The 138,848-nt window shown below is 37.2% G+C and overlaps 19 protein-coding genes, 5 long non-coding RNA genes and 2 other non-coding genes across 36 annotated transcripts; 12 read left to right on the forward strand and 14 right to left on the reverse strand.

The window, feature by feature from the left end:
* The first annotated feature begins 14,699 nt into the window (after nt 1–14,699).
* Nucleotides 14,700–15,296, forward strand: LOC118439359. Its single transcript, XR_004837389.1, has 3 exons — nt 14,700–14,738; nt 14,797–14,888; nt 14,980–15,296. It is a non-coding gene; the product is annotated as an uncharacterized LOC118439359 (long non-coding RNA).
* Nucleotides 15,297–16,446: 1,150 nt separating this feature from the next.
* On the reverse strand, nt 16,447–22,520 carry LOC118439360. Its single transcript, XM_035860611.1, has 9 exons — nt 22,502–22,520; nt 22,167–22,414; nt 21,901–21,936; nt 17,550–17,727; nt 17,372–17,461; nt 17,113–17,313; nt 16,929–17,048; nt 16,779–16,870; nt 16,447–16,686 (listed from the first exon to the last, which is right to left on the reverse strand). Exons 1-9 carry the CDS (start codon nt 22,518–22,520, stop codon nt 16,447–16,449), a joined length of 1,224 nt encoding a protein of 407 aa, XP_035716504.1.
* A 954-nt stretch (nt 22,521–23,474) lies between these two features.
* LOC118439379 lies at nt 23,475–26,007 on the reverse strand. The gene is made up of 9 exons (XM_035860632.1): nt 25,576–26,007; nt 25,256–25,447; nt 25,097–25,176; nt 24,886–25,022; nt 24,735–24,828; nt 24,331–24,654; nt 24,118–24,262; nt 23,915–24,045; nt 23,475–23,841 (listed from the first exon to the last, which is right to left on the reverse strand). The coding sequence occupies exons 1-9, from the start codon at nt 25,775–25,777 to the stop codon at nt 23,494–23,496; spliced, it is 1,653 nt and encodes a 550-aa protein (XP_035716525.1). The 5' UTR covers nt 25,778–26,007; the 3' UTR covers nt 23,475–23,493.
* Nucleotides 23,917–25,261, forward strand: LOC118439380. Its single transcript, XR_004837394.1, has 3 exons — nt 23,917–24,229; nt 24,727–24,820; nt 24,895–25,261. It is a non-coding gene; the product is annotated as an uncharacterized LOC118439380 (long non-coding RNA).
* A 3,921-nt stretch (nt 26,008–29,928) lies between the features above and the next one.
* Nucleotides 29,929–30,914, forward strand: LOC110860747. Its single transcript, XM_022109843.2, has 2 exons — nt 29,929–30,280; nt 30,708–30,914. Exons 1-2 carry the CDS (start codon nt 30,022–30,024, stop codon nt 30,896–30,898), a joined length of 450 nt encoding a protein of 149 aa, XP_021965535.1. The 5' UTR covers nt 29,929–30,021; the 3' UTR covers nt 30,899–30,914.
* Nucleotides 30,915–31,350: 436 nt separating this feature from the next.
* Nucleotides 31,351–32,808, reverse strand: LOC110860748. The gene is made up of 2 exons (XM_022109844.2): nt 32,375–32,808; nt 31,351–31,902 (listed from the first exon to the last, which is right to left on the reverse strand). Exons 1-2 carry the CDS (start codon nt 32,735–32,737, stop codon nt 31,465–31,467), a joined length of 801 nt encoding a protein of 266 aa, XP_021965536.1. The 5' UTR covers nt 32,738–32,808; the 3' UTR covers nt 31,351–31,464.
* A 576-nt stretch (nt 32,809–33,384) lies between these two features.
* Nucleotides 33,385–44,923, reverse strand: LOC118439338. Of its 3 annotated transcripts, XR_004837356.1 has the most exons (8): nt 44,718–44,923; nt 43,989–44,600; nt 43,647–43,706; nt 43,297–43,504; nt 42,925–43,120; nt 34,809–35,000; nt 33,891–34,128; nt 33,385–33,738 (listed from the first exon to the last, which is right to left on the reverse strand). XR_004837356.1 is itself a non-coding variant. In XM_035860576.1 (6 exons), the coding sequence occupies exons 1-6, from the start codon at nt 44,430–44,432 to the stop codon at nt 34,074–34,076; spliced, it is 1,155 nt and encodes a 384-aa protein (XP_035716469.1). In that variant the 5' UTR covers nt 44,433–44,923; the 3' UTR covers nt 33,750–34,073. The 3 variants fall into 3 exon arrangements, 1 of the variants encoding a protein (XP_035716469.1); XR_004837355.1 differs by having other exon boundaries at nt 43,989–44,923; XM_035860576.1 differs by lacking the exon at nt 33,385–33,738 and having other exon boundaries at nt 33,750–34,128; nt 43,989–44,923.
* Nucleotides 44,924–48,104: 3,181 nt separating this feature from the next.
* Nucleotides 48,105–51,590, forward strand: LOC118439339. Its single transcript, XR_004837357.1, has 4 exons — nt 48,105–49,167; nt 49,506–49,664; nt 49,821–50,068; nt 51,181–51,590. It is a non-coding gene; the product is annotated as an uncharacterized LOC118439339 (long non-coding RNA).
* A 63-nt stretch (nt 51,591–51,653) lies between these two features.
* Nucleotides 51,654–53,286, reverse strand: LOC110860749. The gene is made up of 2 exons (XM_022109845.2): nt 52,840–53,286; nt 51,654–52,426 (listed from the first exon to the last, which is right to left on the reverse strand). The coding sequence occupies exons 1-2, from the start codon at nt 53,200–53,202 to the stop codon at nt 51,983–51,985; spliced, it is 807 nt and encodes a 268-aa protein (XP_021965537.1). The 5' UTR covers nt 53,203–53,286; the 3' UTR covers nt 51,654–51,982.
* A 4,817-nt stretch (nt 53,287–58,103) lies between these two features.
* On the forward strand, nt 58,104–59,141 carry LOC110860750. The gene is made up of 2 exons (XM_022109847.2): nt 58,104–58,423; nt 58,853–59,141. The coding sequence occupies exons 1-2, from the start codon at nt 58,165–58,167 to the stop codon at nt 59,050–59,052; spliced, it is 459 nt and encodes a 152-aa protein (XP_021965539.1). The 5' UTR covers nt 58,104–58,164; the 3' UTR covers nt 59,053–59,141.
* Nucleotides 59,142–59,624: 483 nt separating this feature from the next.
* LOC110860751 lies at nt 59,625–61,139 on the reverse strand. Its single transcript, XM_022109848.2, has 2 exons — nt 60,668–61,139; nt 59,625–60,222 (listed from the first exon to the last, which is right to left on the reverse strand). Exons 1-2 carry the CDS (start codon nt 61,037–61,039, stop codon nt 59,779–59,781), a joined length of 816 nt encoding a protein of 271 aa, XP_021965540.1. The 5' UTR covers nt 61,040–61,139; the 3' UTR covers nt 59,625–59,778.
* Nucleotides 61,140–61,866: 727 nt separating this feature from the next.
* Nucleotides 61,867–63,359, reverse strand: LOC110860780. 2 transcript variants are annotated; one of them, XM_022109887.2, is made up of 3 exons: nt 62,936–63,359; nt 62,124–62,552; nt 61,867–62,047 (listed from the first exon to the last, which is right to left on the reverse strand). In XM_022109887.2, exons 1-2 carry the CDS (start codon nt 63,293–63,295, stop codon nt 62,130–62,132), a joined length of 783 nt encoding a protein of 260 aa, XP_021965579.1. In that variant the 5' UTR covers nt 63,296–63,359; the 3' UTR covers nt 61,867–62,047; nt 62,124–62,129. The 2 variants fall into 2 exon arrangements, with proteins under 2 accessions (XP_021965579.1, XP_021965578.1); XM_022109886.2 differs by having other exon boundaries at nt 61,867–62,552.
* Nucleotides 63,360–63,613: 254 nt separating this feature from the next.
* LOC110860818 lies at nt 63,614–65,448 on the reverse strand. Of its 4 annotated transcripts, none has more exons than XM_035860634.1 (5): nt 64,990–65,448; nt 64,798–64,865; nt 64,521–64,699; nt 64,375–64,455; nt 63,614–64,098 (listed from the first exon to the last, which is right to left on the reverse strand). In XM_035860634.1, the coding sequence occupies exons 2-5, from the start codon at nt 64,857–64,859 to the stop codon at nt 64,004–64,006; spliced, it is 417 nt and encodes a 138-aa protein (XP_035716527.1). In that variant the 5' UTR covers nt 64,860–64,865; nt 64,990–65,448; the 3' UTR covers nt 63,614–64,003. The 4 variants fall into 4 exon arrangements, with proteins under 4 accessions (XP_035716527.1, XP_035716528.1, XP_035716526.1 ...); XM_035860635.1 differs by having other exon boundaries at nt 64,993–65,446; XM_035860633.1 differs by having other exon boundaries at nt 64,759–64,865; nt 64,993–65,333.
* An 816-nt stretch (nt 65,449–66,264) lies between these two features.
* Nucleotides 66,265–69,700, forward strand: LOC110860789 (zinc finger protein 782). The gene is made up of 7 exons (XM_022109898.2): nt 66,265–66,371; nt 66,613–66,992; nt 67,067–67,367; nt 67,449–67,943; nt 68,423–68,725; nt 68,802–68,880; nt 68,943–69,700. Exons 2-7 carry the CDS (start codon nt 66,623–66,625, stop codon nt 69,186–69,188), a joined length of 1,794 nt encoding a protein of 597 aa, XP_021965590.2. The 5' UTR covers nt 66,265–66,371; nt 66,613–66,622; the 3' UTR covers nt 69,189–69,700.
* Nucleotides 69,701–70,729: 1,029 nt separating this feature from the next.
* Nucleotides 70,730–71,837, forward strand: LOC118439384. The gene is made up of 2 exons (XR_004837395.1): nt 70,730–71,091; nt 71,497–71,837. It is a non-coding gene; the product is annotated as an uncharacterized LOC118439384 (long non-coding RNA).
* LOC110860817 lies at nt 71,745–73,873 on the reverse strand. 2 transcript variants are annotated; one of them, XM_022109930.2, is made up of 8 exons: nt 73,518–73,873; nt 73,280–73,381; nt 73,110–73,214; nt 72,639–72,758; nt 72,404–72,539; nt 72,224–72,316; nt 72,021–72,090; nt 71,745–71,923 (listed from the first exon to the last, which is right to left on the reverse strand). In XM_022109930.2, the coding sequence occupies exons 1-8, from the start codon at nt 73,780–73,782 to the stop codon at nt 71,852–71,854; spliced, it is 963 nt and encodes a 320-aa protein (XP_021965622.1). In that variant the 5' UTR covers nt 73,783–73,873; the 3' UTR covers nt 71,745–71,851. The 2 variants fall into 2 exon arrangements, with proteins under 2 accessions (XP_021965622.1, XP_021965621.1); XM_022109929.2 differs by having other exon boundaries at nt 73,506–73,869.
* An 881-nt stretch (nt 73,874–74,754) lies between these two features.
* LOC118439349 lies at nt 74,755–76,375 on the reverse strand. The gene is made up of 2 exons (XR_004837386.1): nt 75,461–76,375; nt 74,755–75,266 (listed from the first exon to the last, which is right to left on the reverse strand). It is a non-coding gene; the product is annotated as an uncharacterized LOC118439349 (long non-coding RNA).
* Nucleotides 76,376–91,551: 15,176 nt separating this feature from the next.
* LOC110860822 (zinc finger protein 708) lies at nt 91,552–95,885 on the reverse strand. Of its 4 annotated transcripts, XR_004837383.1 has the most exons (10): nt 95,725–95,885; nt 95,193–95,567; nt 94,774–95,083; nt 93,900–94,682; nt 93,258–93,423; nt 93,029–93,162; nt 92,863–92,941; nt 92,488–92,574; nt 91,855–92,401; nt 91,552–91,644 (listed from the first exon to the last, which is right to left on the reverse strand). XR_004837383.1 is itself a non-coding variant. In XM_022109935.2 (9 exons), exons 2-9 carry the CDS (start codon nt 95,563–95,565, stop codon nt 91,997–91,999), a joined length of 2,337 nt encoding a protein of 778 aa, XP_021965627.1. In that variant the 5' UTR covers nt 95,566–95,567; nt 95,725–95,885; the 3' UTR covers nt 91,552–91,996. The 4 variants fall into 4 exon arrangements, 3 of the variants coding, with proteins under 3 accessions (XP_021965627.1, XP_035716481.1, XP_021965628.1); XM_022109935.2 differs by having other exon boundaries at nt 91,552–92,401; XM_035860588.1 differs by lacking the exon at nt 92,488–92,574 and adding an exon at nt 92,735–92,782 and having other exon boundaries at nt 91,552–92,401.
* A 4,670-nt stretch (nt 95,886–100,555) lies between these two features.
* Nucleotides 100,556–103,213, forward strand: LOC110860777 (zinc finger protein 567). Its single transcript, XM_022109878.2, has 8 exons — nt 100,556–100,663; nt 100,723–100,889; nt 100,967–101,287; nt 101,373–101,499; nt 101,580–101,706; nt 101,776–101,962; nt 102,021–102,649; nt 102,865–103,213. The coding sequence occupies exons 1-8, from the start codon at nt 100,581–100,583 to the stop codon at nt 103,027–103,029; spliced, it is 1,806 nt and encodes a 601-aa protein (XP_021965570.2). The 5' UTR covers nt 100,556–100,580; the 3' UTR covers nt 103,030–103,213.
* Nucleotides 103,214–103,343: 130 nt separating this feature from the next.
* On the reverse strand, nt 103,344–103,416 carry Trnak-uuu. The gene has a single exon. It is a non-coding gene; the product is annotated as a tRNA-Lys (tRNA).
* Nucleotides 103,417–104,059: 643 nt separating this feature from the next.
* On the reverse strand, nt 104,060–105,613 carry LOC110860815 (apical junction molecule). The gene is made up of 4 exons (XM_022109927.2): nt 105,283–105,613; nt 105,152–105,209; nt 104,680–105,067; nt 104,060–104,596 (listed from the first exon to the last, which is right to left on the reverse strand). Exons 3-4 carry the CDS (start codon nt 105,048–105,050, stop codon nt 104,374–104,376), a joined length of 594 nt encoding a protein of 197 aa, XP_021965619.1. The 5' UTR covers nt 105,051–105,067; nt 105,152–105,209; nt 105,283–105,613; the 3' UTR covers nt 104,060–104,373.
* Nucleotides 105,614–112,255: 6,642 nt separating this feature from the next.
* Nucleotides 112,256–116,812, forward strand: LOC110860727 (6-deoxyerythronolide-B synthase EryA1, modules 1 and 2). Its single transcript, XM_022109823.1, has 4 exons — nt 112,256–112,567; nt 112,751–113,082; nt 115,104–115,867; nt 116,154–116,812. The coding sequence occupies exons 1-4, from the start codon at nt 112,256–112,258 to the stop codon at nt 116,810–116,812; spliced, it is 2,067 nt and encodes a 688-aa protein (XP_021965515.1).
* A 4,921-nt stretch (nt 116,813–121,733) lies between these two features.
* On the forward strand, nt 121,734–124,472 carry LOC110860728 (phthiocerol synthesis polyketide synthase type I PpsC). Its single transcript, XM_022109825.1, has 4 exons — nt 121,734–122,114; nt 122,195–122,926; nt 123,038–124,067; nt 124,423–124,472. Exons 1-4 carry the CDS (start codon nt 121,734–121,736, stop codon nt 124,470–124,472), a joined length of 2,193 nt encoding a protein of 730 aa, XP_021965517.1.
* A 647-nt stretch (nt 124,473–125,119) lies between these two features.
* On the reverse strand, nt 125,120–126,118 carry LOC110860729 (phthiocerol/phenolphthiocerol synthesis polyketide synthase type I PpsB). The gene is made up of 4 exons (XM_022109826.1): nt 125,807–126,118; nt 125,276–125,623; nt 125,213–125,227; nt 125,120–125,125 (listed from the first exon to the last, which is right to left on the reverse strand). Exons 1-4 carry the CDS (start codon nt 126,116–126,118, stop codon nt 125,120–125,122), a joined length of 681 nt encoding a protein of 226 aa, XP_021965518.1.
* Nucleotides 126,119–132,764: 6,646 nt separating this feature from the next.
* LOC110860814 (apical junction molecule) lies at nt 132,765–134,318 on the forward strand. Its single transcript, XM_022109925.2, has 4 exons — nt 132,765–133,095; nt 133,169–133,226; nt 133,311–133,698; nt 133,782–134,318. Exons 3-4 carry the CDS (start codon nt 133,328–133,330, stop codon nt 134,002–134,004), a joined length of 594 nt encoding a protein of 197 aa, XP_021965617.1. The 5' UTR covers nt 132,765–133,095; nt 133,169–133,226; nt 133,311–133,327; the 3' UTR covers nt 134,005–134,318.
* A 644-nt stretch (nt 134,319–134,962) lies between these two features.
* On the forward strand, nt 134,963–135,035 carry Trnak-uuu. The gene has a single exon. It is a non-coding gene; the product is annotated as a tRNA-Lys (tRNA).
* The last annotated feature ends 3,813 nt before the right edge of the window (nt 135,036–138,848 follow it).

Consider the following 138,848-nt stretch of genomic DNA (forward strand, 5'->3'; position numbering starts at 1 on the left):
CAGGTACTGCTTTAATAAACCCTAACCGTATTCCTGGATTCTATTTACCTTCCCAAACTAACTTAAACTAGATTCGAGTAGAATACAAATCTATTTCTGAGTTCGTCAACTGATTTTTGAATGGCTCATCGGTGGCCCATGATGGTCACAGGGCCCGTGAGAGGGGCGGGCAAGCCGGGCAGTTGCCCGGGGCGCCGAGGCGCCGAGGGGCGCCGGAGGGCGCCAACGATATGTATGATACGTTAAATAACTTATTTGAATAATTTTAGTAAGTAAAAATGGAATTAATTAAAGCAAAGCTTATACTTCGAATATTCTACAGCATGAGTGGTATTGTTCGTTCAGTCGGTACGCCACTACTGGTTTTTGTAGGTATGTCTGGCGTTCGGAGGTTTTTGTTATTATCAAATCCCTGAAAATGTTTATTCGGGATTTTGTTGTAAGATTTTTTGGCAAATTGAAATAAAACTCCTTAAACAATAACCTCCATAATAAAGATTGGGATTCCTCATGAAATTTTTAATATTTTTATGATTGAATTTTCAATATCATGAACAAGTTAATCCTAGTTTCTTGAATCACCCAAACTTATTAAAGAACTTCTCAAAACCCCCGAAAAAGCCCTTGAGTATGGATTTTCTAGAACAACCCTGGTGTTTTCCCAAACGTCGGATTTGAATTTAATATAGAAAAATTTGCGTCACCAAAAGGAACCCTTTTCTATGGCCGCAAGTGTGCCAGAATTCAATTTAATTTTTACGCTCAAAATGCGACGGTTTAACATAAAATTCAGACCTACGTAGGACGAATTTTATATTCTCGAGGCATAAATTATAAATGGTTTTGCCGTCAAAACCTTGAAATTTTCGAATTTCACCGAGAATTAAAAATTTTGAAAACAGGTTTGCTCAGAATTAATTGTCTGATTTAATACAATCTAATTTTACCGAAATTAAAGTTTCGATAAAATTAGATAAAATTCGAATTACCGAATTTTTATTGAAGATTTTTCATTAGTTTGTGAAACCTCTAAAAGCACACTCTTGGCAAATTTTAAATTTTCAACAATTATGGCTGGTCGATTTTTAATAAGTCAAGTAAGTCCCAATCAAAATCTTTTCGCGTTTTTCGATTTCGAAAAATTCGAGAATTTTAAAAACCAATGGTTGTGGCTGGAAAATAATTTGAAATGCAAGTGTCCGGCTCAAATTAGGCATTCTGAAAACCCCCAAAAATATGGGTATGCTTATTTTGTGGAAGAAAATAAAATTGTCCCATGTGCATCTGACCATGGAACATTTTTTCAACCTATACCGGGATTGTCTAGCGAGTTATATGAAAAAAAAATTAAGCCAATAATTGGGAATCACATGGAGCTTATCAGTCCGTTGAATGGACTCTTTGAAGAGAAATACTGGAGCAAAGTGCAATTTTTTAGCAAAATTTTCTCGCGGTTTCCCTCCACGAGGCAATAACCAAAGCTCTCGTGCGTACTTTGGCCCCCAAAGTTGTGAGTTTTAAATTTTAAAGACCTAAACACATTTTGAGCCAACTGATTTCTTTATAGGTTTGCTCATCAAAATATTAAATCATTAATTTTTAGACGAGCTGAACATATAATTACGGTCTTTTTTATCTCTCGAAAAATTATTCAGATACAAAATTAAGGAACGAAAAATTAGGGGCGCTCAAATAAATTTTGCCCGGGTATATATTTAGGGTCGCACGGGCACTGATCGGTCATGAGGGAAATTACAAAGCGTTTGACTCCAGTTAGAGTTGAAATTTGATGAATTGTCCTAGATTACAAAAATTTATATTTATTAAGATCCGAGCAAAGTTGGATTTTAGTGACGGTTGAAGTACATGAAAAGAGGGCTTTTTTCATGTTTTTTACAGGTTATAGGGGGACGCTGATAGGGCCATCGAATCATACAACTTGAGGGTTTTAGTAGACTCAAGGTGTACTCCAAAATATGCAAAGGGTATCAAGATCTGAAGACGACATGTAGTGGGTCTCTCCTCCTAAGGTGCATGGTCGGTTTAAATTCGTTTGAGGTAGTGAATAATTTCACTTTTCATTTTCAGTAGTCTGGACGCTTATATGCATGTTAAAATGTAGTATACATAGGTACATAAATTGTATTCGCAGAGTAGCTTCGCTTTGAACATGTCGATTGCACACTGTTCCGGACGGGTATAATTTTAATACAGGCGGTAGCAACTTTAACACCGAGAAATCAATACCTGCCTGACTATACCAGATTTCTAACAGTGTACATAGTTTCATGCTGGCGTCGAGTATCAGCCGCCCCTTTTAAGCAGTATTATCCAGTCAGCACATTTAACCAGGCTGTTTCACCTATATATGAGATAACTTTGACTTGAGGAAAAGGCCGGATCATGTAAAAAAGGAGCACGTACAGTTGCCTCGAGAGTTAACACTGGTTGCTTACCTCTGTTACAGAGGCGACCGTAAGTCGTTTCTTTGTAGATGATCCGGCCCTTTCCTCAACTCAAGGTTATCTCATATATACATAGGTGAAACAGCCTGACTTTAAATCGTTGTTTATCTCAAAAGTAAGAAAACCAATTATATATTAATGCACTTCCTGCACCAAACTGTAGAGTGGCAAAACCATAATAATATACATACTTATGTAGGTTTGTCGAAAACATATTTATTAAATTTGACAGCATTTATGTTTGCACACTTGGAAATAAGTGGGGCAATAGTGTCATAAAAATAATGTTACCGTTTTGAGAATTAAATGCATCATAAATTAGGTCGACTATCCTACATAAATCCAGCGTAAACTTTACTCTTATTAAGTTAACCCTATTCTGGATTAAGCTTAGGTCACGTCAAAGATATAAAATTGCGGCTGCATTTTAGCGTCAGAAGAGTAACCTAATTTTTTAGTGTGGCAATTACGATGTTATTTACAAACGTATTGCACGAGATATCCGGTCCATCGTTAATGCAGCTTTTGCACCACTCGGTTCCAGTCGGTCACACTAAGAGAAATTTAAACGTCAATCAAAATGTTGTTCAAATTTGGGTTAAATTTATTAAACCTACATCTGAAGTATTTTAAAGTCATACTGAAAATTGAGCTACTAAAATATAACCATAGAAAAAGCGAATTTGTAAAATCTGAGCCATTTTCCACCACAAAATTCAGCATTTTTTCATTAACAGGATTTGCAACTGTAGTGAGCTGCTTGTACACTCTCATAATCGTACCACTGCGCAAAGCCGAGACAATGTTTGTTGCACTGCTTACTGTTGGGTTTATCCTTTGCTTAGTCGTTTCTGCATCTCTGCTACTTTATTTGGACGACTTCAAATGCTTGCCAAACATGCTGCTTCGGCTGGATAACACGTTTGGAAAACATTTCTTGGGCAAGTCAAGCCATTTTTGAAAATTCGTAGATTGAATGTTACGGTTTGATAATTTAATTTATTAGAGACTTCCCGCTAAGCTTTGGAAGGAAGGAAGCCCCTTATGAATTTAAATTATAAAACCACAAGACAATGTGCCCGCTTGTTTAGCCCCTGGAAAAAATATTTTTCTAACTACGTTTTTCCAATGTTTCATTAAAATATGCATCGCTTATATTCATGGTTTTCCAGGAGGCTTGTGTAAAGCGTATAAATTATTTGTCTCATCTTTCGTAGGGTACCCTAATCAAAAATCCATCCTTGGACTCCGGTTTTGTTTCGTATCGACCATGCTTATCGGCATAATTGGGCCATTTTGGTCATGCTACTCACTCTATACGACCCTTCGATGTATCCATTCTGGGATCACTGGTTGCAAGACACTTCAAAGAGGATTTGTCAGTCTTCAATTATGTTTTGCACACAATCGTCTTTTTCACTCAGCATTGGACATTCTCTGTGTACGGATCATTGATTCCATTTATCTTCGGGGACCTATTTCTTGGCATGGTGCTTTGTATCATGACCTACTTGCATTGTCTGTGTTGGTAAGATATATTACATTATTTTTGAGCAAAAGTTAGTTGCGACTCGTTGCTTGATCTATTTCACCTAAGTAATTTAAATGATTTTTAATATCAGCACTAACTCTATTCTAACTCTAATTCTAACTCTCAATCCCTGGAAAAAATGCGTGTCAAGGTTCACCTCTACAAACAACTGCAAATCCTCGTCGCTCAGATAAACCTGGGCTATAGGGTAGTCCTTCTTCCAATAATTCTATGTTTCATCGTCTCGGCCAATGTGGTTGGAGCAACTTTAACATTTACGTTAAAGTCCGATCTTCTCGCCCACCCAGCCAACTTCCTCTATCCCTTCCTTGCGGTAGAATCGACAATTGCTCTCTTTGGGATGGGAACGATAGCTGGTTGCGTGAATAAGAGGTCGATTCGCTACATAAGCAAAATCAGAGGGGCCGCTTCGAAGAGTAAAAAGTCTGGTTTATTGTTCAACAAAATGGCGAGATCGTGTTCTTCGATTAAAATAAGATTTTCAAGCAACTTCATGGCAATGTCGACACCCTTGATGATGGCCAGCTTTTGTGCAAAAACAACAACTAGACTGCTCTTAATGAATTGAATGCATGTTTTAAGTTGCTAAATACATCGTTCACCGAACTCGAATACAATGAAACTACGTGAAGTGAAGCCAAGCGAATCAATCCTTCATTAAGTGAACTGTCAAAAAAATGTTTTAGAATCACTCGGCTAATGGATTCACCCTAGTCGTTTGACTTTAGAACTTTTTTCAGATTTTGATTTTTTCAAATGTTGCACCAGCAGTGGAAATGTCCAAAAAATTTAAGATCCAGATTGCCGACTTAGGTTAGGTTAGGTTAGGTTACATCCAATTCCGGTATCTCCAATTTAGGTTAGGTAACATCCAATTCGGAGGTCGACCCTGTCAGCGCTGGTCGGCCATAATTACCCAACTCATACACATTCACACAAATCGTAATTGATGGTGACAAGGCGTACATTTCCATACTGCTGAGCATGCCCTTTTCTATATACGTATGTATGTTTCCGGGGAATTGTAGTGTTCAGGTCGCTGAATGTATGGAATTAATTAAATATAAATAAATTACAATGCTTAATCACCAACCGATATACTGCGTGAAGTGGGATGAACACGCACAAACATAAATATGTATGTAACCCAGGAAATGTAACCTTGACCAAGGACTATATTGTATAAGGAAGCAATCGTTAAGTATTAGAATAGATTTCTAGAACGAAGTCGGGATAAGCGTACAAAGTAAATAAATACTTAATAATTTAATACATAGCATGCCCAAGCTAACTGGGAGTGAAATGAAACGCTGTGGTTTCAAGGCTTTTGCTTTACAAACTTCTAGTTAATTTTAATAGAAAGCCAGTTAATTTCTGAGTAGTAACCAGTATTTAGCTTTTGAATTTCCTCCCCTGCATTACTACAGCGCTGAAGACGCTGCCTCCAGTCCTCGATTGGTGCACGCACGAAATCCATGGACAATTGTATCATTCTGTGGTCAAAGATTTAGAGCTTCAACACGTATGTTAGGCTTAGACCACACCTTTGGCTCTAACTTTGACCATTTTTCATAATCCGGGGATTTAAATACAGTCAGAAGGATGGTCATTCCGATTTTGAGATAAAGGTCAGAATGTAGTTTTTAGCCACACTTGGATCATTTTTTCCACTATTTGGCTGATGCTGAATCCTTCTGGGAGGTCCAATCGATTCCATTGAACTGGATCTCATTGAGGGGATGTACTATCAATTCAAAAAAGTATTTTAAGAAATTTTATCTCCCCACCTTCCCCCCATTTTCTCCGAAATGTAGAGGAATTACCCCAATTAGCTCCCACCTACCAAAACCATCATACACCGGATAATATGCCTTTTTGACCAGCTGCTTATATTGGGAGATGTCTTTGACCGATTTTGAGTAGATTATGGTTCATCTATTAAGACCGCAGCATTTTCCTATTCAATTTTGCTGAAACAAGTTGGCGGATGGGGCCCATGCTTATAAGCATTGGAACTTTGATTGTGAGCCATTTTGCATTCCCCACCGATTTTCAAAATAAAATATGTTTTGGAAACAGTTGACCTTTTGCTACAATATATAATTTCAAATTTTTCAAATTTGACCTAGGTAACCTGAAATCAAGGTCACAAGGTCAAAAAATGAAAATGTTGCATCGTTCTTAAAAACACTTCTTCGCGAATTTGATTCAAAATTTTTACATCAAACAACTTTGAGGAGTGGAAAAATTTGACCCAAAGGTATTTAAAAAAATTGTGGGTGCGGCAGGGGGTGTGGAAAAATGGAATCAGGTTTAAATTGCTGAGTTTTAACACCTGAGAGAGTTAGAAATATCATTATCCAATCAGAGTCACACCCCTCGACAATGGTTATATTAGCAGATTAAAATTTGAATCCCCACCCACAGGGGGTGTGGCCATCAGCGCTTTTGCTATCTTTCGAGAAAACATGCCGTGCGACATATCATTTTAAGCAGAAACATTAGGGGCAACTTAAAAAAGGTTCGCAGTTGCCAAAACCACACCCCAGCTGGGTGACTTTTAGCGATTTTGCTAGGTTTCAAAAAAACACGTTGTGTGACATATTATTTGACCAGACACATGAGAGCAACTTGAAAATAGCATAGAAGGTACCAAATCCCACCCACAAGTGGGTGTGGCTTCAGCGTTTTAGCCTTCTTTCCGAGAAAGCATGTTGTGTGACATATGGTTTTGACCAGAAACTTAAGGGCAACTTAAGAAAGGTATCGAAGTACCAAACCACAACCCCGGTGGGTGTGGTTTTCAGCGCTTTTGTCATCTTTTCGAGAAAGCATGTTGTGTGACATATCGTGTTGACCAGAAACATAAGGGCAACTTAAAAATAGTATCCAAGTTACCAAAACCAACCCCCTGTAGACGAGGCTCTCAGCGCTTTTGACAGAATTCGCATAAGGGTGTCTCATTTGATGCAATATCGTGTGTACTATGGGGGCATCGATGTTTACTTGCGCTTATCATTGCCACAACCCCAGCGGGTGGTCTCTAAGCAACCGAAAATACAGTTCCGCCTGAAATGTGTCAATTAGTCGTTGAGATTCAATTGCGAATTAAAAAGCTGTACCGTTACGGTATGCTTAATAATTTGACCCTTCTCCTGGGTCCCTGGTTAATAGGTGAAATTTACCATATCCTAATATTACGCCATATACACCTAGCGTATAAGCCGTCTCCCGCCGGGCGAGAGCTCAACTGATTTTCATGAAAATTGAGAGGGATTTTGTGCATAATTATTTTTTTTATTATACCTCTTATAACTGACATGTCTGTTGGAAGAAAAGTAACTGTTCGCGCTATGGAAGCAAAAGTGACATTCACTTAATTTTACCTTCCCTTTAAAGTACAGCGTCCATGATAACCAATATAACTATTATTAGATAACCGCTCACGATAATAATTCCTAAAGAACCATCGTCAGACAACCATTGACAGATAACCACTATCAGACAACAATCACAGATGACTTGTGTCACGTCACAGCACAATGGCCCCAGTTCCAACGTGATACAACTTGTGACCCTGTGCAGTGCACACAGAACAGCAGCGACAACTTCATCACAGATCGATGAGTTGTTTCAAGTCACAACAGTTACTGTTGTGCTGTGCGTACATCTGGGGTGATTATCTTAGATTGTTATCTGGAGGTGATTATCTTGATGGTTATCTAGGGTGTTATCTGGGGTGGTTATCTTAGATGGTTATCTGGGGTAGTTATCTTACAAAAGGCATTAGACATGGTTTTGACGATTCGCGGGTGAATATCTCTGGCGGGGAGTTGAATTTTGAACTGATTTTTGGTCAGTTGTAAGATAATACTCTCAAAAAGATATATTGTAAAATTTTAGGCCGATAGCTTTATAAATGCCCCCTCCAGTGCCCCCAGAGTTGGAAGGAGCCAAAAAAACACTTTCCAAACTGAATTACTCATATAGCATGATAACCTAAGAGGTCAGAGGTGGAATGATTGTTAATATTACAACCCTAGATAATCATTGCATGTAATAATAAAAGAATTACATCAATTACATAACGTTGGGCCTCCATCGTCGCTGATACTTTTTCATGAAAATTGATAAATTGGACCGTGCACAGGAAAATTGACCTGCTGACCTTGAACGCGGACCCACTCGGTCAAATGAAGATTGAGGGCAAAGCCTTTAAGTGTCCCAAATAATATTAAATTAAACAGTGAGATTTTGTGTAAAAGTTTTGGAGAACGACCCTAGCTAATCAGCTGTCGCGGAATCCTAAAAAACACGTGAACTTATTTGGAAAATTAATGGTCAAATTTTTTAGAAAATAAATTTTACTAATCTTTTTGTGTCCCCTACTGCAGAACTATTTTATCTACAAGGTACAAGTGACAAAATAATAAATTATTGCGTTTTGGTTAGTTAAATTATTTCTGAAGTTCGACATCGAAAACGACCGGAACTTTTCCAAAAATTTTATAAGGTCTGATGAAAACTCAGTCCGTGGGGTATAACCACTTATCAAAATTTTGTCAAAAGTACTTACAGTGCAATATACTATATGTACCTTGGATAAAAACCACGTTAGGGATTTTTAGCATCAAAGTCGTAAAATGTGGGGGCCTTAAAAGTGGAAGAGTTGCGTTAAAGAGCGCATTTCCATTAGACAAGTATGAAATTAGACTGCAAAACGGACTTAAAAGATAAGCATAAGGCAAAAGTGGTTTTATATAGTGAAAAGCATGCTAAGTCCCTTAAAAATAGTCGCAAAGACGATTTTTGCATCAGGACCTAGAAAAAAATATATCGCTCAACGCCATTTTATAAGAACACTGGTTTGGAAAACTAAAAAAGGACACCTCTCCAAATTTGACCTTGCCTCATTTCGCAGAGTACACAAAATCGGAAGCCAGATATGCTTACCTATAGTTTGAGACATGGGCTTTCACATAAAACAAGTTAGAAATCTCTACGACTAAAAACCATCCCAATTAAAGTATGAATTCGTCAAAACCATGTCCTAACGCCTTTTGTAGATGGTTATCTGGGGGTTGTTATCTTAGATGGTTATCTGGGGTGTTATCTGGGGGTGATTAGCTAAGAAGATTGTCTGGGGTGGTTTCTGGGGGACTTGTCAGACGGTGGTTGTCTGGGGGTGCTTGCCAGACGGTGGTTATCTGGGGTGATTGTCAGATGGGGCTATCTGGGGTATTGATTTTTTTAAATTAAGAATTTAATTTGAATTATGGCGCCATTTGAAACTTAACTTGGTCCACTTTCACTTCCGTCACGGAAAATTACTTTCACTTCCGGTGCAGACAAACACTTTCCAGCTTATAATATAGATTGGGAATTGTCACTGCTTTCAATTAATCAATGTTTGACCGATTTTCAAAATTTTAGCCGTCTCGGAAACTTTGGATATTTCTACGAAATACGCGTTCCGAATTGTCATATACAACCACATCCCATTTAAATTAGGGTTATCAGTTAGAATAGTATGTAAAATAGTATTAGTTGATTGATACATGTGTTTCAAGGCACAAAATTTTTAACTTTGTGTCGAAAGAATATACCGAGAGTTAGGTCACGCTCCACGAAGTTCAAGGTGGCCACATTCCCTACAGTGGTGTGGTTCACTTCGCCTTGTCTACTTTTGTCAAAACATGGGTTGTGATACCATTTTTCTCAGCTCGATCTGCGACACTCCGATTTACAACTTACAATTTATAAACCACACCCACAGTGATTACGGTTCTCAAGAACTTCTCGGTTTTGCCTAAAACATGACGTCTTGAAGAAATCGCCATTCAAAAAATAAATTTATAAACCACACGTCAGTGGTTTTCAGCGACTAATCAATTTACCCAAAAAATGCCTTATGAGATGTTTTTTTCTCGTGTTTAGATGCTATTAATCGATGAAGACATCGACGAGGGACCTTCACCAAGTTAAGAAAAGTGGGAGACTACGTTAGTCTTGAAGGAACCAGGGACAGGATGTTGCCACATGGTTTTGTTAAAGTCGTAAAATCTCTCATAACCACACTCACTGGTGGCGTGATTTCAAATTGTAATTATTCGATTGATTTTTTCTGAATGTGGCTAACAAAATTGATATATTTTATTCTTTTGTAATTCCTTTGGGAACACCAAATCACTGAAACCACATACACTATAGGTATGGTTTATGAACTATAGCTATTCGTCGCCATCCGCTCATCAAGTTTGGAAGAATGACATATCAAATGTCATTGCTGTTTCTTAAAAGGCAAAAGTTTCTGGGAACCATCACACGGGGTGATGTGATATGAATTTTAATTCTTGAACGGGATCTGCTCTTTGAGCGGAGAAGAATGATATCCAACAATTAAGTTTTGCCATACTCTTAATTCTAATAAATTAAGGTTTCAGAGTTTAGTTAACGTTTAATTATTAAAAAAATTAACGTTTCATTCCAACAAAACTTTTAACTTTCAAAGAATTAACGTTCCACGCGTTTTAAAAAAACCGAATACCAAAAAAATCTCAAACCAGGAGTAACAATCGATCCGCAACGATAACACGACCGATATTAGCATCACAAAAGACACTTTATAAACATTCTGCTGAAAGCGCTGAAGGCCACACCCACTGGGGGTGTGGCTTTGGTAATTTCGATACCATTTTTAAGTTGCCCCTATGTTTCTGGTCAAAATGATATTCACACGACATGCTTTCTCGAACAGATGGACTGAAAGCCACACCCACTGGGGGTGTGGTTTTTTAATTTCGATACTATTTTTAAGTTGCCCTTATATTTCTGGTCAAAACGATGTCACGCGACAGACTTTCTCGAAAAGATGACAAAAGGGCTGAAAGCCACAACCACTTGGGGTGTGGTTTTGGCAATTTCGATACCATTTATAAGTTGCCCTTATGCTTCTGGTGAAAATAATATGTCACACGACAGGGTTTCTCGAAAAGATGGCAAAAGCGCTGAAAACCACACCCACCGGGGTTGTGGTTTTGGTACCTTCGATACCTTTCTTAAGTTGCCCTTAAGTTTCTGGTCAAAACGATATGTCACACAAAGGAAAGAAGGCTAAAACGCTGAAAGCCACACCCATTGTGGGTGTGGATTTGGTACCTTCGATGCTATTTTGAAGTTGCCCTCATGTGTTCAAGTTGCCCTCAAAACAATATGTCACACAACGTGTTTTTTCGAAAACCTAGCAAAATCGCTAAAGTCACACCCACCTGGGGGTGTGGTTTTGGTAACTTCGATACTTTTTTAAGTTGCCCTTATGTTTCTGGTCAAAATGATAGGTCACACGACATATTTTGTCGAAAGGATGACAAAAGCGCTGGAAGCCACACCCACCTGGGGGTGTGGTTTTGGCAATTTCGAACCTATTTTTAAGTTCCCTAATGTTTCTGCTTAAAATGATATGTCGCACGGCATGTTTTCTCGAAAAGATAGCAAAAGCGCTGATGGCCACACCCCCTGTGGTTGGGGATTCAAAATTTGAATCTGCTAATATAACCATTGTCGAGGGTGTGACTCTGATTGGATAATGATATTTCTAATCTCTCGGTGTTAAAACTCAGCAATTTAAACCTGATTCCATTTTTCCACACCCCCTGCCGCACCCACAATTTTTTAAATGACCTTTGGGTCAATTTTTCCACTCCTCAAAGTTGTTTGATGTAAAAATTTTGAATCAAATTCGCGAAGAAGTGTTTTTTAAGAACGATGCAACATTTTCATTTTTTGACCTTGTGACCTTGATTTCAGGTTACCTAGGTCAATTTGAAAATTTGAAATTATATATTGTAGCAAAAGGTCAACTGTTTCCAAACATATTTTATTTTGGAAAATCGGTGGGGGGAATTGCAAAATGGCTCAAAATCAAAAGTTTTCAATGCCTTATAGCATTGCGGCATGCGCCACATAACCTCGAACCAAGAAAATGCTGCGGTTTTGTTAGATTAACCATAGGTGAGCTCGTTCGTTAAAAGATTTTTCCGATGTCAAAATCTCGTCATCTTTTTAAAAATCCTCTCCACTTTTTTGGTGCGTACCGTTGCGTACAGCTCTTCATTTCTTTAATCTGGCTTTCCTGTTGGGGATCGTCAGGAGATGCTAAGTACTACGTTTCAAGAGCCCTAAGTCTAAGGTTCAATTTGAGCACTCGTTAGACAATTTGCATCAACAATGTCAGCTGTTAAGATATTTTCAGTTGAAATTTCGTGAATCTCTTCGGATTCTAGCCTTTAGCGCTTCACGACGGGTGTGGTCCTTGGAGGTTTTGGAAAATTCTTTTCGACTGTACTTAGTCGACTTGGTCCCCATGCACGTTTTTTTAACTCGTTTGACTAAATTAAAGTGCACGTTCAATTCATGTCATACTTTTCAAATTCGCTATTTTCTTCCGATTTTTTGATGAAAAATTATCGCCACCCGCGTCCCTTTAATGTTTTCCCTGTTGATACGCTTTGCAATAATAAAAAAATCGATTATCGGTATTTATGCAAATCGCACGAGGAATCCAATGCACTTATCAGAATTTCATTATTTCCAGCGGTTTCGGGGTAAAGAGCTACTACCAGTTCCTTGGGCATGCTATGTACAAGTTAAATACTTTATGAGCAGAGTGTTATTAAGTTGGTCATATATTTCTATCGCACAGAAGTTACACGTCGGTCACAATTTCACATACAGGTACTCATCACTCCAGCCAAATTTAACGTACATTTGGCCAGATCGTTTTTGGAGAAACTTAAGCCAACATGATTCTTCGTTCCACACTTCCAATGATAAAATGGCAAATCAAGTTTATATCGAAATTAACAGATTGTCCAATTTCCATCAACGATAACGATAAGATAACAGTCTCACGAAAATTCCGAACTGAAAATCCAACAACTTCGTCATATTTAGGACCACGAGATTAACTTGTTTCTCCCTCTACGCCATTTTTATCTTGATCAATGGATTAATATATCTCGGCTCTCCTAATCACTCGGTCGGCACGAAAGCCGTCACTTCATTTGGCACTTTAGTCCTCCCGTTCTGCTATTTCGCAGTTATTCTAACCTTGCACAAAAACCCGAACGATTTCATCGCCCTATTTCGAATGGGCCTCGAATATGAAAAAACCACCATTGCGACAGAGTGTGCTCGAAATATTGAAACATCTAGAATACTATTGAAGTGGATTATGCTAATCTTTGGGTGCGGATCCTCTATTCTTGCCCCGATTGGTTTTATGATGATGATCGTTTCTGACCCGAAACTTCCACCATATCTTGGATCAGTTATTCCAGCCTGGCAGTTCGATGGGGTGGACATGCTACAGGAAGGATTTTGCTTCTGGTGAGTAAGGACATTATAGCAACCCTCGCTCATTTTCTATTTATAGATTTTATAGCGAATGCATGCAACTTTTAGCATGCAAATTTTATGCATGCATTTTTTGCATGCAAACTTTTTTGCATGGAGTTTTGCGATGCTGGGGGCTGACCCCCAGGGGTTGCAGATAACCCAGCGCAGTGACCGCGGCGCCGTGACCTTTGACCTGTCAAGCGTATTTATTATAATATGAGCGTTACATGGTGAGTATGTATGTCAAGATGAAAAAACCACACATTGATATTTAACTACAATGATGAAATGTGCATAATAATGGGTGTTAAGTTTCACCAGTTTAATAGCTTAATTAAATGTACATGGCTTGCAGAAGCTGGCCAACTTCATTTGACATTCCAAGCGAATTACGTCCAGTTTTATTCTAAAGAAATTACTTTAAGATATTTATTATTCCACATACAATGAATTGATTATTGCTTAGTTTTATTGATACACACAAAGTGACAATGAATTTGCTTATATTAATTTGTGTTGTGCTGCAGACCGTAAATTCGTATACGGAATGTTATCGTCATGATAGTTGTGTGCAATGCATTCAAATTGTGGGTTGCGTTTACGGAGTAACAAGTTCAAGTGCTCGGAAATGTTTTCATCGTGACGAGATTCCGGTTGGAATTTTGGCAACCTTTCGAAATCCGACTGCATGTAAAAGAATTTACAGGTTTGGTACGTTCATTTTCATGTTTTCACTTTATACTGAGAACAAAGTGTTTCTTTACTGAATAAATAAGTTGTTTTTTAATTTTTAGCAACCACCCAGACGAGTGCATTTGATTACCATTCTAAAAGTGGAAGCAATATCATTGTTAAAGAAGAGATAATGCACAATGTTTAACAGGTATGCACTGCCATTTTTCGCAATTTATTCCATTATTTTAACATTTTGACATTTTTAGAGCGGGTTTCAACCTCCACCACAACTGAAAATCAATTGTATACTTCAACATTACCTACTTTCACGACTTTGCCAACGACCAAAATAGTGACGACCAATTTTTATTTGCCGGAAACCTTACATCCCACACAACCAAGTGTTGATCACGAGCAAGACAATTCAGAGACCACAACGGAGACAATAATAAACACTGCTGTCGCCGGTATTGTACACATTTTTTTTGTTACGTAATCTCGGTTTTTCATTCATAAATAAAACCATCACAGAAAAACTGGCAATCGAGACTACAATCCTACCAATGGTGGAATCAACTACGCATTTCTCTGAGCTAATTCATCGGCCACTGATCCATTCCTGTTGCTGAATACGAGCATCACAATTGGGGGTATGCACACCATAGTTAAAAAAATAGCACGTAAAGTTTATTAAAATTTTATTTATAGAAACCAATAATACTGCGAATTGGAATAATGGTTCCAACCATAGTGGAAGTTTCAACTCTTCCGTCCCGACAACTACCAATTTAACGATTTCGGTATTTATTAGTGTTTATATGCAACCAATCCCAATACCGTCTAAAGCCACGAGAAAAATTCGTATGCAATTCTTATTGTGTCACTTCTTAGACTTTTCCAGTTGTAGCAGCAAGAAAACGGAAAATGTGGAGCACCTATGACACAATTGGATTATATGCATGCAGAATTACTAAATTACTTAAGAAGAATAATTTCTTTCATGATCGAGATCTTTCTACTATTAATAATATCATATCGAGGAAATTTGATTATGTATTATGTGATTCGTTACTCAGCGGAAAGCCAATATTTTATGCCAAAAACATTTAAATATATGCAACAAGTTAATTAAGCAAATGCATTTGCAGAGTGTTGGATTTAGAGGAAGTTCTAGCAATAAATAATTATGATAATTTTATTACAATAAATGCATGACATTTTTTCGATTTATTTTTTTATTTGCTCATTTCCATCAAATCATTTGTTTTTATTTTCAATCATCAACTTAAAATGATTATAAATCACTACTAAAATCACTACTAAATTCTACATGTATATATGAACTCTACAAATGACTCATTTCGATAAAATCACTACTAAATTACTACTTTTTTTAATTTTTCGTTCGTTTACTGGCGGGGGCGTTTGTGGGGGGGGATGCTTGGACTGCTGCTTGGACTGCGGCTTCCTGTGCCTCCTTTATTGCTTCAGACACAACTGACGAGGTCAGAGGCTGAACCGTCAGTATCTCATTCGGAGCTGAAGACAGTTGTTTTACACACGTTGTAAGGAAGAGAGTATCCTAAAAAAAACAAGCATGCTTGCAACAAAATCGTAATTATAAGTACGAAAAAAAATTGGAAACACTTACCTTTGATGCGTCATGTAGCCTATTAACCAGGCCCATAGCATTGAGATGTTGTAATTTTTTAAATATATTCAAATTTGTCCTAAATTTGAGTTCCTAAACTCAAATTTAGGACAAATTTGAATATATTTAAAAAATTACAACATCTCAATGCTATGGGCCTGGTTAATAGCTACATGACGCATCAAAGGTAAGTGTTTCCAATTTTTTTTCGTACTTATAATTACGATTTTGTTGCAAAGCATGCTTGTTTTTTTTAGGATACTCTCTTCCTTACAACGTGTGTAAAACAACTGTCTTCAGCTCCGAATGAGATACTGACGGTTCAGCCTCTGACCTCGTCAGTTGTGTCTGAAGCAATAAAGGAGGCACAGGAAGCCGCAGTCCAAGCAGCAGTCCAAGCATCCCCCCCCACAAACGCCCCCGCCAGTAAACGAACGAAAAATTAAAAAAAGTAGTAATTTAGTAGTGATTTTATCGAAATGAGTCATTTGTAGAGTTCATATATACATGTAGAATTTAGTAGTGATTTTAGTAGTGATTTATAATCATTTTAAGTTGATGATTGAAAATAAAAACAAATGATTTGATGGAAATGAGCAAATAAAAAAATAAATCGAAAAAATGTCATGCATTTATTGTAATAAAATTATCATAATTATTTATTGCTAGAACTTCCTCTAAATCCAACACTCTGCAAATGCATTTGCTTAATTAACTTGTTGCATATATTTAAATGTTTTTGGCATAAAATATTGGCTTTCCGCTGAGTAACGAATCACATAATACATAATCAAATTTCCTCGATATGATATATTAATAGTAGAAAGATCTCGATCATGAAAGAAATTATTCTTCTTAAGTAATTTAGTAATTCTGCATGCATATAATCCAATTGTGTCATAGGTGCTCCACATTTTCCGTTTTCTTGCTGCTACAACTGGAAAAGTCTAAGAAGTGACACAATAAGAATTGCATACGAATTTGTTCTCGTGGCTTTAGACGGTATTGGGATTGGTTGCATATAAACACTAATAAATACCGAAATCGTTAAATTGGTAGTTGTCGGGACGGAAGAGTTGAAACTTCCACTATGGTTGGAACCATTATTCCAATTCGCAGTATTATTGGTTTCTATAAATAAAATTTTAATAAACTTTACGTGCTATTTTTTTAACTATGGTGTGCATACCCCCAATTGTGATGCTCGTATTCAGCAACAGGAATGGATCAGTGGGCCGATGAATTAGCTCAGAGAAATGCGTAGTTGATTCCACCATTGGTAGGATTGTAGTCTCGATTGCCAGTTTTTCTGTGATGGTTTTATTTATGAATGAAAAACCGAGATTACGTAACAAAAAAAATGTGTACAATACCGGCGACAGCAGTGTTTATTATTGTCTCCGTTGTGGTCTCTGAATTGTCTTGCTCGTGATCAACACTTGGTTGTGTGGGATGTAAGGTTTCCGGCAAATAAAAATTGGTCGTCACTATTTTGGTCGTTGGCAAAGTCGTGAAAGTAGGTAATGTTGAAGTATACAATTGATTTTCAGTTGTGGTGGAGGTTGAAACCCGCTCTAAAAATGTCAAAATGTTAAAATAATGGAATAAATTGCGAAAAATGGCAGTGCATACCTGTTAAAACATTGTGCATTATCTCTTCTTTAACAATGATATTGCTTCCACTTTTAGAATGGTAATCAAATGCACTCGTCTGGGTGGTTGCTAAAAATTAAAAAACAACTTATTTATTCAGTAAAGAAACACTTTGTTCTCAGTATAAAGTGAAAACATGAAAATGAACGTACCAAACCTGTAAATTCTTTTACATGCAGTCGGATTCGAAAGGTTGCCAAAATTCCAACCGGAATCTCGTCACGATGAAAACATTTCCGAGCACTTGAACTTGTTACTCCGTAAACGCAACCCACAATTTGAATGCATTGCACACAACTATCATGACGATAACATTCCGTATACGAATTTACGGTCTGCAGCACAACACAAATTAATATAAGCAAATTCATTGTCACTTTGTGTGTATCAATAAAACTAAGCAATAATCAATTCATTGTATGTGGAATAATAAATATCTTAAAGTAAATTTCTTTAGAATAAAACTGGACGTAATTCGCTTGGAATGTCAAATGAAGTTGGCCAGCTTCTGCAAGCCATGTACATTTAATTAAGCTATTAAACTGTGAAACTTAACACCCATTATTATGCACATTTCATCATTGTAGTTAAATATCAATGTGTGGTTTTTTCATCTTGACATACATACTCACCATGTAACGCTCATATTATAATAAATACGCTTGACAGGTCAAAGGTCACGGCGCCGCGGTCACTGCGCTGGGGTTATCTGCAACCCCTGGGGGGGTCAGCCCCCAGCATCGCAAAACTCCATGCAAAAAAAGTTTGCATGCAAAAAATGCATGCATAAAATTTGCATGCTAAAAGTTGCATGCATTCGCTATAAAATCTATAAATAGAAAATGAGCGAGGGTGCTATAATGTCCTTACTCTGGTGCATTTTTTTATTGTTCTATTTCAGGGCGAGTTTTATTTCCTCCTGTGCAGCAACTGGATTTTTGGAAATTTCAAACATTTTCATACTATCAGTGTTTGGTTTGATAATTACAATAAAGTCTATAATGCGGTGAGTTTTATGGGGTTAAGTAAATATAAACCAATTATAAAGACCTCACTACCAACAAACAATTAGCCTAAATGTGAGTTGAACATTTTTATTCTTTGAACTATTTAGACGCTGTCATCAGAATAGCGAGCTTTACTTGGGATATAAGAAACTGTTCATGGAGTGGCAACACATCAAAATTTTGGAGGCTCAAATCAGCCACTGTTTTCGAGCAGTGTTTCTTCCCTCTTGCTTTGCTATGTTTGGATTGACCAATATCATCTCTACTTTTGTATCCTAATCAAACGGTTCGTGCAAGGTGGACAGACTGGGTGGTGTGGTATTTATAGTTCTAAGTGTCGAAAGTTTCTTTGGTAATTTCGCTTTTGCCCTACTCGCGGGAGTTGTTAATGAAACATCGATGAAATTGTGCGGTAGGCTGAGGCGTGTCCAACTAGGGGGTATGGTAGAGAACAAGCAGTTTCATAAAAGGCTAGCAGCCTGTGGGGTACTTAAGATCAGGTTTGGAGACAATTTTGTCACTATTTTAACACCACTCGTCACGCTTGGTGTTTGCGTCAAGTGGACGATCAGTTGTTGCTTACAATGAAATGACTCTGACATGTACATACTTGCATAACTGTACCCTCATGGCCCGAAGTGGCCTCCGTAGGGAAGGAATAAAATCTTATCTTAATAACTCTTACATCGGCCAGCTGATCCGGATGCCTTAAACAATTTACCCGAGCTCGGGTATATGTATTTTTTCACAAAATGGGCGAATCATGTTCCTCAAAGAAGATCCGATTTGCAAACAACTTCATGGCAATGTCAACACCTTTGTTGATTACAAGCTTTTGTGCGGACAAACAAATACAAATATTCGTCTCATGATGAATTAAATGAATGACTTTATGCTAGGTCCTTGAATTTATGTTGATTGAAGTAGAATAAATTCAACCCGATGTGTTTTAAATTCGGTGCGTAATAGTGCGTAATACAAATATTATGTATGATATAAGTCATTTATTTAAAACGCGGAGGGGGCTAATGGCCCGTAAGTTATGTACATTGTATAATATAATAAAGTAATTAGTTCCAAATCGATTAGTGATAAATCTATAATTACCCTAAAATTTTGTGCACTGACCTAAATAATTTTGTGTAATAATCCAAATGATTTTGTGCAATAACCTATAATTTGGAATAATAACCTAAAATAATTTGTACCCAATCGCAACTACCTATAATCTATCATCTGTATTTACAAATATTATGTCAATATGTATAGAGATAGAGTTTAGGTTGATTTCTAGTTAAACAGTTATTGAAGAAGTGTAGCTTGTCGATAATCCTTTGCAGGTAAGCATACGTGAAAGTTTATTTTTCATTTTGACATTGCTTTAGTAATATATAGGTATGTTGATATGTATACATATGTATATGCAAGCAAGTGCTTGTAAATTGGATTAGCGATTAAGCATAAATTACTCGCTTGAAAGTAGGAAATTCATTTATCTATGTACGTATTGACGAACTTCACACACATATGACCTATTTTTAAATGAAATTAGAGATAGAGTGTAACAATTGTTAGAAAATTTCCTGCAAACCGATAAATGATTTATCGGTTGCAAATTTATCGGGGCTTGTCTTTGCGCGTTGTCGTTTACACATTCGTCTTTGCACATCTGTCGGACGACCAACAGTTTTATTATACATAAGCACACATGAAATAGATATAATATCTAAGATATTTACACATGTTTTGCAATATCAACTTCCCTAAAATAAGAAATTGAATTGTGTCTTAATTAGCTTCCTGAGCCAAAATGTAGAATTAGGAATATGTACATATAATTATGGAGGATTGCCGTAGAAATATTATAAAGCATAGATGTTTGCACACGTGGAAATTAGAGCAACACTCTCTTAAAAATAAAGTTATTTTTTGAAAAGTAAATGCAATCTGAATTATATATTCAGAAAATTAAGAGTAAAGTTTACTCTTTATCAAGTTAACATTGCACTGGATCGATCTAATGTACTTTACCTACAAAATATCGAATTTTGACAGCATTTACATTTCAAAATGAGTCCATTATTTTAAGACTAACAAGGAATCATAACCTAGAATTTTGACAAGTTATGAAAGGAATCCTTTCCACCGTTAGTCGAATTTGTACACCACTCCACTCAAGTCAAAATAATTGCCTTCAAAAATTGGACCATGTTGTTCAAGTTTGGCCTCGATTATTTAAACCTGCATCTCAACTATCTTCAAATAATATTGAGAATTGACCTCTTAAAATTTAACTGCAAACGGAGAAAATTTGTAAAATCTGGTGCATTCTCCACCAGAAATTTAGTATCGTTGGATTGACAGGATTTGTAATGTAGCTAACTGGATGTACATTCTAATATTCGTACCACTGTGCAAAGTTGAGACAATGTTCGTGGCAGTGCTTACGGTTGGGTTTGTCCTTGGATTGATTGTATTGGCACACTCTCCGAAAAATGTTTACCGGAATCATTACCCCGTGTAGTCTATATATGACTCTACTGCTGTGGTAATGGGTTAGTTACCGCGCGGTATTTAACAGAAAGATTACCATCCCGGCATTAACGTATTACTCCACAATAATATCATAAATATCATGCAATATGAACCTGCAACTGCACGCAGTAATGAAGTAATATTAGCCAGTAATGATATTATGATAAATGTATAAAGATGCTTATTACTGGGTGGTAAATAATCAACACCGCACCATAATCATATTATTATCGTTTGCTTATCGATATTTATTATTATGGTAATAAATGTTTCACTATTTCGGTAATTATTTTGATTATTTATTGTAATAATTCGCAATAATTAAACTACACAACTTAATTAAATACAAAAACCAATCAAGTTATATATAGCCTAAATTACAAATACATATATTTTTACAAGTAATGCCTTAAAACTAAATGAAAAGCATCGGTATTACAATTTTTTTGAAACTCAAAACATTCATGAACAATTAAATTAGATATATCCACAACTTCAAACAAATCATTTGTACGTGTAACAATATAGGAAAAATAGTGTCTGTCAAAGAAGTCTACATTTAGCTTTTTCAAAAATAACAGGCATCTGGTTTCATCAATTAATATTAGGTCCTGAATTACACCAAAATTTGGAAAAATATTTCCCATTCCATAGCAAACAACATAATCAATTTTGTATTTATAATTACGATACCAGACCTTATTTGCTGTATAAACTTTTGTATTTCCGTCACATTCTTTAAATATGTCAAACTGTCTTAATTTCTCGATTAAATCAAAAGACTCAGCAAATTCATACAAATTAGATACTACTATATTATCTGCCCTAACCCCCTCATTAATTTCAATAGTTTTTAACAAATGAGAACTATACTGTTGATGCCTTTTAGCCAACGATGAACAAATATTACGAAAATTTCTTATTTGTCCTGCTAATTGAGAAAAATAATTATGTTTCCCCTCATACCGCATGGCCCACATTGATACTAATGGCCCACTTTGCCTAATGACAAAAGAATAGTGACACATTAAATGGTGCTTGGGGATAAGTTTTTGATCTGGGAACAACTTACGAAATAGATTATGATGGCTAACTATTTTTGCATCTAATAATAACAAAGTAGATTCTGAAAATTTCCGACAAAATACATAGCTCAAAATCTCCAAAAGTTGCAATAAAATTTCCCAATATTTTTTTTGCTCATTACTAATAACTAAATCCCCAATAATCACTGGTAAATACCGAATCAGACACCAGGCTTGAGAAGCTTTTTGTCCAATTTTGTTTCCCGATCCTTCTAGTCGTATTGGACTTGGGCGATTCTTTGATTCTAAATAGCCAAAATTATGGGCCTGAATTCTTTGATTAATTAAATCTAAATCAAAGCACTTTAAAGATATTAATTTTTGTAAAACTAGTTTGATTTCGTACGGAACGACACCTTCCAGTAAATCGTGCATAATGTCAACAGACGGACTATCTAAAAAATTAAAATAATTAAGTTGATTTAAAATACATTCAGTTTGAACACCAAAAGATTTGTCACTTAAATGATTGGCATAATTACTTTTGTCCCTGACTATCATTTTGCTATGCTCAAATATTTCTTGTGCTTCACTTTTAGATGTACAGCATATTCGACAAAAATAATGGGAATTAAACGACTCATTAAATCCTAGCAAACTATTTCCACCTAAGTTGTCAAACGCAAGAGAACACAAAGTACCAAAAATTCTATCAGATCCATTTACCGATATGCCCACTTTCTCAAGATACAGGAAATCTGGAATTATTAATTTCAGAATTGAATTAATACCATACTTTTTGGCATCCTCCGAATAAAACAAGGCTAATAAATGTATTGAGCTAAGTTGGGAATTAATATAATCTGGAAGATTTTTAATAGTAAAGTAAAACGCTCCCAATTTGTGAATTCCTCGTTTTGAGCCAAGGGGATTGACTGTTTCAAAATCATCATAGAAAAGTTGAATTTGAATAGAATTCGGGTTCCTTGAAAAAAGACAATTAGTTTTAAATGCAACTGTATCTTTAAATGACTCGATTGAATTGGAATTTGAAGGTACAACTTTTGAAAAACACTGATAAATATCTGGAGATGAAACAAGTTTTTCTAAACTCTTGAGAATTGGTACATACATAAATGTATCTGATACAATAACTTCTTGACGTTTGTTATCTCTCACCCTTTGCTCCAGCCTACTTCCTAACGAATATTCTTTTGGCATAATTATTTGGCTATATTTTTCTAACGCTTTCTGTCGTTTGTAAATAGAATTTACGTGACTGAACGCTTCTATTAAAGATAGCGACTGGCAACTAAAGTCCTCAAAATTTTCTTTGCAAAATTTGTTGCTTATCCTTAAAATTAATTTTGAAATTTGAAGAAACGAATTTTCAAACTCTTTAACAACAAAGTCCACAGTTGAATTGGTAACACCTGGAAAATTTGCCTCACCGTAATTATGAATGCACCTAAAATGTACTATAATCTCTCTAAATTTACAAAATACTTTTCCACATGGACCACAAGTATACATTTTAATTTGTCGAGGAATTTGACGTTTGAAGATAAGTAGAAATTTGCTGGAACACTTGTTTCACTTTTCTTGATAGCTGAGTAGTTGTTTCAAGTTGAAAAATGTGTACTTGAATAAACTTCCAAATTCCGGTCAAATTTTTGTCGTATTCTGTTCCAATTACGTAATGAGCCTTAAATAGGGAATCGATTGCCTCGGTTGAAGTTCTTGCGTTGATTGGGAGGAGGATTCGATCACAAATTATGTAGAAGGACGTCAAATTGGAGTGGTCCTCGCCTAGTACAATGAGCGCTGGTTGGGAAGTCTCAAAATTCCAAGTGTCCACAATTGATTTCAAGGGCGTTTCAGCCTATTTAAACACATATTTATTAAAACTGTCCCATATCGTTTAGCTGACCCTCTTAAATTATTCCCGCGCTTACCCGGTAAAAAGTAACCAACTTTAACTTTGCGTCGTCAATTTTACAGCGTCCCCCTTTCCCTCTCCCTTGAGCGCTTGGAGGAATAAGGTGTAACAGAACAAATAGAGCTGCTATTGATTTGTCCCAATTATCTGTGACAACAAAACAGTGGTTAGCAATTTATTTACGAAATTTATGATTATTAGATTTACGGAAACACTTACCATAATTATTGTTTGCGAATTTCAATAGGGCTGGCGAATTACTTAAAGTTTTGCAGTGCGCAATCAATCGGTCAGCAAATTCCGGCCACGTGTTTAGAAAGTTTTGTTCAAGGTCAGGAAACATTAGCGAAAACTCAAAATTAACCTGAACAGAAGTATTAATTGTATATTTATGACATGCGTAATTATTAAAATTAAGTTAATAATTCAAACCAAGTAGGAACATTCCGCAAATTTTGAGTACACACGTAGCACTGATTGATCGTTTGACCGTCTTATCTGGTTTCTGTGTTCAAAAGTTTCCTTCATGAGTGATACAATTTCACCTTTTTTAGTGCTTGAATTTAGGGCCGCCGTTAATTCCAAGTTGGGGAAAACCTCCTCTGCGCCTTTCGCTATTTTTGGCTTTGGGCCACCTTGACTTTCTTCTTTTTTCCGACGCCTCGTATCAACTTCCGGTTTCCTAATGTTTCTGTGAATCCACTTGAGTCGTTGTTGAATTAGGCCAGACCGGTTAATTTCATCATAAAGAATATCCTGCAATTTACACAAGACACTTTTAGAATAATTTTTTTAGTAATTATTGTTACGAAAATTTATTTGCAATAGTAATTTACAATTCCGTCTGGCGTTCCCGGATATTTCCAGAAAGGCAGAATTTCAACAATCGCCTTTGCAAAAGATATCTGGTCTCGAGTGCATGGTGAGTTACTACATAACAGAAAATATTATTTACAAACAGCAAGGAACTTATTTAAAAATAATTACCCTTTTAAGTCTACCAATTTCGACACAAACTCGTTAACAATTATTGCCGCCGCTGAGTTATCGACGAGGGACTTCTCTCTGCACTCCAAGATTAGATTCGCCAAACGCGGCGTCTTCTCGACATATTCCTCTAATATCTAATATCGAAAAAAATCAAAAATTGTAGTTACTATGTACTTGTTAGAATATATTGAGCTGATGAACTGTTTACCTGCTTAAATACATCAACGTCACCAAGTCCTAATGATGGCGAAACTGGTGATGGCGCCGGTGAACACAATGGACTTGGCACTACAAAATTATTAATTATTATTAATTATCAGGTCATATATTAATTCCTGGAGGTATTACTTATCTATGTAGTACTTACAATAATAAATTTGAGGACTGGAACCGGCGTCCTGAATTGCGCTTACTGTAAAGTCCTCGCCTTGAATTCGAAATGTAATATTCGGTTTTTCTTCCTCCCATAAAATTGGAAACACATCCGCATCAATCTCGGCACCTTGGTCGTCTTCGATAAGTATCTGGATGTCGTCAGCAAGCTCAAACTTTATTCTAACTGTAAAATAAAGTTGCTAAATTAATAACTTAATTGAGATAATCTGCATTGAATTAATTAAATCAACAAAATCTTATCAATTTTTTCACTTGCGAATTATATTTATCTAATTAATCATGCTGACTTACCTTTTGTTAGAAATTCCTCGTAGTTATTGGAGCTCACTATTGCTTTCTTTTGATGTAAAGAATTCGAAACACGAATTAATTTATCTTTTTTGTCGCCCATTTTGTCCTCCTCGTGGTGTTTGTCGTGTGAGAGTGCGCAACTTCTTTCATTACTTGAATTGTGAAAAATAAATACCAGTGCGGTAGAATGGCAATACCGCATAAAGATTCAAATACATTACCCGGAAAATAAAGTGTTCATTATGGGGCAGTACTATACAGTTTTCTTTTTTCGTAATGAATACATACCGCTTGGTATTTTTAGCTTACCGATTTTAATCTTAGCGAATTTATCAACCCGTAGTGAACCAAAAACTTTATTAATAATAAAATTCGGTAAACAAATAATTACCGTTTTTGGTATAATTCACAATTACCAACCCGACAGTAATGATGGTCATTAAAACATCATTACCACACTTCGGAGAGTGTACATATATAACTTATAGGTAAATACAAAAATGAATTGTATTATCGAGTATGTGATGCATGCAACTGTAAATATGAAGATTTTTCCATGTATATCCATACAATTTTATGGCGAAGGAGATAAGTTAACATGAAATTGTGACATTTAAGCAAATGAGGTCTCTCTGTAAAAAGGATATGTAAATATGTATGTTTATGTGCATGTGCATATGTAAGTTTGGATAGAGAAATAAGTTAGATTTTTCGCCGATGATATTATAATGAACTACTAAATTTGCAGATTAATAGCAAAGTTTCTTATGCATGGCATAATTTAATCGTCTCTACTAATCATACATATATGTATGTATGTCTGTAAATAGTATACATAATCCGGTCAAACGTTCATAAGCAGTTGTTCTTACATAATTAATGATCGTTTAAAAATTGCTGATGGTGCCTATCCTGTTTTTGTCTCCTCACTCAGACAGGATGTTGGATTTTCTTTTTGGAACGACAAATACATAGGTAAATCTAAATTAGATATTATTGTGGAGGGTTTTGTAAATTCAGCAGCTTTTGCATAAACGTGTCGAACTGTGGCGGTTTATAAATAATTTAGACAAGTTTCCCGTTCTTGGACAAACTCAAGTTGTTTTGTACTCTGCTTGTAATTTGAGCAATACTTCAACCACGTAAGTAAATATGTACACACGTTCATGTATAAATAATTGTTTTATCATGACAAGAATATGTAGGGGGTGAAGTGCATTTATATAGTTAGAAAGAGTTGTTTAAGTAATATCTAAATTATTCGGCTTGTCTACATTTTATCGTACGACGTACGGAACAGAGACTAAATCTGATTGTTTAAGGGTACATACATATGCTCCACCAGTAAAGGGCGGAAAAATGTTTTACCAAACATGCCTAGAATAATAAACATTTTGAAATTAAGTACTTGAAAAATATTCACAATTCTCAGTAACTCTTTTTCAGCTCTTGCAAAATGAAAATATTTGGCTATAGTTCTGTCTTGCTTCTCATTCTGTCCCAAACTAGCATTGTGCCCTGCTTCTGCACCATAACAGTTGATAAGACTGGAAGTAATGGCTATGAAACATTTGACACCTTCCGTATTAAGATAGAGGACTATTTTGTCCCTTTTGAGAACTGTACAACTATGGTGTTCACCAAAGTCACATTTGCTTTGGGAATGATCCATGTACCAATAATTTCCTTTGTATACGATACCAACACAACTTTGGGGACAGGGGGGATTATTCATGATAAGTTTTCCATTGTGCGAAAACGCAATTCGGCACCGCATTGCTGGGCAACGTTTGCCATTTTACCAGAAACAGCTAGCTTATTTGACCAGGATGAATATATCAATCTGCCGCCCTTCATTTACAGAACCTGGCGGTCACATTACTTCATAATGATTACAGCTGTTATACACGAGGTTGAAGGTTACTTAAGACAGTACAGCGTCTTGTCTAATCTCCATTTAGTTCAGGTTATCTTAGTGGATATTACCCAAGAGAATAATTCATTGTTACGGTTTGGTTACCACAACATTTACCACATCAAGAAACCCGCCGCCATAGGAATGGAGAAATCTGAAGCCTGGTACCCAATTACTTGTGCACCAGCTCATTGTTTCGATCAACTGGTCTTACTGGACCAAAATGTGTCACGGCTGAACAAATACTTTTGGACTGCATACGTTCTTGGTCCCAATATACCATTACTAAGTGACCTCGTTGATCATATTGATTTACGGAACAAATGCCAATCTCGACATGCGTTTCAGCGGATAGCAGATGTAACCTCGTTCCATGGATTCCTCTCATATCTGATTCTGCAAGATGTTCTAATTTATGATTTTAAATATTCGACACCATTTCACACTTTCGAATCAATGTATGGAATGCATTTCCAAAGTCGTGGAGGATTTGGTTTTATCATGAATGACGTTCAAAAGTACAGTTTTATATCGTGTTACGGAATAAGACGGAATTCTGAAATGTTAGGCTCGTTAAGCAGTCCGTTTGATATGATAAGTTGGGCATGCATTGGCACGTGCTTTACCACAGTGGTCTTAATTTTGACATTAACGCTTGGAAGATATCTTTCCGATGGGGTGTTCGTAGTTATTGGGATATCTCTAGAGAACTCTACTTCGTTGCCCGTTTATGAGAATCGATTTACGCGAAAAGGATATCCATCGCCTGGAGTCTGCACACTCGTCGCGATTTGGTCTATCTTCGTAGGAACGATTTTGAGGAATTGGTATAAAAGTTGTTTCACGATGGAATTAATCGTTCCAACTGTGTACGAGTCACCTTGGACGAGTGTGATGGATGTAGAACAGATTCGAATTCTTATGCCTTTTGGTCTCCTAGGGGGAAATACACCCGATTGGAAATCTCTTGCCGATTTTTTTCGCTACAAGTTGTTCTATCTTAAAATTCTTCAACACTGTATTAAAATACGGAAAGGGCGTGGAGATAATAAACTTGGAGTTGTCCACAAGAAAGTGGCAGAAAATTTAGTTAAGAGGCTGATACCACATTTTGGGATGGACAATAACTTAAGGACCGTACGGAATGCGACGTTTTCACCAATTGGTGGTTTAAATGACCCGCACCCTTTATATGAGAAAACTGCTTTAAAGGATTATCCCATCCACCCAGTGAAATATGATGAGCCAGACAGTTATGGGGTGATAACAACTTTGAAAACCTGTGAAAAAGTTGCGTTGATGGATACAAAGGAGAATATCGCAACAATCACAAATTTCTTGAACGACCGTGACCAAAAGCTGAAATATCTCATGGGTGATGGAGACTCCTTCTTCACCAGGATAAGAGGTTGGGTTATACCTCCGGTCAGAAATAATTATGTCGAAAAACGCCTGAAAGTGTTTATATCTTCGGGAATTTTGGAACATTTTAAAGTCCTGTATAAGTTGTGGGAACCTACAAATATTCCATGGAACTATACGGCTCGGATTGGTCCCAAAGTCGAGGCAGTTTCTCGATTGGATTTTAGTTCTAAGGTTACAGCAGGATTTTATGTCTCTGGGATGGGTTTGATACTTTGTATCCTGGTTTTGCTCGCAGAAATAGTGAATCAAAAATATAAACCGAAGTTTAATTACTGGCTTTGCTTACTGGTTATTAACCTATTTTGATATTCTGAAATCAATATCTCCAATCTGTTCAAGCATTTATCCTATTTTTAGATACATATGTACATACATATGATTTATAAGATTTATGGTATTCCATATATGGGAAATGTATGTAAATCGGTACATTTTGTGTACATTAATATTTATTAAATGTTTTCCTAACGTAAATACAAATACTGAAATAATACTGATAAATATCATACGTTTTTAATGTAAGTGTGAACTGTGTGGATCAGGTCTATTACGAGGTCCTATATATGGATTATAAAACTGCGATTATAAAATCAAGTTATTGTCGCTCGGTCAAGCAAATTTGTTAGCATAGAGGTACATACATACACAATCATTTATTGCATGAATGGAATACTAATTATGCATGTACATGATTTAAATAAACGCTAACAATACCCATACCTCAACGTTTTCTTGCGCTACTCATTGTTTACAGATGCGTACATCCAATCATTTTTTGATTGGATAGCGTACATCATGCCTAACATTTTTTCTTTGATTTCGCAGAACAATAATCCGAGACGACCTGCATTGTCGTCATTTCATATATAATCATGAGCCAAAGGGTAAATCGTTTCTTATCTACGTAACTTATTTTCACCGTAGTTGTTTTACGAGATAGATAACACTAAAAAATGCATTACATAAATACAAACGTGAAAAACTCGTGAAGAAGAATACATATAAAATGATTTGAATTCAAGCTTTAATTCCTCAGTTGAATTTTCATCAGACCACTCGACACCACATGTTCCATCCTGCACCAAGTACATACTTTGGGACTAACCATGATTTTGAAATTAGTAACTATTTGGACACTACTTTGTGCACTGACAGACACAAGTTTATCTTTATCACTAATACCCGCAAGCACGGAAACCACTGAATTTTTCTCAGACGCTACCGTGACACCTGTCACGCTACAAGAAGATGACTCCTTCACTACAGAAATGAACCCTTTACCGGATAAACGCATTAATAATGGTGCAATGGATTCCGTCCCAAAAGTTGAATCAAGAATTGTTGCTGGTGGTGAACAAAGCGATGGTATGTATAGTCAAATTATTTGTGCTAGTCACCTCATTTGCATATTTTAAATTTATTCAACATGGAAAGCCCGTATCGCCGAAAATGGGCATGGTGAGATTTATGCAAATGTGGTGACACGTCGAAGTAAGAGGATAGTACATAAATATGTACAAATTAAATTCGACAATTAGAATAATGTACATTGAGGGTATTCATTACCTCAATATACATCGTAAAATAAGTTACGACGATTACAAGTTTTGTAAACGTCGATTAAAGATGTTGTCATAAAAAATTGCGTTACTAAGGTTACGATTTTTACGAAGCTTGATCCCTTGTTTGTTCTTCATAAGATATTTTACGATACTACTTATGGACACTGAGACAATTGTGAATACCCTCATTATCAATTAAGTTAGTAACATGTAAAATGATTGATAACTAGATGAACGTGCGCGAATAAGAGAACGCATCGAGAAACGGAGGTTGGAGGCTGAAAGTAGGGAAAGACAGCAAGCACTTTCGGATTCTATTAAGAAATATACATTTTATCCACCTACAATTCACAATTCGGGCGGATTTGGTGCCAGTTATCATAGCAATCAACGTTTCTATGGTCGCAGGCGGGGACGCTAATTTTAATTAATAAATATGCGCAATATTTTGGCAGTTAAATATGTTTGTAGACAAATTACTGTAAATATGTAATGAAATAATAAAGTATTTAACGCTGAATGTTGCAGCTAATTATTAAATTGAAAATTCATTTACACTACACTCAAGATTCTCAAGTTTTCATTTTCATGATTTTTATTTTCACTGATTATCAGTGATCGTAAAATAATTAGGGGAGCTTTACCATACTTGCCAATAACCGATTTTGATGACGTTTGGACATGTAATAATTGCTTGAAGTCCCCTTGTGAGATTTGACAAGCAAGGTCGCTTTCCAAAGAATGGAGACAATGCGAATGTTGAGCCCGAAAAAAATAGAATTTAACGGAGGACGAAGGATATGGCAAATTCCGCATGTAGATACATATATGTGCATAAATAACAAAAAAGGATAAATTAATTTTGACCAACTAAATTATTTAGCGAATTAATTATGCCATACTTTATTTATACAAGTTACTATAAACCGATGCACAAAAGTACATGAAGTATAAATTGCAGTTGAAAGATAAAGAGTTACGGAACTATTACATGTCAATCGCTCCTGGCGTAAAAAGTGCGGCTTTTGCACGTGCATACAAATCATCACCGTTTCGACCCACGCTTCTTCTAAATCGTCCATTACTCCTGGTCATAGCAAACTTATCCTTATCAAGCCCGTTATCTTCTTCGCTCACACATTGGCACATCTTGCCGGACAGAATCCCATCTAGTGCCTCATCACGCGGCACGTTATTTCGCATCGCATCCAGCACGTATTTCAAAGTGGATAAATTCGTGCATTCAGTCCGATCCTTGAGATAGGTGCAACTCAGACCTTGGGCACACTTGCGGACGAAGGAAGCCTGCTTATCGGGGGGTGATTCACATGATCCCCCTTGTGACCATCGGCACACCTTTTTTCCCGTGCCGGCGTCCCACTCGGTTTGGTAACTGCTCGGTTTGTAACGAACTCCAAGGCTGGCCTAAGTACATGCAAAAATACGATTAGGTTCATTTTTCAAAAATTAAGGATATTCATGTCAACCCTATCATATCATTAAATTAAAGCAAAGTAAATTAAACGTAGCTATACTAATGTGCGAATTTTTGTGAAATTTGCTTCATTTCTCTAAAAACGTCTGCTGCAAAACCCTAGTTTTTTGGAAAATTTACACATCAACTGGGCATGCTCTTATTTCGCAAGATTACACGTTTCGCAAACTCTATGTATTAAATGTTTAAGAAATTGTGTAAAATCCGTGAAATAAAAATAGGATAGCAGTCTACCATTAACGGAACTATACCGATTTGCGAAATTGGCCAAATCATATCTTACCAATCCCAGTTACACAAAAAAAATTTTTGCTCAAGTTTGTTAAATGAGCTTCGATGTAAGTAAAATAAGTAAGCCGTTGTCGTGAATACCCCCATTTAAAAAAATGCTTTCAAACTTACTTGAAGTGCGGGTTCGCCACAAACACATTTCGCCGTATCCCTGTCACACACCAGCATTTCTTTCGCCATGCAAAAAGTTCTCCCATTTTCCACCGTGCTGGTCACAATATTGTAGAACGCCTGGTCGTATGGTCTGCTATTCTTGGGAAACCGTTTCATCTCGCGGAAAGCAGACTGACGGAGGGCTTCATCACTCCAGGAACAGGAATCTCCGAGTTTGAGGGAATTTGCGAGGATGAATTGGAGATAGTAAATTGGCGACACGCCGCCAGGTTCACCTTCGGTCGGATTTAATTGCGCCACGGCGGCGAGTGGCCCAAGGGTTGCGACAGCGAGGATGAGGGGAACTGTGGAAGACAGCATTTTGGCGATAATTTAAATGGAAATTGTTGTCTGTTATGAATCGAGTGTCTATTTACTTAATACTGAATAAGATGAGAGAATGGATTCGTATTTATACCAATATTTTGCACACATAAATTTCATATACATTACAAATGAGTATTACAATGGTTTGCACATGCATACCGGTGTTTTTTTGTCGTTGTTATTTTGCAAAGTTTACATAAGTACTTGGAAAAGTTCTCGGTGTGTATTAGAATGTGAGTCGTATATGCATATGCATGCATTTACAATGCAGAAACTACCCACTTTTACGGAGCAAGGGCAGCAAACAATGAAATGTTGATTACAAAATCGGACGTCATTGGGTACATATCTACATCCTTTCTGCACGTAGGCAATATTTGGTTTTGCAAAGATCCGAGTTCCATAAAACACAAAGGTACTCGAGTTATGTATTCAATCTTTGAAATCGTTATTCGGGCAAAAAACTATGGGAGGAAAACAAGACAAAAAATAAACTTTGATTGATAATCATGTTTGCTAATATTGGGTAATAAATATGTATGTAAAGTAACATGGATATGTATTTATGGACATACCTGAGGCAAAAATGTTTGATGATTCATTCAGGTGAATGTGAATGCATAATACTTGGAAATCGGTCTGGACTCAAATTTGCAATTACATAAAGAAGGGAGACAAGATTGTGAGATATGATTTAAATATTGTGCACAATGTGTTTATGCAAATGTATGGCGCAGATATTATTTAATCAATCCCCACCGAAACCCATTACAAGAAAAAGTATTTATTTACATATGTAGCACTAGCTTTTGTAATGGATTGAAAATGTTAAAAACATCTACACAACCTCCCCTTACAAGTTATGTTTCTACAAATAATTGTTAATTTTATCAAGGCAAGAACAATTCGAATTTTGAGTAAGTTCCAGCCACATTTTAATTGATAAAAGGCAACCAACGCGAGCTTCCCAGTTGACGCATTCTCAAATAGAAATTCTATAAAAAAATAATAAGTTAAAACAAAACGTGTCACTTGTGGAAGAGCATGGTTTGTTACTGTGAACTTGTTAGACACTTGAATAAAGCATGAATCAATCAATCAATCAATCAACCAACAATACATACAATTATGTATGCTAGCAATTTACCCGCGTTTCTTAGCAGTTTTCCCTCTTCCAGAACGACAACTTCTTTCAGCCCAAGCTTCGTCTGTCCGTGCCGCATTAGGACCAAAAATAAGAAAAAGCTGTGACAAATGGAGACATTGTTGAGAATAATTGAACCATAAGAGGAGCCGGGACTGATGTCAACTAAATCAAGGATCTCGTCGATTATTGGGATGCAAAATCGGAAACCACGAGGAGAAGCTTGATGTAAAGACGAAGCCTGTCAGAGCGGGAAGTGCAAAAATATTGTAAAAATTAGACAGAAATCAAATGGGATAGTATCCGTTGTTATTTTCGAACTATTTCTATAACAATTCAGCTCTAATATACATAATTGCCGCCTCAATGTTTCGTCCACGTCAAGAAAGCATATTTCCACATTCATCTATTCAAAAGAGAATGAAAAATGTGTCCATTCATTACAACTTGAAAAATTAATGAATAATGAGTGAATAAAATTTTGGAATCAATAAATGCTGAATAAATATTTATTCATATTAATGACAAATGAATAAATAATTTTATTTGTGATTCATTTTATGCTTAGCAGGTTGGGTGTATTTAGAAATCCATCTAATACAACGAACTGGAGATAAGAATGAATAAAATATAAATAATGAACCAAGATTTATTTTAAACTTTGGATAAATTAATAAGTATTTTTTTAGAAATCAAATACGTAAATCCCGAATAATGCCAAAAATTGTTACCCTAATTGAATTTTTTCCATTTTTAACTTGAATGAATTTTGAATAAATATCTGTTTTAGCATGTCCGCGTATGAGTAAAAATTGAGACGAAAATTTATTTAGTTAATGATGTACCTTCATATATTAATACCAGATTTCTAATAGTGAATTTACATATATATCAAATAGAGTAAAGTTAATTATTAATTACCTGCTGCTGCTGTCCGTCCGACTGGTCACGTTTCTTTGCGCAAATTCTCCCTCTTTTTGCATCACCTTAGATTTCCGGTAGCAAGAAATGACGAAAAATAAGTTGCAGCCGAAGAAAAATACAGAAGGTGTATTTCTCAAAATTTGAAACGCAACCTTATTCCGGTCAAGAAGGTGGTAACAATCGTAGCCCCTGTTTAAGCATTCATAAAAATATGGACGAATTAACAGGAATCAGGGTATTCCGACCAAGAAACCATTGGGTGGGTCTTTTGGGTTTTAATAGGTTTTAATGAGTTGTTAATGAATAAAACCCATTGGTTTTTATTTGGATTTTAATGGCATTTTAGTTTTAGTGGGGGTGGAATTATAAATGCCGGATTTTTCGCTCATATCGTTTTTAATCCTACTCTATATACATAGGTCAACTCCGATCGACGTAAGAAATTAAGTCTGATGACGCGAAATAAAATGTGTTTGAAAGAAAATGACTGAATATGAATGAAAATCTTCAGTTAAAAATCGGTATACTCACAAGGGAAGGTCCCCGACTGCTTATCGTGTCCAGGGTACCCACTATGTTTTTTAGAATCTACTAGGACCCCAGATGAAGGATTTGTTGGATAAAATGATCTAATATTAGGTATTTAGGTTAGCTATTTCAAGTAGCCTTTCATAACGGATGTTTATGGCACCGACTTTATTGGACCTTTGTACAGTGTCAGCTCATTCTTAGCATTCCCATTCTTGGGAGAAGGATTTAGCACTTCCTTTCTATTTAGGTCAGACACTTTGGAAAGTGTCGTGAGGAACAGTTTCATACATTTATTAATACATATTCTATTACTCATGATGTCTATATAATCATGTTGCATGTTGACAATAAATTATCAGTCGATTGGCAACCGTCGTGTTGTATCGTTGTTCATTATTTACCACATGGTATCTTAATCGTGGTTTTCGATCGCACAAGAGGCAAGTTGAGATTTTCGAGTTATCTCAAGTTTTACGTTTTGAGACAGAGTGAGAGGTTGGGTATGCTCTAACAGAGGGCATTAGCCAGGTAAAAGCTTTTAGCTAATCCTTCTCACTTTTCGGGAAAGTTGAGACTCTTCTGAGACTCCTTCTCGTTGTCGTCAAAACTGGTTTGTCCAGACTCGCGTTTAAGGATAAAGTCGTCAAGTTTCGCGAAAACGTCGCGTTTATTCTTACTTCGAGTAGTGAAATAATAATCGTCAAATTACACAGCTCCATACTTACACAGTTTACACAGTACACAGTAGTTTACACAGTGTGAAGTTGCAGCAGTGGTGTGTAACTAGATACGTAATCAAGATTCGAGTGGTAGCGTGGAAGAGAGTCATCATCATGAAGAAAGTTGAGACGTCTCATATTCCCAAGTTGAACGGGGATAACTACCAGCCTTGGAAGCTACAGGTCACCTTGGCGTTGCAGGCTGGGGGCGTTTGGGGGTACATAGATGGTACGAAGAAGAAGCCAACCCTCAAGACCGATGGGAGCAACCAAACAGACGTGGACAAGTGGGACGAGAACGACGTGGGAGCTCGCTCGCTCATTGTTCAGCTACTTGAGCAAGGTCAGATGGCGCATATCTATGCATGCGACTCAGCAAAAACTACCTGGGAAAAGATTGCGGAAGTAAATTCCGATGCAAGCATTCTGAACGTGCAGCGGACGCTCACCAGGTTCTACAATTTTAAGATTTCTGAAGATCGGTCTGCGGTGGAAGCCTGCGGTGAACTGGAGGAGCTGGCGAGAGCTCTTAAAGAGATGGGGAATCCGGTGACTGCACAAGCATTGGTCATCAAGGCTGTATCGTCTCTTCCCGAGTCGAAGTTTCACGCGTTTAAAAGGGCCTGGGGCAGCGTTGACGCCGCAAGTCAGACCATGGCAAATCTCATTGCAAGAATCAAAAATGAGGAACTGTCATTTAAGGCCAACGGTGAAGGCGGGGAGGAGCAGCAGCAGTTCAACATCGCCTTCAACGCCCAAAATGGTAACAAAAAATTCCAAAAAGGAAAATCCAACCAGCAGCAACAACAGCAGCAACCCCAGAAGAAGAAACGAGAAGGGGCGTGCCGGAACTGCGGTATAGAGGGACATTGGGCGAGGGAATGCCGTAAACCCAAAAGGGAAGAGGGTGATGAGGCTAAGTGCAACAACAACAACAATAACAACAACTCCAACCGCAAGCAGAACCGTAAAAACAACAAAAAGCAGAATGAGGGTCCTGGGGATTGCCAAGCGTTCCTGGGGGGGCATGAGATGGAAGAGGGGAGCACCCGATGGATTAGTGACAGCGGGGCCTCGTTCCATATCACTGGAAGAAAGGATTGGCTGACGGACTACAAAGAGTTCAAGAATCCCATTCCTGTCAGCATCACGGACAACTCCTCCATCCGGGCACTGGGGAAGGGGACCGTACAAGTGGAAGCTTGGGTGCAGGGGGAGTGGTATCCCATATCTATCCACAACGCCCACTATATTCCTGGTGCCGTGAACCTCTTTAGCGAGGGGATCATGGACCAGAAGGGGTTCAAAATCGTGAAAGAAAACGGGAAGACCACTTACTATTTCAAGGGGCAACAAGGACCTCAAGCTTGGTGGCTAAATGGAAATTATGTAATGGGTTTCCGCGTCCCGAAAAACTCTGCATACTCAGCCACCATCAACAAGACGAAATTGTGGCATGAGCGATTGGCCCATGTCAATATGGGCTACATCAAAAATGCAGTGAAAGTTGGGGCAGTTGAGGGGATCAAGATGGAAGATCTTGCGTCGGACTTTCACTGCTCGGATTGTCATCTGGGGAAAGAGACACGACAGCCTTTTCCAGAGAGGGAGAAGAATAAGAACCTGCAGCCGGGGGATGTTATCCACGCCGATCTGTCGGGCAAGGACTCCACCACGTCTCTACAGGGGTCAAATTACTTTCTTCTCCTCAAGGATGAGAAGACCGGTTTCCGGCAGGTGTGTTTCTTGAAAAAGAAGAGTGATGCTGCTGCCAACATCATCAACTTTTTGAAAATGTTCAAAAACCAGACCAGCAAGAACATTAAGATTTTCAAATCCGACAATGGGGGAGAATTTATGTGCAGAGAATTGCAAGATTATTTCCGTGACCAAGGAATCCTGCATCAAACATCCGCACCTCGCTGTCCCGAGACCAATGGGCTAATTGAACGGGACATGAGGACCGTGAAGGAAGCAAGCAAAACGATGATCATAAAGGCAGGACAGTCTCCGGGCATGTGGGAGGAAGCCGTGGGGTTCGCCGTGTACATACTCAACCGTCTCCCAAACCGGAACTCACCCAACTGCACACCCTTTGAGCAAGTTTTTGGGTGGCCTCCAGACCTGAGCCATGTCCGTACATTTGGATGCACAGCTTACGCCCAAATTCCGGAGGAGGACAGAGACCCGTCGGATCCGAAGGCAAGAATAGGCAAGCTAGTGGGGTATGGGACCTTCGGACGCAAATTTAAAGTCTACATTCCGGAGAAAAGGAAAGTTGTTCCAGCCAGGAATGTATCCTTCCTTGAGGACGGAGGAGTCCGAACCAGTTACGAGGTAGAGGAGGATGATGCGAAACATGAAAATGAGCAGCAGCAACAGCAGGAGGAGCAGCAAGAGAAGATTCATGATGCATCATCCCAGTCCACTTCATCTCATACCACAAAACCAGATGAGGAAGAGGTTTTCATGGATGCAGATGATGAGGGGGAGACGACAATTCTGGTCGAAACTCCAGAGGGGAACTATGAGTACGACCCAGACAAGAAGAAGATTGAGATCCCCTCCAGGAAACTGAGGTCAAAGGACATGATCAAACCTCCTAAAAAGTACCAATCGTTCGTGGCTTCATCTCCTACAATTCCAAGGAATTATGAAGATGCTATTTCTCAGCCTGAGGGAGAAAAATGGATGGAAGCGATGAAAACGGAGATGCGCAGCCTGGAGGGGAATCGTACTTGGAAATACGTACCGAGACCTCGTCACGCCAAAGTTCTGGAACCAAAGTGGGTCTTCAGTATCAAGAAAAATATGAATGGCGAGATTGAACGATTCAAGGCTCGTCTCGTCGTGCGCGGATACCGACAGCAGTTTGGGGTTGACTACCAGGAAACTTTCTCAACGGTGGCTCGTTTTGAATCCATCCGTTTCATTCTGGCTTTCACAGCAGCAGATGGGTGGAAATACAAACAATTCGACGTGAAGACAGCGTACTTAAATGGCGTCCTTGATGAAGAGATTTTCATGTCGCAGCCAGAGGGATTCGAAATAGACGGGGATGATCTGGTGTGTCTACTTCTCAAGAGCCTGTATGGATTGAAGCAAAGCTCACGATGCTGGAATAGGACCTTCTCAGATTTCCTGAAAAGCATTGGGTTGTTTCCTACACACAGCGACCCTTGCGTGTTCATCGGTGTCATTTTTGGATTCATAGTTATCGTCGTTCTGTACGTGGACGATGGAATTGTGACATCAAAGAGCGAGCTAGCAATTGCGTTTGTTGTGGACGCCATGAAAAAGGCGTTCGAGATCACACGAAAAGATTTGGAGGTGTTCGTCGGAATTGAAATCACCATTGAGGGTGGGACGATGACACTAGCCCAACACCAGTACACTGAGGCTCTACTGGAAAAGTACGACATAACCGAGCGCAGGACTGCGTCCGTCCCAATGAAGCAGAATTTGGATTTGGTGAAAGCTGAAAATTGTGACACTGCATACCCATATCAGGAACTGATCGGCTCACTTCTCTTCCTGGCCCGTGTAACCCGACCAGACATCGCGTATGCTGTGACGAAGCTATCGCAATTTAACACATGCTATGACAAGACCCACTGGGATGCAGCTCAAGATGTCCTCCTGTACCTGAGAAGGACCGGCACTCTGGGGATTCAATACGAATGCAATTCTGAGTTCGTAATCAGTGCCTACACCGACTCTGACTTTGCCGGGGACAAGAATGACAGGAAGTCCACCACTGGGTTTGCAACGTTCGTGAACGACTCGCTTATCACTTGGTGTTCCCAAAAGCAAGATGTGGTCACCCTTTCCTCCACAGAGGCGGAATACACCGCTCTGTGCGCCGGAGCGAAGGAAGTCGCCTGGTTGCGAAAATTTGCAGAGGAAATTGGAAGAGAACAAGAGGAGCCAACAACAATAATGGTGGACAATACCAGCGCAATTCGGCTTGTGGACAATCCCGAATTTCATAAAAGAACAAAGCATGTGGATGTTAAATACCACTACACGAGGCAATTGGCGGAAGAAAAGAAAGTTGAAGTGGTCTACACTCCCACACAAGACCAGAAGGCGGATATTCTCACCAAACCATTGGGAAAGTCCAAACATGCTGACATGGTGGAGAAGATTGGCCTGAAACCCGTCAACCGAAAACCAAGGGGAGGTGGGGGCAGTCTCTTCTGGACCTGGGCAATGATGATGTGTCTCTTGGGAGTAACACAGGGAGTGAATATCCAAAACTCCCAACCCATTCTCTGGAGAGGAAGCCCTGTTCCTGTAATTTCTGGATATGAGACGGTCTACCTAAGGATAAAATTAATCAGCCCATGCACCCTGCTCACTGAAGAAATCGTACCGAAAGGACAACTGGAGACTGCAAAGAAAATATGCAACGAGATGTACGAGACTTATTTCATCCATGAAATGAAGCAGATGTGTCCTTCTTTCCATAACTTCAGTATGAGCAAGCACAGACCGAAGAGATTCATCCTGGTGGCCCTGATTGCTCTTGGCGCTGTGGTGGTGACTGGACTTGGCATTGGGGGAGTGGTGCTGGCAGCAAACAATGCAGCAAGAATTTCAGATCTGGAAGAAATTTCAAGTCTCCAAGAAAAATCCATTAATCAATTGGAGGAGCAGATGAATTTCACTGAAATTGCCTTGCAAAAATTGCGAACTGATTTCAACATTTTGGTTAAGGACCACGAAGTCCTAGACAAGAATTTGAACGAAATAACAGAGAAGGGCCCCAACACTTACTTTACCATTTCCTACATAACTACGAAGCTGATGATGGGGAAACAGGTTATTAAAGAAGCAACCCGGGCCTGGAATAATAAGAAAATCCTAAACGGGATGATGGACTATTTCAACATAACTCTTCCATGCGGAGAAGATGAGTGTCCACTTTCACTCGCAACAGGAAAGAGATGCTATTTCGGGGAAGACATGAAAGACCTGTACATTCAAATGGACATGCCAAAGGTCAACAAGGCGCTGCAATTGGTTGAAGCTGACGCATTTGACTTGATGCTACAAACCTGGAACCAGACATGCAGAATCACCTACAACGGACCAGAGAATGCTATTCTCTCCAAGAAGGAAGGATGTCCAGTCGCCCTGAATTTGAAGACATCCCGCATGTACGACCTGGTTCTTTCCTCCTCGCAAGACTGCCTGAAGGGGTTCAAGAACAAGAGTGAAAATTCCTATTTCTCTGTGAAACACTGTCAAGGGAGAGGAGAGAAAGATGCAGAAGACTTCATACAAGTCAAGCCACATCACGGGTCCCTACATGTGTACTGCTTTGGATGCAACATTACAATTGACAACTTATCGCAAGAGTGTCCCAAGGAGGTCTTCATCCTGCCCATTGGAGCTCGATTTCGGATCAACAACCAGGAGTTTACGGGATCCATCGTGCACATCGAACACCAGGACAGCCCAGACCCACTCTTCACGATGAGGACAAATGCTTATCTCAAGCCGCGCGTGGACTACCAGGAACTGATGAAAGACCCGATGGTCAACAACCACTTTGTCTTCAGCAAGGGAGAGACGTGGACCCATTCGGAAACCTGGCATATGGAGATTGGATTGATCATAACCCTGCTCGTGGTCATCATAGTCCTGGCGTGCATCCTCACCAAGTGCTACTTGGACCACCGGAAGATAAAGGTGAAAGTGGTAACAAAACCAAAGCCACTGAGGAATCAAGAGATTGAAGAAGATGAGGACTCCCAATAATGCGAATGAGGGAGAGTGTTGGATAAAATGATCTAATATTAGGTATTTAGGTTAGCTATTTCAAGTAGCCTTTCATAACGGATGTTTATGGCACCGACTTTATTGGACCTTTGTACAGTGTCAGCTCATTCTTAGCATTCCCATTCTTGGGAGAAGGATTTAGCACTTCCTTTCTATTTAGGTCAGACACTTTGGAAAGTGTCGTGAGGAACAGTTTCATACATTTATTAATACATATTCTATTACTCATGATGTCTATATAATCATGTTGCATGTTGACAATAAATTATCAGTCGATTGGCAACCGTCGTGTTGTATCGTTGTTCATTATTTACCACAGGATTCATTCATATTTCCGTGTAAAACTCATATTTGGCGCCATGGCGTGGCGCCAAACTTAAAAATTTGCATTTTCGACCAATTTCAAACCCTCATAACTTTTGCAGTTTATGCCGGATTTTCAAATTTTTATGCTTAAAATGAACACAAAAGTCGAAATTTTTGAGAAAAAATAAAAATAACAAATTTCTAATTTTTGAGATATTTTTCGCAATTTTTAGACGAACCCCCATTTCTAAGAAAATTTCGAAATTTTGCGAAAAGTTAAAAGTGATAATTTTGGAAAAAATTTCATGGAATACGAAAGTTGAACTCCTTGTCATGATTTTTTCCAAAAATTGTTAAGGATTTCAAAAGTTATGGCGGTTTCAAAAATAAAAACATTCAAATTTGGCGAATTTGGCGCCACGGCACGGCGCCAAATATGAGTTTTACACGGAAATATGAATGAATCCTTCATCTGGGGTCCTAGTAGATTCTAAAAAACATAGTGGATACCCTGGACACGATAAGCAGTCGGGGACCTTCCCTTATGAGTTTTGAATGACTTTGAAGGATTTTTGAAGAATTTTTTAACAGGAATGATTTATGAGTCGTCAATTTTTCAGTATCGCAACATTACTAAGCGGTAATGCCCTTACAAATTTCGATAACATCTATACATACACATGTGTGCACGTATGTATATATGTACTCCGGCCAGTAATGATTTACATAATATCAGTTTTCTAAAAGGGTACATACTAATTTTTGCTTACCACACCGAAACTTGTAATATCAATCCGGCACAGATGTATACCGCTGGCGATAGAACGGCGAAACCAAAATATTTGACAAATTTTAATTTTCTATTTCCTGGGAGAGAAATCCTTCTTCCGAACGTTTTCCACAAGTCGAACACCAAAATCGTTAGCCATAGTTGTCTCGAGGTGTGGATGTACCCGAAAAATGTATCTGCATTTTTTAGAAAAAATTTTACTCTGTTTTCAAAGTAATAGTAATTATAATAAATATTTAACAGCTTGGTTTTGACAGCTTGGCATACATAATTTTAATACTTGATTTCTAAGTGTGTTTGAAATTTTGTTCGAAATGGCTGGAATGGATGTAGCTATTTATTTTGCTCTTACCAAATTTGGCACATCTCGTCAAATATTTCGCGCTGTAAATATATTGGTTTCCGAGACCTTTATCATTGGCAAAGTATGCGACATAGATAAGTCTCCCAGTTCTGTGGACGGCTTCCACAAGGACGTAGCACAACTGGAGGTAGCCGTGAAGGGAGTGGCGCTCCCACAAAAGGAGATATGTCGTTGCGATCATTATCGCAAATACACTCTAAATAAAAATAACTACAATTTACCCACCGGTCAAAAAAGGGGGCAACAATTGGCTACAATTTACACAACGGTTGGACAACTTCTATGTTCTCAACGTTGGGTAAATTTTCCACAACTTTTATTTATGTAGAGTGTACGACCTGGACGCTGTAATTGACGAGGAGGATTTGATAATACAGCCTGACTTGTTCCAAGGGTTTCTGGTGGGGAACGAAAAAAGATTATCTTTCTATGTTTAAGTTTTAAAATTTTCAAATTATATGCTAAAATTCTGAAGGAATTTATACATACATGTATATAAAAATTAGTTAAAATTCCTTAAAATAATTCTTCTAAGGGATTTTTAAACTTTATTCTCAAATTCAATTGTACTTGTGCAAAATTTGACAGTCAAATTTTGTTGTGTAAAATTTATCCAAGATTAAATTTAAGACAACTTTTATTTCGAGTGCATACACATGCATAACCTCACTTATGCTTACTTTAGGATCATTGTATTTTTCCCCCTTGCTTTTCCAGTAAGAATAAAATTCCGGATACAACTCGTCCATTTTCACCAAGAACATTAACTGTTCCTTTGTGTTATTAATGCACGTATAATAAATCATCATCTCAGTGAACTGCATAAGATCGTAGAACGTCGAGTTGTACACGATATACGGGATGAGGTCGTTATAATCGGAGAAATTCCTATTGTCAAAATATTTCGTGATTTCTCCGTATAACTGCAAAAGGTCGGGATACGTGAAATTTTGCCCGTTCCGTTTTTTAACTTCTTCCGTTATATTTTCCACTGAAGGGTTCAAATCGCATCGAGGCACGATGCTAGTGTCGTTATTGAGGTCGAAAATCCAGAAAGGAATGGATAAAATGAGAAAGGACGAGGTCAGGAGCACCACCAAAATTAGAGGTTGTTTAAATTGCATTTTTGAAATTCATAAATGTGATAAAAGTAAGTATTTTGGTTCGAATTTATATGTTACATACATTCGTGCATTGTTAAAAATCTGGTCAAGTCTCCATACTTAAGATACTCCGTACTGATCTTAATTTAGTAATATTTAACTTCTTACCGGATTGGTACTAGTTTGTTTCTGAGTGGTAAGTTTTTCATTACCACGACATTACTAAAAATGTCGTGGTAATGAAAAACCGTAATTCTCGCCGGTTAGAGTCATATGTAAATACTCTGGTCAGTAATGATTTAATACCAGTTTTCTAAGAGTGATGCTGTTTGGAAAATAATTATTTAAGTAATTATTTAAACACGTGAAATATTGATTGATTTGGAGGATTATTATCTTTAAAATTTTAGGAACGTAGGATAATTGCGAATTAAATAATATGTGTTGAATAAATTGTCTATTATCTAAGTATGTACTTAACGAGAGAAGATTAACGTGGGGCAAAATTTGTATTTGCGGTGAGACTGAGGAGATTCTTCGAATCTGTGCATGCATACTTATCCGTGTGCATAATTAACCAAAGTATTTTTTTGTTAAGTGGTTGCTATGACATAATGATGGTTTGACATATGTACATATTAAAAAACAATACTTACCTACATACATATTCGTGTGCATAATTAATCAAATTATAATTTTTTGTGTACATATGTACACCGCGACAATGGTTTCACAGGCGATGAGAATACTAAACACTCGAGACAACGTGAATATGTTTGTGCATACCTTTGAAAAATGTCATTGCTAATTTTTTTCGGATTCGTTGCCATGAGTGATTAATTACAAATGTACAGGTACATACACTCTAATAAAATTTGCGATGACACGACAGGTGCGTAAAATTTGAAATAGGTATGAAAGTGAAAATTTCACCAACGTTACAGAATTTTCGCCCAACCTTGAGTAAATTTTGCACAACTTTATTTAGGGTGTAATATTTGTAAACATACCGCAAACATATCGTTGGCGGTATCACCAACTGGTTATCAATCTATCACAACTAGTAACAAATTTAACACCATTGGTGTCACCAATGGTCACCAATTTGGTGATAAGTTTATTACCAGTCGGTGGCGAATTTATAGCCATCTCGGTAGAGTCATAAGTATATGTTCATTTTCTGGTTATACTGAGGGCTAGTCTAGATTACAGAACGTGTAGCAATTTTCCCATATACGTTAAACAATGGCGCCAATTCCAAATATTCGAAACTTTTCTGGAAGCTCGGTTCAAGCTGCACCGTGACCAAATAGCTCAATTTCGAAATTTTAAAGATGGGTCCAAAAATTGACCCTAAAGAGCTCCATGCCGTTAAAATAGTTTGCCAACCAATAATGACGTACAAAACAATACTAGACCAACTCCAGAATGAAAAAACTGTCATTTCTAATGGCACAATATCTAAAATAAAGGATTCAGTTGAAAAAAGGAACCAGGCAAGAAATTTGATGGTGCCACACTCGTCGAACGCATGCTCCCCGAACTGTAAGAAACCCGACGCTCGTAAGAAAAATTGATGTGGACAAGGCAATAATTTTTTTCTCAATTCAAAATCAACTGGCAACGAAGTGTCAGGTCCCTGGGCGTACACTGAACTGAATTATTCACCAAGATATACACAACTTCAGCGAGGATCAGAAGATATGAGGTTGACGCGAAACTTTTTTTCTGAGAGCGCTCGGATTACCGCCCTGTACGCAGCCATTCTGTTTTTAATATTCGGAATTTAAATTATTTTGCATAAAGATAAACTAGTTACGTCCGGTTATGCGCCTTCAGTGCTTTAATTCTGATTTGAAACTTCAGATCGACACTTTTTTCAAATTGACATAAAATTTTTTTATGCATTTTGCAAACTTTTAGATGAACAGTGGTTCAAAGAAAATCTGCTGCCGGCTTTAAAAGCTATGCTTTTTGGAAATGATAACTTCATTCCTCATGAGAAAAGGATGAGGAATACGATAAAATCATTCAAAATATCCAACAACGAATATTTCGCCCAAAAATTAATAGTTTTCGACACGTTCTGTAATCTAGACTAACCCTCAGTAATCGTAACCGCATTTCTTAGAGTGTCAATATGCAATACCTCTTCCAGTAAAATATGTAGGTATATACGAACGTGGTATTGATTTATTGGTACTAAGAGCAAAAAAAACATGAAGAATTTGTAACCTTTTGATAATGAATAGAATGAAATATTTCACTCAGTTTACTTATGTATGCAGAAGACAAGGCTAATATCAATTGTGATAATATTTAATAAAATAATTAAAAATCTGTAATAATGGTGTCGCTACAAATACAATATTTTTCAATTTTAATAACAATATTGTTATATTTGTTTTCTGGCGTCATATTCCTTGTGCCCGTGATTTCTCTCAATTTCTATAATTTGGAACCTATAAATTACACGTGTGATTGGAACGAGAGGGTACAAGATTATTTAAAAACTGCAAGACCCACTCTTTCCAAGAGTATAGAAATTTGGGTAAATCAAACCGGATATTTTGATGAAAAGGATGCTTCAGATAATCACACTTTGGACTACAATGAGCTGATAAATTATTGGGACTCCTTGCCACGCATTGAGGTGGATGACGTACCCAGGTTAATTGTTTTAATAAAGGTTGTCTGCGTAAGGAACGAGTCGTTAGTACGTTTTACTCGGAAACGTTTCTAAAGTTTCCCAAGATTCGGAGATTCTTTATTGACTCGTGGTTGACTGATGGCTATGTAAGTACATATATTATATCTTCGTTTTAATTGGTGGGTAATTTGGGTCTTCCTACCTTTCCCACTGATTTTGGCGATGAGTCAGTCGAGTTCGACCTTTTTTAAATAAGATGTAAACCTTGGAAAAATAATATTTTACTTTCAGATAAGCTTATGGCCGACAAACTTGCGAAATTTGTTCCTCTACTTGACACAGTCGAGCTACCTGATTTTTTCTCTGGCAGGATTTATCTGCCTGTGTGTCACGTGGGGTGGGAACGATGTAGAATTATTTTGCCTCTTAAATTTCGTTGGGTTGGAGATGCAACTAATTTCGGTGGAAATTGTTCAAGAGATTAATACTGAGCAGGATGTTGTATCCGATGCGATTTATTTTGATCGGAATTATTTACAATATTGCCCCGCGGTAGGTAAGGTGAAATTAATTGGGTGCGGATCACACTCTTAAAAATGATGTTACCCTTTTGAAAAGTAGATGCACTCTGAATTCTGTATTAATTAAACTATTCTAAATCCAGAGTAACGTTAACTAGGTAAAGAGTTAAGTTTACGCTGGATTTAGTACAGTTTATGTAATTAAGAATTCAGACTGCATTTACTTTTCAAAGAGGTAACATTATTTTAAAGAGTTTTTTTGAAATAATTGATGCTAAATTGGTGATTTGCTTGTCTAAATAGACGCGTTTCACAAATTTATTCACATTTCGCAAGCCTTCTTCTTATCACTTTTAATTTTTAAAAGGTAAATTAAAATCAGGGTATTCCGACCCAGGGTTTTATTGGGTTGGGTTTTTTGGGTTTTAATGGGTTTTAATGGGTTGTTAATGAATAAAACCCATTGGGTTTTACCATGTTAAATGGGTTTTATTTGGGTTTTAATGGGTTTTATTTGGGTTTTAATGGATTTTATTTGGGTTTTAATGGATTTTAACTGTGTTTTAGCTTAAAACTATATTCTAAAAGTTAAAAACAGCTGTCATACATTAGACGAAGCTGTTTGACGGCAGCTATGCAGTTTAGTTTATTAATACTGTAAGTTTTGAAAACCAGGAATAAATCAGCAAAAGCATACCATCCATTACCATCAAAGGTTTCAAGTGATACAAAAAATTAATTTCGGAACGGGGAATGTTTAACTGATCATACATAATTTAATACTTTTTTCCCCAATACTTCCTCTCATACACTATTTCATTGGTACGAATAATTTTTTTAAAATATTATATTTTTTTTAATTTGGAAGGTTTTTTAAATTTAATGTTTAAAAGCGATCTGAATTATCACCTCTGGAAAAATCGAGTACTTATGGACAGCGAAATACTTTATTATGAGCAAAAGAAGTATATCTGTAAAAAGCACTTCTTATATGCTCGACATAATACGTGCTTTCGTTGTTTATAAATACTCCATTTTTTCCATGCACGTTAAGATCGCTTTGAAGCATTAAATTTTAAAAACTTAAAACAAATTGGATTTCATTATTATGAGAGGAAGTATTCGGGAAAAAGTAATAATTATGGTCGCAAATAGTATTAAATTATGATCAGTTAATAGGACCCTTTCGGAACAGATAAATACATAAACATGGACAATGAGGATTTGCATATGAAAGACTGGAATTGGATTGCAATAGGTGTGAAAATTTTTGTTCAGTGTATTAATTATGGAAAACCTAATAAAACCCAATAAAACCCCTGGGTCGTTACTTTTTGATTAAAACCCTGGGTTTTTCCGAACCCTGATTAAAATAAATAAAATTTAATTATTTTAAAGCAAATTTAATTCACGACGTATGTATTTCGCAGGATGTAAATAAGAAGATTAAATAATTTGTTTATATTTCTCGCAGGAAACGTGGCGAGGACAGTTCGAAATGCCAAATATTTTTGTGCTCGACTATTGGCATTATTTTTCCAGCATGGTATTGCGGTTTTTGCTATTTTTTGCCAACGGATTTGAGGTAATTGTACATACAGGGTGGTTTAAGTGACAGGCTACAATGGAAAATTTTTCAATTGGGAAAAGCCTCTAAATTTCCATTAGTTACAAGATTAAGGACTGACATTTTGACTAATTATTCTCAAAACTGATGGACCACTGATGACAAAATTCTCAAAATGTTGAATTTCAGAGACAAAATTTCATTGACCCATGGATACCAACGAATTTTTTCTCCTTGAAAAATTTTCCATTGTAGCGTGACATTTAAACTACCCTGTCGAAATAAGCGACTCTAAATAAATATATTTCTAAATTTTTTTTACAAGGCTGGAAGATAAGTGACATTTATTTTTATAGGAGTAACCAGTGTCAGGCCAGTACGGTAGGGTATCCTCAAGTCTGGGACACGTGGGTGTCACTGGTCCATAAAAATGCGGGCCTCGTGGTATCAGTCGCGGTTACTTTATTCACCGCATTTTTCTGCGATTTTGATTCCGAAATTGGTGCCGAAAATGGGTAAAATACTTACCAAAGTTTCAAAAAAAATGAGATGATACACTCAACACATTAAAATAATGTTACCTTTTCGAAAGCTAAATTCAGATTTAGTTGTCAAAAGGGGAACATTATTTTTAAGTGTTTTTAATTGAATTATTTCACGTGGTTTTTTAGAGCGCGTCGTTAGTCGTTTCAATTGAAGCTTAAACTGTTGCTCCTCGTTTATGGGATTTCCGCATGGCTACAAATCCTCGAGATTTTACTTTACCTGGTCACCGATAAGTATAACGCGATGGTAATTTGCAGGATATGTAATTTTAAAAGTGTTCTCCTTTTGTTCCTTCTCGTGAGAGACGATCGGACAAAAGATGGGGTTTCAGAAGCGATAAAACGCTATGAGGAACGATTAGTGGAACAGAGAGGTAAATTAATGGTATTTTTAGCTAGAATCTGGGCTAAGAACATATGTACCACTCTCTCGTGAAGTCTTTCAGATTTTGACAAAATTAAGTAATGTCAATCGATCGAAAATTTAGTTAACATCAAATTTTGCGAAATATACGATCTCCCAAAGCGCAGATTTGGCAGAGATATTTGCATCTAAGGGTATGTGCAGGGAGACCTACACAATTTTTGTAGTCAAATCGCATAGTTACCGCCGTCACGTCAACCTTCACATACCTATCTCGCAAATTGAGCATAGCAACATAACTTCTGAAGTTTTGAGAAATTTGCGAGATTTTTTAAAAATGTTGCTATAAAACCCATTAGATTTTTTCTGCAAATTTACCCAGCAAACGAACATGTTCATATTTCGCATTGAAATGCATACCATCACCAGCAAGAAATTGCAGAAATCCGTGGAACCAACGTCAAATTAGGCGGTTTTAGTAGATTTACGAATTCGTATTTTTCTAATCCCCTCAAAACAGAAATATAAATATATTAGCGCATAAGCCCTTCTCCCGCCGGGAGAGAGTTGATTTGGAATTGAGATAGTGGGGGCTTACCTAACCTACCCCAGGTAATCAGCACCCCCGATAACCACCACCAACAGATAACCATTAGACCACACAGCAAAGAGTATCATACCTTCTGACACTTAATTTTTTAACTTAATTTTTTTAGCGTCATTTGAAACTTGGCGTTCTTTACTTTCACTTCCATTTCGGAAAATTACTTTCACTTCCGTTGCAGACAAACATTTCCAGCTTATAATATAGATACTTTAATCTTCGCAAGTTTGCTAAATAAGTTGCGCTGCGAAATAAGACTTTGTCGTGAGTACGGGAGATAGCTTATTTGATTATCATGGAAACTGAGTGGGATTTTTCATAATTGCACAGAATTAATTTTCTATTGTATTCACATACATTCTTAGCTGGAGATGTATGTTCCATTCGAAACGTAACTTTCTCCACTTTCACGTCCGTTTCGGAAAATGACTGTCACTTTCGTTGCCATCAAACATTTCCAGCTTATAATATAATATTAATTCATTATTTGATTTTTTGTTTATTTAAATATTTTTAAGGCGAATTCAAGACCAGAATTTCCTCGAAAGGACCCACTTTCTCGCTGTATATGCAGACTAACTGGAATATTTTGAAGATTATGTTCGCCATCCTTCTCAAGCTGATGGGCAGGTGGGGTGCAAAGTGCAAATAACGAGAAAGGTGTTTCAGACCAGACAACAACAAATATATCTCTGTAATGCTTTTTTAAGAAACATTTTTTGAAGAAAATACAATAAAGAAATTACTGTATGCAATGAAATAATAAAGTATTTTGCATCAAAGTATTTAATTGAGAATTAATTTTCACTGAACACGTGATTTTCAAGTTTTCGTTTTCATGATTTTCTTTTTCACTGATTGTCAGGATCATACATACAATTCATAATTTAAAATATTCATATTATTAAAATCTGCATATTTATATTTACATATTATTTAGAACATGGCTTTATTCAATCTAGTAAGCATATATAGAAATGTACTCGCAGAGTAAGAATTATCATTTTATTGCACAGAAAATTTGTGTCATTTTGGACATGTTGTAATAAAACAGATAAAATACCGGCTGAGTAACATTGTTTCAATTTAGTTTAAATATGTATCTTCAAGTTTTTTGAGCAATATAAATAAAATATGTGTGTATCATTAATATGAAGATATTTAAAATTTGGCGTTCGAATGCAAGTACTTAAAATATAAAAAGTACTTTTCGTTTTTAAATTCGGCAGTAATTAAACGCCGGACTTTATTTATACAAGTCACCACAATGCTGGAAAAATCCAGAATTTCTTGAAATTATAAATACGCTTCATAAAATTATTACACATCAATCGCTCCTGGCGTAAAAAGTGTAGCTTGTGCTCGTGCATACAAATCATCACCAAATCGACCCACGCTTCTTCTAAATCGCGAATTATTACTGGTGACAGCAAACTCATCATTCTGACGCCTGTTATCTTCCTCACTCACACATTGGCACATCTTGCCGGATAGAATCCCATCCAGTGCATCTTCACGCGGGACCTTATTTCGAATGGAATCCAGCATATATCTCAAAATTGACAAATTCGTACATGACGTTCCATCCTTGACATAGGTACAGCTCAGACCTTGAGCACACTTGGGGACGAAGGAAGCCTGCTTTGTGGGAGGTGGTTGGGGATCACATGCCGCCCCTCCTGCCCATCGGCATACCATTTTCTCAGTGCTGGCGTCCCACTCGGATTGGTAAATGCTCGCTTTGTACTTGACTCCAAGCGTGGCCTATATAATAATACGAAAAAATAAAAATTTATTTTGTTGCTTTTAAAATTTTTACATTGCGGGTATGGATGTCAGCCTTCGCAGATGTTGCAAATAGAGCATACTAAAACAATTGGCGAATTTTTATTAAATTTGCAAGGTTTTCGAAAAACATTGCAAGAAAGACACGGATTTTTTAAGAAAATTAACCTAGCAATTTGGCATGTTATTTCGCAAGATTATTTCGCAAAGTCATCCTCTGTATTAAAAGCTTTAGAATTTTCATATAATAATCTAACTTTAAACAGGATAACATAACTCTTTACGAGTCATATTTGCAAATTTCCTCACAACACAAATTTTTTGAGCTGAATAAGGTGCTGAATAAGACTTTGTCGTGAATACCCCCAATAAAAAAATCCTTCGAAACTTACTTGAACTGCGGTTTCGCCACAAACGCATTTCTGCGTATCCCTGTCACACACCAGCATTTCCTTCGCTAAGCAATAAGTCCTCCCATTTTCCACGGTGCTGATCACCATGCTGTCGAAGGTCTCGTGGTATCCTTTGCTATCCTTGGGATACCGTTTCATGGTACGGGCGCCTAATTGACGGTAGGCTTCATCACTCCAGGAACAGGAATCTCCGAATCCGAGGGAATTTGCGAGGATGAATTGGAGATAGTAAATTGGCGACAGTGCGAAACCGCCCCCGTCAGTCGAATTTAATTGCGCCACGGTGGCAAGTGGAGAAAGGGTCGCGACAGCGAGGATGAGGGGAACTCTGGAAGACAGCATTTTGGCGATAATTTTAATGCGAATCTTTGTTGGTTATGATTGTTATGTAAATTTTTGCTTGTCGTTATTCGAGAGTGTACTGAATACTGGACAAGATGGGAAAATGGGTCCGTATTTATACCAGCTTTGCACATATACATACATAGATACATACATTTCATATTAGAATTGCAGGTGTCAATGGGTACATGCATGTGCATTCCGGGGTTTTTTTTGTCATTGTTATTTTGCAAATCTTACATAAGTACTTGAAAACGTTCGAGGTATGTTACATACTCGTATGCATAAGGCGCTGAAACTACCCACTTTTACGGAGTATAGGGTGCAAAAAATAAATTGCAAAAATCGGACGTCATTGTACACATATTTTTCTTTTGCACGTAGGCAATATTTGAGTTTTGCAAAGACCCGAGTTCCATAAAGTGCATATACAAGTATCCGAGTTGTGTATGTATTTAAACACAATGTACGAATTTGTTACATGAGTAATAAATGAATACATAAGTATGAACAATGCGAAATGCGACAAGTGACAGCGCAAAAAATTACCGGAGGAAAGCAAGACAAAAAATACACTTTGATTTATCATTCGGTGATAAATATGTACAATACCAATATGCATATTTGTGAACAAGCTTTAGGCAAAAATGCTTGATGCCGCATCCAGGTATGTACATCTGTATGTATGTATGTACGTATATATTACTTGGAAATCAGTCTGGACTCAAATTTGCAATTACATAAAGAAGGGATACAAGATGATGAGATATGATTTAAATAAGTATGTATATGTGCACAATGTATTTATGTAAACGTATGACGCAAATATTATTTAATCAATCCCCACCGAAACCCATGAGAAGAAAACGTATATTTATGTAGGTATATACATAAATGTAAACAGCATATAGGCTTTTGTAATTGGGTGAAACATAACTTTGGTTGCGTGTATATATACACACATAAGTTCTTTCATTGGTACATTTGAGCATATTTACTTATCCACATTTTGATGATGAAAGAATCAGTTAAGTTAACATGGAATTATGACATGTAATTATGACAAAAACACAAAAAAGAAGTTTTTGGATAGGCCTGAAAGAATAAGTTTAAATCGCAAAGTAAATATGTAAGTTCAGAGAGAAAATAGGATTTTGTGGTTTTTTTAATATATAAGGGTTGATTCACAATTGATGGCACGATTTGAAAAGGCGTTCATTACCAAACGATACGTTGAAATGTGAACAACTTTATTAATAATTGTTACAAATGCGATGAAGAACATTGCCCAAAATCACTTTGGTTCCGTCGACCCTCTAAACAAAATTTCTCACGGGTTTTTCCAGGCCTGTTCATTTTTGCTTTTCCTGACTTTCTCCCCACAATCTTTAGGTTTGACTCATTACACGTCGAATTCAAAGATGCATTTTTGTCCTTTTCCGTCGTCATGAATGTTCTCTTTCGAATGAAGCCTAAAATCTTTCAATCCCACTTGTTTCGGGAACATTGTGGACATGTTCCAATTTAGTTAGAAAACCAATTTTTTTCACGTTGAGGTAGTCGGTTATACATAATGTAATTCAATCCTAATGGCAAGTGTCTTCATCTGACCAAAATCTGACGGTCAAATAATGCTCATTTATGCAAGGAATTAATCGGTGCTTGATACATTCTGATAAATTAAGAGATGAGGTCATGGTCCAGTCCGCTCTTAGGGGCTCTGAAATTTCTCCATTTTGGTCGAATGCTAATTAAATCTGTCATTTTTTCTGAATTTTGTTTTGGGAAATATTTGAGCTTCATATTTGACATCTCTAACACTCGTAGCTACAAGAAATTGCTAATTGCAAACTTTTCGTGACGTTATTGTGATGTACACTTCGTCACAACTGACAAATATTCTGGATGACACTTTTTCGTAAATTTAGTTGCGTCCCATTTTGGCTCTTAATTTATCATCTTTAGCGTATCTTGAGAACATAGTTTTTTGATGTTCTAATCCCCAACGATTCTGCTTTAATTCTGCGAAGAGTTGGTTTTGATATCTTCACCCGTTGGGCTGCTAGGTGATCCGAAGTGGATGGCGTCCAGTGAAAATTATTTACACTCCTTTGATGACTTTGGATGTGGTCTGCCACACATGGTGATAAATATATTTTTTTAACTCGACTGATTTTGTTTAGTCATACATTGGTGTGTAACAAAAAATTGAGGGGTTTGAAATATGTTCACTTTTGAGGTGGTGGTGCGTCTTTTTCCTGTCCAATTTGGCCGCTTTTTTGTACAAGTGCACCACGCGATTGGACTTGTTTTTCTTTTTGTCTGACGATGTTCTTATTAAATTGCCAACCTTTTTGAACTAAAACCTTAACACTACATCGGTTTGGCTATCATATGCAACAATTCATTCACAAGAATTTGAATCTCTGCTAAAGCTGGAGTACACGAAAAAACCGTGCCATCAATTATGAATCAACCCTTAGATTTAATCAAATTGTATACCTATGTTAATTATTTACAGACTAGCCTATAAGCCCGTCTTAAAGACGGTCTAAATTTAGGGTCCTAAACGAACCAACCAATCATAGGATCAACGAAGTAAATATGTAGCTGGGGGGAATTTTGTTAACGGAACTTTGTTAACGTGGCCAAGGAATTTGTTAACATTGCTAAGGCATTTTTTAACGTTGCTAAGGAATTTTTTAAACATTGCTAAGGAGTTTTTTTAACGTTGCTAAGGAATTTTTTTAACGTTGCTAAGGAGTTTTTTTAACGTTGCTAAGGATTTTTTTTACACATTGTCAAGGAATTTTTTTAACGTTGCCAAGGAGTTTTTTTAACGTTGCTAAGGAATTTTTTCAACGTTGCTAAGGAGTTTTTTTAACGTTGCTAAGAAATTTTTTAAACATTAAGGAATTTTTTTAACGTTGCTAAGGAATTTTTTAAACATTAAGGAATTTTGTTAACGTTGTCAAGGGATTTTCTAACGTTGATAAGGAATTTTTTAACTTAACCACCGAAGTCACAACCTAAATCATAACCTAAATCATAACCTAAATCATAACCTAAATCATAACCGAAATCATAACCTAAATCATAACCTAAATCATAACCGAAATAATACCGAAATCATAACCTAAATCATAACCGAAATCCTAACCTAAATCATTACCGAAATCATAACCTAAATCATAACCTAAATCATAACCGAAATCATACCAAAATCATAACCGAAATCATAACCGAAATCATAACCGAAATCATAACCTAAATCATAACCGAAATCATAACCGAAATCATAACCTAAATCATAACCGAAATCATAACCTAAATCATAACCGAAATCACTACCGAAATCATAACCTAAATCATAACCGAAATCCTAACCTAAATCATTACCGAAATCATAACCTAAATCATAACCTAAATCATAACCGAAATCATACCAAAATCATAACCGAAATCATAACCGAAATCATAACCGAAATCATAACCTAAATCATAACCGAAATCATAACCTAAATCATAACCGAAATCACAACCGAAATCATAACCTAAATCATAACCTAAATCGTAACCGAAATCATACCGAAATCATAACCGAAATCATAACCGAAATCATAACCGAAATCATAACCTAAATCATAACCGAAATCATAACCGAAATCATAACCTAAATCATAACCTAAATCATAACCTAAATCATAACCTAAATCATAACCGAAATCATAACCGAAATCATAACCTAAATCATAACCGAAATCATACCGAAATCATAACCGAAATCATAACCGAAATCATAACCTAAATCATAACCTAAATCATAACCTAAATCATAACCGAAATCATAACCTAAATCATAACCTAAATCATAACCGAAATCATACCGAAATCATAACCCAAATCATAACCGAAATCATAACCGAAATCATAACCTAAATCATAACCGAAATCATAACCGAAATCATAACCGAAATCATAACCTAAATCATAACCGAAATCATGACCGAAATCATAACCTAAATCATAACCTAAATCATAACCTAAATCATAACCTAAATCATAACCGAAATCATAACCGAAATCATAACCTAAATCATAACCTAAATCATAACCAAAATCATATTCAAAATCATATTCAAACATAGAATCTTCCCTGATTGGTGGAGCCAGAATTTCAACAGCCAATCAGAATGCAGGGATGTGACGGAAAATTCCACGCGACGGACTTTTGGAAATTATAATATAGATATTTCCTTAATTTTGCACTGATCTATTTACGCCAAAATATCAATATTATCGCCAAAATGTGTACAGTGTCATCCCTCCCGGGGACAACAATGTCGCCTCTGCATGTGCATGAAGATCTCCATTCACCTTTCTGTTTCTGTCTGAAAAGTTTCACCTTTTTGTAGCCAAATATTAGTTACCATCCTCTAAATCCAAACACGTTCTTTCCATGCGAGTTGATCACAGAAATCTGAAATGAGTATCAATTTATTTACATGCAACAATGTCCACGATACTGAAAGTACACCCTCATTTATTGCATGAATGGAATAATAAATTTGTATGTATACATATGTACATGATTTAAATAAATGCTAACAATACCTATACCTCAACGATTTCTTGTACCCCTCATTGTTTTACAGGCATCCAATCATGCCAAAAAATTTTTTCAGATATCGTACAACAAGAATTCGAGCCCTGCATTGTCGTCACTTCATAAATCATGGGCCAAATGGTCAATTTTTTTCAACGTCACTGATTTTCATCGTAGTTTTTTTACGAGGTAGATAACACTAAAAAGTGAATACATAATTACATACATACATGGAAAATGCGCGAAGAAGAAAACATATAAAATGATTTAAATGCAAGATTTAATTCCTCAGTTGAATTTTCACCAGGTTACTCGACACACACATATTGCTTCTTGCACGACGTATCAACTCAACCATGATTTTGAAATTAGTTACTTTTTGGACAATACTTTGTGCCCTGACAGACATAACTTTATCTTTATCATTAATACCCACAAGCACGGAAACCACTGAATTCTTCTCAGACTCAACCGTGACACCTGTTACGCGACAAGAGGATGTTTCTTTCACTACAGAAATTAACCCTTTACCGGATAAACTCATTAATAATGATGCAATGGATTCAGTTCCAAAAGTTGAATCAAGCATTGTTGCTGGTGGTGAACAAGGCGAAGGTATGCATAGTAAAATTATATGTGCTAGTCACTTCATTTGCATATTTTGACGCTATGCATATTCAACATGGAAAGCCCGTATCGCCGAAAATGGGCATGGTGAGATTTATGCAAATGAGGTGACACGTCCAAGTAAGAGGATAGTATGTATTAAATACGACAATTAATCTAAATATGTACATTGGGTGTATTCATTATCCTCCATATCGTAAATTAAGTTACGACGATTACAAGATTCAAGATTTTGTAAACGTAGATTAAAGACATTGTTATAAAAAAATTGCGTTACTAAGGTTACGATTTTTACGAAGCTTGATCCCTTGTTTTTTCTTCGCACAAAACAGTTTTACGATACTACTTATGGACACCGAGACAATTGTGAAAACCCTCATTATAAATAAAATTAATAATATGTAAAATAATACATAGATGAACGTGCGCGAAGAATAGAACGCATCAAGAAACGGAGGTTGGAGTATGAAAGTAGGGAAAGACAGCAAGCAATTTCGGATTCTATTAAGAAATATATAAACAATGATCGACCTGTAGTTCCTACAATTCACAACTCGGGAGGATTTGGTTTCATCAGTTATCAAAGCGGTTTCTATGGTCGCAGACGGGGACGCTAATTTTAATTGATGTGCGTAATATGTTGGCATGTATAAGTTATTGTACGTAATGAAATAATAAAGTATTTTACGTTGAATCTTGCACCAAAGTATTTAATTGAGAATTCATTTGCACTGATTGTCAAGATCCGACAATGTATAATTTAAAATCTTCATATTATTAAAATATGCAAATTTATCGTATTTAAAATATAGGTTTATTCAATGTAAATATTTAGTATACCTACATACATACATAGAAATGTATTCGCAGAGTACGAATGATCATTTTATTATACATAAGATTTAGGTAAATATACATATTTATGCACTCATAACCCAAAGAAGATCCCAAAACCCCCAAATTAGAACCCGTCTCCAAGCGAAACTCTAATTAGGGGAGCTTTACCAATTCCCAGTAACCGATTTTGATGCTGTTTGGAGATATAATAATTGCACGAAGTCCCCTTAGTCCACCTTTGACAAGCAAAATTAAGTTACTTGCCAGAAAATGGAGACAATGAGAATTTTGACCCTGGAAAAATTTGAATTTAATGGAGGAAGACAAATAAGAATAAATCAATTTTCACCCATTAAATGATTTAGCGATTTAATTATGCCATACTTTATTTACACAAGTTACTAAATATAAATAGATACATAGAGTGAAATATTATTGTTTTATAAATTCAATATCATTCTAAAAATTATCAACATTTGTTTAAATTATAAAGGGTTACGAAATTATTACATCTCAATCGTTCCCGGCGTAAAAAGTGTAGCTTTTGCGCGTGCATAGATATCATCACCATTTCGACCCACGCTTCTTCTAAATCGCCCATTATTACTCGTGACAGCAAATTCATCATTATCCAGCCCGTTATCTTCTTCACTCACACATTGGCACATCTTCCCGGTGAGAATCCCATCCATCGCTTCTTCACGCGTCACATTATTTCGAATCGCGTCCAGCACGTATTTCAAAGTTGACAAATTTGTGCATGACGTCCCATCCTTGAGATAGGTGCAAGTCAGACCTTGCGCACACTTGGGGACGAAGGAGGCCTGTCTTTTGGGGGCTGTTTGAGGATCACATGACGCCCCTCGGGAAAATCGACACACTTTCTTTCCCGTGCTAGCGTCCCATTCAGATTCGTAACTGCTCGGTTTGTACCTCAGTCCAAGGCTGGCCTGATTAGATAAAAGAATAAAATTCATTTTTTTAATTGTTGCATTGGGGGTATTCACGTTCAGCCTTGGTATGTTTATCTCGCAAATTGAGCGATTGTTTTGCGAAATTATGGAGATTTTGCAAAAATCTTGCAGGAAAAAAGAATGGATTTTTTTGGAAAATTTACCTACTTAGAACTTGGGGATGTTTTAATTTCGAAAGATTTTTCGCAAACTCATCCATGCCTGATAAATTCAGAATAATTCATGGAAACCGAATTAAAATAGGGTTCCATTCCGTCACAAAAGAAACTGTTTGTAAATACAGATTTGCAAAATTTGCGAAATCATATTTTGTGAATCTCGTTCGCGACAATTTTTTTGAGCTTTGGAAGTTTAACGAGTTACGTTGCGAAGTAAGACGTTATCCTAAATGCCCCCATTAAAAAAATATGTCCAGACTTACTTGAACTGCGGATTCGCCACAAACGCATTTCTGCGAATCCCTATCACACACCAGCATTTCTTTCGCCAAGCAATAAGTCCTCCCATTTTCCACCGTGCTGGACACAATGTTGTCGAACGCCTGGTCGTATGGTTTGCTATCCTTGGGATACCGTTTCATGACACGGGCTCCTAATTGACGGAAGGCTTCGTCACTCCAGGAACAGGAATCTCCGAGTTCGAGAGAATTTGCGAGGATGAATTGAAGATAGTAAATTGGCGAAAGTGTGCCAGCCTCCCCATCAGTCGAGTTGTTGGGAGACGATTGCGCCATGGTGGCGAGTGGACCAAGGGTTGCGACAGCGAGGATGAGGGGAACTATGTAAGACTGCATTTTGGCGATAGTTTTAATGCTAATTTTTGCTTGGAATGTGTAGTTTTATATAAATTGTGGCTTGTTACGATTCGAGTGTGTAGTTAATACTGAGAAAGTTGAGAAAATCTGTCCGAATTTATACCAAGATTTTGTACATGTACATACATATATTTCGTAAATGAGAATTGCACGTGTCAATGGTTTACATTTACATACCGGTGTTTTTTTGTCGTTGTTGTTTTGCAAAGCTTACATACATAAGTACTTGGAAACGTTGCTCATATATATATGCATGTACTTAAGGTGCAGAAACTACCCACTATTACGGAGTAGAGGCCGCAAAAAATGAAATGTTCATTGCAAAAATCGAACGTCATGGGACACATATGTACATATTTTCATTTTGCACGTAGGCATTATTTGTGTTTTGCAAAGACACGAGTTCCATAAAATACAATGTACAAGACTCGAGTTATGTACGTAGTTAAGTACAATGTACGAAATCGTTACACGGGGAATAAATGGATATGTATGTACAATGCGAAATGTGACATTGCAAAAAATTATGGGAGGAAAACAAGACAAAAAATATTCTTTTATTTATCATGTAGCCAATACATCTTCGGTAATAAATAGAATAACATGGATATTTGTGGACATGCCCGAGGCAAAAATGCTTGACGCTCCTTCCAGTGCATAATTCTTGGAAATCAGTCTCCACTCAAGTTTGCCATTCATTACATGAAAAAGAGACAAGATGGTGAGATAATGCTTAGATACACACAATGTATGTATGTACATGCGTAAACGTATGACGCAAGTATTAATCAATCCCCATCGAAACCCATAACAAGAAGACGTATTTATTTCAATAGCACAAGCTTTTGTAATGAAATTAAATATAGAAATACGTTCAAGAATTGTACATATACCTATGTAAGTATGTATGTATATTATCGTGTATTTTATTTTTGTGCGACGCATTCACATAAGTTCAGGTGTAAAGACTCACTCAGGTTACAATACCTACATATGATATTTACTTATTTTATCAATTTTGCACTGATCTATTTACATACTGGCACAAATCTCGATATTATACCCAAAATTAGTGCAGTTCCATCCCTCCCGACAACAATGCAGCCTCTGCTTGTGCATACACATCTCCATTCAGGCTCCTTTTAAATCGTCGATTCCAATTGTTGCTCGTGTCATCCGCTTTTGCATTATCATCTTTCGTACACTGGCACATCTTCCCGGTCAGAGCCCCTTCGTTGTACTCGGCGTAGGTTGCATTATTTTGCAGAGATTCAAGCAAATATTGATATGGTGATGTACTCGTGCAAGGGGTACCATCCTTGGTGTACGTACAACCCAGGCCTTGAGCACATTTTGGGACGAAAGAACCATCCGTGGAGGCTTCACGGTCAATACATGCGGCCCCTCGTGACCAGCGACATACTTTTGACCCAGTCTCGTCATCTAGTTCGGGTGTGTACTTGCTTGGGCTATACTTTGCTCCAAGATAGGCCTAAAAGATGTACACTCTTACAAATAATGTTACCATTTTGAAAAATAAATGCGGTCTGAATTTAAAATTAAACTTAAGAAATCCAGTAATAAAATAATACCAATTGGTATTCCTATATGACTCTACCAAAGTGCTGTTGATAAGCAGTACCATGTATGTAGTACTAGCTCGATATTAAAGGTTTACCATATCGGCATAAGTAATTTTATTCCCATGCGGTAGCAACTTTAGTACCGAGAAATCAATACCTGGCTGACTAGAACTACATACATACATACATACACCTAAAAATGTATATTTAAGAGTGTAAGTACTAAATTAATTCAAGTTGTTTTTAGAAATTATGAAAAATACGTTTTTTTTACTTAATAAAACCTATGTACCTGAGAAGCGTGCTCCCCACAAACGCATTTTTCCATTTCTTTATCACAAACCAGCATTTCTGTCGCGTTGCAGTAAGTCCTCCCTTTTTGCACCGTGCTGGACACCAAGGCGTCGAATGCCTGCCAGTATGGCATGCTCTTTCTGGGAAACTTTCTCATCTGACGGAGACCAGATTGACGGACGGATTCGTCACTCCAGGAACACGTTTCTCCCATTTCGAGCGAATTGGCGAGTATAAATTGGAGATAATAGGTCGTGGGAAGTCGTGCGAAGGAAACCTCGGTGTTTGAAGATGAGGCCCCATTCGCCAAGGTGGCAAATGCTAAAATAATAGCCGCAGCTGGAAGGAATGACTGCATTTTTGAAGATTTTAGATAATTTGTGAAATTATTGGTTATTTTTTTCTTCAATGTTCAATCGATAATGGATAATTTCGAGAAAATGAGAGTCGTATTTATATGTAAGGTTCTATTTGCACACGGTGTTATCCAGAAGGTAAATATACGTCATGTTTTCACAGATTGAAATTGAATTACACTCCAAATACTTGGAAAAGTTTGCATTATTAATTAATAACTAGTCGCTAATTGCATTTCCATGTAATTATTTCTCATGAATTAAAGTGGAGAAATGAGAAGCTTTTACGGAGTTGAAGGAGTAAAAAAATGATGCGTTCATTTTACATATATGTATGTTCGGGCTTTATTTGCATACATTATGTCGATATATACAGATTTGCATTATATAAGTTGGAAGTATTTATTAATCTTTCATTTATTCATGACACACCTGGGTTTTGAAGCTATTTGATGAAATTTCACTAATAATGTCACGTCATAAAATGTGCTTTAAGAATGTAGTTGAATGAGCAAAGTTCTAAAGGAAGAATCTAAAAATTAAACAAGAGGAAAACAATTCGTTGAGTGTGATGAATCTTCTTCACACTCGAATTCATACAACTGAATTAATATTAATATGAATATTCGTTAAGATACCTAAGACATTTGTACATACATATATATCTACTTTTACATATAGTGCTTCATGTCATCACTTTAGGAGGACTTTTACAGGACTTTTTGGCAGGACTTGTTTGCAGGACTTTTTTGCAGGATTTTTTTTGGCAGGACTTTTTTGCAGGATGTTTTCAGACGTTTACGACCTGATGATATATAAGATTCATAAGAGTTAGAGTATATTTAATAGGGACTTTTAGTTTGCGAGTCCTCTAATTTACATTTATGATTTTTAAAAGAAAATAAAGTTATCAAGAAAAAAAATAAAAAGGGACCCATCTCCTGAAAATTGTGATTTTAAACAAAATTTTGGGGAACTAAATTGTATATTTTTCTAAATAGGAAAGCATTTATGTAACTTCTATTCAACAAGCAAATCGTGTCAGTCCATGTTTGAGGCATTTTACTTTGTTTAAACATACCATTTTGAGATGTGGAAATTATCGGTTCCGGATCTGATTGGGTAGAGCGACTCCTAAATGTCTTTACGCTAATTGATGTGCCTGTAAACAATTATATTATATATTCATATTTACATAGAATTACTATTATATTAAGTGTTACTTACTGGTAAGATCTTTTGTTGGCTGTATTCGCGATACATTTTGTACTATCTTAGGGGTTGCATTAGGAAGGAGTTTTCTTGTAAATTTCATATCTTCCGTCAAGAAATGCTCACTGCAGATAACTTTTCCCTTATATGAGGCCTCCGGGTCAAGATTTAATGCTGTACACCAAACTAGCTTTCTGTGGACAAAGGTGAAAAATTAGTGTCTCAGGTGCTATAAGTAAGATGAGACAGGTACCTATGGTCTTCCGGAAACGCAAAGAATGAAAGTCCAGACCTTGATGCATCCTCCCGCAAATTCCTGCCATCCATTACTACGCAACGGTGATGCCCTGGCATTTCGATCTAAAAATACGCGGAGAAATTATCATTTAGTTATTTTGTAATTCTTATAAACCACATGGTTTGTTATTTTCAATTTATATTTCGACATTTTAAATTAAATTGAACCAGAATTGAGAAAACTCACTACCGAATCACGACCAAAGAGAATATGAACCCGGTCAACATAATAAATTAAAGAAGCAAAGTTTATTAATTATTTGGAACATTTGTTATAATTTATAACTAACTAGTATAATTATAATTCTTATTCGACTTCAGTTTAGAAGTAAACAAGTTGAGAGAAAAACAGAACAAGAGTGCATGGTATTCAAAAGTTGTCTTCCCAGTTCCCTTCCCACTTCCAAAAATCATCCTGGCAAACCAGTCAGGCTATGAGAACCACAGATATGTAGTTTACATAGATCCCCGATCTCAAACCTCTCCAACGCTGAAAACTTCGTGAAAGTTTTACCAAGTTTTACTAAAACTTTTGGAGTTGTTACGGAGTTTGTTATGAAAAAGCGTAAAGTAATTATGATTAGATTATAAGTAATCGTTAGACTAGGTTATTAATATGGAATGGATAAATGTAAGATCATGTTATGTAGTTAAGTTAAGTCCTTACCTTATATCCTAATCTGTGGTCCTTACTCATTCTATCTTTTAGTCACAGATTAGGATATAAGTATTACTTGAGCTTTTAGTATTACTTGATGTATGTAAACCGCGCATAGAATTATACTGATCAAGGAATAACACGTGAATAAATGACTATCAGTCAATTTCCTTTCAATATAAATATATGCATATCGTAACAACAATTACAAATTGCACACATACATAATGCAAGGATATTCTGAAAAATATTTACGTAAAAATATAGCGTGAATTCCAGACAAAACATAAACTTCAATCCAATGAAAACATGCGAATTCAAGGTAAGTTTTTCGCGTATAAACACGGAGGAGACCCAACGAGCTGAAGAGTAGCCCGGATAAAGTACTGCACAAACATACAGACGACGGCTGTCTCACTTTTCGTGACATGAATTTATAATAAATCGCACTCATGAAAATACAATTTCTAAAAAAAATCCGTGAAATATTTTTACAAATGATTTTTTTTTACGATTTTCTATATATACCAAACGTTTATGTGGGAACTTTCTATTATATTTAATTTATTTTAAAACTAAGTATATGTTTTTAGATATTTACATGAACCAAAATAATTTCTTATTTATTTTTATTATGTATAGGTCCAGAATGTGTCAGTTTTACTCAATTTTTTATGATTTTCAATTACATTACTTTCAATGTTGGGCTCAACATATTGATATAATAGTATAGTTCTGTGGTTGGGCTTCACAATAAATATGCAATTTGCATAGAGTTTTATTAATATAAGACAATTTGAGACAATTTCGCAACTAAAGTTTGTATACACCGATGAGACTTTGGGTGGGATTTTTACAAGTCAGCTGCTTCCGATTCTTGTATTTTTTTGGTTTCAGCCTGCGACTTACCGGTCAGTTAAATAATTACAATTAGTAATTTACAAATTAAAATTTGCCCTATAGCTCACAGCATACAGATTTAATTAATTTGTAAGTACATTTATAAGCACTTTTGCGGGGTTTGCAGTTAACTTCGTAATTTCAAGTGCATGTGATTCGAATTTTGAATTTGATTTTGATTCATTATTTTTTGTCAAAAAATTTTTGAACAACTTGAATTCTTAACAAATTTTTGTACCTTTGACCTTGCAGATTTTCCGCCATGCCAATATATCCCTGTCTCCTCTGCTTATCCAGTCTGGACAAAGATAACCGTCCCCTCCCTGCCAAGAAAGTTACAATAAAGGCACAAATTGTCCGACTGTACGACCTGCTCGTCCCCCAACACCGCACTTCCTCCCCCCATCAATCAATCATTGCAGAAATCGAGGACACCGACGGATTCAAACTGTGCCAGAATTGTTTCTTATCGGCGAAAGAAATTGAAAAGATTAAGCAACAGGTATCCCAATTGGAAGAAAAGATTGTGAAGAAAGTCCAAGAATTGAGGAAAACCGTGTCAAATTCGTTTCAAAAAGATGAAACAATTGGGGAGAGTTTACAAAAAGTTCGAAAATCGTTACTTTCCCCAGGTTTATTTCATTATTTCAAATAATTAATAATTAGTAATAATTTGCAGAATAATTGCAATTTTACTTCTTTAAAGACGAAGAAACTGAGCAGATTCTCCCCGACTTTGAGATCAAATTAGAGGACGAATCGTGTTTAATGAACAATCATGAAGAACAATTCCCCCCACAAAACGATATTCCCTGTCCTCCGTCTCCCACCCCCTCTAATCATTCAGATGATAAGGAAGACCCACTTCTCTGTTCAGAGGATAAGGACGACCCACTTTTCTCTTTAAATGAAGGTGACGAATTAACCGACTCTGGAGACGATGATCATACTACGAGCGACGACGATTCTGATTTCTGTATAACTCCAGATAATGATGAAACCACAGGGTAAATTAAATACGAAGGTTTCCTGTTGTTTTTGTAAAGTCAAATTTAGGAAATTACAATTCCTACAAATTAATCTTCTAGAAATCAAAGCGTGTCCAAATCCGACCAAGAAGACCCACCTTATTCCCCTCCGAAACCAAAACGTAGCAAAAATGATGACAAATCCCGTTACAAATACTCGTGTGGGGTGTGCCTTTCAAAATTTCGCCGGGCGAGACTACTCCGCCTCCATTTGCGAACAGAGCACCAAGGTTTTTGCCAATTTCAATGTCAAGTTTGCCAAAACAAGTACGAAAGCCAGGGACTTTTGGACTCTCACATGATCGTGCGGCACGAAACGGAGGAAAAATCATTTTTCTGTACGAAATCAGAATGTGGGAAGGGTTTCACGCTGGAGCTTAATTTTCTAAGTCACATGCGGCGACATAAAGTCGATAAGAGCAAAATCGTCGTGTGTTCCGTTTGCGACGTGAGATTTGTAAATCAAGCCTACTTGGATAAACATGCATCGGTGCATGCGACCTGGAAGTGTGATTTTTGCGAAATAACGCTCGGAACTAAAAACTCGTGGCAAAGGTAATTTTGGTAAAGTTGAAATTATACGAGATTTAAAAGTCTCGAAAATTTCGTAGTTTAATTGCATATGTGTTTGGTTAATTATGACAATTAGTAAATACAGATAATTTAGTAATCAAACATTTCTATCCATTAATTCAGGAAAATTGACAAAGTTTCCACACTTTTGCAAAAAAAACAAATTTACGAGGCTGAATTGTAAAATCCGTAAGTTTTGTACAATAATTTCGCAGCCTTTTACAAAATATAGAGACGCCCTTTTACTCAGTAAGTTTATGTACACAAATTTATAAGGCTAATTTTCATTAGAAATGTGTGTGAAATTTTATAAGTTTACAAAATTTACGGGTTTTACAATATTATCAATTCCTGCGTAAACTGTCTCATTGTAACTTTTTCGTTTGATTTTTGGCATAATTTTATACACGTGTGTCACAAAAAAAAACGAGTTAATAATTATTTCTTTAATTTTTTCCCAGACACGTGCGTACCCACACTGGCGAAAAACCGGTCAAATGTGACCAATGCGAGGAATCATTTATCGACAAACGTACCAGAAGAAAACACGTGATTCGCCGCCACACTACCGTACAGCACCTTTGTTCCCTTTGTGGGAAGGGATTTCCGTTCAAATACTCTCTAAAACTCCACGTCCAGAAAGTTCACGAAAACCTGAAACGATATGAGTGTTCCGAATGTGGGGAAAAATTCCAAACTGGATCCTCCCTAAAAGCACACACCATCCGTGAGCACAATGCCGACCCGTTCGTTTGTGACGAGTGGTAAATAAGCAATTTTCGAAATTTATTTTGCAAAGATTGATTTTTTGGGTTAATTTTTTGTTCCACCTTTTTTCAGCGGTGACACTTTTACGGGAACAGAAGGACTCAAATCGCACAAAGTTCTTCACAGTGGGATAAAAAAGCACCAATGTCATGTAATATGCGTACTGATTATATCCTTAAAGCATTTCAATCAACATTTTTCTGTTTTTGGCAGATTTGTGGGGCCGGATTTTATCTTAAGAAAGCGTTAACCCAGCACCTCGTATCCCACTCGGACGTTAGAAATCACATCTGTCACGCTTGTGGAGGAAGATTCAAGGCTAAAAAGAATTTAGATCGTCATCTAACGAGAGTTCATAAATTAGATGTCGAGAAAACACGGGAGGTTGGTGGATTACGGAAAAAGCGACAAATGCAACCGGAGGTCGTAAGGTCCGAAAGACCGAAATCGAAATGTTGAGTGTTGCCTGAGAGAGGGGAATTTCGATGAAAACTTGTTATTTCCGATTAATGGTATATTTAATTTAATAAATGCCAATTTTTTATGTAACATAATATATACTGAGGCAATTCACGCGGGCCTTGGTAACTAGTAAAATCCTTACTTTTGTACTTTAAATAATTTTTCAAACCTTTACAAAATAATGAGACGCACGTGATCTATGTGCATAAGTTTTAAAAAAATTGTAACCTAATTTTCCTCGGAAACATTTGTAAAATTATGTAAAAGTGTACAAGTTTACAGATTTCACGGAGTTTACAATGTTACCACTAAGGACTGTGTGAATTGATTTATTATGTACTCATTTTTTAAGATGATTTATTTGCCAAATGAATTACCACGATAAATAAGGCGTTCAGGATATTTTATTATCAAGACAAATTTTGACGAAGTAATTTATAAATACATTCAATCACAACTTATTCCAATTAATGGCAATCTATTAAATATATATTTCTTTAATTGATGAACATTTCCTATGTAAATTACAATTATTCAGTATCCACCAACACCTGCGGACAGCTCGAACATGCTTTTCGTGTACACTAACTCAATAATATACGGGCCTACATATATACATAAGTACCTAAATTCTAACTACTCTCTGTTCATGAATAAAATCATGATCATCTCATGCATGACAACTAAAGCGATAAGTTTTTCCACCTATTTTCAGCTACATGCAGCATCACATATTGTAATGAACGCATATGAAACGGATTTTACGGTATGTTTTTAGTGTTGATTTTGTGCAGATTTTTCCACACTTCAACTAGTGTGGAGTCCACCGGGCAGAACAAACGCACGGATAAAGTACTGCACAAAGCGACAACAACCGTCTCATTTTATATTCTCAGTCACGATATGAATTACATAAAAATTATTGCATTCATTCATAATGCAATGTTTTTCATGTTAGATTCATTATTATCATATTGATCAAATTATATAATGATGCAGTTTTCTAAACTTTGGAATTTATGCATAGGCTAGAAATTTAAAATTATTTTAGATGAAGCAAAGCCTGTACAAACGTCAGATACATATTTATCACTAGAAATCTAAAACATTTATTGCTACTGAAAATTGGAATGCTCTTGACCCTTTTGATTTTGTACAACCTTGTACATATATAAATAGGAACATCAGTTTAATACTTCTTTATACAGTGTTGTAATTACATTTGCAGTGTTGGACAGATAATCATATTAAGTAAAATAATGAACAATCTTTCAATAATTGATGGATGCATGCATGTAAATCTGTGTACATAAATATGTACAAATGTAAATACGTACTTGCATATTTGTAAATGTACATATATGTAAATTATGTATAATACACCTTTTGTCTGAAATCGATTTATATGTAGCGATTTGCAGTTTTATTATTGGAATTAAATAGCAATGGAGTAAAACAGATACAAATTTATTTAATAATATAAATAACTATTTCTGTACTTTGCCCATTAAATTCGCATAACTTCAGGTTGACATTATTTAAAAGACTGTGCCCTTCACAATTAGCAATACCCAATTTTGAGCTTAAATTTACACGTTTGCTAAATTTACAGATAAAATTTTAATGTACATAAATAATCTTTATTTTCCAAATAAGCTGCACATTTGTCGTAAAAAAAATGTTTTATTTTATTGCTGAAACATTAACTTCTGCACATTTAATCTTGCTCCAGACGAGGAAGTTGTACTTCTGTATTTGATGAGCACATCAATAAAATCATCATTTCGGAATAACAATGGATTTCACAGGATTTAAAAACTCGGGGAGTTGTACCACTTTGTATCATTCCGGTTTTGCCAGCTTCCTTTACCTTGTAATAAAATTTCCGGATTTTTTACTGGTAAAATTTCAATGTAGCCGTTCTTGATACCTTTATACAATCCGTAAACTTAAAAAGTTTTTAAAACTATTTCAAATATTTCTGAGGTCAATTAGCTTACCTATTTTCGTACTTACTCTGAATTTACTCAGATCAAGAGCGTCTTTTTATTTTGTAAACGTTTGTAAAATTATTTTACAAAACTCACGGATTTTATAAAATAAGAAGCCATTAACTTAACGAAAAGCTACAAATTGATTTTCCTTTTTAAATCTTGCATCTTTTTGTTGTAATTTTTTTTAAGTTAGTTTACAAAATTTGTGGATTTTACAACGTTATCAAGGACTGGGTGAATTGTCTCATACATAATTGTTTAACCTACCCTTGATAATATTTCAATTTAAAATTTGTATATTCTTTTTTCAGAAACTTTTCAACAAATAAGACCATGGCTACGTTTGTCCTGTTGATTGCGTTCCTCGTCCTGGGTCTGGCGACGCTGATGAAGGCGGCCCCAACTAGCTGGCAGTGCGCCATGCTCTGCGCCTTGTACAATGCTTGCATGGACGTGGGTAGTCCAAATTGTGGACGTCCGCCAGTCGGATGTGATTGCGAAGATTGGAAAAATTTAGGGAATACATGCAATAATTAATTGAGTCATTCTTTTGTAAGAATTTGGCAAGAAATTTTTTTTTTTTTTCATTTTTAAAGCTTAAAAATTCGAAAATGGTATATAAAAATTAAATAAATAACATTTGTTTGAATTATTGGATAATGATTATTAGTTATTCTCTTTTGGTCGTGTTGCTTCAAATTCTTCCTCCTCCTTGTTCACATTGTTCTTATTGTAATCCTGAAAATTTAAAGGTGTAAATTATTTTTAAAAAATCGCGATATTCGTAAAATAAAAATTATTGCAAAATTGTGAATTAAATCTATATTTAACTTACAACAACTTTACTTATTGATGAAATTTCCGCTGAATTATCGTTGATATTATTTCCGTACTTTCCAGTCGGCCTGGTAGTAAAATTTTATCACATTTAGGCAATTATTAATTTGGCAAAAAATTATAACCGAACCCATTGGCTGTGATTGTTAACAGTGTATGTATGTAAATTTAAATTTACTAATGTCATCCTTTTAAACTTACGAATTATTTGGCCCCATGAACTCCTGCACGCTTCGTTTCAATTTAATCAGCACGAAACCCACGGCAATAATTAAAACGACTTCCATCACGATTCTGTATCAGTGTAAAATCAAACATTTGTATAAAACATTACGATATAAATGTAAGTAAAATTAAAATTTGAAATTTTAGAGATCATACTTTAAAAAGTGGAAGGTATCCTTCACCCAGGTTACCGACGATTTCATGGCACCCCCAACAACCTCGGATTCCTTTTTGACAAAATCTTCCCCATTTTCTATTACAGTGACAACTTCAGTTTCGACATGGTGAAGTACTGTGTTGCAAAAAATGCATGTACATAAATACCCACCTACTTTAAGCATGCTTAGAATGTACGTATTTATGTACATATCACTCAATTTATTAATTTCACCTGGCTTCGTCTCATTGTAAAAGTGAACTATTTTGTCTTCCACCTTATGCAAAGTTTCGTTTAGGAAAGTTTCCACTTTGGGAGCTTCCTCTTCCACGAGGTGGACAACGTCGTGGACAACTATGGAAAAATAAAATCAAAACATGGAGACAATTCACGCAGGCTTTGGTAACAATGTAAAATCCTTAAATTCTGGAAACGTGCTAACTTTCAAAAACTTTTATATACGTACAAATACATATTCCTAGGGAAAATTAGCTCACAAATTTTTGTAAACTGACTCAGATCAAGGGCATCCTTTTATTTTGGAAAGTATGCAAAATTATTTTACATAATTTACAAAGTTACTAATGAGTTCGTGAATTGTCTCATATTCAGATACGCAGTCCAAAGACTTGCATACATATTTACATATATATGTAGTGCAAGAATATGAATTGTTACATATTTCCGTTAAATAATTTATCTCACCCTCGTTAACCTTTTCTTGTACTTCATTTCTTAACTCATGTATCCAACCAATGTCGCTGTTGTCGATTGTTTCTACAATTTCTTGACCCGTGGTATCTTCATTATCTGAAAGTAAGATACTTATCCATCACTGAAAAAAACTTGGAAATATGTGTAATTTATTTGCCCACCTTCATCATCTTCATCAATCCCTGTGTCACTCATAACTTGAACATCTCCACCATCAAGTATTATTCCTTCCATGAAAGTCGTCGTCATATCTTCTACTTCATCTACATATTTATATTAATATTTAGATAATGATAAAATACTTTTTATCATTTTCTTACTCAAAAAATGAGAAATTTATTAAAATTCTCATTTTTTTAAAATAAATAAATCTTAAATTTTGATCACAGTTTATTTCACCAGATTCGCATTTCTTGCACACGCAGCCATCCACTTGGTCGCATTCAGATCCGCAAGTGCACTTCCGCCACCACCCAGTAACATGGGTGCAAATGGAATATCCTCTCAAGGAATGGCAACTAATGCTACGAGTACCAAAAATTCCGGATAAGTAACCAATGATATTGCTTTCTTTATATCGTTGGACGGCAGGGTGTCCATGTGAAGTTGGCACGATTAGGACACAAATTAGAAAAAGTGACAGTGTAAAATTTATTGATTGCATAATTGCAAGTAAAATGGTAGTTACAGCAAATTAAAAAAAATTAATCGAAGTGCAACTCTTCAAGGTGACACGAATAATAAAGCTGCAAACTAATCGGTTACGAATTTATTTGTCGATGCATGCGAATTTGGTGATAAATTGGGAGATTAGTTTCTAACCTAATTTGCTTATGTACTTATTAAATATAGTTAAGATAAGCACCATAAGGTTCTTGAACTAAAGTAAGCTAATTTTAAATTTAAATAAGGTATATGCATGAATGTGTAAATATGCCGTTTTCAATCTCGATTGAATTGATCAACAAGGGACTCCCGTAATCTTATGTATCCAACCCATTTAAGCATATTTGAGTTTTGATACTTATTTATTGTGCATATGTAATTGGGACGGCAGATTATGCATCGATGAGTAATAATTGCAATATTAATCGATATGGTAAAGTTTTGGGGCGGTAACTACTTATATATGTAAATGTGTACCTTGGCAAAGGAATAAATGAACTGTGTATACATATGCAGCAATTGATGATATTTACATAAGTATCGTATGTACATATTTATGAATTATCACACGTCTCTGGATATAGGTAAACATCATAGTACTATATATTTATGTATAAGTACTTTGACTTGAATATTTAAATCAGACTTACGATGACTGAATTATTGAGGGCATATTCGTTACGAGTTCGCATGCTCGTCTCGCAACAAACATAACTTTTCATAACATTTTGCAAACTAAATATGCAAGTAAATTTAGCAGTTTAGCAGTTTACTAGCCTTGGAGATGTGCAAGTTCGCAATTGAATTTTCAAGCCATTTTTTTGCGAACTTACGAACGTTATTTTTTGCGAAGGTTGCTAAGGATGCGAACTCGAGATGAATACCTCATTAAATCTATTAAATGCAGGATAATGAATATCTGTAAAGCATCTAGTTTTGGCACAAAAAAATCAGAAATGGTGTCCATATGTATTTCATAAATTAAAACCCTACCAATTTAATAAATTTATTTACCAATAATCCTCACGGGGTACTGTTTACATAATTCGGCTAACTCACGTACATATTTATTTTAGTAATAATAATGCTCAATAATTAAGACAAGTTAACTTTATTTTATCGACGCTTAAATCCTGCTACATACATCAGCGCGATGTAACCCTGTATTAATTACCCTGCTGAGTATTTTAATGAATTAATGAATTTTTAATCATTCCTTTTTTGCCTGCTGTCCGCTTTATTGCATTTTGATCTCAGATTGGCAAAAATTTCGGGAGCATGTGAAGTTGTAGCCGAGGCAGAAACACGTGCAGTTGATGGGATCATATGTCACGGTCATGATTCCGAGGCTTCTCTTATGCGAAGCAAGTGGCGCCACGTCGAAAGTCGTGTCAATCCCGCTGCACACCATGACGGACGGATTCCTCTTTTCACACCAAACTTTGCAACAGTCCTTAATCCCAGGGGTGCAATGGAGTTCGTCTGCCAGCACATGTAAAAAAAAGTGTGCAAATTAAATATGTATATATCAATACGATTTGCATCTGCACGAGAATATTAAATTATCATATGCATAAAATTTTAATGCAAAAATTAGTGACATTTTCAAAATTTGATTTTTCTACATATGTATGTAAATGTGTACCAAATGAGACAAAAATGCTTGACGTTCTCACCTCCTTGTCGACCGAGATAATCCAACACGGCGATCGTGCCCAGAACTACGGCACAAATTATAAGTAATAGAATCACACAAAAGCCGTCCTTCCCTGTCAAGTGGTCGTCCGGGTCACGTGGCATTTTCAACAATTTCTTTACACTATTCAGGTATGTATGCGCACTTGAAATATTTTCCAATAATTTTGTAGGCTGGATCTATGTAACTTATTCAAATCGGGTACAGAGTGATGGCCGGTGACACCTGTTCGGTCGTCGTCACCTTGCCTGATTTAAACCCGGGTAGCAGATTCTGTGCAGTTGAGTTGATCGGATTCTAAACGGTGAGATTAATCAATACTTTCCCAGAGTGAAAGTCAAATTGAGTGAAAGTGAAAGTACTTGAAAGTCAAGTGACATATGCGTGAGGAAGATACATACTCGATGATGGTGGTGACACGTGTTAACAAGTGCTTATGCATATTGTCAGCATCTCATCTCAACCAGAGACCAAGATCTGGTGAAAAGTGTCCAGTTTCGACCAGCCAGCAACAAAGTTCCAGCCAACCATTAAAATTTATTATGCTTGACTCTTGACCCATGCAGAAGCGTGAGAGAGTGCAAAGGCAGCATTATGTTAGATTGTAAGATACACGTATGTACATAGATCCTTAAGTAGTGGGGGAGAGAGAAAACGATATGAAAAGGTTGACATTGTAAAGTAGATTATTGGGTTTTTGGACAGCAAAGTGGAAGGAGGGAATAAACGTATATGTAGTCAGACCACCAAATACTGCGTCTCAAGCTGCCTCTTTATTGGGACACAAATGTCCACCACTTTTTCACACATGAGTTTCATCCTCTCTCGAGAGAAATAAATATCACCAAGTCCACAACCACTGAAAATCATTTTATGCGTAGTTTATTCTTTTGCAAATAGTTACATAATCGCACGCCCAATAAATAAATTAGCCACATTTACAAACATAATTTACAACAATTCTCATAATATTTACATACACATGTACATACTTAAATGGCATATACACATTTACATGTACGTATGTCACGATTGTACCGTTAATAACGAACTCAATTTTTCAAAATGTCTTCTTGTAATAACCTGTAATTCTGTGGGTCATGAGCCTTGTAAGAATTTTCATGAATAATATTATTATTATTATTATATTATTATTATATGTACATATGTATATGTGCATGTAAATTAGGTGAAATGTAACCACGTTAATAGGTAGGTTGCGAGTTTGCGGGTGCTCACGTAAACGCAAACGTAAACTTAAAATTTGGCGTTAACGTTTGCGTTTACGGAATTTCGGCGTTGCGAATTAACGTGAGCGTAAACTTGAGCGCTAAATTTGAATCTTACTTCAATGGTTTGTTTACATTATTGCTTCAATGCTTTGATTGTCATTAATTAAATTCACTCTTTATAAACCAGTTTAAAATGGCAGTGTTTTCAAAACAAATAATAAATTTACTTCCTTTATTGGCCGACTCCGAAATAGAGGACATCCTTCTTTTAGATAATCAAAATCAATCCATTCCAAGAATTGAAACTTTTCAATTAAATTCAATGGTGGACGAGTTTTGTTTTCTTAACTTTCGATTCTACAAAAATGACATTTTGAGACTTAAAAAAGCTCTACATCTTCAGGGTACAATTGTTTGTGACAATGGAATTAAGGTGGGAGCCCTGGAAGCTTTGTGCATTACTCTAAGAAGATTGGCATATCCCAGCAGGTAAACAACAAATGTTTTATCAATCTAGAGCCAATTTACTAAATCGATTAATTATTTTATTCACAGAAATGTCGATTTAATGAAGCTCTTTCCTCGGACTCGTTGCGAATTATCACGGATTTTTAATTTGATCATCAGACGAATCATTAGATTACATGAACATTTACTAGGATTGAATCATCCCTATTTGACAATGGACAAAATTCAGGAGTTTGCAGATGCTATTACGATGAAGGGATCTCCATACAAGAAATGTTTTGGATTTCTGGATGGGACAGTAAGGGCTATGTGCAGGCCTACAAACAATCAGCGAGAGGTAACAGTAAATTTACTTGTTTATTTCTTCTTTTCTGATAAAAACTTCAATTATTACTAAAATCATCAATTATTTTTAAGCATTATAATGGACACAAAAGGGTACACGCCATCAAATTCCAATCAATCATGCTGCCAGATGGGATTATTGGATCTCTTTATGGACCTGTGGATGGACGCCGGCATGATTCATTCATGCTACAAGAAAGTGGAGTGATGGAAGAATTAGAAAGGCGATTCTATAATAATCTCGGCGATCCTCTTTATCTATATGGAGACCCTGCGTATCCTCTTCGCCGTCACTTAATGGTCCCTTTTAAAGGTCACAATCCCACCCCTGGAAGGCGACAGTGCAACAAGAGTATGAGTCAAGTCCGACAATGTGTTGAGTGGGGATTTGGAAAAGTCATCAGGACCTTTGCCTTCCTAGACTTCAAGAAAAATCTAAAATACGGACTCCAGCCAATTGCAAACTATTTCAAAGTGGGTGTGCTGTTAACTAATTGCCACACGTGCATATACGGCAGCCAAACTTCGGATTACTTTTGTGAAGCACCACCAGATCTTGAGCGTTATTTAAATGCTCCATGAAGTTATACTTGACAAAAAATATATAAATTTTATAGTACGCCTTTATTCTTGTATTGTATAAGGAATAAATTTACTTTTTTTGAATTAATTCAAATAATGCATTTGTCAATGCAGCTCTTTCTTGATTTTTTGCAGTCTCACTCGCCTTCTGCAATTCCAATTCCTCCATACGAGCTTGATGTTTTTGCTCTTGTTTCTTTTTTTCGAAATCTATCTCCATCCGTCTGGTTTCAGCCTCATACTTTCGTAATTCAATTTCTTCTTTCCTTAGCTCAAGTTCGGACTAAATAAAAGAACAAAAACCAATCATTAGCTCACCACATTTAGTTTATGAATTATGGTCGGACCTTGTATTTTTTCTCTAAGTAATCCACTACGTCCCCTTTTCGAACTCGTTTTGGTGTAATAGCAGCATCACTGGTAGGCGAGAGTACTTGTTCTTCGCGGATAATTTTCGATTGATTTGAGGATTCTTCATCAATTAAATCCTCAATTTCTGCGTCATCTACAGCCGAAATTTCGACATCCTGAACTGCAAAGTCTCTTTCTGCTTCAGCTGCAACTCTATTTGGTTTGGAAAACAGCTTCTGAGCCTTCTTGCTTGGAACTACCTTTGATAATTTAGCAACGCTGGTAAGTAGTTTGGTTAAAGAACCCATGCTCTCCTCATCAATTCCACTGCTATATAATAAATTATATTATTATCAATTAATTTCCAAATTTACGAAATCAAAGTAAATTTACTATTTACCTCCTAAGGCTCAACGCCTCGTCCTTTTCAAATTCTTGTAGAATTAAAGTAGTTCTATCTCTGCAACTTCGCTCTGTTACAGCCATTTTCAATTCACAATTAACCAAGTTTTGTGCAATGTCCTCCCATATCTTCTTTTGGATTCGATAAGCATAAGGGTTGAGCTGCTCAACTTCAGTCAGCAATGCGATGTCAAACTTGACATCAGACTTGAACGAAAATCGGGTCTAAAAAATTAAAAGTGTGAGATTAATATTTGTTTTCATCTATCAGAATTAATAATTATAATTAATTATGCTGCAATTCCTTATAATTTAAGTTATTTACGCTGTACATTTTATGAACAATAAATTTATTTAAAAAGAAACAAAAAATACCTGTTTGTTTGCCATTTTTCGACTTTTCTAGGGTAAACAGGCGAATCCACGTAAACGCTCGCTAAATTGGTGGATTTAAAGTCCAAAATAACGTGAACGTAAACAAAGTTCACGTAAACCTTAAATGGGCGCCGCCGAAAAGTGGCGGGAAGCAAAATTTAACGTTTACGGGAGAAATTTCTCACGTTTACGCTAACTCGCAACCTACCTAATATCTTCCAATTTATGTAAATACCTACCGGAGAACATAGATCGGATATTTTGCGTACTCCGGCCTCCGCGTACTCCGTACTCTGGCCAGCCACGCGTACTCCGTACTCCGGCCAGCCACGCGTACTCCGTACTCCGGCCAGCCACGCGTACTCCGGCCAGCCACGCGTACTCCGTACTCCGAGTACTCCGGCCTCCGGGAAATCTCGCGTACTCCGGCCTCCGCGTACTCCGTAGTCCGAGTACTCCGGCCTCCGGGAAATCTCGCGTACTCCGGCCTCCGCGTACTCCGTACTCCGGAAAAATTCGCGTACTCCGGCCTCCGCGTACTCCGTACTCCAAAATAAGTCGCGTACTCCGGCCTCCGGAGGCCGGAGTACGTACTCCTGGCCCGGAGTACTCCAATCTATGCAGAGCTGGGAATTAATCGCGATTGACCAATGTGTTTAAATGTCTAATCTTAGTCTTAATTTTAATCTCTAATGCCAATACATTGCTTAATCTCGATTAATTCTAAGCTCTGAATCTATGGGATTAGATATTTTGCGTACTCCGTACTCCGAGTACTCCGGCCTCCGGGAAATCTCGCGTACTCCGGCCTCCGCGTACTCCGTACTCCAAAATAAGTCGCATACTCCGGCCTCCGGAGGCCGGAGTACTCGGATCTATGCCGGAGAAATATTTTTATGAAAATGTACTGTCTAAACAATGGCTTAATAATTCTTTGCAATATTAAACACTATATATATCCACCTTGCGCTGCAAGAAATGCTTGCTTACTGAATGATTTGTATTTATATTTCTGTAAGTACAGATGTACTGTATGTACTTGCTAACTCTGTACTTGTGTATTCTGGTTCAAGCAAATAACTTCAGTTTAATGTCCTCTTATAAACTTAACCCCCTATGTAATTTGTTAGTCTGTCCACATACACCGTAAATATATCTAGGAGGTAGCCAATAATGCTCAATTTCCGGTGAGACAAAAAAATAGGAATCATGTATGGGATCAATCAATTGTCCCAAAGTAAATTGGTGGATGCGAACATGTAAACATGTTTATGTCCATGCGAACAGTGTGTGTAGATATGTATGTTGTATGTATGTACGTCTTGTTTTCCTGACGGGTTATTGGTCTAAAGAATTAATTTATTGTCACAATAAATTAATGGATAATCCGATATTGCAGAACAATAATATTGTGCTGCAATTATTATGCACTTGCAATTATTCCCATGCATGGTATATGTATGTACGAAAGGGAATTAAATAATAAGGGAATTCCAATACGTATACCAGAATTAAGAAACGTATGTATCCTACGCGAATTGTACATCAGGCGAAAATTTGCAATAAATTAGGTACATGCAATTTTTCTTTGTAATTGCAATATTTAATTCCTTAATTTCATGCATCCACTTTAATATATATACATATATGTACAAGGTTTAAAAGAATTTAGCAATTAAATGTTTCTGATTTAAGATCTTAATGTGATGCCGAATTTCATTCCGATCCACGAAATTGGAGAAGGACAATGATGAAAGTTATTATAGCCGATAGAACCTAAATACATAGACAAAAAATATAACAAACCAAATTTGAGGAAAAATTATTTGCATAAAAAATAGATACCCGTCCTCACCGAGGTCACGAGTCTTCTGTTCAGAGTAAAAAATCCTCCCGGTGAAATTTCCAACGGCTCCATTAACATTTCTTTTAACAGGGATGAAATTTCCTAAAAAAAATAATTAGGGTACATATTTATACAATTGTGTTCGTATCCTTCGTATCGTAAAATAGATTACAGAGAAAAAAAACAAGGGGTCATGCTTCGCAAAAATCGGAACCTAACCTTAGTAACCCGATTTTATTTTTGACGACAAAATCGCACGCTTACAAAATTTGGCAACCGTGGTAAGTAATTTTACGATACGAAGAATATGTACTAAGAATTCGAAAAAATAATGAAAATAGCTTCAAAAAATAAATCGAGTTTTTTTGCAAATTCATGGATTTTTTAAAAATATTTTGACTATTTATACCTTTCTCCCCTCGCTGTTACACCCTCCTCCCCTCAACAAAACTTCCACCTTACACAACTCTGCATACATTAAAACCTGCAAATTTCTCAACTTTTCCGCTGCACTTGCCAATTCGAACAATGCGTTTAAATGCAGACAAAATTTCACCATCCTGGTCACCGCGGGATACCAGCTCTTCATCGCGACCAAAGAAATCACAGAGTACGTTTCGCACGTCGTTTGCACCGATACATAAGTCACAGCGAGGAATAAACTGAGATTATAATGTTTCCGATAAACCTGCAAAGTTTCCACGGTTTTACGATAGTTATCCACCCAGTCTTGCAGAAGAATTAGGACGGTATAATTAACCTCCTGGATGTGTGTAACGACATCTTTTAAGTAGGTGAGTATCCCGCCAATAACTTTTAGTGGGGCGGTCAGCCAGCAAATGTATGCTAAATTTGTGCAAGTGGCCAAACTGAATCCGACCGTAACCGGAAATAGGATCAGGTATGATTCCCAGGTCCATTTTTTTGCCAAAATGTCCTTCTGCGTGGGGAAAAAGGTCGTCGTGAAGGCGGCCACGAGCCAGACGACAAGACCGGCGGATACTCCGTATAGAAAGAAAGCTTTTCGTCTCAAGTTACCCCGAATGGCGGAAAGTTGCGGGGAATTTAAGATACGTTCGGAACCCTTGATCTGATCGATCCTCTGGGAAAATTCCTTCCATGAATGCACCGTCCTTTTGTACAGGATTAGTCCGTACGTCCGGGTAATCAAGGAGTACAAAATTGTTACCGAGTAGCTCATCGTGAGCGAGATTTGTTCCGTGAAACGCCGAATTTCTAGGACTTTTCTGGTCTGAAAAACTGCACTGGTCGCGTATAAGAAGGTTATCAGGAGGGCGATTATAAGGAGAAAAACGGCCCAGATAGTGGGCAAGGATAAGAATGAGTGGGAAAGTCTGAGGTTAAGCGAGATGTTGCCGAAGAATTGGTTCGCTCGAATAATTGGGAATAAGATTGATAACAATTTTGACTTGGAGGATGAATTTTGAACAGTTCTATGAGGTATTCTTGGTATAATCAAGTCCAGATTTTTTATCTGGACGGAAATTTTATTTAAAGGAAACATTTTCTTCATTTTTGTGCTTACTGTATATAAATTTGGTTGGCCAATGAGAACTTACATACATAGTTTCCTGAGATCGAAATAAGTACTAATTTCGATGATGGGAAACATGTTAGAGGAAAAGACTTAGAATTGATATCGTTGAGGGAGTTTAATGGCAGGTTGTCAGCCTTGTTTGCCAAGTATAGAATGTTGCATGGATGGATGGGTAATAACGATAATTTGTTAATCGTAATAGAGATAAATGATACGTATCTACGACATCGATTGTGCACCTTAATGCATTTAGGAAAGTAAACTAATCAAGACAAATTGATTTTATTAACTGTATGTAACAGGTATATAGATATCTAAATAAATACATACGTACTGAAGATTAGTAATTGTAGAAAAAATTGTATATACCATGTAAATTTATGTAGTATCGACAATGTGCTAAAGACCTGCTTAATTTTTTGCAAGAATGGTTATAGATACTTCCATTCCTTCGCGAATTAGCCCATTCTTAAAAGGGTGTCATTTAATGGGGCAGACTTTTAATTGAAATCACATAACAAAATTTATTGAATTTACATAACTTGAATTTCCAGTACTTTTTGTACGAGGGAACCATCCCTATCACTGAATCCATCAGACACGTATTTTCACAACTTTGACATTCATTTATATGCAACAGCCCATTAGGATAACTGTATAGGTAACTGTTCAGGAAAATAACACCATCCTAAACAACTGATTCAGTTAAAATGGACTAAATTTTTAACACATTGATGTATAACGACGGCAAATCTAGTGATTTTGAAGATAAGGGTGTACCACCCCCCCCCCCCCCAAATGGCGTCGACAAGTTAAAAATAACTTGAAACATTCCAAATTACATAGTATATATCAATTGACCTATCTATATTATAATTTCCAAAAGTCCGTCCCGTGAAATTTTCCGTGACATTCCTGCATTCTGATTGGCTGTTGAAATTTCTGGCTCTACCAATCAGAGAAGGGTTATGATTTCGGTTATGATTTAGGTTATGATTTCGGTTATGATTTCGGTTATGATTTAGGTTATGATTTCGGTTATGATTTCGGTTATGATTTAGGTTATGATTTCGGTTATGATTCGGTTATGATTTCGGTTATGATTACGGTTATGATTTAGGTTATGATTTCGGTTATGATTACGGTTATCATTTCGGTTATGATTTCGGTTATGATTTCGGTTATGATTACGGTTATGATTTCGGTTATGATTACGGTTATAATTTCGGTTATCATTTCGGTTATGATTTTATTTTAGTTTAATAACTTACCAGGCTATCCAGGTGGGCCCATTAGCCTGGAGATTTAAAAATTACATTAGGGGTATTCATTACGGCTTAAAATTCCGAAAAAAACTTAAAGAAAAACGCACCCTGGAGGCCCAATATCGCCATATTCTCCTTTGTCTCCTTTAGGTCCGACCCTTCCAATTGAACCGGGTGGGCCTGAAAAATTTGGTGGTGGTTTTTCTGGCCATAAGAAACGATCAGGGGGAGTTTCTAGTGAGTTTGGAACGTGGTGGGCTGGGCTGTGGTGAGGAGCAAATACCACTCGGATGAGGCCGAGAGGGGGGTGAACGAGGGGGGTAAGGGTAGGGAGTTAGTTAGTGAGTGGGGAGGGTGATTAAAATAATTAAGTTCATACCACTGTTATCCCCGCAATCATTGGAAAAATCGCACCACCACAATTAAATTCCACATGATTTCGGTTATGATTTCGGTTATGATTTCGGTTATGATTTCGGTTATTATTTCGGTTATGATTTCGGTTATGATTACGGTTATGATTTAGGTTACGATTTCGGTTATGATTTCGGTTATGATTACGGTTATCATTTCGGTTATGATTTCGGTTATGATTTAGGTTATGATTTAGGTTATGGTTTAGGCTATGATTTAGGTTTAAAGAATCCTAAAAGTATTCGTTAGCTACCTGCAAAATTCTCCTACCCAAGTAAAATAAAATAAAAATAAAATCCTAGAATCCTAAAAAAATGCCTTAGCAGGGTTAAAAAATTCCTTAGTAACGTCAAAAAAATTCTTAAGGACGTTATAAAATTCCTTAGCAACGTTAAAAAATTCCTTTGCAACGTTATAAAAATTCCTTACAACGTTAGAAAAAACTCCTTAGCAACGTTAAAAAAATTCCTTAGCAACGTTAAAAAAATTCCAGAACAACGTTAAAAAATTCCTTGGCAATGTTTAAAAAATTCCTTAGCAACGTTAAAAAAATTCCTTAGCAATGTTTAAAAAATTCCTTAGCAAAGTTAAAAAATTCCTTAGCAACGTTAAAAAATCCCTTGGCAACGTTACAAAATTCCTTAGCGACGTTAAAAAATTCCTTAGCAATGTTTAAAAAATTCTTCAGCAACGTTAAAAAATTCCTTGGCAACGTTATAAAAATTCCTTCGCAACGTTATAAAAATTCCTTAGCAACGTTAAAAAAACTCCTTATCAATGTTTAAAGAATTCCTTAGCAACGTTAAAAAAATTCCTTGAGAATGTTTAAAAAATTCCTCAACAACGTTAAAATATTGCTTAGCAACGTTAAAAAAATTCCTTAGCAACGTTAAAAAAATTCCTTGACAATGTTTAAAAAATTCCTTAGCAACGTTAAAAAAAATTCCTTAGCAACGTTAAAAAAATTCCAGAACAACGTTAAAAAATTCCTTGGCAATGTTTAAAAAATTCCTTAGCGACGTTAAAAAATTCCTTGGCAACGTTATAAAAATTCCTTCGCAACGTTATAAAAATTCCTTAGCAACGTTAAAAAAACTCCTTATCAATGTTTAAAGAATTCCTTAGCAACGTTAAAAAAATTCCTTGAGAATGTTTAAAAAATTCCTCAACAACGTTAAAATATTGCTTAGCAACGTTAACAAAATTCCTTAGCAACGTTAAAAAAATTCCAGAACAACGTTAAAAAATTCCTTGGCAATGTTTAAAAAATTCCTTAGCAAAGTTAAAAAATTCCTTAGCAACGTTAAAAAATCCCTTGGCAACGTTAAAAAATTCCTTAGCGACGTTAAAAAATTCCTTAGCAACGTTAAAAAAATTCCTTGGCAATGTTAAAAAATTCTTCAGCAACGTTAAAAAATTCCTTAGCAACGTTAAAAAAACTCCTTAGCGACGTTAAAAAAATTCCTTGACAATGTTTAAAAAATTCCTTAACAATGTTTAAAAAATTCCTTCGCAACGTTATTAAAATTCCTTAGCAACGTTAAAAAAAACTCCTTAGCAACGTTAAAAAAATTCCTTAGCAACGTTAAAAAAATTCCAGAACAACGTTAAAAAATTCCTTAACAATGTTTAAAAAATTCCTTAGCAACGTTAAAAAAATTCCTTAGCAACGTTAAAAAAATTCCTTGACAATGTTTAAAAAATTCCTTAGCAACGTTAAAAAAAATTCCTTCGCAACGTTAAAAAAATTCCTTAGCAAAGTTAAAAAAATTTCTTAACAACGTTAAAAAATGCCTTAGCAGGGTTAAAAAATTCCTTAGTGACGTCAAAAAAATTCTTAAGGACGTTAAAAAATTCCTTAACAATGTTAAAAAAATTCCTTAGCAACGTTAAACAATTCCTTAGCAACGTAAAAAAATTCCTTAGCAATGTTAAAAAATGCCTTAACAACGTTTACAAATCCCTTGGCCACGTTAACAAAATTCCGTTAACAAAATTCGCGCCAGTTAAATATTTACTTCATTGTACCTATGATTGGTTGGTTCGTTTAGGACCCTAAATTTGGACCGTCTTTAAGACGGGCTTATGGGCTAGTATTACATATTTTGTTTGCTTACTTAGGGAACTCACAAATAGCAAATATTCTTACCAATGGTAAACCTCAGAACTTTAACGGGGAAAGCAACCACAAATTAATAACGCGTTCGTCGCTTATCGAATTCGAAATTAAGAGGTTTCGTTTATTCATGTCGACTACCCTCAATGATTTGTCAAAGTAAATTTTTACAAGCCGATGATACCGCTTTAGAAAACACCTCTCACTTGACGAGCTATTCGTAACAATTGTGACCGCTTGACAGAAATCATGTCTCGTTAGATTGCAAAATATTTGCAACTTCACAAACATTTTCCCTCCAGCTGCAAACGAATCTTTTAACTTGAGCATAGACAAAAAAAGGCTATTTTAAAAAGTAAGAAAACGTGCCCGGGTACCGTTGCTTACTACATAACCCCCTGTGCACTTAAAAGCGAAAATGTTATTCAACACAATAACAAAATGTGTAAGAAGACTTGCAACATTTCACTGTCCACTGTCAGTGCAGTGATGAAGCCGGGACCGTTCCTGTTGGGACAAGGTGCATTAGGGCTCGCCCTGTGAAGGCCATAAGGGCACCACTTGTCGACTAAAATTATTTATAAAAGATTTGTAAGAAATAACCCAAGTTTTCCTTCAATTTCTAGAGGAAAATTGTTTTAACGTGCCCTTGGATCACGTGACTTTTTTGGGCTCCCGTTACCCCTTCCCAAGGTGGACTCGTCCACCCTCATTTGCACGCAATGTTAAAATTTCAAAAATGTTCAGCAGGGTCAATTTTGCATGAAATTGAAACCTCATTTTTTTAAAACAACCGTAATTTCAAGGTTTGCATAGTTAGGAGATTACAAGTTCAATTGAGTTGCTTGTGGATTTGGAAATTGTCAATTTATCTCAAAAATCATGATTTTTTAGAGAACTATGCAAACCTTGAAATTACGGTTGTTTCAAAAAAATTAGGTTTCAATTTCATGCAAAATTGACCCTGCTGAACAATTTTGAAGATTAATAATTTCATGTTTTGCAAGAAAAGGGGGCGACTTGCTACTAAAAATGTGTGGCAATTGTGTGATTTTGTTCTTATGAAGAACAACAATTTATGTAAAACTAGTCTCTTAAGCCCGCAGTGCGGGCTCTAAGCAAAACGATTTTATTATTTTATTACGAAAAACGTTCACTCACGACCCTATGGGCGTGACCACGAAAAACGTTGTCACGACTCTAATTGGGTGTGTCCACGAAAAACGTTGTCACGACTGTAATTGAGTGTGACCACGAAAAACGTTCAGTCACGACTCTAAAGGGGGTGGCCACGAAAAACGTTCAGTCACGACTCTAAAGGGGGTGGCCACGAAAAACGTTCTTCACGACTCTAAAGGGGGTGGCCACGAAAAACGTTCAGTCACGACTCTAAAGGGGGTGGCCACGAAAAACGTTCAGTCACGACTCTAAAGGGGGTGGCCACGAAAAACGTTCAGTCACGACTCTAAAGGGGGTGGCCACGAAAAACGTTAAGTCACGACTCTATCGGTGTGACCACGAAATTCGTTTAGTTACGACTCTAAAGGTGGTAACCACGAAAAACGCCCGGTCACGACTCTATGGGTTGACCACGAAAAACATTAGGTCACGACTCTAAAGGGGGTGGCCACGAAAAACGTTCAGTCACGACTCTAAAGGGGGATGACCTCGAAAAACGTTAGGTCACGACTCTAAAGGGGGTGACCACGAAAAACGTTAGGTCACGACTCTAAAAGGGGTGACCACGAAAAACGTTAGGTCACAACTCTAAAGGGGGTGACCATGAAAAACGTTCAGTTGCGATTCTAAAGGGGGTGTCCACGAAAAATGTTAGGTCACGACTCTAAAGGGGGTGACCTCGAAAAACGTTAGGTCACGACTCTAAAGGGGGTTACCACGAAAAACGTTAGGTCACAACTCTGAAGTATGGCATTGTTCTAACGTTTTAAGTACGTTTAGGCACTTAAACCAAAAGCCCGCCCTCTAGCGCTGAAAAACAGCCAACATCCGATAGGTGGCGCTGGTAGGTAATTAAAATTAGTAAGGCACAGGTCAAGTGTCAACTTTGCCGTGGGGCACAGAGGTCACAGGTCAAGTATAGTGGATGTGCCCAGGTCACAGGTGAAACGTCAAATCTAGTGGGTGTGCCCAGGTCACAGGTGAAATGTCAAATCTAGTGGGTGTGCCCAGGTCACAGGTGAAATGTCAAATCTAGTGGGTGTGCCCAGGTCACAGGTCAAGTGTAGTGGGTGTGCCCAGGTCACAGGTCAAGTGTAGCGGGTGTGCCGAGGTCACAGGTCAAGTGTAGCGGGTGTGCCCAGGTCACAGGTCAAGTGTAGCGGGTGTGCCGAGGTCCCAGGTCAAGTATGATATGTGTGCCCAAGCCACAGCCACAGGTCAAGTGTCAACTCTGTAAAGTGTCAACTTTATGGGTTGTACGCAGGTCGCAGGTCAAATGTCAAGTCCAGGGGTGTGTGCCAAGGTCACAGGTCAAATGTCAAATCTAGTGGGTGTGCCAAGGTCACAGGTCAAATGTCAAATCTAGTGGGTGTGCCAAGGTCACAGGTCAAATGTCAAATCTAGTGGGTGTGCCAAGGTCACAGGTCAAATGTCAAGTCTGGTGGGTGTGCCCAGGTCACAGGTCAAATGTCAAATCTAGTGGGTGTGCCAAGGTCACAGGTCAAATGTCAAGTCTGGTGGGTGTGCCCAGGTCACAGGTCAAATGTCAAGTTTAGGGGGTGTGCCCGTTCATTTGATCAAGTCTCGGCAGATCTAAAGGGTGTGTTTCGTTGTTCTCGTGTTCGTCAACGTTTTGACACTTTAGCGAAAAACGCCCTCTAGAAACGAAAAATGTAACATAGTGCCCCACCTGCCGCTAGGTGACATTAGCTTGGACAATGTGAGACACGTGTGTAACCAAGCGCCAAGTTCAACTGGTAACACACACCACTGCACAATTCTTGGTTCTGATTGCTGGCAAACTTGGACTTTTTCTTGAGTGAAAGATCTTTGCACCACAACAAAACCTATATAAGATTGAAGTTTGACGATGGCCGTCCCTGCAAAATTCCTGGTAACCCTCCTCTCTGATGATTACTATAATTCTTATTTGTGCGAGAAAATGCAAGAAAAATGGGACATTTTAGAGGTGGGTCATCGTACGAAATTAACTATTTTAGTTATGTGACCATTTTAATTCGAATCCATAATAATCGATAGAAAGTGCAAAATTGTCAAGATTTTCCCACTGGACGCGTCGATAATCCAGGTGGTCATTTGGAATGGATTCTAAATGACGCCAAATATATTTCTTAATTATGAATATGCGCTCAATCAATGTCCAAAATTGCTCCTTGGTTAAATATTACAAGCACAAGGAACACATTTACAAGTCAAGTCAAGAAACCAAAGAAAAATAGTTAATTATTTCAGAAAACGATAAATGTTATGTAAAATGTTTGAGATAAATGATTTCTTCTGGTAATGGTTGAAATATATCTGCTTTATTTAAGATAATTAGCAATCAGTAATAAATTTAATTTTCCACATGTTGCAATTACTCACTCACGCAATAGGTATTTTTGGTAGTACATTCGCAATACAGAAATAAAGAAGATTTAAACATGTATATCAATCTAACGATTGTTTAAGAATAATTCATAACTTAACGTTTAAAAATGTTTGAACAATTTTCTTGATGAATGTACAGCTTCCACAATGCCATGTTCTCTGCCGACAATATTTTTGCTGCAGATGGTGAATCCACAATAATTTGGATAAGCCGGAACATGGCATAGACACACTCTTTCACAGGTTCAGGATTACGGCTGGTTAAAAACTCGATAACACCTGCAAAAAAATATATGTAGTTCCATAATTTGAGTCATTTTCACTAATAATAACAAGCATTAATAAACAATCAGTAATTTATATTCATACCTGATCACCGTAACTGTCATATAATGCTCGTTTGGGAATTTTAGGGAAGAGTTGGTTGGTTTTTTCTTCCTTTTTGATTGCCTCCAACGCCTGGTTCCAGTCGGGTGGGACGAAGTTGCAGCGCTCTCGTCGTCGAAAGTCAAGGGCCAGAGGGGCTCGAACGAGAACGCCCTTAAAGAACCCCAACTTTCCTTCCATTGAACAAATGGTGCTCAATGTGAACTCTGGCACAATTTCGACAATCTCCTTTTCAGCGAGAAACTCCAACTCACAAGGGACACTCACGACCTGTCGTTTGAGTCCAGGGTACCCACTATGTTTTTTAGAATCTACTAGGACCCCACATGAAGGATTCATTCATATTTCCGTGTAAAACTCATATTTGGCGTCGTGCGGTGGCGCCAAATTCGCCAAATTTGAATGTTTTTATTTTTTAAACCTCCATAACTTTTGAAATTCTAGACGGATTTTCAAAATTTTTTGGCAAAAATCATGAGAAGGAGTTCAACTTTCTTATCACATGAAATTTTTTCCGAAATTATCGCTTTTAACTTTTCGCAAAATTTCGTAATTTTCTTAGAAATGGGGGTTCGTCGAAAAAATGCTAAAAATATTTCAAAAATTAGAAATTTTTTATTTTTATTTTTTTGTCAAAAATTTCGACTTTTGTGATCATTTTAAGCATAAAATTTTGAAAATCCGACATAAACTGCAAAAGTTATGGGGGTTTGAAGTTGGTCGAAAATGCAAATTTTTAAGTTTGGCGCCACGGCACGACGCCAAAAATGAGTTTTACACGGAAATATGAATGAATCCTTCATGTGGGGTCCTAGTAGATTCTAGAAAACATAGTGGGTACCCTGGACTCAAACGACAGGTCGTGAGTGTCCCTTGTCAGACGGGTTCATGTTATCGTGAAGAAAACAGTTTGACGTTACACTCCCAGATTTCGATTTTAATTATTTTTAACGAATATTCATTTGATAAACCGGTGGAGACTTGGAGAGTAGCTCGATTGATAAACAGACAAGCACGAGAAACTCAGGATATTTTGAGTTTCCCGGTGGAAGAGTCCACCTTTTGTGGGGATGTGGGGCATTGTGTTACATGCAAAGTTTAACCATGTGTAACCTGCCGCTTAATTGAATAAAATGTGTGATTTTGAAAAGTATGACAGATTTCAATTTTACAGTTTTTTAATCGAATTAAAGCACTGTAAATTCAAGTTATGCGATTTCAATATATTTAGTTATGTGATTTCAATTAAAAGTCTGGTGGATTAAAAATAACCCTTCTTAAAAATGATGGAACCCTTCTGAAAAGTACATGCACTCTATATTGTATATTGTATTGTATGTACGCTGTATTCTATGTAATACAGCGTAAACTTTACTCACTCCTTGTCAAGTTAACTTAACTCTGGATTTAATACATATAGTTTACTATGGAATTGAGAGCGGATTTACTTTTTGAAAGGGTACCATTATTTTTAAGAGTGCATACTTCTCTTCTCTTCATACATAAGAACAATAACTGTGTATCGCATTAGTTGCATAAATAGTTTTACATTGGGAATTATCGTATTCCAGTTAAATTATTATTTGTCCATACTTCCCTCTACATTCATGTACGTCTGGGGAACCTCCTCTTCCCCGGTGGTAGTCTGTCTATCTTCTTCTCCATGATGAGACCATGATGTCCCTTCAGGTGCAAGTAGAGCGACGTTTTTTTAGCGAACCCTTTCCCACATCCGATCTGGTCGCAGACAAAGGGCCGCTCCCCCGTGTGCACTTGGCGAATGTGCGCTTGGAGATAGTGATTGTGGGTGTAGCCCTTGTCGCAGTGGGGACACGGGTACCGGATCGGGGCGACGTAGCCGGGCGTGTGCAACCGGAGGACATGCACAGTCAGGGCTTTACTCTGTTTGAACGCCTTGTCGCAGTGGGGGCAGGGGAAGGGGCGCTCGTTCGTGTGAACCCGTAGGTGAGCATCCAGCTGAAATTTTCGGAGAAAGCAGGCGCCACAGATCTGTATATTTTAAAAGAAAATGGATTACAACAAGGTAAAAGAGTTCATGTTAATTTCATAAAACGTATCCAATCCTGAGAATAAACCTTGGTCGGGCAGGGGTATCCTGTGCCCGGGCAAGAAACATTGCGAGATAGGCGAATGCCCGACCAAGGTTTAAAGCCTGATGCAATCTATAAATTTGAGAGGAAATTATTATTTTTTAAATGTTTCGTAAAATTTTAAAGATTTGTGAAATTCAAACTTTCAAAGTTTACTGGAATACACAAATTGACATGAATGGCAAATCTGCGCATATGTTATTGAATGCAATTCATTTCAATTTTATAAAACCTGCGTAATCGTAGATAGAATTGAAAAGTGGCTACAAACGTTCCTTTCCTAGTTTTTACACAATTACGCAGGTTGACATGAATTACGAACTATGTTATTAATTAATTCAAATTCAGTAATAATCTTACTTCACATTGGTGTCGTTTTATTCCTCCGTGAGTCAGCTTGTGCTCACGAAGTCTTTTCGCGCATGTAAAAGTTGATCCGCTACATACATAGATAATTAATTTCAAACAATTAGAAATGTTTATGTTTTTCGCATAGAATGATGATAAACACCAGGAAGAAAATTACCACACGTCGCAAACGAAGGGGTCTGCCCCATGAACTTTGACCTTATGGGATTGGAAGGTGCTATTCATACGGAATTTTTCTCCGCAGGGTTCGCACTCGTAGGGAAAACGGCCCTCGTGCAAATCAATGTGACGCTACGGACATATGCACCAAAATACATAATTAACGACCGAAATAATTGAATAAGTCGCCATTAATACAAATATCTAATTTAAATCAACTGTATTACCCTGAGGGAGACTGGGAGGTAGAAGCCTCTCCCACAAATGTGACAGACATGCTTCTTGGACGAGTGCTCCTTCGCGATGTGATTTTTTAGGCTCGTCTTATCGATGAAGGATGCCCCGCACTGGTCACATTTCTCCGGTTTTTCACCAGTGTGGATGCGCATGTGTCTGGGAGATAAAAAAATAATTAATTAAATAAAATAAATGTAAATGTGCATAAAAATGGCAATAATTAAGATTGTTTGTACTCAGGACAACCTCGCAAATATCTAACACGACTTAAGAAATATCGATGTCGCAAAACTTATTTCAATAATAATCATTTTTTTGTTAATTTATCCAGCAACTGGGTATTTTTTGATGAAGTCATCTACTTCTTGTGATTGTTTTGTCCGTCCGTCCGTTAGCAAAATTTACTACACTCATCTCCTCAATTATTTTAAAAGTCGTTACAACTAAGGATCCTAAATCAAAATTGGGAAATAGGAGAGATTTTGGAGCTTTGCTTTAAATCTTATTTTGCGAATCCCCTAATAACACAGATTTTTTGGGGGTTGCAAATTTCCTACATAAATGACCAGCCTTTCCTAAATGTTAAATAAGCTGTTTTGTCGTGAGTACGCCCAATGATAAAAAATATGCACCTGTCCATCCCCCATTTAGTAGTACACACAACTCCACACAAGTGACACGTGACCGCATTATGCCTATCCATGTGTTTTCTCAACCGCTCGTCGTCCTCAAATCGATCATCGCACACGTCACACACGATCGGTTTGACCCCCTCGACCTCGTGCAATTCCAAATGTCTCTCCAAATTTTCCACGCGGCAGAAACGCTTATCACACTTGGCACAGGGGAATTTTTTCTCGCCTTCCTCATGCCGCGTGATCATGTGGGCAGCCCGGGCCTTGCTGCTCTTGAATTTCTTATCGCAGAGGGAACATGGGTAGGCAAGAATGCCTGGGTGGACCTGTCTCATGTGGGCGGTAAGGGCATGTGAACGACGCAGTTTGACAGGGCACACGTGACAATGGTAGCGATGGTCGCGCGCCATGTGACGGGTCAACATGGATTCGGTGGAAAAAGATTTGGCGCAGGAAGTACATTTGAGAGGCAGGGGGTACCGTTTGGAGGAGGGGATGACCTTGTCAACCTCGGTGTCGTCCATGTCGGTAGGATCCCAATCGTCATTTTCGTTGGAGGAGTTTGGCTCAGACTTTACGTGCGGAATTGATCGAGTTGACGATACCTTTTCCTTGGTGATTGGTTCTTTTGGGGGTTGGGCTTGAGGTTTGATCCGAGGTGAGGGTCGCGTTCGTTCGAGGTTTGGTCGTGGCTCCAGTTTTACACATTTTATTGGTGGTGTGGTCTTTTCTGGCTTTTTAGCGAGAGAAATTTCCCGTTTTCTTTTAATTTGATCCTTACTGGGTAAGACAATTTAACTTGAGGATGGATTAATTACATTGATAAGCATTATTTAAAAATAATAATAATGAACGACAGTAATTTTTTTACCGGGCAGGTTTTGACCTGGGTTTTGTAGACTTTTGAGTTTTTGCTTGTGTAGATTTCTGCTTTTTTTGCGAGCAAGGAATGATACAAAATGCGGAATCGTCGTCATCATCGTCCAGTTGAAGGGGGTCCATTTTCAGGTCGTTCTCCTCGTCCGAATCTACTTCAGGATTGGTCAAGTCGTACGGATGATGATAACTACTTAACAATTCCTCATCGATCACGGTCTCATGGTCATGAAATTCGACTTGTTCTATTTTAACTTCGAACTCATCCAATGCGAAGTTGCCGTTCCTCTGGTTATTGATTCCGTCTGATAATATGCAAAAGAAAAATAATATAAAAAATTTAGAAATTGATAAAATCACTTTAGTAAGTCATGTCGTGCTGCTGTAGTAATTATTATAAAACTTATCACGAACCTGTGACACGGAGAATGATGTCCCTTATCTTACTAATTTTATCCTGACCCTCATTGTGTAACGAGGAAGTTATTGTGGCCCGAATTTGCGCAAATTTCGTTCTAATTTGACCCTCCAGAAGGGCCATTTGATCCCGAATTTCTTCCACCTCAGTCATCACGGGACCACAACTGGGACAAAATTCGCACGTATCGTCATCCTCGGCAAGTTGAGAAGTAACGTTTTCATCATAAATTGTACAATTACGAGGACGCGATGCCAGCAATAATTGGCACAGGGTGGAGATTCGTATTTTTCTGGGGGCTGCATCATTATTGCGGGATTTTGCTGGGTCGTCGCCAGAGAATTCGGTCAAACAGAGAAGGCAGGACATGTCTGGACATAAATGGATAAATAAACCAATATAAATTAGAAATTATTGTCAAAAAATTATTTAATCGTTCCGATTTATGATTCATAATTTATGAAACATGAAAATTAAACTTTTCTTAACAATAATAAAGTAAAAGCACTTAATAAGAACAGTGCTTACCATGCAATCGACATTATTTGTTATTTACGTTAACGTGGGTAAAAGCAGGTACAATTTAAAATTTAGGATTAAATTCAAAATTTCAAGTGCAATGTTTACAAGTTGCAAGTGGAATCAGGTGACGGGCCAAGAAAATTCAAGAAATGTTTGAGTTGAATTGCATGTGGTGGGCCTCAGCCCCTAGCCCCGTGGGCCCCAGCCCCTAGCCCCTCAAAGGTAGGCCTCAGCCCCTACCCCCTATCCCCGTGGGCCTCAGCCCCTAGCCCCTAGCCCCGTGGGCCTCGGCCATTAACCCCTACAAGGCTGGCCTCAGCCCCTACCCCCTAGCCCCTCCAAGGTTTGCTTCAGCCCCTACCCACTTTTTTCATTTTACCCCATACATTTTACCCCAGAAATGTACATAATTTTTCCTTAGGACCCGAAACCCTAATTTTACTCCCAAACTTCAGCAATAATGAGGTTTGTAGTTTCTATTCTAGCATATCGAAATATAAACATTTTCCTGCAAGGCGCGAGATGTCCGTGTCGTCTTAAGATTATATCGCTAGAGTGTGCCCCTGCATTGTTATATTCATGTCCCACATTGAAGAAGAGTCTCTTCTTAGCGAGCGAATCGTTCAGATGCATACCAGGTATGAGGCAAGCTTGAAACATTTGGCTACCCATTTAAATACATGTAACCCAAACCAAATGCAAAGTTAAACTAAATCGTCACGTCCACGTGCTATTACTCCCTCACACGTCATACTCCACGGCACACAATTAAATCCCCAGCAAATAACTTAACTTCTATATCACACTCAGTACCTAAACTAGCCCATAACCAAGGGTGGGCAAACATTACACTCGTCCCAAGCCGTTCGTGTATTTTCTCCCTTCCAAATATATCTAATACACGTCAATCTTATTAAATCGTTTGACGCTCTAATAGGAATATATGGGTTGGTGACTAATGGTCGACAAACTAGTCCTTAACACCTGATTGGTCGACAAACTGATTGTCGCCAGTCTCAACTGGTCGACACGGCAAATTGGGCGCCCATCTCAACTGGTCGTTAGCATATGATTGATACAAGCTATAGGATATAACTAATACTTGTAAGGGAAGTTAAATTTACGCACACTTGATTTTATTCGTACCAAATACCCAGAAATACTGTCAAAACATAACATACATCATTTGTGTAGAAAATACTTTTTATTTCAAACGTAGATATTTTTAATCGTAAGTAAATTCTTAAGAGGTGCGTGAGTTGTAAATTCATGTTGGTTAAATATGAGTGTGTGTACGTTGAGTGTCGCGAAACTTGAATTACTGTGCACCAAATTCTGTAGATATATTTGCGAGGTATTTTATTTTCCGTTCACGGCGAAGTACGCAAATGTGCCTGGATAAATTACCTGACGCCAAAATTTCTAAAGATAATACTCATTTTTTTGAAGATTTTTGTATCCGATTTTTGACTTTTGTCGTCGCTAGCTATACAGGTCGACAAGTAGGGGCTTTGAATTTGATTTTATTCGATTCCCCGTACTTTTTTACGAAGTCGTAGACGTTGCATTCAGAAATACCTTCTTGTCTAGAAAAATTCCACATAGTTTTGGAATCACTGTTTGCTCTATTTTTATGAAACTCAATCACTCTTTTTCCCAACTCTTGCCTTTCAACCCAAGTTTTTCTAGTCTTGGCCATGACTCAAAAATTGGTGACATATATCAATGGAAAGCTTATAACTTGGTCTATTCAAAAATAATTTTTTCGAAATTTAATTTCGCTGCGTTCCCGCCTAGCGCGCCTTTTACGGGGCAGTCCAATTCGTTAGTAGATGATCTTTATTTTGATGATTTGAAGTTCCACTATTTTGAGTTTGACCACCACGACCATGACCCGTCCTCTCAGTCCATAAAATGTGCTTTGTGAGTTGTTGAAAAGCGTTGGTTCGGATTGGACGTGATTTCTCCATCCACCTCATCCCCTTTCTCTTCGAAATTTTCCACGATTGTTATTAATATTTTTGGGAATTGTTCCATTCATGAATTTTTATACTTCAGAATGAACCGTCTATCCTATCAATGACAATGTTCCATCTTTAACTTTTGCTATTGTATCTGTTGCATTTTATGTAGATCTTCGGGAATTGTATCTGGAGTATCCTTTCTCCATCAGGGTTTTGTTTTAGAGTTGTAATGTTCCCAGTCAATAACATGAATTGTTATAGCATGAGTTGCCATTTGAAACTGAGTCATTGCTGTCGAATATATTGTAGAAAATATATATTCCATTTTGAGCGTGTTTTGTACTTCATCTTGGGAATTTTCATCTGATATATCACTTAGAAACGACTGGATATATATAAACATTTTCAGCACCAACAATTGTTTTTAAATTATGAATCTAACCATCCAAAATCTGTTCAAAAATCCATCTCATTTAGTCAACCTTTACGCATTAAAAAGATATGTTCTAGAAAAGAGGATTGTGAGAAAGAATTTACAGTATTATGTACAAAGTTTTTAAGCAGAGGATATCCTATTACAGTGATAAACGAATGTATAGAAAAGGTCAGAATAAAAGACAGGCATGAAGTTTTACAACCAAAAACAAAACTTGTGTTACATTCTCTTCAGAATAACTACACAGAAGTACTATGTAAATACCAAAACTATAAAATCAAAGAAAAAGAGACATACAGAGAACACGTTAAACATGAACATGTTCTAGTTATGCCATTTTACAATAATATGTATCAGTTTAAACATACTCTCATAAGGTATATTAAGACAGAGAAAGATATGAGCAGAAATAAACAGTACCGTGATATTATTGACAGCCTAAACTTTGTAATATCTTTGTAATCTCTCTTCTAAGCAGACTAATTCCTTAGAATAGTTTTGTATGAAAAAGTAAAATGTTATCTCAGTCTTGTACAAAACCACGAGGGAAATACATACATACTTATTAAATTGTACACATAAATCAAAGACTCAATCTCAACAAAGGTATTATAAATTGATATTGTGATTTATTTCTATTCTTGATGGCTACATATAATTTTACTCTAATTTTATTCAATTTTTAATTTTAATTTAAACAATTTTGTAATATTTTTTATTGAAAAAGGTCTGATGAAGCATTAAACAATTGCGAAACCGGTGACAACAGGTGATTAAATGTATCCAAACATCGGTGTTCTTTTCATAAGAGTCCTGCGTTGGCGTGGGCAATAAAGCTGCATATCTGTGTCGATCTCGCCTAGATTTCCCACTCTTGCATTGAAATCACCACCAGCAATTCATGACGCATTCGGGAATTTTTCAATAGTTTGTTCAATGACGACAAGTTTGGAATGCATTGCTCCTAATCCAGCAGTTGATGGTGGGAAGTAGCAGTGAATGAGGATGTGTTGAAGGTTGGAATGCCGACATGTGCATACAGTGATGATGGTGTTTGGGCTTTGGTGAGGAATTGATGAGATCCTACAGTGTGCGTTGTTGATAAGTAGTGCAACGCCACCGCTTGGTCTTCCTTTTCCTGGGGATTTGACTGCGATAGAGTCGATGAGGGTGAAGTTGGGAAGGGAGGGTGGGTGGGGAGTGGGTGCGCCACGTTTCTACGTGCAGAAGGCCTAAATCGGATAGGAAGTTCGATTCAGGTGAGGGAAGGTGGGAGAGGTTTCTTATGTTTTCTGCATTAAAGAAGGTGACAGAGAAGAAAGTAGGTGTGCTTAGCTTGTGTTTGCCCTTCATGGGCTGCTTGTCTCATCGCGCCTCCATGATAGATCCGGAGGTCCATTTGTATTGAGGCTGCCTGCTTTTTGTGTACTTAGGACCCCTCCGGATGAGACCTTTCACTTCGCGATCAACTTTTTGCAAATCCTTTAGCTTTCCTCGGATGTCTGTGCATTGTTTATACTTATATTATATCGATTACGAGCACAACGGTACTTATTAATATCAGATATTGCCCACGTATGATCGCAAATTTACTTAACTTATCTCTACTTTTACGAAGTATAGGGGAGGAGTTTTGTAGTGCAGATTCCCTCATCCTCTTTATCCATTCTGTAACCTTGTAATTTAAGTACAGCCAAAAGTATTAACACATAATTACTTTTGGGTCAATTGATATTTGTGTGTCAAAATAAAGCCCTTTACTAAGCTTATGCTATCCATTTCAGATTGATCATTTCTCGAAATGAAAACCGTTCACAACACTTATTATACCTTACAATCCTCTGATATTTATATTCCAAATTTAATGTTAAATATAACACTGTAAATCATGTGTACCTTGGTGCACGTGTTTCTACTTCATACGGCTCTCCCATTAATGTTTATGAATTAATATATTTTACTAGCAATATAATACAATTTGAATTGATTGATTAACTGCGCGTACCTGGTCTGTATCTGAATGATTCGCTCGCTAAGAAGGGACTCTTCTCCAATGTGGGACATGAATATAACAATGCAGGGGCACACTCTAGCGATATAATCTTAAGACGACACGGACATCTCGCGCCTTGCAGGAAAATGTTTATATTTCGATATGCTAGAATAGAAACTACAAACCTCATTATTGCTGAAGTTTGGGAGTAAAATTAGGGTTTCGGGTCCTAAGGAAAATTATGTACATTTCTGGGGTAAAATGTATGGGGTAAAATGAAAAAAGTGGGTAGGGGCTGAAGCAAACCTTGGAGGGGCTAGGGGGTAGGGGCTGAGGCCAGCCTTGTAGGGGTTAGGGGCCGAGGCCCACGGGGCTAGGGGCTAGGGGCTGAGGCCCACGGGGATAGGGGGTAGGGGCTGAGGCCTACCTTTGAGGGGCTAGGGGCTGGGGCCCACGGGGCTAGGGGCTGATGCCCACGCCATTTGAATTGCGACTTGGTGCCAGCGGGATTTGTCTCTTCTTCATGCTTTCACTGCAAAAAAAGCAGCTGAGGTGAAATTAAATAAATATCATTTAATTACAATAAGCAATAATATTGTGTAATTTTTAAGCTACATGTATAGCCTGCAAAGTGTACACACAGACGCCATGGAGGCCGACGTGGCGACCGAGTTATCGGCGGAGGTCGACTCTCTGAAAACATTTTTATCCAAGAGTCGCCAAAGGATTCGCCAAATTGCTCGGCGCGCAGGGCTCAATACTGACCAAGATAAAATTGGCAAGTTAATTGAATAATAAATTCGAGAAGAAAATATTGTTTTACATATTTTAATTAATTTGAATATGTATTTACAGACGCAAAACTAAGTGATGTTACAAGACTGCTAAATTTGCTTAATGAAATTTTGTCCTTGACATTTGCCGACCTTTTCACTGGCTCCACTTCCCTTTGTGGCGCTCTGGGGAGCACTCCGACACATAATTATGCCGATGACCACGGCGACGCGTTTGATCATTGTGAAGTCGACGTGAAAGAAGAACTGCTGTGTTCGTCTCCAATCCAAGAAGATGGCGACTTTGACCCTCTTTACATTCCAAACGAAGAAGATCTTGGAATTTGTATCAAACCTGATAATTTAGACTGTAGTAATAACAGCGACAATGACCAGAATTTAGGTATGAACACATAGATAATTACTCAATTAACATTTTTGTAAAATTTACAAAATCGTTATAAATAATTAGATAATGTTGTTTCTAGTTTTAAAGTCTAATCCTCTCAATAAGAAGACGCCGCCAGGCCAGCGCATTAATAAGGTTCGGCAAAGTCGGAAAGAGAAAGTTGTCAAAATAGGAAGTAAATTAAGTTGCCAGCATGTAAAAAATGTGTAAGATTTTAAATATTATGTAACATTTAGCTCTCGATAATGTAATATCTTATCAATGTTGTTTGACATTGTGCCGGCAGGAATAACACTGCAGATACTGGCAAGAATGTAGGGTCAGGCGAGGTTAAGAAAGAACCCGGTAAACCTGACCTCCGCATCGTCCTGGACAGACTAAATAAAATGGAGTTCGCCAAGTGGAAAGTTCAGGTGCGAATAATGAATTGCACCATGGCAAAAATTAAAGTTAACGTCTATGCAAAAATTCCTATTTTACAGGAACCACGACCTCTCCAAGATTGTAGCAGTGACGACAACGATGACCACCCTGACCCGGATTATAATGATGACGATTACATCCTCCCATATTCTAACCCTCCTTCGGACGACGAATATATTCCCGACAATGAATCTGCCCCTTCTCGGAAACAAAAGCCTTGTCCCGCCTCCAAAAAACGGAAATCATGTAAATCCATCCCCATCCAGACACTCTTCCCGTACTAATTTCTCTCCTTATATTCCAGCCATTAGGAAGAAGAAGAATAAGTCTCCCGTCACTTGTCCTTATTGCGGCCTTGTCTCCAACAGCTCTGGCAGTTATCGTAGACACAAAATGCTATTCCACACTGCCGCAGATCCGCGCCCTCGCAAAGCCCCGATCTCTCAGTGTCACTTGTGTGACCTTCGATTCGGGTCGAAAACCTCCCTCGCCACGCATCTTTCCACCATCCACGCAACCCAGCCCCTAGACGATCTTACCCAATTCGAAGTCACCGATAGGCCCCCGGGCAGGACGAAATTTCGAAATTTTCGTTGCCCCGACTGCTCCAAAGTGATCGGCCAGGTGCAGAATTTCTTAAATCATAGACTAATCCACTCCGGGGAGAAGCCGCATCCCTGCCCCACGTGTGGGCTCGCATTCCGCAAGAAGGGCACACTCCAACGCCACTGTGAAAGTCAACATCTCAAAGAGGAGAAGAAATTCTTATGCGAACATTGTCCTAAATCGTTCCTCTTTAAGTATACGTTGGTAGCTCATCAAAATTTGATGCACCCGGAGGGGCCCAGAGCTAGCTTTTTGTGCTCCAAGTGTCCCAAGGAATTTACGTTGAAGAGGAACTTGGAAAGACACATGATTCTGGTTCATGAACAGGTTCGTAGAGGTTCAGTTTGGTCGGTGGGACCGGTCATTGTGGGTCATAAGGTCATATTTTCCTGATAATTATTTACCCTACAATGACCCCGTGCACGACCCACAACCGACCGATTTGCTGATAATATCACTTGTTTAATTGTTATTTGGTTGATTAATTGATTTATAAAAATGATGATTAACTAATTATTAATTGTGTTTGTATCTTCTGACAGCTGAGGAGCTACAAGTGTCCCCTGTGTGACAAGGCGTTCAAGCAGAATGCTCATTTACGGTATCATTTGAAAACGCACGAGAATCCTGGAGGGAGGCAAAGGGGGCTGAATCGGGTGAAAGAACAGATTGTTGAGGAGGAGGATTCGATGGAGGGAAACACTTGATCCGTAATTTATTGTGTATTTGACAATTATTTATTGAGCAAAATTTAAAAAATACAATGTATACAATGTCGATTTTAAAGGTAAATTAAATAAAGCCAATGTTTTCTAGCCTTGTAAACTATGCATTTATCTGTATAAGGATATATTTAATAAAATATGCCTCCGTGTGTAAATTTGCCATAAATTGACTCGTACATACATGATTATTCTTGGCCAAGTTTCAAAAATAAAATGTAAGGTGCAAAGCAAAAAACATGATACGAAGGGAAGAGGAGGAAGTGCAAAAATATAGGAAAAAGTGTGCAAAAAGAATTCGCCTGGTATGGGGCTCGAACCCAGGACCTTGTGGTTAAAAGCCACACGCTCTACCGACTGAGCTAACCAGGCGCCGTTGGATTAATGCTGTCTCCTACTCGCTCCTATTCTCCACTCGACTCCAGCACCCGTTTCATTTCCATGTTCCATGCAAAATGTTGCCAAAAAGTCTGCTAAAATGCGAAACACCTCTATTACCTGCAAATTAATACGAGATTACTGTTGACTTTGTTGATGCTTTTACACCCCGCCTGCAATGCTTGCAGTCACGTGATGGTCGTTCAGACAGATCATTATGCAGCATCCATCACGGTAGAACGCACTTTTTTACAAGTACCAAGAATTTGCACACTAAAATCCATGATAATATATGCAAATAATTTTGGAGTCATTATAAGACCCAAAAATGGTCGGATGAAAACACAACATGTCATGTCTGCATAAGGCCGTGACGTAGCTGCAAGCATTGCAGGCGGGGTGTAAAAGATCCGAAAAACCAAACAGTAACTTCCTTCACCACTCCACTCTCCATTCAATAATATTATGTAAGGGCCCGTTCATATATTACGTCATCAAAAAAATCGGATTTTCAGACCCCCCCCCCTACCCCCTTTAACATGGGCAGGATAGGCACGATATCATTAGTGGTCAGACCCCCTCCCCCCCCCTCTCTTGTTGACGTAATATATGAACGGGCCCTAAATCAAATAAATGCCACCGTTAAATATGTTTTTATTGCAAATTCTGACAGCAAATTTGTAAATATATTCTCATTTCTTTTTTACATTAGATAAATACAGTTAAATTTAAACTGCCCTTAATTAATTTGTACTTGATAATCTCACAACATAGAAATGCGCGTCTCATTAAATAAAAGTGTATACATACAATTTTAGCACACAAATTTACACATTTTCTAACATATATAATGCATAAATACTAAAAAAAAATCACTAAAAAATTACTACCAGATTTACTCGCACAAAACTTTTTTACACACAATTTATCCTAATTAGTTCAAGTCAACAATCACGGCTGGCTAGGACCCTCTTCCTGATCCTGCAAGCAGAGTGGGTCACATCCCTCCATGGCGACAAATCTGTCGCGCTGGTCGTCATCATCATCGCACGATTCTAGTGTCGGAAGAACCCTCCATTCGTCAGTCTTATCCTCTAACTTATCGTCGTCCTCTTCTTCGAACTTATCGTCGTCCACCTCCTCCAACTTATCGTCGTCCTCCTCCTCCTCACTCCTGTAGGACAATTAACACATATTAATTAAAAATTACAATTTGCAACACTATAATTAAATAAATACGTATGTAGTCATCCTCACTCTGAATCCTTATCGACAGCCAAGGCTTTCCTCCTCCTCTCTCCCTCCCTCTGCTGTCGGGCTCTCTTATCTCGATAAGCTTTTATCTCTTCGTTGGTCATATTGGCGACCCGGCTTCGTTCACGGTCAGCATGTTTACGGCGCAAGGCATTTTTCTCCTCCTCCGTCAGTTGTTCCAATCGACGACGTTGTCGTTCCGCATTTTGTCGTCGCACCAACGCTTTCTTCTCCTCGGTCATTCTCGCTCGGTAGAAACGTCCAAGTTCTGCGGCTGTTTTCTTTTTCTCCTGTTCGAAAAATAGTTTTTCTTCGGCGCAGGCAAAGATCCGTTTTGGTGGCATGTTTGCCCCCAAATTGTGGCGAATTTCCATTAAGGATGATGGATTTTCTGTAGAATTCAATTGTAATTTAGCTTCGTTTAATTACGATATTTATCTCTTAATATATGTAATTTAATTTTAATGAGGCTTGCCTTATCTTGTGCGAAAACTTGTTTAGTACAACAACATGTCAAAATCTGTACACGTCCTCTGGAGTTTAAGATATATACAAATTTTCAAATATTTCTGGAATATATGAATGTGTGGATATTGGTTTTATTACCATTATACGGTATTGAATTTTCATACAAATTTGCAGTTTATTCAGAATTCCTGGCACCATAGAGACGGACTTATTTTGGTATTTTTTGACTTTTTTTTACAAAGAACAAAGAAAGTTTCTTGAAGAACTAAAAAATTGTGTAAGGAATTAATCTGTCGGAAAAACTAATTACTTGCTAAATAAATCGTTAAACAATGATAAATATGCAAATACGAAATGCAGAAAGTGTGGTTAAATGAGAATAATGAGATGAAGTTATTTGGTTTTGGAATTTGCATATTTTGTGACAAACATGTGTTTGCTTGCTGACGAGGAGATTCTCAGGGTTGGGCAAAATACATGGGTTTCAAAATACAAAATACAAAATGAAAATACATTATTGTGAACCTTCAAAATACAATTACAAAATACAAAATACAAAATACTTTTGCCCAAAATCGACGAAACTTCAAAATACAAAATACCCGAATCTCATCAAAATACAAAATACAAAATACTTTTGCCCAAAATCGACGAAACTTCAAAATACAAAATACAAAATACGTATTTAAAATACATTTCAAAATACAAAATACTACTGCCATATTTAACCCTGAAAAATGCAATTCAAGCTCAAATTTCAAAAGTTTTGCTAACTGATTTTATTTCACAGCGTTATTTGGAATTTAGTTATTATGTTACTGGGCATGTGTGATGTCATTTGAATTTCATTCTATATGAAATTAATTATATACGAAAAAATTATATATGAAGAAGCCCGCAAATAATTTCAATCTATCTAATTTTAATCTTTCTCACACTACAAAAATACTTTATCGTACGACATAGCGTCGACAATGAAGTAAAAATATAGAAGTTTTAATTACGATCTTAATACTTGATAAAAATTTTAAAATGGAAATTAATCACCCGCATATGTAAATATAAAATATTTTGTGTACTTTTCTGGCACAGCCAGAGTCCAGAAACTGAAAATAACCGATGAGGAATGGTAGCAATAGATATATTGCATAGACCAACTCTTGTTCTTTTCATGAGTTCGTCTCATATTTCTCAAATGTATTTTGTAAAGTATTTTTGTATTTAAAATACATTGACCGACTTGAAAAATTAGAAAATACAAAATAGAAAATACAAAATACCCGGCTAGCTTCAAAATACAAAATACAAAATAGTATTTTGTAATTTGTATTTCAAATAGTATTTTGGCCAACCCTGGAGATTCTCCAAAAAATGCCGCCATGCATGCAATTATTATCACCAACATTCTTGCACGAAACCTGCAAACCCTATATTAAGGTGCCATTGTATGCGGGATTAGAGTTAAATTGTTGTGTCTCAACTTTCCCTTCCTCCATATATTAAAATAGCGATTTCGAAACTGTCTATCTCCGAAGGGTTTTTACAACATTATTATTTTTACGAAGTTACGAGTGTAGAATTTTGATTTTTCTTAGGTGAAGGAAAATGAGGCATAAGGTGATCATGTTAAAAGATCACCATGGTTACGGCGAAGCCTAAGTATGCATTCAGCTGCAACTTTGAAAAGGTCCCACTGAGATTTCGCCCGAACCGTTCGTTGCATGGATAACATGTTGAAACAAAAAAACCAGAGAATTCTGTTGTACAGATACGTTTTTTTTATTTTTTCCGAAATTCTAATTCCTTAAGGTAGAAAGTCCGATGCCTAAAGTTTCAAATCCATTTCTTGGTATCAAGAAAGTGCTTCCGACCGGGGGCTTGCCAGTTTTATTATTCTCCTGGATAATACGCAAATTTTAAGCCTTTGTTCGACTTAATCGGATGAAAACTCACGGAATTAGAGCTTTTTGAAATATTTCCATTAAGCAACCTATTTGCGTATGTATATTTTCGTGCTAGGATACTGGTTGCTAACGTGTGCGAATAATGCAAGGTGTGTTTAGCATATTTGGCTGAAACAATCAGCAGCGATCAAATTGCATGAAATACAAATATAACGCATGCATACCCTGGGAAACTAATTTTGTAGGGCCACGTACACACCCACTGCGGGACTAATTTGGTATACCAAGCGTCCACATCCACTGCAGGATTAAATTCGTGTACCACGCATCCGCACCCACTCGGGGATTAATTTAGTATGCTACGCATCACACCCACGGGGGGAATTAAATTGGTATACCACCCACACCCACTGGGGTATTACTTTGGTATACCACGCATCCACCCACAGGAGAATTAACAACTTTTAAGATTTGATAATTGCATATGATTTTATGCATTTAAGTTCACAAATCACTAAAAATAATTAAATAAATAAATTTTTAAAAACAAACTTAGGTGAAGGACGCGCTTAAAATATTAAAACAAGAAGCATTAAAAAATGTCATAATATCGTTTAATATTTATTAACTTTTACTTCACCATGGGCCCAACTAATACAGGAGAAAAGCTATACCTTCAGGCATTTGGAACAATTATTCGAAATACGTAGTATTTATATATTAAACTTGCAAGATTTGATTGTTTATCTTTCAATAAATCGCGACACCTGTTATAGAGGAAATTTGTTCATGTTCTGACATATTTTAGTAACTCCCCCTGTAACGGTGCACTTATTTGTTAATCAAGTCGTTAGTTTAGTTACATTTATTGTTAATTATCATGAAAAAGTTGGGCCCACGGTGAAGTAAAAGTTAATAAATATTAAACGATATTATGACATTTTTTAATGCTTCTTGTTTTAATATTTTAAGCGCGTCCTTCACCTAAGTTTGTTTTTAAAAATTTATTTATTTTCTCCATGAGAAAATATTTATTCCCATTATTTTTAATCTATTTTTCTTAGTGAGGCAAATACCTAGCAACAAAAAATTACTGACAATGGAGGTCTCCCAACGTATGCTCACAGATTTGGACGAAATTAGTGTCAATCGATCACAAATATAATTAGTATGAAATTTGCAAATGGAACTATCTGCCAATGCCCAGGTTTGGCGGAGATATTTACATTCAACAGGAGAAAACGCACCAAAAGGCTGGCATATTTTTCATTTTCCAAATTTCCTGCGCATTTTTTCTGCTTTTTATGCAAATATCTCCGCCAAACCTGCGCATTGGCAGATAGTTCCATTTGCAAATTTCATACTAATTATATTTGTGATCGATTGACACTAGTTTGGTCCAAATCTGTGAGCATACGTTGGGAGACCTCCATTGTAAGTATGCATTTGATCCTCCCCAAAAAAGTGACCGCCGACGATATCTCAGTCATTTCGCAACCGATTTAGATGAAATTTTGCACCGATCATTGTTAGATAATTTCAAAACGATGTGCGAGTCGCCTTTTGGAATATTTATTTTTTGAGAGAGTTATGGGCAAAAATACGCGAAAATTTGCCCCTTACTGAACATTTCTTTTCATAGTTCATTAATGGATCATTCAAACATGTTCCCTTATTGAAAACATTGTGCACATGCAAAGTCATTCCGGTTATTTTAAGTCCAAGATTATCCAAATCCGTTTAGAACTCAGAAAGTTATTCAAATTTGAAATCTAAAAAATTGCCATTTTTTAGCGACCTGGCAACAAAAATTACATATTGTGTGCATTGACCCCACCCCAAAAACTGACAGAAATAATTCAATATCTCAGTCATTTCTCAACCGATTTTGATGACATTTTGCACCGATTATTCTTATGAAATTTAGAAATGACATTCAAACCGATTTGGTGAATTTATGATCCGGATGATCAAAATCGGTTAAGAACTCGAGAGATTATTAAATTTAGAAAACCTTCAAATTTTTGCAGCGACGCAAAGCATTAATGTTGTTGACAATAAATCTTCTAATCAACTCTAGCTTTAAGGAATGTATGGTGCTTATTAATAAATATATGAAGAACTCAACTACAAGTATTAAATAAACAAGGCCCCAAAAAAGAGAAATCTTAGTGAGGCTTGGTGCGACTACAACTAATAAATAAAATTAGATTGCAGAATTTTTGCATCACCGCTCTCTGTACCATTCTTACTGGATCCAATATAAATTTTGTTTTGCATAAACATGCATTTATACATTTATTGAATTAATTGGACGAAAGACGAAGAAGGCGTTTTCACTAGTGAATGAGAAGTTTGGTAAATTAGCTGGGAACAAATATAATGGGTAAACAATTGAGAACTACGAATCTTTAAGTTTAAGATGCAAACAGTTGCAAATATGCTACAAAAGTTGCAAATATTTAATTTTAATATTTTCTGGATAATCCTATAATCTGGATATCCTGTTAATTCTTATTCTCATGAAATTACAAGAATGTTTGAGCCATTTATTCCAAATGATTCCTTAATGCTTCCAGTAAAGAACGGTACAGAGAGCGGTGATGCAAAAATTCTGCAATCTAATTTTATTTATTAGTTGTAGTCGCACCAAGCCTCACTAAGATTTCCCTTTTTTGGGGCCTTGTTTATATATAATATAAAATAGATTAAAAATAATGAGTAAAGGCCAAATATTTAGAATTTTCTTCAATGAGAGAATAAATATAAATTACATTTATTCTCTCATTGAAGAAAATTCTATAGAATTTTCAAGGGTATACCCTTGTAACTTTGTAAACCTAAAAATTATCGATTTTTTGTGCAATAAAACCCTCATACTTTAAAAAAACTCACGGAGAGATGAATAGGTTTCAAAATCGCCATTTGAATATATGGAGGAATGGAAAGTTAAGACAACAATTCAAACTCAAAACATGCATACAATGCCACCTTAACTCCCTTGCTCAATATAGGACAACACAAATTTGTAAAAAAGTAAATAGTAAACGAAAACAGGATGAAACTAGTAATCCCTCTCTACCCCAAAAAATATGTGGTCCACACCAACTTACTTCGAGGGGGGTGGTTAGACCCCAAAAGTCGTTACGATCCTCCCCTTGAGGTCATACATCTGATTCGGTCTCGATTATCTCGATGCCTTCTCCAGTTATCCTGCTTATATATGTACTCCCGTATTAATCTTCACTTTGTGAGAATTACCTACCAATTATCTTAGCGCATGATTTGCTTTGTTTTACGCAATGCACCTTTAGAAATCCAGCATTTAAATAATATCAAGCAGTATATTCCTGTCTCTACCAAAGTGGTACTGATAAGTGATACGGTGTAGGAGTAGCTCGGTATTACAATTTTACCATATTAATAGCAAATTTTTACTTTAAGTTAATTTTTACTTTTTAAGTTATTTTCCCCCCTTTCTGGGGTACAATTCTCGTCTGCCAGGTTACTTACATAAAGATGCATGTCAATGCGAATTCTACTTACAATTACAACGACTGTACAGAGTGTCCAATAAGATTATAATCAGGCTGAAATCTCGACTAGAATTATACGAAAATTATACATATTTATATATCACCACTGTATGTATTAATTAATAAAACCAAAATAGGAATATTCAGTGTTGCCAAAAGGAGCTAAATAAACTAAGGATGAAGTTGTCCTTAAATAAACTACCAATTGGTACTTGCAAAATTAAATTTTTAGCATTTTTCTACTCCTACACTCTTAGCAACTTGGTAAAGAATTCCTAATAAGCGTCTTTACCGAGCTCTTGGTAATTACGCGTCCTACAAAAATTATACGGGATTATTACCGTATCAATACCAAACGGGTAACTAGCCATCCACCGGAATATTTTAAGCTATCTTTATAATTTTGGTAATAAATTTCTACCAGCCGGTAATTATATCCTTCAAATTTAGAAAACACTCTTTGGTGTGTCAAACAAGGTGGCTCAAAACTGACAAATTACCAATTTTTTATTCCTTCGAAATTTATATCATTATATTTTAAATTTGTTTGGTAGTCGAAAAATGCTTACATATAAACAATGCAGTTTCCCACAAGCACATGACGATCTGTAGTCAGCCATACCCCAACTCATCTTAAACTCAGTGAACAGCTCGTTGGCAACACTAGAAACTTGTCACCTGATAAAACGTTTTTGAACTACCCCAAATTTTTAAACGCGCATACACAAGGTGGGAAAAACCATTTACAGCAACTTGAGTGGTTTAGGTAAGGCCGATAAGTGGATCACGGATAACGAAAAATAACTCTTAATCTATGAACATTTCGGTATGTTTTGTTGTTGGAAACAAGTATAGCTTGTATTGGTATCTATCTAATTACTCAGTAATCAGTAGGCAGGAGATCCCAACATTCCGCATCTTATTTTAACTCAAGCAGAACACAACATCCGTCGCGCTACAAGTACCCAAACTAGTCCGTCGGATTAAATAATTTATGTATATAATTTTAAACCCATCAGCACTAATTGACATGATGTAAGCAACATTATTATCTTGAGCGAATTATGTTGCATTTATTTTCCTTACATATATTTAGACCAGGAAAGGGTAGGGAATTTATAAAATTTTACACGCAAGACTGTTGGTAAAGAGTAATTGTGTAGGATAAATTTAATTTAGTGTACGAAATTTCCAACTGTGCAATCTCATCACACCGTCGACTACATCACTATTTGACAAGGACAAAAAAATAGTTTCACTTTAATATTCCTGTTATATGTATGATAGTGCAAAGTGCACTACTCCATAACTAATTAATGAACTCATTAATAAGTGTAGTGCAATTAGATATGGTGTTCCATATCTGATATGTATGACATCCATGTTCATCCATGTTCATGTGACATCCATGTTCCATATATATGTGAGTCAAGGTTATGCATAAATATATATATATGTTACTTAAAAATGTGATGCCTTTGTTATCGCTTCAATCCTTTACAGGGAAGTAAAAAGAAATTGTGCATAAATATACAGAGCTTAAGCAAAGTTCAGATTATTCTGCAATCTGATTTACTCAGAGCAACAAACTCAGCAAATTCAGAGAATCTTTCCAGCACCACATTTTACTTCGGGTTCGAGAATTGGACATTCAATATGCTCACGCATACAATGACATCGGAAACGGCGAGGGAGGAACCGGTTGCAATTGTTGGGGTAGCGTTTCGCTTACCAGGAGCGAACGATGGAGCCACATTGTGGAAAAATCTAATGAGCAGGACCGACTCGGTGGGCGTGGTCCAATCGAGTAGATGGGCAATTGAGAAAGGTTGTCGTGGGCTCAAGGATGAGGAAAAATCTGTTCGAGCTGGCTTCATTGATATCGACGTGGACAAATTTGACTCAACTTTTTGGGGATTGTCGCCACTCGAGTTAGGTTTCATTGATCCGCAGGCACGGCTCCTGCTGCAGTTAAGCTGGGAGGTGAGTTATTAAGCATTTAATATAACTACATGTGTTTGATAAAACTTTATTATATTTGCTAAAAATTTGGAGTAGACAATCCTTTTGCAGAATTTGGTCATTTTAATTCCTTAAACTCAGTCCTAATTACCTTTAGTTCCAGTGCATGTTGAGTCAAGTGTTTATATATCTATGTATATCCAGGCTCTGGAGAACGCAGGAATTCCATCAAAATCACTTCGTGGAACTGCGGCTTCTGTGCTTGTTGGCACTTGGAGGGATGAGTATAAGGACCTCATCTTGACTGCTGGCACAACTGAAGGAGGGGAGGAGGTACGCCGTTACCTTGGATGCTCAACCGGGAACTCGGCGGCAAGGATTGCTCAATTTTTTGGGACAATAGGTCCAACCGAAGGGATTGAAGCTGGATGTTCGGCATCCTCATGCGCAATAGGTGCTGCAGTGCGACATTTGCGAGCAAAAAGGACCAACTTGGCCCTTGCTGGTGGAGCAAATCTCATCCTGAAGCCCTTCAAGTATCAGGATTTTCAGGTACAAATTGATACTTAATGATGAATTACGTTTCATGTCTCGCCTTAGAAAAATATCAGTGATGTTAGTATTTTGCACAAAATTTGACGGACCTCCAAGTAGCCATTTGGCTATGCTCGAATTTATGACCAATACTAGCGTATAGCCCGGCCAAGGCCGGATTCAAGAGTTCCAGTGGGGGGTGTGCCCAAAGCGAAAAATCCGTCATACTATATTTTAAATAATTCCCAGTGGAGACTTTGTCATACTACATACATACATCAGAGTGAGGGTTTGCCCAAGTCATACTGCATTTTAATTAACCTGGTCACAGTAAAATTTGATTCCCCCCTGTGGGAGTAGTTGAATAGCTAATTACTTAAATTCCCGTCGCGTGGGAGTAACTGCATAGCTAACTATTTAAATTCCCACGCTTCACGCTCCCGTTAAGTTCCATAAACCCCGTTAACTTCTACAATTAACGCTAAGCTATTGACGGATTCGGATTCAGCGTCAAAAATACATTCGAATTGATATGCGACATCACGAATAAGCCAGATTTGGACACCACGGTCACGGCGAGGTCACGGGGGCCTCGCAGGTCAAAACCATTGACGGCGTTGGATTCAGCGTCAAAAATACATTCGAATTGACATGCCACTCGCTGTGGGTAGAGTTTCTCAAACTAAAATAATTAATTAATAGTGTTTATCACGATCACTTATCATGATAACCACTATTGATGAGTGATGTATGTATGTGGGGTGTACATGTTCATGTATTCATTTATTCATGCAGTGCAGTGCATGCATGCAGTGGTTGCTCCGCTTCCTTCTTTGTCTACTGTATGGGGCAATTTGCATTGCGAAGACGGACCCAGGGACCCAGGGATCATACTATCACTTTATTAGAGTAGATTTCTGTCATCTATAGGCATAAATTTTCCATGTCACTTTCACGGGAGCAATTGGATGGTCTTGAGTTGAAAAACTAGTTCTAACAAATTTGTCTTGGCTTATAAGACTAGGTTAAATGTCATTAGAATGACGGAATAATAGTCTCCCTTCAACCAATCTGGACAGAAGGCGCTGTCGAATTGCGCATCGCTGATCAGTAAATGATTTCGCAACAGGCACAACTATTTGAGTGCAAGTAGTATATATAGATATCAAGAAATTGGTCTGAATTAATAAATTCTACCCGTAAATGTGCATACGCTACTTTAGCCTTATACCTTGCGTGCTTGCTGATTCTTCGTTAATCTTGCACCGAAAAAATATTCAGGATAAGATGAGGAAACTTCATCCTCAACGTGTTGGCGTGCAACATCGGTTCAATTCAATTGAACTCGCCGGATTTTTGAACCAACAATCAGCATAATCAACTTGTTATGAGCATAGTGCATGTAAAATTATAGTGCATAACCCTTCTAATTATTTTTGCACAATTACCCTATGCGTTTAAGGAGGGAGCGGGTTACTTCATCCTTTAAATCGAATCTAGCCCAGGCTAGCCTTTTTATGATTTATTTTTAGCGTTTACCTGATAGTTACAAAATCATGCTTGTATTGTAAACTCTGCGGCGGGCTCTGCAAAGCTTTAATCGAGATATTTGTTATTTTTACTTCTGGACTTTTTGAAAATGCGAGTCAAAACTTTTTCAACTACTGAGGGACCTCGCTCATTCAATTATCTATACCCAAATTTGTATTTTTCATCGAAGGAAAAACTTTGCAAGAAAGACTGACTCATTTTTTATAGGTTAAAGAATTATGTCGGTTATCCGACTGTCGTATAAAATATTCAGAACCAAATCCGAATCATTCGGTTCGGATATTTTTTTAATCGAAAAATTCGGATTCGGTTCAGATCGATATTTTTCAACCGAAAAATTCCTAGGGCCTACAAATTTTCCGATCATAACTGACTTGGGTTTGCATTTCTTCAAAATAGGTTGAGAAGGGAAGTTGTGTTTGTTTTAACACCTATTAGGATTATGACCAAATTCGAACATTGAATGTTACAGGGCGTGCTATCACCTTCTGGTAGGTGTAAGGTGTTTCAAGTTGATGCTGATGGTTTTGCGAGAGCTGACGGAGGGATTATCTGTCTTAAAGCGAGTTACGGATGCAAAACTAGATGGTGATAACATTCTCGGAGTTATTAGAGGCTATGGATCTTCGCAAGATGGTCTCAGCCGAAATGTTGGCACACCAACCGTTGACGGAGAAGCTAAAGCTATGCTTGCCGCCCTTGAAGACGCGGCATTGACACCGCAGGAAATTGGATGGATTGAAATGCACGGAACCGGTACAATGGTTGGTGACCCCATTGAGGTAGCAGCAACGCGACTAGCCTATCAAGTCTCGTCAGGAAAAAGATCGAATCCACTGATCATAACTTCTATCAAAGCTAATATTGGACATACCGAAAGCGTATCTGGAGCTGCCGGGCTGCTTAAGGTTCTTTTAGCAATGAAATATGGGTCAATACCACCCCAACTTCTCACTGCCGACCTCAATCCCTTAATCAATTTTGATGGACTACTAATACCAAAGATAGCACAAGAGTGGAAGGGATCACTTGCCGGAGTGTCCTCCTTCGGGATCACTGGTACGAATACGCACCTGATCTTGGAGCGCGTCGTTCCACTAGCAGCGTCAAAAACAGATCCAGCTTTAAGGGAACGTACGCCACTCTATATACTTCCATTCTCAGCCAAGTCTGCTGGCGCGCTTAAATGCTTGAAAAAGAAACACATACAGGCTTTGGAATTGTTTGAAGAGCAAGGTAATTTTGAAAAAACACTTCATGAAAAAGCAATTCTTGACATATGCCGCAATATAATTCAGGTATAGGACGTTCTGCAGATGTGAGAGTACTTTTTAGGTTCAAGCACAAAGGTTGTTTGATTATCTACCAGTAACAACGTTGTTAAATATGCTTTTAGATTACAAGAATAATCAAATTTCAAATACACCACTAACTAGCATAGCAAGTGATCTTATCTTCAGCTAGTTTTATATTTTACGAACAGTAAAATGAGCATTACCATATTGTCTCCTTGCTTTGTTAGATGGTGACGACTTACTAGCAGCCTACTGTTACTCGGCATCCACTGGTCGGCATCATTTCGACGAGTATCGCTCAATTGCCATTGGTTGCAATCGTGCTGAACTACTCCATGCTCTTCAAACAGATTCGAAGTCAGGCATCGAGGCACCGAGTCAAATCAAGAATAAATCTATCAAAAGAACTGGACCAACCCCCATTTCATTTCTTTTCCCTGGTCATGGTTGTCAATATGCAGGAATGGGATTTGAGTTGTACAATACATGTTCCACTTACCGTCGTTACTTCGACGAAGTAAACTCCCATGTGATTAATATCGCAGGCATCGATCTGCTCGAATGGTTACAGGACGATAAAGATAAACCCGTTTATCCTGTGCTATGCATCTTTGCTCTGGAGTACTCACTTCTCAATATGTGGATGGAGTGGGGTGTAAGACCCAACTTGTGTGTTGTTGGCCACTCATTAGGAGAAGTAGCCGCCGCTACAGCTTGTGGTGTGCTAAGTCTTGCTACCGCAGTGCGATTGATCGCGTCACTACGACAAAATGTGATGGATGAAATGGGGCCAGGGCAGATGGCCGTTCTAATGGCTGACGAGTCAAAGACATGTAGCATGATTTATGAATATACAAAGAAATACAGGATGGGGAAGCTTGGATAGATATTTCAGCGATTAACTCACCCAGCCAGACAGTGGTGTCGGGTCCGACAGAAACCATACACAAATTTGCCACCTTCGTCATGACAAATTATAACACAAAATCCACTTTTTCTAAATACGTTGATCATGCTTACCACTCGAGATCATTTGAGCATGTTTCGACAGCATTCAAAAGTGACCTAGAGGAATTAGCATTTTCTACGCCTAATCAAAGTTTACAGTATATCTCCTCGATGTACGGAAGGAAGTTATATGATTATGAAGCGTTGGATCCTTCCTATTGGTCAGAATGCTTCAAGCAACCAGTGAAATTTATTAAGTCTGCTATTTTTGCAACTTCAGCTATAGGAGGAAGATTATTTCTAGAAGTTAGTCCCCACCCAATCCTCTCCTCATTGATTGAAGAAAACTGTCCTGGCGCTGATGTCGTCACTATACCTTCGCTCAGGAGGAATGTCCCAAATTGGACAACCCTATTAAGCGCCATCTCGACTATGTACCTTAATCGCGTCGAACTTGACTGGAAAAAAATTTGGATCAATTTGGTTGGAGATCATGTGTTACAAAAAAATGTGCCTCAGCTTCTACCTACATATCCATTCCAAAATGAAGGTCCCTTTTGGTTCAACCCATCAATTAGTTCAAATATCGGTGACATGGGAGTAAGATGCAAAGATAAAATTATTCACCCATTATTGGGCTCAATTATCTCTTTTCCGCAATGTGGTGTAATGAAGCATACATCAACCTTTATAACATCGACGGATGCCCTGCTGGAGAGGGCTGGAAGCTGGCTGCGAGATCATAAGGTCGGGGCCCACAATATATACCCTGCCGCTGGATATATAGAGATGGGTTTTGCGGTGACGAAAATTCTTAGCAAGCAAGTGAAAAGATTTGTGGAATCAAGTTATCCCAAGTCGACATTAAAACGGTTTTATCCCTGGATATGAAGTCGGACGTACAAAAAAATGTGGTGTACGACGGAGAAAAGTATATTATTTCCATATCAAGTCGACGGAATAATGCAGACAGTGCGTGGGAGTTACACGCTTCATTAAATGGCAAGGTAATTCTATCAGATATTAGCACGACAAAAAAAGAAATATATCTGGATAACTATGATGGTGAATCAATGCTATCACCTTACATTGAGATGTCCGACTTGGGATATAAATTTGGTCCACGATTCAGATCCCTAAATTTAAAGTGTTCCAACCGCCGCTCAAGTTGTATAATAACAGCACACATAATACCACCAATATTTGATCAAGCTGAAATCGGAAGCTTCACGGTTCATCCCACAGTATTGGACGCTTTAATACAGGCCGCACTACTTGCCCAATCAAATCCATTGTTAAGCTTGAGGGTGCCAGTTGCAATTTCCGCAGTAGAAGTACTGGCTAATGAAAATTTCGAACCAACAAAGCATAAGAAGCTTCGAGTCCAGGCTGGACTGAATTCCAGCACGTTGTTTATCCAAGGAAACGACTCAATTTGGCGTGCCCATGCATCCATTACCAACATCACCACGCTAAGCACAACGGTAGAAACGATTCAAATTATGAGCACATGTAACGGAAGTCGACCTGAGAATAAGGAGGAGAACAGACTGTTACCTCTGTTTATAGAGAAATGGACTACAGAAAACCAGCCTAACCCTGCCTGTACCAAGGCAAAACTTCTAAAGGGGCAGCTTTCCTCATTTACTACAATCACACGGACTGCTACGGAAATTCAAGAGTATAAGCGAATTGCATCATATCTAGGGAGGAAGGTTGCAGAAACATGGGTTAAATTTAATGCACCACCGAATAAGCTGAAATTTACCATAAATTTTGGCTGAATTCGCCACCGGATGAATTTTTTCCAATTTTGGCCTTTTTAACCATATATTACGATGGTGGTTACCACAAAATTAGATGACCTGCCAGTAACGTATTTCATGGGTACAGAATTATAAAAACAAAATTTAATTTACAATAGGATTGGTTTATTTATAATCTTTGACGTCTTTTTTTAAATACACCTGAAATTAAATAACAATGAGCGCTTTTTTAGCTTTCGCAACCCTACCCCTTTTACGCTTTTCACCCAATGGAACGGTTTTGGCTTCCGGTCGAACATCATAAAACGTATTCTGAATTGCTAAACCAAGTATATGCTTACAAACATGTTCTTTTAAGTAAACGGGACAAGAACATGTGGAATTAGTCCACATGTGGAATTAGTCCACATTTGATTGGTGTGGAATTTAACCATCCATAATCTCGTGGTGCTGGCCAAGTACGAGTCGAAAGTTCTCCAAGATTTGTTCGTATTCATTCGCAAGTACTTTTTAACATCGTCCTCCTTCAAAGGAGGTTGACCTGAAGCAGCGACGAAATAATGCCTAATATTAAGTTCATCTTCAGGTGTCTTATACCTTGTGCTTGGTTTTGATTTGTTCCAATTGAAAGCATCGGTCTCCAGCCTGAGTGAAATAATGGGAACTTTTGCAAAAGTTTTATGGTTCTCATGTATTGGGTCCCTCTGCTCCGACCAATCTTTGGTTTGGCTTAACATGAAGGAAATGAACTCCCCCATTGGCAACCTTGCCCTGAAGGTGCCTTGCTGCTTAATCCAAGCATTGGTTGATGTCTCTCCAACAGTAACAGCAATAGCGGTTGGGTGAAAAGTTCGGTTTTTGTCAGATACCCTTACTACTAGCACAGGAAACCCCTCCCAATTTAACTTGTAAGTTGCGTCGGTGTGAATCAGCCGAGTCATCTGAGTAATTGTCAAAAGTCTTAGAGTTGATACCAGTATTCCAAAACTTTTATCTTCATAATTAAACATTGAGTGGACTACGAATGGTTGATCAAGGGTACTTGGGATCTGGGAATGGTTTTCTGCCAGTGCCTGGAGAGCTCCAAGGGAAACGATTGGGGGATGGATTTGTGACCGATAATACGCCAAAAAATTTTTTAGTTGGGTTGTGGTCGGGTTTGTTTCATTGATCTTACGTAACTCGGTGAGAATCATTTTTGGTTTAGTAATCCCTCTCTCCAATAGTTTGACAATTTCGTCTTTCATATTCTGGCTGATGCCTAAGATAACATTAAACTTTCGTTACTCAACTTTAAAATGCATATACATGAAGAGCGTGGAATCTAAAGTACCTTTTTGCTTTTTTAAAGCATGGTCATGCTGTTCTATGGTGGCGTGAAGTTCGACAATGGAAGATACGGCCTTCAAAATTAGTCTCCGTTTGGCAGAACATGCAGAGGAAGATCGACAATTGTACTTCATTGTTACCCCTTCTTCAGTAGAATATTTACAGTGATAAATCCATTGTCCCTCTTCTTTTAAATAAGCCTCGGCCTCTTTTTTATTTTCAAATTGACGAAGAACAGACCACTCGCACCTACGCCTGGGTTTCTTAGATTTGGGAGAATTTTCCTCAGAGAGAGAGGAATCAGCATCACTGGTCCAGTTAAAAACTTGGGAACACGCCATTTTTTTGGTTTTAAAAATTTTTGTTCAGATATATCTTAACTGCAGGACAACTGACTGTGAGAGTGATGACCAGCCGAATGGTAATACATATTCAGTCAGTTCTCATGCCCAGAAACATTTAGAACTCTTGGGTTTTCTTGCTCTTTCGCACGTGGTGAAAGGGTCACAGGATGCGAAATTTCATCAAGACTCAGATTAAATCATATTGCCCAAGCTTTCTTGGCAAGGCTGCTTCACTATGCTAGTCAGGCAGGGCTGCTAAAGGAAGTGTCCTCAACAGAATACGTCGTATTACCTTATTTGGATATTGATATAACAGAGAAGGATTTTACGCAGCATGACAAAATCTTAGTTGATGACTGGGCATTCGCAAAATTTTACATTTCTAAGCTTGAAAAATTTCTTCGCGGATCAGAATCCATTCTTCCGCACCTTTTTCCTCCATCTTTGTTGGAACTACCCAGTAGAGTTGATAACCAAACAGGTGAAACCGATAACTTCTCAGCGGAAAGGTTTTACGGCACCACCGTACAGTCTGCCATTCTTACAGATAATTTAATCGGCGTCTTCGCCTCTTTGATCCGGGATGGAGTTAAGGGACTGCGTATTTTAGAGGTAGGGGCGGGTACTGGTTCAGCAACACGCAAACTGCTGCAACATTTGCAGGGCACCTCGTCCACTTATACCTTCACTGACATCTCAACAAATTTCCTCAATCGAGCAGAAGATTCCCTACCCCATGTTCCTGGGGTGCAGATAGACTTTCGCATCCTAGATTTGGAAAAAGATATTGTTGCCCAGGGATTCGAAAAGGGGACATTTGACATGATTGTTGCCGTGAACGTCTTGCATGCAACCACTGATCTAGGCAAAGTGGTTGGCAACCTGAACATGCTGCTCGGACCTGATGGAAATATATTCGTCGCCGAACAATTGCGGCCCTCTGCAATTTCTGATGTCATCTTCGGGCACTGTAAAGGATACTGGCTTTGCAATGACGATATACGGTCAGCTCATTCTTTAATTGACGGAGAAGCATGGAAGTTAGTTCTTCAATCCGCTGGGTATGGAGATGTATCAATTGTGGAAAACAAATATTTCGATGTTGGAATAATTGTTGCTACGAAGGAAGATGTACCATTACCTTTCCACATAATTGTCACACGTGGTGACGATGAGTTTGCCAACCAACTAAAAGCAAGTAATGGAAATGCGACATTCTGCAATATTAATGACAAAGAATTTATAATCCAACCGAATGCCAGGATTGTATATTGCTTTCCACATACCCACGACGATTGTGCCCTACAGGAGGATCAGGCGAGAATACAATTAAATCACTTCCTTGATTTTGCTCGAGTCTTATTATTGGTTGGGAAGGCGGAACTCTTTCTTTTAAGCCACGGTCTCATGCCTGTGCAAGATGAAGAAAGCCCGTGATCCAGTTGCTGGCCCAATACGTGGTTTCGCACGGTCTCTGGCAAACGAAATGCTAGCATTGGATATCGTATGGGTAGACCTTGATACCAATTCAGACACGACGCAGCGGGTCAACGAAACAATTATGGAAATCAGAAATAGACAAAAACTACGAAGCCGTAAGGAGGACTCATTTGTAACCTATCGAGACGGAGTTCGCTATGTGGGAAAATTTGTTCCACTCGTGTCCCATCATACCATGCTTACGCTTCCCCAAACAGAAAACCCTATCAAATTAAAACTTCCGAAATCTTGCGCCATCGAAGACCTACAATGGGATAATTCTACTATAATTGGGGCCTCCCCAGCCTTAAATGCAAATCAGGTAGGATTAGAAAACAGGAAATATTGAAGTTACATACTTACCTAAAATGCAAATATTTTATGTATATCCTGCTTCAATAGGTTGAAATCAGGGTTCATGCATCAGCGATAAACTTTAAGGATATTTTAAACATCATTAAGCCTACGCTGGAATTTGCATCAGCGTCTACCATAGGAGCAGATATTTCCGGGGAAGTAATTGGAGTGGGATCGGCTGTTCGTGGTTTACGCATCGGAGCAAACGTGCTCGCAATGAACATGGAACCAGCCCCACTTCCCAACGTTGTTATAATTAATGCATCCCATGTGGTGCAACTTCCCCCTCGGATGACCCATATTGAGGGAGCCACTCTGCCGACCGCATTTTACACGGCGTACCACTGTCTTGTAACCGTAGGTAACTTGAGTCGAGGAGAATGGGTCTTGATTCACACCGCCTCTGGAAGCGTGGGTCTTGTAGCTATTCAGATCGCACGGGAAATCGGGGCCAATATTATTTGCACGGCTGGGAGCCGGAGGAAACGGGCCTACTTGACCCACGTTATCGGATTGACAAATGTCACAAGTAGCAGGGATATTTCCAGTTTTCTAGAAGGAGTTCGTAGCGCAACAGGGAACGCTGGAGTCCACGTCGTCCTCAACTCACTTACATCGAAAGGGTGGAAAGAAGCTTCAATGTCTATGACCAGAATAGGCGGAAGATTCATAGAGATGAGCAAATTAAATATATGGAGCCAAATTGAGGTTGATCAACTCCGTCCAGATGTGAAATATTTGATAGTAGACCTCAGCGTTTGCGACGACTCTCGTTCAGTATATCTAGCACGCGAATTGCAAAGTTGATTGGCCAACGGGAAGCTCACGCCCTTAGCTTACTCGGTTTTTGAACCTCCAACAGTAATTTCTGCCCTTAAGCACCTGCAGAGGGCGGCCCATATAGGAAAAGTGGAAAAGACGAAAGATATTTTCAATCAACATAGCACATATTTGGTTACAGGAGGGTGTGGCGGACTGGGGATTGAGCTAACTAAATTTATGTTATTGAATGGAGCAAAACACATCGTCCTAGTAAGCAGACGGCATGAAGGGAAGGAAGCTGTATTGTCAAAACTGGACAACCGTGATGCATACGTCCGCTACGCTAAGGACGAGTTAAATGGCGTGATCGTGGAATATGGGGACATTTCTACACAAGCGGGGGTGAATGAGATACTTGAAAAAATTTATTGCCTAAATATGCCGCCCCTTAGGGGTGTTTTTCACCTAGCAGGCGTTCTTGCTGATGCGACCATCCCTAATATGACCATGGAAAAGTTGGAAACTGTGTGGGCAGGGAAGGTGGCTGGCGCATTTACTCTTCATGCCGCGACGTCTCGCCTGAATCTGGAGCATTTTGTACTTTTTTCGTCAGCCAATTGGATTCTTGGGGGCCCTGGACAAGCAAACTACTCGGCTGCGAATGCTGCCCTCGCGTCTCTAGCTGATTTCAGACACCGCCTAGGTCTTAAAGCAATTAGCATCGCCTGGGGGCGGTGGGGCGAGATTGGGATGGTGCGAGACTTGAAGAGGACTGTTTTGGGCCTCAAGCCATTTTCTACTGTAAGTGGGATCAATACGATGGAACACATTCTCCGAAATTCAGTCATGCTTGGCAGCAACGTCATGGCAGCCGAACTTAGCGGAGATGTTAAAACTTCCTGGTTAGGACACTATGTTGAAACTGTTGCCCGCGTAGCGGCTGCAGATTTGAAAGTCACAGATCGCCAAGACCGTTCCGAACTCCTTCCCGGAAATCTAAAGGAAACTGTATTCAAACTAGTGGCTAAAATGTTACGTATCAGCGATCCAAATAAGCTCAATGGTGCAGTTTTGAGGGACATTGGGATGGACTCATTGATGCGAATTGAGCTGAAAAACAGACTCCACAGACTTTATAACGTCGTAGTAGAAGTAGGTGAGTGTCACCATGTCAGAAATTATCCAGCTTCTGAAACAAGCAATGGAGGGGGCTTCAAAATAGATTATAAATACATTTCTTGGTTAGCTTTTAGCTACGATTTCTTTTCAACTTTTCCAATTCAAACCAATACAAAATATTCTCAACATAACTGTTGTTTATGTAAGGACTTAAATATTTCATGCAATATATCGAGCAACTATAACTCCTTTATAAAAATCCGGATTTTTATAAATATATAGGCCTATATATTAAAATTACTTTTTGAAAAAATAAAAAAACAAATTTTGGCAGTGTTGACTGAAATTCTGGTTCAAATTTTTTGTACTAGCAAGTTGATTCGTATTAACAGGAACTACTGTAATATACGTAAATGTCAAGAAAAGTGTGTTGAAAGTCTGAAGTTTTGGTAAAAATAAACCGTTACAACAAATGTAACAAATGTAAAGGGGTGAAAGCAACGTGCTATCCGTCAAACTGAACACTATATTGTGTTTGCCGTTCGAAATCTGTTAAAATTGATATGTCTGACGTGCTTTCAACAATTGTGACTATATCTATCAAATTTAACAGTTGATGACCTTTGGTGCCGTTTGAGGCCAAAATTGAGGTCACCATTGAATTCGGGCTTAAATTTCTGTTCAAATTGATGTATATATGCAATTTGACCTTTAAATGACATTACCTTTTGACCTTGGGTGTGACTTACATACGGTTTCTATCTTCGAACTCGTCCTGTCCCTTGACGTTAGGAACTGACGTTCAAAATTTCAAGTCTCCATGTCATTTCGCTCAAAAGTTATCGGACCAATGAATGGACATAACGATCTTATGAAGGGCTTTCACCCCTTCGTCGCAAAAAGCACATACAGCAGTAGCTTCAGTCTCACATCACTCCAACCACGCCTACGACAGCGAGGAGAGAACACTTATTTACCTGTATCTCATCTCCATACGTCGGTTATGAATGAAATATGACTTTTTATTGTTAGAACTAGTTTTTCAACTCAAGACCATCCAATTGCTCCCGTGAAAGTGACATGGAAAATTTATGCCTATAGATGACAGAAATATTGGTCATAAATTCGAGCATAGCCAAATGGCTACTTGGAGGTCCGTCAAATTTTGTGCAAAATACTAACATCACTGATATTTTTCTAAGGCGAGACATGAAACGTAATTCATCATTAAGTATCAATTTGTACCTGAAAATCCTGATACTTGAAGGGCTTCAGGATGAGATTTGCTCCACCAGCAAGGGCCAAGTTGGTCCTTTTTGCTCGCAAATGTCGCACTGCAGCACCTATTGCGCATGAGGATGCCGAACATCCAGCTTCAATCCCTTCGGTTGGACCTATTGTCCCAAAAAATTGAGCAATCCTTGCCGCCGAGTTCCCGGTTGAGCATCCAAGGTAACGGCGTACCTCCTCCCCTCCTTCAGTTGTGCCAGCAGTCAAGATGAGGTCCTTATACTCATCCCTCCAAGTGCCAACAAGCACAGAAGCCGCAGTTCCACGAAGTGATTTTGATGGAATTCCTGCGTTCTCCAGAGCCTGGATATACATAGATATATAAACACTTGACTCAACATGCACTGGAACTAAAGGTAATTAGGACTGAGTTTAAGGAATTAAAATGACCAAATTCTGCAAAAGGATTGTCTACTCCAAATTTTTAGCAAATATAATAAAGTTTTATCAAACACATGTAGTTATATTAAATGCTTAATAACTCACCTCCCAGCTTAACTGCAGCAGGAGCCGTGCCTGCGGATCAATGAAACCTAACTCGAGTGGCGACAATCCCCAAAAAGTTGAGTCAAATTTGTCCACGTCGATATCAATGAAGCCAGCTCGAACAGATTTTTCCTCATCCTTGAGCCCACGACAACCTTTCTCAATTGCCCATCTACTCGATTGGACCACGCCCACCGAGTCGGTCCTGCTCATTAGATTTTTCCACAATGTGGCTCCATCGTTCGCTCCTGGTAAGCGAAACGCTACCCCAACAATTGCAACCGGTTCCTCCCTCGCCGTTTCCGATGTCATTGTATGCGTGAGCATATTGAATGTCCAATTCTCGAACCCGAAGTAAAATGTGGTGCTGGAAAGATTCTCTGAATTTGCTGAGTTTGTTGCTCTGAGTAAATCAGATTGCAGAATAATCTGAACTTTGCTTAAGCTCTGTATATTTATGCACAATTTCTTTTTACTTCCCTGTAAAGGATTGAAGCGATAACAAAGGCATCACATTTTTAAGTAACATATATATATATTTATGCATAACCTTGACTCACATATATATGGAACATGGATGTCACATGAACATGGATGAACATGGATGTCATACATATCAGATATGGAACACCATATCTAATTGCACTACACTTATTAATGAGTTCATTAATTAGTTATGGAGTAGTGCACTTTGCACTATCATACATATAACAGGAATATTAAAGTGAAACTATTTTTTTGTCCTTGTCAAATAGTGATGTAGTCGACGGTGTGATGAGATTGCACAGTTGGAAATTTCGTACACTAAATTAAATTTATCCTACACAATTACTCTTTACCAACAGTCTTGCGTGTAAAATTTTATAAATTCCCTACCCTTTCCTGGTCTAAATATATGTAAGGAAAATAAATGCAACATAATTCGCTCAAGATAATAATGTTGCTTACATCATGTCAATTAGTGCTGATGGGTTTAAAATTATATACATAAATTATTTAATCCGACGGACTAGTTTGGGTACTTGTAGCGCGACGGATGTTGTGTTCTGCTTGAGTTAAAATAAGATGCGGAATGTTGGGATCTCCTGCCTACTGATTACTGAGTAATTAGATAGATACCAATACAAGCTATACTTGTTTCCAACAACAAAACATACCGAAATGTTCATAGATTAAGAGTTATTTTTCGTTATCCGTGATCCACTTATCGGCCTTACCTAAACCACTCAAGTTGCTGTAAATGGTTTTTCCCACCTTGTGTATGCGCGTTTAAAAATTTGGGGTAGTTCAAAAACGTTTTATCAGGTGACAAGTTTCTAGTGTTGCCAACGAGCTGTTCACTGAGTTTAAGATGAGTTGGGGTATGGCTGACTACAGATCGTCATGTGCTTGTGGGAAACTGCATTGTTTATATGTAAGCATTTTTCGACTACCAAACAAATTTAAAATATAATGATATAAATTTCGAAGGAATAAAAAATTGGTAATTTGTCAGTTTTGAGCCACCTTGTTTGACACACCAAAGAGTGTTTTCTAAATTTGAAGGATATAATTACCGGCTGGTAGAAATTTATTACCAAAATTATAAAGATAGCTTAAAATATTCCGGTGGATGGCTAGTTACCCGTTTGGTATTGATACGGTAATAATCCCGTATAATTTTTGTAGGACGCGTAATTACCAAGAGCTCGGTAAAGACGCTTATTAGGAATTCTTTACCAAGTTGCTAAGAGTGTAGGAGTAGAAAAATGCTAAAAATTTAATTTTGCAAGTACCAATTGGTAGTTTATTTAAGGACAACTTCATCCTTAGTTTATTTAGCTCCTTTTGGCAACACTGAATATTCCTATTTTGGTTTTATTAATTAATACATACAGTGGTGATATATAAATATGTATAATTTTCGTATAATTCTAGTCGAGATTTCAGCCTGATTATAATCTTATTGGACACTCTGTACAGTCGTTGTAATTGTAAGTAGAATTCGCATTGACATGCATCTTTATGTAAGTAACCTGGCAGACGAGAATTGTACCCCAGAAAGGGGGGAAAATAACTTAAAAAGTAAAAATTAACTTAAAGTAAAAATTTGCTATTAATATGGTAAAATTGTAATACCGAGCTACTCCTACACCGTATCACTTATCAGTACCACTTTGGTAGAGACAGGAATATACTGCTTGATATTATTTAAATGCTGGATTTCTAAAGGTGCATTGCGTAAAACAAAGCAAATCATGCGCTAAGATAATTGGTAGGTAATTCTCACAAAGTGAAGATTAATACGGGAGTACATATATAAGCAGGATAACTGGAGAAGGCATCGAGATAATCGAGACCGAATCAGATGTATGACCTCAAGGGGAGGATCGTAACGACTTTTGGGGTCTAACCACCCCCCTCGAAGTAAGTTGGTGTGGACCACATATTTTTTGGGGTAGAGAGGGATTACTAGTTTCATCCTGTTTTCGTTTACTATTTACTTTTTTACAAATTTGTGTTGTCCTATATTGAGCAAGGGAGTTAAGGTGGCATTGTATGCATGTTTTGAGTTTGAATTGTTGTCTTAACTTTCCATTCCTCCATATATTCAAATGGCGATTTTGAAACCTATTCATCTCTCCGTGAGTTTTTTTAAAGTATGAGGGTTTTATTGCACAAAAAATCGATAATTTTTAGGTTTACAAAGTTACAAGGGTATACCCTTGAAAATTCTATAGAATTTTCTTCAATGAGAGAATAAATGTAATTTATATTTATTCTCTCATTGAAGAAAATTCTAAATATTTGGCCTTTACTCATTATTTTTAATCTATTTTATATTATATATAAACAAGGCCCCAAAAAAGGGAAATCTTAGTGAGGCTTGGTGCGACTACAACTAATAAATAAAATTAGATTGCAGAATTTTTGCATCACCGCTCTCTGTACCGTTCTTTACTGGAAGCATTAAGGAATCATTTGGAATAAATGGCTCCCCTCAAACATTCTTGTAATTTCATGAGAATAAGAATTAACAGGATATCCAGATTATAGGATTATCCAGAAAATATTAAAATTAAATATTTGCAACTTTTGTAGCATATTTGCAACTGTTTGCATCTTAAACTTAAAGATTCGTAGTTCTCAATTGTTTACCCATTATATTTGTTCCCAGCTAATTTACCAAACTTCTCATTCACTAGTGAAAACGCCTTCTTCGTCTTTCGTCCAATTAATTCAATAAATGTATAAATGCATGTTTATGCAAAACAAAATTTATATTGGATCCAGTAAGAATGGTACAGAGAGCGGTGATGCAAAAATTCTGCAATCTAATTTTATTTATTAGTTGTAGTCGCACCAAGCCTCACTAAGATTTCTCTTTTTTGGGGCCTTGTTTATTTAATACTTGTAGTTGAGTTCTTCATATATTTATTAATAAGCACCATACATTCCTTAAAGCTAGAGTTGATTAGAAGATTTATTGTCAACAACATTAATGCTTTGCGTCGCTGCAAAAATTTGAAGGTTTTCTAAATTTAATAATCTCTCGAGTTCTTAACCGATTTTGATCATCCGGATCATAAATTCACCAAATCGGTTTGAATGTCATTTCTAAATTTCATAAGAATAATCGGTGCAAAATGTCATCAAAATCGGTTGAGAAATGACTGAGATATTGAATTATTTCTGTCAGTTTTTGGGGTGGGGTCAATGCACACAATATGTAATTTTTGTTGCCAGGTCGCTAAAAAATGGCAATTTTTTAGATTTCAAATTTGAATAACTTTCTGAGTTCTAAACGGATTTGGATAATCTTGGACTTAAAATAACCGGAATGACTTTGCATGTGCACAATGTTTTCAATAAGGGAACATGTTTGAATGATCCATTAATGAACTATGAAAAGAAATGTTCAGTAAGGGGCAAATTTTCGCGTATTTTTGCCCATAACTCTCTCAAAAAATAAATATTCCAAAAGGCGACTCGCACATCGTTTTGAAATTATCTAACAATGATCGGTGCAAAATTTCATCTAAATCGGTTGCGAAATGACTGAGATATCGTCGGCGGTCACTTTTTTGGGGAGGATCAAATGCATACTTACAATGGAGGTCTCCCAACGTATGCTCACAGATTTGGACCAAACTAGTGTCAATCGATCACAAATATAATTAGTATGAAATTTGCAAATGGAACTATCTGCCAATGCGCAGGTTTGGCGGAGATATTTGCATAAAAAGCAGAAAAAATGCGCAGGAAATTTGGAAAATGAAAAATATGCCAGCCTTTTGGTGCGTTTTCTCCTGTTGAATGTAAATATCTCCGCCAAACCTGGGCATTGGCAGATAGTTCCATTTGCAAATTTCATACTAATTATATTTGTGATCGATTGACACTAATTTCGTCCAAATCTGTGAGCATACGTTGGGAGACCTCCATTGTCAGTAATTTTTTGTTGCTAGGTATTTGCCTCACTAAGAAAAATAGATTAAAAATAATGGGAATAAATATTTTCTCATGGAGAAAATAAATAAATTTTTAAAAACAAACTTAGGTGAAGGACGCGCTTAAAATATTAAAACAAGAAGCATTAAAAAATGTCATAATATCGTTTAATATTTATTAACTTTTACTTCACCGTGGGCCCAACTTTTTCATGATAATTAACAATAAATGTAACTAAACTAACGACTTGATTAACAAATAAGTGCACCGTTACAGGGGGAGTTACTAAAATATGTCAGAACATGAACAAATTTCCTCTATAACAGGTGTCGCGATTTATTGAAAGATAAACAATCAAATCTTGCAAGTTTAATATATAAATACTACGTATTTCGAATAATTGTTCCAAATGCCTGAAGGTATAGCTTTTCTCCTGTATTAGTTGGGCCCATGGTGAAGTAAAGGTTAATAAATATTAAACGATATTATGACATTTTTTAATGCTTCTTGTTTTAATATTTTAAGCGCGTCCTTCACCTAAGTTTGTTTTTAAAAATTTATTTATTTAATTATTTTTAGTGATTTGTGAACTTAAATGCATAAAATCATATGCAATTATCAAATCTTAAAAGTTGTTAATTCTCCTGTGGGTGGATGCGTGGTATACCAAAGTAATACCCCAGTGGGTGTGGGTGGTATACCAATTTAATTCCCCCCGTGGGTGTGATGCGTAGCATACTAAATTAATCCCCGAGTGGGTGCGGATGCGTGGTACACGAATTTAATCCTGCAGTGGATGTGGACGCTTGGTATACCAAATTAGTCCCGCAGTGGGTGTGTACGTGGCCCTACAAAATTAGTTTCCCAGGGTATGCATGCGTTATATTTGTATTTCATGCAATTTGATCGCTGCTGATTGTTTCAGCCAAATATGCTAAACACACCTTGCATTATTCGCACACGTTAGCAACCAGTATCCTAGCACGAAAATATACATACGCAAATAGGTTGCTTAATGGAAATATTTCAAAAAGCTCTAATTCCGTGAGTTTTCATCCGATTAAGTCGAACAAAGGCTTAAAATTTGCGTATTATCCAGGAGAATAATAAAAATGGCAAGCCCCCGGTCGGAAGCACTTTCTTGATACCAAGAAATGGATTTGAAACTTTAGGCATCGGACTTTCTACCTTAAGGAATTAGAATTTCGGAAAAAATAAAAAAAACGTATCTGTACAACAGAATTCTCTGGTTTTTTGTTTCAACATGTTATCCATGCAACGAACGGTTCGGGCGAAATCTCAGTGGGACCTTTTCAAAGTTGCAGCTGAATGCATACTTAGGCTTCGCCGTAACCATGGTGATCTTTTAACATGATCACCTTATGCCTCATTTTCCTTCACCTAAGAAAAATCAAAATTCTACACTCGTAACTTCGTAAAAATAATAATGTTGTAAAAACCCTTCGGAGATAGACAGTTTCGAAATCGCTATTTTAATATATGGAGGAAGGGAAAGTTGAGACACAACAATTTAACTCTAATCCCGCATACAATGGCACCTTAATATAGGGTTTGCAGGTTTCGTGCAAGAATGTTGGTGATAATAATTGCATGCATGGCGGCATTTTTTGGAGAATCTCCAGGGTTGGCCAAAATACTATTTGAAATACAAATTACAAAATACTATTTTGTATTTTGTATTTTGAAGCTAGCCGGGTATTTTGTATTTTCTATTTTGTATTTTCTAATTTTTCAAGTCGGTCAATGTATTTTAAATACAAAAATACTTTACAAAATACATTTGAGAAATATGAGACGAACTCATGAAAAGAACAAGAGTTGGTCTATGCAATATATCTATTGCTACCATTCCTCATCGGTTATTTTCAGTTTCTGGACTCTGGCTGTGCCAGAAAAGTACACAAAATATTTTATATTTACATATGCGGGTGATTAATTTCCATTTTAAAATTTTTATCAAGTATTAAGATCGTAATTAAAACTTCTATATTTTTACTTCATTGTCGACGCTATGTCGTACGATAAAGTATTTTTGTAGTGTGAGAAAGATTAAAATTAGATAGATTGAAATTATTTGCGGGCTTCTTCATATATAATTTTTTCGTATATAATTAATTTCATATAGAATGAAATTCAAATGACATCACACATGCCCAGTAACATAATAACTAAATTCCAAATAACGCTGTGAAATAAAATCAGTTAGCAAAACTTTTGAAATTTGAGCTTGAATTGCATTTTTCAGGGTTAAATATGGCAGTAGTATTTTGTATTTTGAAATGTATTTTAAATACGTATTTTGTATTTTGTATTTTGAAGTTTCGTCGATTTTGGGCAAAAGTATTTTGTATTTTGTATTTTGATGAGATTCGGGTATTTTGTATTTTGAAGTTTCGTCGATTTTGGGCAAAAGTATTTTGTATTTTGTATTTTGTAATTGTATTTTGAAGGTTCACAATAATGTATTTTCATTTTGTATTTTGTATTTTGAAACCCATGTATTTTGCCCAACCCTGAGAATCTCCTCGTCAGCAAGCAAACACATGTTTGTCACAAAATATGCAAATTCCAAAACCAAATAACTTCATCTCATTATTCTCATTTAACCACACTTTCTGCATTTCGTATTTGCATATTTATCATTGTTTAACGATTTATTTAGCAAGTAATTAGTTTTTCCGACAGATTAATTCCTTACACAATTTTTTAGTTCTTCAAGAAACTTTCTTTGTTCTTTGTAAAAAAAAGTCAAAAAATACCAAAATAAGTCCGTCTCTATGGTGCCAGGAATTCTGAATAAACTGCAAATTTGTATGAAAATTCAATACCGTATAATGGTAATAAAACCAATATCCACACATTCATATATTCCAGAAATATTTGAAAATTTGTATATATCTTAAACTCCAGAGGACGTGTACAGATTTTGACATGTTGTTGTACTAAACAAGTTTTCGCACAAGATAAGGCAAGCCTCATTAAAATTAAATTACATATATTAAGAGATAAATATCGTAATTAAACGAAGCTAAATTACAATTGAATTCTACAGAAAATCCATCATCCTTAATGGAAATTCGCCACAATTTGGGGGCAAACATGCCACCAAAACGGATCTTTGCCTGCGCCGAAGAAAAACTATTTTTCGAACAGGAGAAAAAGAAAACAGCCGCAGAACTTGGACGTTTCTACCGAGCGAGAATGACCGAGGAGAAGAAAGCGTTGGTGCGACGACAAAATGCGGAACGACAACGTCGTCGATTGGAACAACTGACGGAGGAGGAGAAAAATGCCTTGCGCCGTAAACATGCTGACCGTGAACGAAGCCGGGTCGCCAATATGACCAACGAAGAGATAAAAGCTTATCGAGATAAGAGAGCCCGACAGCAGAGGGAGGGAGAGAGGAGGAGGAAAGCCTTGGCTGTCGATAAGGATTCAGAGTGAGGATGACTACATACGTATTTATTTAATTATAGTGTTGCAAATTGTAATTTTTAATTAATATGTGTTAATTGTCCTACAGGAGTGAGGAGGAGGAGGACGACGATAAGTTGGAGGAGGTGGACGACGATAAGTTCGAAGAAGAGGACGACGATAAGTTAGAGGATAAGACTGACGAATGGAGGGTTCTTCCGACACTAGAATCGTGCGATGATGATGACGACCAGCGCGACAGATTTGTCGCCATGGAGGGATGTGACCCACTCTGCTTGCAGGATCAGGAAGAGGGTCCTAGCCAGCCGTGATTGTTGACTTGAACTAATTAGGATAAATTGTGTGTAAAAAAGTTTTGTGCGAGTAAATCTGGTAGTAATTTTTTAGTGATTTTTTTTTAGTATTTATGCATTATATATGTTAGAAAATGTGTAAATTTGTGTGCTAAAATTGTATGTATACACTTTTATTTAATGAGACGCGCATTTCTATGTTGTGAGATTATCAAGTACAAATTAATTAAGGGCAGTTTAAATTTAACTGTATTTATCTAATGTAAAAAAGAAATGAGAATATATTTACAAATTTGCTGTCAGAATTTGCAATAAAAACATATTTAACGGTGGCATTTATTTGATTTAGGGCCCGTTCATATATTACGTCAACAAGAGAGGGGGGGGGGAGGGGGTCTGACCACTAATGATATCGTGCCTATCCTGCCCATGTTAAAGGGGGTAGGGGGGGGGGTCTGAAAATCCGATTTTTTTGATGACGTAATATATGAACGGGCCCTTACATAATATTATTGAATGGAGAGTGGAGTGGTGAAGGAAGTTACTGTTTGGTTTTTCGGATCTTTTACACCCCGCCTGCAATGCTTGCAGCTACGTCACGGCCTTATGCAGACATGACATGTTGTGTTTTCATCCGACCATTTTTGGGTCTTATAATGACTCCAAAATTATTTGCATATATTATCATGGATTTTAGTGTGCAAATTCTTGGTACTTGTAAAAAAGTGCGTTCTACCGTGATGGATGCTGCATAATGATCTGTCTGAACGACCATCACGTGACTGCAAGCATTGCAGGCGGGGTGTAAAAGCATCAACAAAGTCAACAGTAATCTCGTATTAATTTGCAGGTAATAGAGGTGTTTCGCATTTTAGCAGACTTTTTGGCAACATTTTGCATGGAACATGGAAATGAAACGGGTGCTGGAGTCGAGTGGAGAATAGGAGCGAGTAGGAGACAGCATTAATCCAACGGCGCCTGGTTAGCTCAGTCGGTAGAGCGTGTGGCTTTTAACCACAAGGTCCTGGGTTCGAGCCCCATACCAGGCGAATTCTTTTTGCACACTTTTTCCTATATTTTTGCACTTCCTCTTCCTTTCGCGTCATACGTTTTTTTGCACGCAACATTATTTATGTTACGTTGTTGTTACTGTACACTATTTTTACAACTTGTACAGACTTAAGTATGTATGTGAATTGCAGTTGTGTAAATTTGCACAGCTTAAATTAAGACATGTTTTTTAATGTGTACATTAATTTCATGAAAGATCAGTTACAAAGTTAAAAGCATTCGTTTCAATTCCCCTTGAAAACTAAAAATTCATTTTTGAAATTTACTGATGATCTCACCCACGACAATATTTTATCTCGCATCGAAACTCATTTAGCAGAGTTGCGAAGATAAAAAAATTGTGGCGATGAGATTCGCAAATCTACTAAACACCTACATACATACTTTGACATTGCTTCATGATTTCTGTAATTTCTCTTGCGGGTTATGGTGAGGATGAGTTGGCGAAATAATTTTGCGAAATTATCTAGAATATGCCAAATTGCTGCGTAAATATGCAAAAGATTTTTTTATCTTGAAAATTTCCCTAAATTTGGCAAGTTATGTAAACAAATGAAAGTCAAGTGGATCAAAGTGTCGGACCGTCCTCAACAATCGGTTCTTTCGCCCAATTGAGCCCATCTTCTTTTTCCCCCAAGAATTCTCATGCTTTTTCTCATGAGATCGTAAACGAATCTTCTGCTGGAACGTCTTGTCACACTTGGTACACTTGTAGTCCCTCCGCTGTCACAAAGGAACACAATCAATAAATAATTATGTAGTTAGTAGTTAATCATCTTATCACTTTCATAATTAATCAAATTACTTATTTTTTAAATTATCGTCATTATTAGCAAACCAGTCGGTTTGAGGCCCCGTGCATAAATAAATTATATAAATTATACTCCATCATCATAATTTCAGGGAATTTGAGACTGACAGATTTCTCAATTTCCGTAAAAGTTCAACTGTGTGCGAATGGAGAGTATGTATTTATGTGTTACACAAATTAATTGGGAGGAAATGGCGATTTTTGTGTTACATAATTAATGATCGGTCCCTTAGGTCATTGTGGGCTCAAATTTACTTATTTCTTACAAATATGACCCACAAATCCATTATTCCCGACGCCACCAGCAAACTGCACTCGTTTACGAACCTTTTCATGCACCGCACAGTGTAACATAATGCCAGGGCAGGTCCCAAAAGTCCCTAGGGGTGTAACCCGAACTGTATATGCATATGTGTAATCAGGGGGACTCAATAGCTGCATGCCAACATTTTTAATGACCACACCCCCTGTGGGAGGAGTTATCCCCCGGGGGGTGTGGTTCCTGAAATTTTTATATTTTCGGAATCAGTAACTCATACTGACCCCAAATCCAAAATTTCTTTAATTAAAAAAATTTTTTGGCCAAGATAAAGCCGTAAATATAACCAGAAACATGCGTATTTTGGAAACTTTGAAGGGGTGCAACTTGTTTTAGAGCAGCTACCCTGCCGAGTTGTTGACGTTCTCTAATACATATGGGGTGGTACTACAGGCCGCTATAAAAAGGTCCGTCGGGAACCTGCTCACTTGGCGGTTATCCAATTTCAAAATTCCTTGAAAATCGTCCATCTGCGCCTTCTTGTAAAGGTCCGATTTTAAAAGTTTTTCTGAGTTTAGCGGACGTAGACTATAAAACCAGACTCGAACAAACATTCCATCCATTATCTCATCTGAATAATACATAGTTGAATGTGTGAGTGTTATTCCTCTGTAAATAGGCAAGGACAACGAGTCATTCATGAGTAAGCAAGCCGTGTAAGTTATGCATATTTACGTACATACATATGTATGTACACATATTTATATCCATCATTTATTCCGACTCGACGTACATACATAAATAATTACGAATCAAGCAGGTTCCGCACATCGATAACATCGCCTGACATCCAGAGTCAGCATTGTTTCACCCATTGTATTCACATGCAATTCTTCATGTAATTAAAATTAACGTTGTTCTCCTTGGAGTGACCCGTGCGTAAGTGATAATGCTGGTAATAACGTAATCCTGTCTTTATGAAAATCCCCAATAATGCTGTGGTGGTAATAATAACGTAACAGATAGTAGAAAATATTCATAACCTTTTAAGTCTTACAAGGGACACTCACGACCTGTCGTTTGAGTCCAGGGTACCCACTATGTTTTTTAGAATCTACTAGGACCCCAGATGAAGGATTCATTCTTATTTCCGTGTAAAACTCATATTTGGCGACGTGGCGTGGCGCCAAATTCGCCAAAATTGAATGTTTTTATTTTTGAAACCGCCATAACTTTTGAAATCCTGGACGGATTTTCAAAATTTTTGGCAAAAATCTTGACAAAGAGTTCAACTTTCTTATACCATGAAATTTTTTCTAAAATTATCGCTTTTAACTTTTCGCAAAATTTCGTAATTTTCTTCGAAATGGGGGTTCGTCGAAAAAATCCTAAAAATATTTCAAAAATTAGAAATTTTTTATTTTTATTTTTTTGTCAAAAATTTCGACTTTTGTGATCATTTTAAGCATACAATTTTGAAAATCCGACATAAAATGCAAAAGTTATGGGGGTTTGAAGTTGGTCGAAAATGCAAATTTTTAAGTTTGGCGCCACGCCATGGCGCCAAATATGAATTTTACACGGAAATATGAATGGATCCTTCATCTGGGGTCCTAGTAGATTCTAAAAAACCTAGTGGGTACTCCGGACTCAAACGACAGGTCGTGAGTGTCCCTTGTTAGTCTGGACAAGCACTTTTAATTTTAAATATTTGCATATCTATTTAGTTTAATTGAATAATTACATATTTACACGTACATAAGTATGAAGTCGATTTTACACAATAACTCTCCTCTCTTTTATCAGCGTGAGTGAAACGACTTGTTCTATGCAAAACGTTTCCATGACTAACGGCGTCCCACGATCGATGAAGTTCGATCCGAATTTGATCTTGAGGACGGACAGCGATCGTATTTGTCGTATCAAATTCGACTTATTTCCACTCAATTTTCCAACACATTTCTTCAGGGCTTGCATCATATTTTCGGATGAATTGTGAACATGCGAAGCCAACGTGAATATGCCGATCACTGTACCAAACCCATTCATTAGACATAGCGGGAAGACGAGGAAGCCAGGCATTTCGATATCTTGGTTGTGATTTATGCACACGTACAACGCGATGATTTGGATGGCAGGGACGCAGGTCATTATTGCCGGAATAATTCGAGTCTGAAGGTAGGCGTTGAATGACTTTTCATAGATCTGAATGTATTTATACAGTTTGATCGATGACTGTAAGCCCGATGTGGATTTGGTCCTCCCAATTTGCCTGAATTCAACGAAATAGGTTAACTTAAATTAGGTCTGAATATATTTTCGTATAGAAAGTGAGGAACTCCTTCGAAAGTTCGAGATATCTTTTTTGGAGCATTTATGCATAGTCAAAGTTATTAAGCGTACACACAAAATTTCGGATTTATGTGAAACTACGTTGGTAAACAAAAAATCGATTTTAGTAATAAATTTAAATGAAATACATAAGAGCGGTTATTTTCTTCAAGCTTTTTACACAGAAAAGGTTTTGCAAAGCAATTTTGAATAAGTATTTACATAAATAACATTTAGCCGAGTTCGACTTGTTAGAATACAGATTTATATTCTTCGTAATTACTTTTTCAGATCAGTATTTTCTGAATTTTTTAAATATCTTACGCTTTCATCACACTAACCTATGATAGGATACACATTATTCCAGCGAAGAGGACGTACGCCACCCAA

Source organism: Folsomia candida, unplaced genomic scaffold (assembly GCF_002217175.1).
Source record: "Folsomia candida strain VU population unplaced genomic scaffold, ASM221717v1 Fcan01_Sc034, whole genome shotgun sequence".
Classification (NCBI taxonomy): Eukaryota; Metazoa; Arthropoda; class Collembola; order Entomobryomorpha; family Isotomidae; genus Folsomia; species Folsomia candida.

Excerpts from the sequence above, each read along its gene's own strand:
- LOC118439379 (XM_035860632.1), bottom strand. The coding sequence starts at position 25,777 with ATGCGGTATTGCCATTCTACCGCACTGGTATTTATTTTTCACAATTCA. Across the intron at positions 24,046-24,117 it reads ATTCGCAAACAATAATTATG|ATAATTGGGACAAATCAATA; the intron begins GTAAGTGTTTCC and ends TTGTTGTCACAG. Across the intron at positions 23,842-23,914 it reads AGTTGGTTACTTTTTACCGG|GCTGAAACGCCCTTGAAATC; the intron begins GTAAGCGCGGGA and ends GTGTTTAAATAG.
- LOC110860750 (XM_022109847.2), top strand. The coding sequence starts at position 58,165 with ATGATTTTGAAATTAGTTACTTTTTGGACAATACTTTGTGCCCTGACA. Across the intron at positions 58,424-58,852 it reads TGGTGGTGAACAAGGCGAAG|ATGAACGTGCGCGAAGAATA; the intron begins GTATGCATAGTA and ends AATAATACATAG.
- LOC110860822 (XM_022109935.2), bottom strand. The coding sequence starts at position 95,565 with ATGTCCTGCCTTCTCTGTTTGACCGAATTCTCTGGCGACGACCCAGCA. Across the intron at positions 94,683-94,773 it reads CCCAGGTCAAAACCTGCCCG|TAAGGATCAAATTAAAAGAA; the intron begins GTAAAAAAATTA and ends TGTCTTACCCAG. Across the intron at positions 93,424-93,899 it reads ACTAAATGGGGGATGGACAG|ACACATGCGCATCCACACTG; the intron begins GTGCATATTTTT and ends TTTATCTCCCAG.
- LOC110860780 (XM_022109887.2), bottom strand. The coding sequence starts at position 63,295 with ATGCAGTCATTCCTTCCAGCTGCGGCTATTATTTTAGCATTTGCCACC. Across the intron at positions 62,553-62,935 it reads GTGGGGAGCACGCTTCTCAG|GCCTATCTTGGAGCAAAGTA; the intron begins GTACATAGGTTT and ends TACATCTTTTAG.
- LOC110860728 (XM_022109825.1), top strand. The coding sequence starts at position 121,734 with ATGAAGAAAGCCCGTGATCCAGTTGCTGGCCCAATACGTGGTTTCGCA. Across the intron at positions 122,927-123,037 it reads TTTGCGACGACTCTCGTTCA|AGGGCGGCCCATATAGGAAA; the intron begins GTATATCTAGCA and ends AAGCACCTGCAG. Across the intron at positions 124,068-124,422 it reads TAACGTCGTAGTAGAAGTAG|GAACTACTGTAATATACGTA; the intron begins GTGAGTGTCACC and ends TCGTATTAACAG.
- LOC110860814 (XM_022109925.2), top strand. The coding sequence starts at position 133,328 with ATGGAAATTCGCCACAATTTGGGGGCAAACATGCCACCAAAACGGATC. Across the intron at positions 133,699-133,781 it reads GCTGTCGATAAGGATTCAGA|GAGTGAGGAGGAGGAGGACG; the intron begins GTGAGGATGACT and ends ATTGTCCTACAG.
- LOC110860748 (XM_022109844.2), bottom strand. The coding sequence starts at position 32,737 with ATGCTGTCTTCCACAGTTCCCCTCATCCTCGCTGTCGCAACCCTTGGG. Across the intron at positions 31,903-32,374 it reads GTGGCGAACCCGCACTTCAA|GCCAGCCTTGGAGTTCGTTA; the intron begins GTAAGTTTGAAA and ends GCATGTACTTAG.
- LOC110860818 (XM_035860633.1), bottom strand. The coding sequence starts at position 64,859 with ATGCCAGGGCATCACCGTTGCGTAGTAATGGATGGCAGGAATTTGCGG. Across the intron at positions 64,700-64,758 it reads GCGTTTCCGGAAGACCATAG|AAAGCTAGTTTGGTGTACAG; the intron begins GTACCTGTCTCA and ends CTTTGTCCACAG. Across the intron at positions 64,099-64,374 it reads AATTTCCACATCTCAAAATG|GTCGTAAACGTCTGAAAACA; the intron begins GTATGTTTAAAC and ends ATATATCATCAG.
- LOC110860747 (XM_022109843.2), top strand. The coding sequence starts at position 30,022 with ATGATTTTGAAATTAGTAACTATTTGGACACTACTTTGTGCACTGACA. Across the intron at positions 30,281-30,707 it reads TGGTGGTGAACAAAGCGATG|ATGAACGTGCGCGAATAAGA; the intron begins GTATGTATAGTC and ends ATTGATAACTAG.
- LOC110860817 (XM_022109929.2), bottom strand. The coding sequence starts at position 73,782 with ATGCAATCAATAAATTTTACACTGTCACTTTTTCTAATTTGTGTCCTA. Across the intron at positions 73,215-73,279 it reads GATTGATGAAGATGATGAAG|ATAATGAAGATACCACGGGT; the intron begins GTGGGCAAATAA and ends TCTTACTTTCAG. Across the intron at positions 72,091-72,223 it reads TTCATGGGGCCAAATAATTC|GCCGACTGGAAAGTACGGAA; the intron begins GTAAGTTTAAAA and ends TTTTACTACCAG.
- LOC110860815 (XM_022109927.2), bottom strand. The coding sequence starts at position 105,050 with ATGGAAATTCGCCACAATTTGGGGGCAAACATGCCACCAAAACGGATC. Across the intron at positions 104,597-104,679 it reads GCTGTCGATAAGGATTCAGA|GAGTGAGGAGGAGGAGGACG; the intron begins GTGAGGATGACT and ends ATTGTCCTACAG.
- LOC110860749 (XM_022109845.2), bottom strand. The coding sequence starts at position 53,202 with ATGCTGTCTTCCAGAGTTCCCCTCATCCTCGCTGTCGCGACCCTTTCT. Across the intron at positions 52,427-52,839 it reads GTGGCGAAACCGCAGTTCAA|GCCACGCTTGGAGTCAAGTA; the intron begins GTAAGTTTCGAA and ends ATTATTATATAG.
- LOC110860727 (XM_022109823.1), top strand. The coding sequence starts at position 112,256 with ATGACATCGGAAACGGCGAGGGAGGAACCGGTTGCAATTGTTGGGGTA. Across the intron at positions 112,568-112,750 it reads TGCTGCAGTTAAGCTGGGAG|GCTCTGGAGAACGCAGGAAT; the intron begins GTGAGTTATTAA and ends ATGTATATCCAG. Across the intron at positions 115,868-116,153 it reads GGAATTGTTTGAAGAGCAAG|ATGGTGACGACTTACTAGCA; the intron begins GTAATTTTGAAA and ends TTGCTTTGTTAG.
- LOC110860729 (XM_022109826.1), bottom strand. The coding sequence starts at position 126,118 with ATGACATCGGAAACGGCGAGGGAGGAACCGGTTGCAATTGTTGGGGTA. Across the intron at positions 125,624-125,806 it reads TGCTGCAGTTAAGCTGGGAG|GCTCTGGAGAACGCAGGAAT; the intron begins GTGAGTTATTAA and ends ATGTATATCCAG.
- LOC118439338 (XM_035860576.1), bottom strand. The coding sequence starts at position 44,432 with ATGCAATTTAAACAACCTCTAATTTTGGTGGTGCTCCTGACCTCGTCC. Across the intron at positions 43,707-43,988 it reads AAAAATACAATGATCCTAAA|AAACCCTTGGAACAAGTCAG; the intron begins GTAAGCATAAGT and ends GTTCCCCACCAG. Across the intron at positions 43,121-43,296 it reads GACGAGATGTGCCAAATTTG|ATACATTTTTCGGGTACATC; the intron begins GTAAGAGCAAAA and ends TAAAAAATGCAG.
- LOC110860789 (XM_022109898.2), top strand. The coding sequence starts at position 66,623 with ATGCCAATATATCCCTGTCTCCTCTGCTTATCCAGTCTGGACAAAGAT. Across the intron at positions 68,726-68,801 it reads CCGTTCGTTTGTGACGAGTG|CGGTGACACTTTTACGGGAA; the intron begins GTAAATAAGCAA and ends ACCTTTTTTCAG. Across the intron at positions 68,881-68,942 it reads TAAAAAAGCACCAATGTCAT|ATTTGTGGGGCCGGATTTTA; the intron begins GTAATATGCGTA and ends TGTTTTTGGCAG.
- LOC110860777 (XM_022109878.2), top strand. The coding sequence starts at position 100,581 with ATGCCCACGCCATTTGAATTGCGACTTGGTGCCAGCGGGATTTGTCTC. Across the intron at positions 101,288-101,372 it reads CGACAATGACCAGAATTTAG|TTTTAAAGTCTAATCCTCTC; the intron begins GTATGAACACAT and ends TGTTGTTTCTAG. Across the intron at positions 101,500-101,579 it reads TGCCAGCATGTAAAAAATGT|GAATAACACTGCAGATACTG; the intron begins GTAAGATTTTAA and ends TTGTGCCGGCAG.
- LOC110860751 (XM_022109848.2), bottom strand. The coding sequence starts at position 61,039 with ATGCAGTCTTACATAGTTCCCCTCATCCTCGCTGTCGCAACCCTTGGT. Across the intron at positions 60,223-60,667 it reads GTGGCGAATCCGCAGTTCAA|GCCAGCCTTGGACTGAGGTA; the intron begins GTAAGTCTGGAC and ends TTATCTAATCAG.
- LOC118439360 (XM_035860611.1), bottom strand. Across the intron at positions 17,728-21,900 it reads GTATCAATGTGGGCCATGCG|ACCGTAAATTCGTATACGGA; the intron begins GTATGAGGGGAA and ends GTTGTGCTGCAG. Across the intron at positions 17,462-17,549 it reads GCATGTAAAAGAATTTACAG|CAACCACCCAGACGAGTGCA; the intron begins GTTTGGTACGTT and ends TTTAATTTTTAG.